Source organism: Peromyscus maniculatus, chromosome 1 (assembly GCF_049852395.1).
Source record: "Peromyscus maniculatus bairdii isolate BWxNUB_F1_BW_parent chromosome 1, HU_Pman_BW_mat_3.1, whole genome shotgun sequence".
Taxonomy (NCBI): Eukaryota; Metazoa; Chordata; class Mammalia; order Rodentia; family Cricetidae; genus Peromyscus; species Peromyscus maniculatus.
This window is the reverse complement of record NC_134852.1, coordinates 82,410,502-82,554,680: the sequence shown is the minus strand read 5'-3', so window position 1 is coordinate 82,554,680 and position 144,179 is coordinate 82,410,502. Positions and strand designations below refer to the sequence as shown.

At 39.5% G+C, this 144,179-nt stretch overlaps 1 long non-coding RNA gene across 4 annotated transcripts; it reads left to right on the top strand.

Annotated features, from left to right (window-relative positions):
• Window positions 1-85,929: 85,929 nt before the first annotated feature.
• Window positions 85,930-139,362, top strand: LOC143272061 (uncharacterized). Of its 4 annotated transcripts, none has more exons than XR_013049457.1 (6): window positions 85,930-86,029; window positions 119,092-119,186; window positions 119,549-119,635; window positions 132,250-132,377; window positions 133,006-133,252; window positions 139,009-139,362. It is a non-coding gene; the product is annotated as an uncharacterized LOC143272061 (long non-coding RNA). The 4 variants fall into 4 exon arrangements; XR_013049455.1 differs by having other exon boundaries at window positions 119,546-119,635; XR_013049456.1 differs by lacking the exon at window positions 85,930-86,029 and adding an exon at window positions 88,989-89,149.
• Window positions 139,363-144,179: the final 4,817 nt, after the last annotated feature.

Here is a 144,179-nt window from a genome sequence, read left to right as displayed (position 1 = left end):
ATACATACATACACACACACACACACACACACACACACACACACACACATAAAAAGGTAAGAGTGGGCCGGGTGGTGGTGGCGCACGCCTTTAATCCCAGCACTCGGGAGACAGAGCCAGGCGGATCTCTGTGAGTTCAAGGCCAGCCTGGGCTACCAAGTGAGTTCCAGGACAGGCGCAAAGCTACACAGAGAAACCCTGTCTCGAAAAACCAAAAAAAAAAAAAAAAAAAAAAAAAGGTAAGAGTGCATTTTAAAGGGCCCCATGCATTCTTAGAGCATAGGATAAGAGAACATGATGCTTCTTCATGTAGATACATATGGACTGGGGCTACCCAACTGTTCTTTCTGGCTTCATCCTGACTGTTGATTTCTATGTCATCAACGTGGTGACTATAAAACACAGTGTAAGGGAAAGATCCCTTGTAAATTGTAAATAGGCAGAATGATGCTATTTTTGCAGATTTCTAAGGATTCAGAAATCTAGTGAGAAAATAAAGAGCACACTAAGGCTTACCTAACTTCCTAAGCCCCACTGTCAGGTGTCTGAAAAGGAACCACCTTCACACATGTTAATATGTGCAGTCAACTGCCCCCAGATGTATGTAGTCATCCCCTTCAGACCCACAGAGGTAGGCACCAGGACCCAGTCTCGTGCTCTCAGTAATCTTGTAGGTAAGTGTCATCCTGTCAAGAGCTCTTTACTTCACTGGGGATGTTGGTGCAGACATTAACTTCTTTGCTTAAAATGCTATACCAAAGCTTATCTAAAAAATCTGGGAACATCAAAAAAAAAAAAAGCCACTTACTCTGGATATAAGTGTGAGAACAGCTGCCAGCATTGACTGGACAGAGAGCGACTGAGTCATCCCTAGGATGTCCTCCTCCTCTTTACATATCTCAAAGATATGTCTCCAGGTCTGAAGTTAATTTCATAGCTAATATTATGTGAGATGGACAATGGAGAGTGAAAGTGAGAGTGAGGATGAGCGTGAGATAGATCCAGGGGAGAGGAGAAGAAGAGGGAGGGAGAGAGGGAGGAGGGATGAACAAGAACGGAAAAGAAGATCACCTTTCAGGCTTTTCTTTCCTCTTTCTTTCAAATGACACAATAGAATTTTTTTTCCTGAAGTTGTATTAGGGATTCACTTAAGCAGAAATGAACTGTAATATGCAAATAGTTCTAATTGGACTGCTAATAGAGCGTGTCTCTGTTGTTTTTTTGTAGGGAGTTTTATGCCTATGTAATCAGTGCAGACAGCCGTTAAGTAAATGAAGAGGCAACTAACAATGTCAGAAAAGAGACCGGGCGGTTCCGGCTGACACTACCCTAATCTTCCAGGACCCATTAAATGGCAGTTTCAACGCATTACCTACCATAACATCCTTGAATATCACTGATTTTATTTGCAGTATCAAACATTCCATTTCATGCCCCATTAACAGTGGGAGCCTGAGCTTTTTGACGCAGCTAAACATTTTACTAACTACCTGGACTAAGTAACCAATTAACTTTTGGAGACAATACGGCCAATTAAGCGCGGAAAGGTAAGGCTGTCATCCCCCACGAAAATTGAATTTCCTCTTCCTGATGGCACTTATTGTCGCTGCTCAATTGTTAATGGGGATTCGGTCCCTATTAAAGGATGAAGGCAATGTGGGATGGAAAAGTTCAGGGGACTTGCTTCCTAAAGAGTAGGTCACAAAGTGTCCCAATTGGCCACTAATTCAGTTAACTTTTCTTCATGCCAGATTATTGGATGGGACTGTGGCAGGACTCTAATATGACATTCGGTGATAGTACATTGCACAATCTGGTTGCTTCTGAGGAACCCACAGGCTCAGGGCTGCAGTTAGGACCTTATATGGAAGGCTGGGGAAAAAAATACTGATTTTCTTTTTTGTTGTTGTTTGTTTGTTTTTTTGTTTTTGTTTTTGACAGCAGAAAGATGAGTGTTCAGCAAGATATTACCCTGCTTATGACTGGTGTGGACTCTTAGGAGAGGCAAACACAAGCAGTGGATAGATAGGTGTCCTACAAATTAACCCTCTGTGGTTTGGGACGTCATTTTCTAAATGGCAGACAAGGTCTCCGGCGGTGATTCAGCTCCCTGGATCTGACTCCCGTCGACTGAAATGGAGCACAAGTAATGAACTTGGATATCACATTTTGAAAGCTGGAGGCAAATTTCATTCCTTTCGGTAGGGAGTCTTTCATCTTTGGAAGCACAGGAGAAAATTTGTCCTGGAGGGCATCCTCCATAGGCCTTGTATGAGTGAAATACACAAAACTCATGTGGAGTCATGGCCCAAGTGTTGACCATACATCTGTTTCAAAAAAAGAAAATCAAAAAAGGAACCACAGTACTTCCACTTCTTGAAAATGTGACTCTTCTGAAAGTGAAGACAAATCGATGAAACGGTTCTGAGAAAGGAGAGAGGTCATGAACTCCAATCCAAGTTATTTGGATTTGAGTTTGCTATGGAAATGCTAAGTCGTGCAAATTCTATGTTTTCAAGCCATTCTTGAAATAGTGTAATTTAATGTGTACCAGTCTTTTGTCTGCTTGTGTTTGTATTATTATTTGAGTGTATGTTTGTGTTATTATTTAAGTGCCTGGTTCCCATAAAGACCAGAAGATGGTATTAGAGCCCTTGGAACTGAAGTTACAGATGGTGGGAGCTGCCATGTAGGTTCTGGGAATTAAACCTAGGTCCTCTAGAAGAACAACCCATGCTTGCTCTTAACCACTGACCCATCTCTCCCACCCAAACAGTACCATTTTAAGAAAATATTTATTTAAATCTTTTGTATTTATTTAATAGCTGTTCAAATAGACTTAAAATCTAATTTGGGACAGAAAGCTCATAATGAAGAGTGTAAATTGTGCATCTAGTTATTCATTGACTATGTTAGTGTTAGTGGTAAGATGTGTTTGGTACCTGAGGACGAACTGTTGAATGTCCATGGGAGGGTTGAGAGAGGACAGCAATCCCTGGATTCCATTGCTGGATCAGGATCCTAGTTTCCTAACACGATGTTTCTCACAGAGCCTAGGGGATGGAGGCAGGAGAAGGCACATAGAGGAAGGAATTAACATTAGACTTTTGCAGATATAAGTACCCGTTGATAACTTGATAAAAAATGTTTATTCCCAAAATCCTAATAAAGAAATTCTTCTAGGTTAGTCTGAATCAATCAGTATCACAGAAGAGAAATTTTCTCTTGAAATTTCCCTTGAACTTCAATGTTTTTTCTTTTTTCTTTTCTCAAGAGCCGTAATTTTTGTAACAGAATTGGATGCTGTGAGCTATTTATTTAAGCTTTTTCCCATGCCAGAGGATGATTTAAAAATGATTAGGAGAGTTTAGGCTTCCTGTTATTTAAGATCGAGAGAGGTGTAAAGCCAGATCTCCAGCACTTCCCACTCCCACCCACCCACATCTCTCCATGAGAAGAACACAAACAAACAAGCAAAGACAGAATTACATCAGCATGACTCAGACCACAGCAAGGGCTGTGGCCAGGAGACTGCACCAACTTAGAACGTGAAGCAAAGGCAGCAGAATTTTCCCTCCCCGCTCCCCCCAGAGCCCAGACTGTGCCTTGCTGATGGGGGAGAAGGTAGAAACTCAGCCTGGGAAATCCCAGTGTGTTCCTACCTGCTCTCTGAGGCGTGGAGGGAGTCAACATTCCTTGTTTCTCCAGTTAATGAGGAGTAAAAAGGAGGAGGAAAATGGCTATCTACGATATCACTCAAGCAAGATCATCTCAGGGTTTCATAGTGTACCTCCAATAGGAGTAAGACATGTCCCCAGGAAGCCAAGCTTGGCATCAAACAATAAAGAAAGGAGCACAGATCCCAGGAGGAACCACCTAAAACATGTGAAAATTCCTGATCTAATCCATTGGCTACAAAAGAAAAATCCTATCCTTCCAGCTGTAATTTTAGGGAAGGGCCTAGGTAACTTGTGTGGGTACAGGGAATGAAGAATGACTAATTCTATGGAAAAACATGAAAAATAGCCCAGATATGTTAATAAATAAAGTGTTTGGAAGAACGAGTAAGTACACCCTTTTATCATCTTGGAACAGACCAATGTTTTCCAAAATACAAAAAAAAAAAATTACATAGTATAAGAAAATGTTACATGTATTTGGTTGAAAATATTCTTAATAACCACAAGTGATAATAATGTTTAGAAATCTAAACCTAAGCTAACCTAGGGGAAATTTGACAAATGTCTATTGTTCAGTTAATAAAAGTTCTGACAAATCAATAAAAAATGGAACACTAACAGTTTTCAAAGACATAAATAAAAATGCCCAATAAATACATTTAGTTTCTGAGCTTTGCTCACAATTTTTTAAAACGTGCAAATGAAAAACAGTACCTTCCCATTTTTCATCTCTGACCAAATAAATGCCAAGGTAGATTTTTCTTCAGAGTCAAAGCAGGGGAAAGTGGCCTGTCACCTACTCAAAGGTTCTGGAGAGCAAGTGACAGATGCATTTCCAGCTCAAAATGAATCAGTCACTAGTTCTACAGTTCCAAACACAGACAAAAACAACATTCATATATATATAGTTTTCATATACTCTTTTACAAAAACATAAAATATTAATGGCAGTAAAATATCTGTGAATATAGAATGATAGTTATGATAAATTTAGCTGGGCTAGGTGGCACACACCTGTAACCTCAGGGTTTGGGAGGATAAGATGGGAAGGGGTTGAATGTGAGTCTAGCCTGGGCTATATAGTGAGACTGTGCCTCAGTAAACAAAGGGCAGGGATGTAGCTCAACAAGAGAATGTTTCCTTAGGCTACACAAAACCCTAGCTTTGAACTCTAGCACTTGAATAAACAAATCAGGTTGAATTACACAGAATTGATTCTTTGGCATGTTACATGATTAAAAAATATGTCAAGCACACCATGGCATATATAACACGATTTCTTTTTCTAATGTGTGCATCATATTTTTCCTTGACTATGCCTACAGATTTATGCTTATGTCTCCCATAGAAGCACGCAGATACATACCGATCCCTTTGGATTGAATGAGCTGATATCTTCATGAGTGCACAGAGTTCCTAAGAAATGATGTGTGCAGGTTGCATGTGACATCTGTTGGCCTCTGCTGATGGAGAGCCTTCCACCCTCTCCTTTTGGACATTCTGGGTTTTCTGACCATGCCTCTGCATTCTTTCATATTAATCATTACCATCATCATTGAAAATATTTAGTTTATGGAGACACAAGGCACACTGGGCTGTTTTCTTCTTCATAGCTCACGCTGAAAACTGCTTTTTTTTTTTTATTAAGAAGCAGATTTTTTCCCCCTGCCTACCAGTGGGGTTAAAGGGTCATTGTAGAAATTTAAAAGATATAGCCTTTTCCAATCAATGACAGCCTGCAATAATTTGTCCTTACCAGGGATGTTCTGTGAGGGCTTATCACGCTCAGTGTTGTGTTAAAACACGAACTCACCTCTTCCCCTGAGAAACTCACATTTTAATAAAGGGCATGAATTCTAGTGAAGTGGACAAATGAATAACAAGTGATTCATCATCCTTTAAGGGCTCTTGAAAGATTGCAGTGACAAGATATAAATGAGATGCTTAGTCATGTTTGGGCTTGAATTGCTACTTAGTTTTTTAAATATAATGTATTTTCTGAAATACTAACTCTGCTTATTCACCAAGTTTAGGAAAATGGCAAACAAGTCCAACATGCTCAGCTTTGAAGTGTTTTGTATCTAGCTTTGGTTTGACCATTTAGAAAGCACTTGTAGGTGAAGTGACGAAGCGCCCAGACAATGCCGAGTGGTAACTCCAAGCTGCATGAGATCCATTTCTAAGCATTCTTAGATGACTGTTTCTTCATGATATAAGTCATCTTCCATGGCTCATTCTGCTGACTCACTGTTGGGATACTATTTATTTTGGTAATTTTATCGTTGATGGACAAGTATGCCAAGCTTTATTTTTTCCATGGGCATGAGACACATTTATAAGCATCTGGCCTAGAGATTACCTTATTGATGAGGCTGTACCTTTCTGAAAACTGAAATGCAATAGGGAGGTGGCCGTGTGTAGACAGCATGTGACAATGTACTTGCCTCTTGTTTTGATCCATATAGCATCCTTTTATTCCTAATGGTCGTGCCCTATGGTGGGCAATGGATCTCCTGGCCACACATTGCATGTAGAGAAGAACTGCTTTCTAAAACAATGTGAGGGCTGGTGGCATGACTTACTGGGTAAGGACTCTTGCCACCAAGGCTGACAACCTGGGTTCTATCCTTGGGGGCTCACATAGTAGATGAAGAGAACTTATTGGTGGAAGTTGTTTTTCTGACCTCCACATCCAAGGCATGTATGTATGCATGTATGTAACTGTGCTTCACTTGCATGTATACACACACACACACACACACACACACAGGATAAAGTGGCAAATATATATATAACTAATTTTAGATAATACAACAAAACCTGAATGCTCAAAACAGTTTTTTGTTTGTTTGTTTGCTTGTCTAAGGAAGATTGGATTTGCAGCCACAAACAAATAAAGGAGAAATGCATCTGAAAAACCACCAGAGAACTATAGGTTCTCAACCTTCTTAATGCTAATACCCCTTAATATAATTACTCATGTTGTGGTGACCCACAACCATAAAATCATTTTAATTGCTACTTCAACACTGTAACTTTGCTACTGCTATGAATTGTTGTGCAAATATTTTTGGAGATGGAGGTGTGCCAAAGGGGTCATGACCCACAGGTTGAGAACTGCTGGACTAGAGCGATGTGTAGACTGTGGTATAGGTTGACATCAAATGAACACAACAGGTGTGCAAATGACAAGGGAGATGAGAACAGGACCAGGTGGGACTCACTGATGCACAGGATGCTCTCCAACTATGGGACATGAAGGTTAGGACCAAAGAGTCTGCATGGGCACTATTAGGCAGTGTCATTACAGGATCACATTGGATAAGGATACATGACTCAGGTGATGCTGCAAAATAAGCAGGTAATGGCAGAATCTGAAGTCAATTGCTTAATTAGACAAGCTGATAGGTTCCAATTTGAAGGCATGAACAGTTGAATCACTAAGATACTTTACCACCAATGAAGGAAAATATGTACACTGTTTGATGAGCCTGTGGAAGTGCAGGAATCTTATGTGCCTAATGGCTGGCTTCCAGTCTCTGTCAACCAAACTTAAAATAGGTCTCCAGATGTGGATGATGATGAGGAAGACAGTATCTGAACAGATCCTGAGAAGTCCTGAGAGGAGCGGTACCCATGCCTTTACAATGAGAAACACATACTTCAAAGTTCTGAGTCAGGGGTAGGGTTATACAGAAACATGGGGGAAAAGGGAGGAAATGGAAGAGGAGACAGACATATCTTGTTATGGGTTTGAAGCCATTCAAAGTCACTTAAGTTGTAATAATGAGGTTCATTTAAGACCTGGGACTCACGGAAATAATATGGTTAAAGCCACGAGACATTATAACTATACTTGCCATAACAGAATCCATTTGAACTATTATTAATCTAATCTCATAAGTGCATGTAATACCCCAGCAAGCAAACCAAAGCTTTGAATTTGGTCTACACTAATAGTAAGAGTATCTCCTGTGCTTTTCACTGGGATTCTCTGTACCATTAAGCAATTACTGGTGGCTAGAATACCAGCCCACATGTCGCTATTTCTGGTTAGGGGATTTTCTTGCTTGCCTGACTAAATCTTCCAATTAAATGCAATGGTACTACATCCATTTCAGGTCTGCACTCACAATGCAGAGGGAAAAGTATTGTTACTTTCTGTAAACAGTCTGAGGAGCCATTGAACCACACACATCGATTTGCTGATTTGAAGCCTGCTAAGGGTGGGGTGTCATTGTGTAACTGGAGACAGTGAAACAAGGAGACAAGAGCAGTCTCAGGAACGAGAGTAGAATCTTTATAGACAAGGCCACTTCATCCAACAGATATTTCAAGGACTTCGTTTTTCATCATCTCTACCGGTTTTATCAATAGTTACATTTGAAGGAATTTGTTTTTATTTCAAGTTCTATTGAAAATGGGGGGCAGACCAAGCATGGGCAAAAATAGCAGAACTGGTGAAACTTCAACAATGTTTATCAGAAATTCAAAGTTTTGAATGAAACCAGGAATGACAGTGAGGCCGTTACTGTGGCAGCTGCTGCATATGCTAATTCATTATGACACTTACGTGCACCTGAAAATGGGAAAATAGCTTAATTTTCAAAAGTCAGATTTGCATCTAGAAATAATTTGTTTAGGAGAACGAGCAATCTTTTATTCTTTTTTAAAACATGGTGTGTGTGTGTGTGTGTGTGTGTGTGTGTGTGTAAAGATATATGTTCATCTGTGTCTGCTCAGAGAACAGAGGAGGGAGTTGAATCCCTTGGAGCCAGAGTAACAGGGGTTTGAAGGATTCCAGACTGCTTGTGTTGGTCCTGGGATTTGAACTTCAAACCTCATGGTTGCTCTGCAAATGCTTGAAATTGCTGACAAACCCCTTGAGCTATTTTTTTAACCATTTTTAGTAAGGATCTAACTTTTTTTCATAAAATAATGATAATTGATGAACAAATTTCTTTGGGTTTAAGAAGGCCAGCACAGAGAAATTATTTCTGAATTACAGGATAGGGAAGAAGCATGCAGCCCGTGAAAAATCACTACCTCAGGGTCCAGGCTGTAATCCCAGTGTCAACTGGATGCTTAAACCTGGGGCATTCCCTTATCCTAAATGTCTCAGGTTTAACTGTACAAAGTAGACAGTAGTAGTAGACCTACTGCATAGTTACTGTGAAAATTAACTGAGATCCCAAATTAAAGAACTTACCTCATGTCTTAATTATTCATGAGCAAGTTCGTATTAGGAACCATGGGGATCATACTAATGGTAGAAGGTAATGAATATATAAATAACTTAGTGGATTTAGGTAAAGTCATAGATAATGGTAGTTCTAGACTTTTTTTGAACATAATAAAATCAAGGACCTGTGGGATGGATTTGTAGCTTTTTAATGATTTCATCGCAGAAGTTACTGGAATGCCTGAGAATGATGCCTTAAGGTGTTACATTTGGAAACAAACAGTGAGTGTGAGTATCTATGGATGAGGCAGACAGACCTGCCCCAGTTAAATGGAGAAATCATTAGTCATTGGATGTGTATATACATATATATATATATATATATATATATATATATATATATATATATTGTTTATTTGTCATAAAGAAGAATAAAATCATCATGTTTGGGGGAAAAACGAAAGCCACTGGAGACCATCTTATTAAATAAATTAAGTCAATCTCTGAAAGACAAACAGTATATTTTTCTTTCATTTGTAATTCCTAGATTTTACATAGATACATAAGGTCATGGATATAGGCTGACATGAAATAAAATACAACCATCTAGGGGACAAAGTAGGGGGATGGTGAGAAAGGGGGGGTCTATGGAAGGGAGTCTGTGGAGGGGAGCATGCTTAGCACATGCTCTAGCTTAAAAATGAAAGAAGAGGAGGTTCAAAAGCACATCCCTGACTCCCAGGTCTGTTCTTTTTGTTAGAAACTTAATTGTTAGAGTGTCTCCAAATCTGGCTTTGTTGTTGTTTTTTGTTTTGTTGTTATTGTTCTTTTTTAATGGAGAGAAATGACTTCTGGCTGACTTTTAACTTGATTCAACAATCTTAAGAGAGATGAGATAAAATGTAAGATGTCTTCAATTTTATTATATTATATGTGACTTCTTGATTGTTAACAATTAAATATAATTTTAATTGTTCATCCTTATACATCGGAATAATTCAGAATTCAGTGGTAAGCTATTACCTTATATAAACATCTAAGCGGAGAAAGTAGAAAAAGACAACAACAACAAAAAAATCTTTCCTGTTAACTGGTACTTCTTAGAGTTAAATACACTTTGGGAGCTGGGGTAATGGCTCAGAAGTTAAGAGCACTGGTGGTTTTTCCAGCGAATGTGGGTTCAATTCCCAGCACCCACATGGCGACTCACAACCATCTACAATGCCACTTTGGGGGATCTGACTCTCTTCTTGCTTCCTCTAACACCAGGCACACAAGTGGTGCACAGACATGCATGCAGGCAAACAAAACAAACAAAACAAAACCATATACAAATTAACTAGTAATTAAACAAACATTTCAATATATTTTTAATATATGTAATATGAATATATTTTATAATAAATTATAATACAATATAAATATTTATAATTATTATATTACATTTTTTATATATATATATATATATATATATATATATATATATATATATATATATATATATAAGAGAGAGAGAGAGAGAGAGAGAGAGAGAGAGAGAGGATTCAAAATTCCAATAAGCACAATTAACTCCCATTCTTGTTTTCCTGCTTTTTCCAAGGGAGAATTGAGTATTGGGCAGTTTACATCTTTGGAGCCTATATTGGTTTGGATCTTAAGCATTCTCTGTGGTGATATTTTATTTGTACTGAAATGTTATTTTAATTTTATGTTAATAAATAAAGTTGCCCTGGGGTCAGAGCTATTAGAGCCATAGTAAGAGCGTGGTGGTTAGAAGAGCTAGGTAGATTTCTGTGTGTTCAGGGATACAGCCAGTATTGGAGACATACGCCTTTAAGACCTGGAGGGCGGTACTTACTGGCAGTGATGAGGCAGTCATGTGGTTGGGTTTACAACCAATGAGAAGGCAGAACAGAAAGATTATTTAAACAGGGACACAGGAAGTACCTCCCTCTCTCGGGGAAGCTAGGAGCACTGCAGGAGGTAAGATTTTATCTCTGAGCTCTGACCTCTCGGCTTTTCTCTTTTACCTTGGCTCTGTGTTTCTTATTTTAATAATACGATTGGTTACATCTACAATTCTCCAAAGGCCCTTTCGTTAAAGGCATAGTAAGCAGTGTGTGGACCTACTAGGAAGTCACTGAACCCTTGAGAAGCAGGGCCTGCCCAGTGGGTGGGAGAAAGTTACATCATTGGTGGGGTGCCCTTGGAGTGCCCTGTGGAACCCTGGCCCTGCCATTCTGTTTTGGCTTTCTAGCTCTTAGAAGAGAGTAGTTGGCCACATCATTTATGCAGGTCATGATATTTAGCCCATCATGGGACCACCGGCAATAGAGCCACAGATTACAAACCTCCAAAACTGGGAACCAAACTTTCCTCCCTGTACTTGTTTGTGTTTTGTCGTAGCAATTGAAAGGTAACAAACTCTCTCTGCTCTCCTGGCCTTTGTTCTCAGTTTTGGTTAAATTTGACTTTTAAAAGGATATGCTGTCCAGTTGTTTACTCTTGCCTTTCAAAGGCAAGTGTGAGATTCAGTGACAAGAGATCTGGAGGCTTAACAGCATAAGATAAAGGCCATTTGCCCTTTATAAAATTTTATAACTATTTCTTCTCATTCCTTCCCTAAACTAAAAGCCTCATTCTTCCCTGTAGAGTCTGGCCAGAATGGGAAACTGCAAGACCCACAGCCCAGCTACAGAAGAAGCTCATGGCATTGACCCTGTGACTTCCTAATAGATCTGAAGAGTGCTTTGTTCCTGGAAATCATCTGTTGAGTAGCTCCGAGCCATTGTATATCTTGTTAGATCAACAGAAGTGCCACAGAATGAACTAAAATCTCCCTGCAGAGTTGCTGTATCATATGCCCAGAACATTGCAAACTTTCAACAAATTCATGTTACAATCCTGAGCAGCCATGGTTGAGTCTGGATGGGGTTAAGTGAGAAATATGGTGCTGTTGTTATGTGTCTTTGGGGAATGACTAAGCCCTGGGCATAAAGGGTCTGAAGGAATACTTTTTCAGCCCTTTGTAAGTGTACCACAGGCTGAAGAAATAAAAGGAAAGGGGTCCAACTTTCCTGGAGCCTTATAACCTCAGACAGGACCTTACCCATCACTGTGTCTTAGTCTACTTTGAGGTAGAGGACTTTCCTGGATCTTCAAGTTTATTATGACAGCTGACAGTCATCAAGAGAGAAGACAGACCCTTTGTTTTAGCTATCCCTTTTCTGGCTTGTCTATTTAGCTGTGTATGTGTGTATGTATGTATGTCTGTATCTGTTGTTCTGTCTGTCATCTATATATCTGTTTAGTTATCAATCATATACATATTCACCTATTATCTATATATCATATAATACCTATTAATCTATTGTCTGTTATCTATTAGCCAATTATACATCTTTATATCTCTCATTTATCTATTCTCCGTCATCTATTATATTACATATCCATCATCTCCTGTCATCTATGTATCATCTACTTATCTACCTTTGTAAGCAACATAGATCTTTCTTGGCTTTTAAAATATTCAGATATTTTTTACTTTTTTTGCTTTCTTCTCCTCTTTTCTCCTTCCTTTCCCTACATATTCATTAAAAAACTGCCTTATTAAAGTTTGAAGTACACATCATGACATATATTAGCATGCATATACATCCATTAAACTCTCAGCATCAAGTGAGACCATCGCCCACAAGGGTCACTTCTTCCTTTGAATCCCTTCCATCAGCCTTGCCCACTTCTTCCCAGGTGAGGAGAGCCTTGCTTGCTCTGGTCTTTAGTTTGCATTCCCAGGATCTAGATAAATAAAATCATTTAATATACAATGTATCTCCCCTGTGTCATTTCCCTCAACAGAGTGACTTTATTGCTGCTGCTACTGCTACTGCTGCATGTACCAACAGTGTCCTATTTTTCACTGTTCAGTATAAACTCATTTTATGGACATAACAGAACTTATGAATGTGATTCTATATTGATAGGAATGTAAGTTGTTCCTAGGACAAATAGATTTTCTGTAAGCATTTATTCAGAAATCTTCTCTCGATATTTGAATATAGATAGATATTATCTAAATCTATTTAACTATGTATTTATCTATGTAAGTACCTAGGAGATGAATAGCTGACTCTTTAACTTTTTAAGAGAAGAACAGGCTGTTTTTGAAAGAGGTTATTCTCACTAGGAACCTGTAAGACTCCCTGTTCCTTTACATCCCCACAGTTATCTCATATGGCCAGATTTCTTCCTCTCCTTGTAGGTGCTGGACTGAGTATGTGTTGCTAACTCATAGTGATTTTTTTACTTCATTCCTCTAATGACCAATATGTCAAATATTTTCATATGTTTATTTACAAGCTGTGTACTTTCTTTGAAGTTTTCCATCAGCTCTTTTGTCTATTTTAAATCCGTCATTTCTTTTGTCTTGTCAAGTTTGGAATTTTTTCATGCATCTTGGATAGTAATCCTTTGCTTTGCAAGTATTTTCATCTTAGGCTCAGGTTTATCTTTTCACTTGCTGAATAATGTTTTCTGTAGGACTCCAGTTTTAAATGCAATAAAGTTCATTTCTCGTCTTTCCTTTCAAAGTTATACATCTAGTATGATGCCTGAATGACCTTTTTCTAACCCAAGGTCACATAGGTTCTATGTTCCACTTTCACATCTCTCCCTGTCTATTGGAGTCTCAACCATTCATGAAGGCCAAGGACATTTGCTACAAGACATTGTCCCTTTGCCTTTTGGTCTTGTGTCATTTGAACAAGAATTTCTGGTGACATCCTGGAATCACTGGAAATAGTGCAGCTCTTTTGGATGTCAGGTTCATGACCCTCCACCTTCCACTGCCCATCCAGCTTCCTATCATGGAGATAGTATTCTACAAGCTCTACCTCACTTCTATGCCTCCTTAGGAAAATATAGACCTGAGACATCTGGTGTAATTTACCTGTAGGAGAGAGTGGCCTCCCTGTCCTCTGACCCAATCCAGGTGGCATGGTACTAAAGAAAGGCATCCTACCTACACAACTCCAGGCTAACCAGGAGCCATGTGGGAAGAATTAAGTAAATGTGATAGTATGAATATAGTAGTGTATGTATAGTCTATATACACAGCACTGCTGACCATTATAGAGAGAAAGCTCAGTGCACCAGCACTGCCATCCCTCAGCCAAAGGTCTCTAACAAAGAAAAGAATTTAAAGGTTAGCATACTTGGCAAAACTTCAAGCAGTTGGTTTAGTATTGGAGGCCCTAGCTAGCATCTAGTCTCCTTTCTAAAGTTACTACAAGGTCCTAAGCCATTCCATAACAAATATCTCTTTTAAGGAAAAAGTTCTGGGAATGTCTGGCCTCATAGAAACTCAAGCTATAAATCAAAACCACTTTTGTCTGCACATATCAAAGGCAGAGCATGGTTAAAGGCTTTTCCAGGACACTCTTTCTTCCCCTGGAATTATAAACAGGGCTAGCAGAATCAAGACATCCATTTCATTTTTAAAAAGTCATAATACTACACTTTGGGAAGAAGCATTCAGTAGAACTTTCATGTCCTAACAAGTCCCAGATAGCCAGTTCAGTTGAGAGATGTGCTTTCCTTGAAAACTTTAAGAACACCAGCCTGATAAACAACCCCCAAATGAGCCTGCATGTTTCTCTAGACCTTAACTTGTCTTTATGAATGTTTGAGCTTACTCCATCTCATGAGAGATTCAGGAAAGTCAGCGGTACACTTTCGGAGAAATTCATAACCAGAGTGCCCAGAGAAAAAGCAGCGGCTGCTTACCTGGTACAAGATGAATTTGAACCTAAACTTTGACCAAAAAGCAAAAGCAAATATTCTCAATTGCAGCTACCCACTGCTCTGTTCTCTTTGAGCTATTACTTAACTGGTTGTTTTCATTAGTTTACACCTTGAAGGAACAAGCCTTTCTGATGAGACATTATTTCAGCCAAGCACAGAAGACATTGACACTCCTATCAACAATTTATAGAAAAGATGCTCCAAGTTCTTCATCCCAGTAAACATTGCCTTGACGCTCAAGTTCACCACTGAGGTGCATCACTTCAGATGTCACAGATACCTCCAACCTTGCGATGTCCATAGCCCACCTCTCCGGTATGTGGATAGGGCACTGGGATATCATTGTTGACTCCCTTTGCCATAACGAAGTTCATAGTGTGTTTCTGGACTTGCAATCAGCTTGGAACATGATCCTATTGTGTTCCTCATCTCTAAAATGCAGAGTACAATTCTATGCAGAAATGGGCATTTTCTGCTCTCTGTGTCATATAAATCAGCCTAAGTCATTGCTTCTCCCCAGAAGCTTACCTCGTATCAGTTAACCCTTTCGCCGTCGGAGAGAGGACCTGTCCTCCACTGGGACCTTCCCCTATGATGCCCTGAGTTTCAAGACAGATGGTTCTCACTCCTAAAGACACTAAGGCATCTTCACACATGTTTTACTAACTTGCCAATTCATATCTTTTCACAATATAATGGATATACCTGCTACTGTGACCACAGAACAACTCTAGTGCACATTTTAATACCAGCAAAATATTGTCAGTAAGACTTCAAAATTTCCAGTCTATTTCTCTGCTCCTCATTGCTTCTCCAATAATAACCTTGCTATCTGAGGAGCTACTGAACTTTTTGGGTTGGTATCCTGGTTAGTTTTTTGTTAACTTGACACAAGCTAGAGTTATCTAGGAACAGGAACCTAAACTTAGAAAACACCCTCATCAGATTAGCCTATAGGCAAATCTGTCAGGAATTCTCTTGATTAATAATTGATGTAGAATGGCCCAGCCCACTGTGCATGCAGCTACCCCTAGGCAGGTAGTTCTGGCTGGTATAAGAATGCCAACTGAAGAAGCCACAAAGAGCAAATTAGTGAGGAATACTCCTTCATGGTCGCTGCTTCAGTTCCGACCTTCTGGTTTTTGCTAGAGTCCCTTCCTTGGCATTGCTTAGTGGGCTGTAACTCAAAATATGTAAATCAAATAAAGCCTTTCTTCTCTAAGTTGCTTTTGGTCATGATGTTTTATGGTAGCAACAGAAACCTGACAAAGGTAGGTAGGTATCTAGTTCCCAGAAAGTAATCACCTTGTTCTGAGCTAAACCTGTCTTCCATGAACAACCTCAACAATCTCCTTATCTAACTGCCACACAGCATCCCAATATTACTCCCAGTCTAGGGCCAGATTGAATTTTCCCCTTCTACTCTCCTTTTCCTCCTCCTTCCACGTACTTTTTCTGAATTATGGCTTCTCCACTGGCTTCTCGTTTGCACTCTCTAGAAAAATCATATTGGACTTATTCCTGTTTCTTACCTTTACTAATTTTTAAGTTTTTTTTTCCAGTTGTGGGCTGTGTTCCTTGGATTTCAACCGCTATGACACAATATTGGAAACAATAGGTTTGTGTGAATAAAAGTTTGTTTGGTTCACAGTGTTGGAGGTTTCTGTCCATGATGGCTTATGCCCATTGTCTTGCGGCCTGTAGAGGCTCAGTCCATCCTAGCAGAAGCATATGGAAAATATTGGATCACTTCCTGCTGCCCAGGTAGGCAAAGGAAAGAGAAGACATGGACAGAGTCCTCTATTAGTACAAGCGATGTTCCAATTGACCTAACTTCCTCCCACTAGGCCAGACTCCTAAAGTTTCCAGTATCTCCCACAATCCACAAACTGAGGACCAAGCCTTTAACACATGAGTCTTTGGGGGAAATCTTTCAAATCATCACAAAAGCATGGAGGAGTTTGGTTAGGGTGACAGTCTTGCTAAACTTCTCTCAAACTTATTTTGCATGTCTTATTGAATGCTACATCTAGGGATGAGTTACAGTCTCATCTCGTTTATAAAATTGTTGGTATTGCTGCATTTGTCCACAGCATTTTCAGGAATCCCATTATATGTAAATTAGGTCTCCTGGAGTTGCTTTCAGCTTACTGCCATGTGTTTACTGACTTTGGTATAAGTATTTTGTTTTTTGACATCTAATATTTTGACAACCAGGTTTGTTTTTTTACCTATTTGTCCTCGATATTTTTTTGGTCTTTGCGTTTGTTTCAAGCAGGCATCTAAGTCCCTCTTCTATTGTTTTGTCTTACTTTCCTTCTTTTTATCATCACTCAGTAAAGGTTCGATTTATATATGGTTAGCCTGGTGTTTTTATTACTATTGTGGCTTCATTGTCCTCTTTTATGGAACTGTACCAAATACAATGGTTTGTCTTTAGCTTGGTACGTTTTACTTTTGGCCTTTTCGGCACTGACTTCATTGTTTTGGTCTAATTCTCTTCCTTCCTTCCTTTCATGTGTGTGTGTGTGTGTGTGTGTGTATGTGTACACATGTACATATGAGCACATCTGTATGTGCATGTGTTTATGTGTCCCACATGCATACAGGAGTCCACAAATGTCAAAAGAAGCAGTCGGATACTCTGAAGATGGAGTTACCAGCTTTTGTGAACTGCCATCTGGGTGCTGGAAACTGAAGCCAGCTCTTCTGAAAGAACAGTAAGCATTTTTAAATGCTGAGCCATCTTTTCAGCCCCCAGCTCTTACTGTTTACCTGGCAAGAGAATTCATCAATTAAGGCCATTCCTTCCTCATTAGTTCTGTGTACTTGTGCATAATAAACCCAAGTCCTTATGTGTTTAATTTAAAGTTACATGATAAACCACAGATTCCCAATTCCCTGTGTGTATTACATTCGGAGAGAGTAAAAGAATTTGGGGCAAGATTGCAAGTAGCAACCTTTAACAAAATATTACCTTTGTTTTCACTTGTGTAGTAACTACCTATTCTAGTAGAAGATAGGAAATTATTTTTTAACTTGAAGATTGCTAAAATTAAGTGAGGTAAATTAAGATGAGTAGTATTTAAGTATATAATGGGACATCTGTAAAATGGAATACCTTAGAAATGTAAAATGATATTGCAGAAAATATTTAATAATGTGAAAAAGAGTGCATGCTATCAATATTAACCATTATAGCTAAGCAAAATTCTGCTGACTACTTTACATGATATGATAATTGACGATAATTAACGCACATGTTGAAACACATTGTTCATGCTTAAATCTAGCTGGTGAATGCACAGGTTATTTTCATTTCATTTATTTGGGTATGACTTTTTGAAATTAAAAAAAAACAACTTGACAAATTGCTTTTAGTAAGATCATAATAAAATGAATTTCCTTCAAGTTAGCACATAAAAATTATTTGCATTTTTTTCTTCACAAAGCGAGAAGCCTCATGTAGCCCAGGGTCTGCTACAAAGAGAGCATCGTTTATGGCAGTCATTACTGTCCTGTTGTGTCTGCCTCCAGTCCAGCAGGTGCCATGTTACTTTTTACTCGTTGCTTTGAGTGTCTCCTCCATGCAGCCGGAATGAAGAACAAGAGCATCAACCACTGGAAGACAGGCCCTCCTTCACTTCAGAACACTTCCTTCACATAGGGCTTTGGGGTACACGTTTATTGATTAATAGGAACATCTTTCTTTTTTTTATTTTTGTCTTTAAATGAATTTACATTCTGTACTAAAAACCTCAAAGAAGATGATTTATTTTCAAATTCTATAAAATTTGTAGACACAGAAAATTAAGTCATGGTACTTTTTTTTGTTGTTGTTCTTTAAACTTGACAGCATTTCAAAAATTTCAAACACCTCCCACCTAGCTGGCAATGGTTGTGGTTTCCATGTGTTTTGTCTTTTTAAAAATACATCATTGGTTTTATATTTAAAGTCACTCTAGGAATCGTGCTCTTGGTTTTTCCTTTGACAAAATGTATTGTCTGCCTGCCATAAACCAGATAAGGCAAAAAAAAAAAAAGGAAAAGTAGCTTCCCAGCCCACAAAGTGATCTCCTTCTGCAGTTAAAGCCATTGCTGACTCTGATGCGTGTCGTTAAATAAAATGACTCATGCTGATCCAGCCTTCCCATACAATCCAACCTGAAACTCAGTTAAAACCAAGAGATTCTTAAATGTCCATCATTGGATGAGAATTCGAACCATTTTTGAATTAGACCAATCATTTGGCTCTCTTTCTTTTCTCTTCAATATCTTGTTTCCTCTTTGGATTTTAATAAACAAATTTTCTAAAAATTCAAACTAATTCATTACATTAATTACTAAGTATATAGAAATTATGAAATATTGGGGACGTTTTGTTATAAGATCATTGTTTAAAGAACTACCAAGAGGTATGTCCAAATCATTTAATCAAAATAATATAATTGAATGAACACAAACATGTCCGAGTTGTACAGCTACTGAGAGGCAAAGCTAGATGACTTACAAGGCAATTTTTTGCTTAAACTGTTCTATTCACTGAACAACACAGCACTCAACACAGATTTGCATGTAAAGTTCATCTGCGTTCATAACATTATATGAAGCCTGGTGCTCTGAAATCATCAGGCTCGCTTCTGAAGCCTTCCAATGCATTTGAAAAGAGTGGACCGGCATTGGAAACAGAAAGAATACCACATCGGTAGTTTTCTATTTCTTTGCAATGTCTCCCTCATTTTTAATGATTTTTTGTTCCCACAGACCAAAGGCAGACATCTCTTTTTGACTTATGCAAATACTCCAGAGCCTTTCTCTTCTAGGACCTGTGTGGGGGTCAGTTTCCATCACGGTGACAAAACACATGGCATCATCACCTTCCAGGGAAGAAAGAGTATGTTGGCTCACAGTTCATAGGTTTCAACCCATGATCACATCGTTCCATTACTTTGGGTCTGTGGGAAAATAAAATATTAGGGTGTGGCAGAGGAGATGGCCTAGTCAGTGAGAGCCTTGGTGTGCTGCCAGTGGGACCTGGGTATGATCCCACCATCCATGTTGAGAAACTGGGCATGCTGGTGTATTCCTGTCATGGGAGGTAAAGAAAAGAAGAACACTGGGGCTTCCTGGACAGCCAGTTAGGCCAAAATGTTGAGCCCTAGGTTTAATGAGAAACCCCTAGTCTAAAGAAATAAAGTAGATAGAGACTAAGGGAAACATGAGACATTGGTCTCCACACTCATGCATGCATAAGAGACATAGACCCACACACAGCCACCCATCTCCCCCCAACACAATAGCACACGTGCACACTACACATACACACAGACACATATCCAAGCACATTCACAGCAAACAGACTACACACACACACACACACACACACACACACACACACACACACGTACACCCACGTGTGTGCCGAGAGAATCATGGCAAGCATCACAGAGTACAGCAAAGCTGCTCACCTCATGGCTTTCAGGAAGCAAAGAAAGAAAGAGGCGTGAACAGGGTCTGAAAATTCCCTCAAAGTGACATTTCCAGTGACTGAATTTCTTCCATCAAAGCCGTAAATCTTACAGGTTCCACCACATCTCAAAATATCAAGCTTTGGGGGACCCAGACTTTATCAGTGGGCCTTTGGGGACATTTGAAGCCCCAAATATAGAAGCATGTACAGCTTTCTGCCTGTTTAATCTTCCTGCAACACTTCTCTACCACCCTCAAGAAACACTTACTGCTCTGTGATAAAGGCTGTAGCTGTCATTTCGGTCCTTTGCTCGTCTCTTTCCATCTTCAATTTTTATGCAACAGTTCTCATTCCAAGCAATTTAGTGAGCTATCTCCTCCAAAGGCTTTGTATAAATATTTCTCAACTGCATAAGGCCATCTGGAAGCTGTGCTAGAGCTGGCCATTGTATATTTGAAAAAGGAAAAAAAAAAGTCCTTGCCTTCAAGGAACTTAGGGTGACAGGAAGGTAAATCAGGCGATGGTTTCAGTGCGGAATGAGAAGCTCTCTGAGTGAAGTAGCCATACAGTCTCCTGTCCCAGAAAAGATGTATGAATCAGATTTGGCAAGGGTAGCACAAATAAAACCATTTGTCATTCTGCTTGACCACTGAAAGCAGTTATAACAAGTAGGAGATAAGTGGACGACACCCTGATCCATGCAGGCAGGTTTCTTGCCAAGCACACAGGAGATATCACAGCTTGCAAATGCATGCACAAGCAGCCCGATGTCTTTTTTGCTTTCTTCCAACTGTCAATATTTTGTTGGCTCTTAAGGATAACTCGAAGTCTAGGAATCCCTCTTTGCTGCTTAAGCTCTAAGATGATGGGGATAATTCTAAATCCAACCAGGAAGAAAAGTAGAACAGATAACAGGATGAGAAGCAGGACAGGGGAGAAGAAACCTTAGAGAAAATGACTCTATTTCTTTCCACACATTTTCTAGACATTTCTCATGAACATTTGAATAGGCAAAATACACAAAGCTTTATAATCCCAATGCTTTTACAGGAAGAAATATAGAGGCTAAGACATGATCAAAACCCTCAGTTCTTTATCATGAGTATCCAACTGTACTCGACCATCAGATCTCCCTGATACCAACCCAGATATTTTAAACTCCTCTTTCTCAGAGGTGGTTAGAGAGACCTACCTGATCAGGCAGCATCAGCTGGGGAGTTGTAAGTCTTACTGCTGATCCTATACTACTAACACAACCTACCTTTGAAATACAAGATAAGAATGACTTGAGACTTGGGGTCAAAATTCATTTCCCTGAATATATACAGAATGATCTTGTTTCAAGATACAGATTTGGTCAGCTAGAATGATGAATGCAAAGTTTGGTTGCCTCAGTAAGTTTTATATGTATGTATGTGTCTCTACCTGTATATAACAGGTATATAAAAACTAGTGAAAAGTGTGGGCATGATCCATTTTATTCAGCGTCTATGATGCAACTATACTAAGCCAACTGAACAGATTCTCATGCACACAGTAGGACTTAATTCCACCACAGTCCTAAACAAATGACATTGAGGTTAGACATTCATGGAAGGCATCGAAAGTGTTGTGGAGTCGAGGAGGGAGACGATGAACTGGGGCTAGCAGAGAGGAGGAACAGCTGCCTTACACCTCTAGAAAATGACCCTGGCCTTTCCCTTTCAATTTTAATTCAGATAGCAGCCATGGGTAATTCAGAATAAAGTGATGAGCAAGCATGGTGAGGTTCTGAACAATGTAATTCAGCCATTCTAAGTCTAAGGATAGTTTTGAATGGTTGAAACACTTTTGTTGAAGCTATGAAAGCAATGTAAGAAATTTTCAAAAATAAAGACAACCTACTCTCTTGTGTACAACCAACGTCACGCTTACTCATCTGTGCTCATTACTGAAATACTTTCATCATAGGCATATGTATTTTGTAATTGAAGTCATGATGTAGATACAGTTTTATGATGTGCCTTTTCACACTTAATTATATGATAAGTGCTTTTTTGAAGATGCTTAATTGTTTTCATAATTACATATTTAAATGGTTATATGACACTCCATCGAAACTCATTTTGTTATGTTTAGTTTTGTCTTTATAACTCTCTTTTGCTTTTGACATATTGTGATGTATACACAGACACGATCCAAATCCAATGTTTCAAGCTCATACCTCCATCTGGCACTGGAGACAGGAACAACCTTGGCACTAAGAGCTTGCAGGGTCTTCCACCCTCCGTGTCCTGCTTGTTCACACATCACGGTTCTGGTGTGTGAGAGCTGTTGCTGATGGGAGGGTTTTCAGAGATGGCATGGAATGGCATGTAGTTTTCTAGGTAGTATGTACAAAATCAGTTGCAAGTGATAAGAAACACAAACAGCTGGATCCTACCCCCAGAGATCCTGACCCTGCAGATGGACGCTGCTTAGAAAAGCATGATGGAGAAAGAGTAGTTCTTTCAAAGACAAGGGTAATCACTACTACACACTCTGTTAAAGCCTCACATGCAAATTCTGTATGTTTACCAAGTTCTCAGGGGATGTCAAAGCTGGCAGCCTGGGAAGCACTCTGTAGAACAGCCACCATTCTAAATCAAATGATTCTCAGGCCTTTATTCTACTGCTTCTCATCTGTGCTACTGGAGTTCTCAAATCCTGTGTATAAAAGGGCAGAATGGGCTAGACAAGAGCAGCAGTTAAGAACACTTTCTGCTTTTATAGAGGGCAGGTTCCCAGCACCCACGTTTTTTGGAGGGGTTCTTAGAGCCCTCCAAAATCACAAGGATGCATAGACACAAGCTCAAGCTAAAGAAATCTATGTTGACAGGTGGAGGCAAATAATGGCACCCAAGCCAGTAGCATTTATAAGAAAAGATAAGCAGTTGTCACTAGCTTGTTGTTTGCTTTCAAAGCACGTGGAAGAGCTGGTAACATGGTTGGTTCATCTGATAGAGGGCTCATGTAGCACACACAAAATTCTGAGTTCTGTCTATCACTATGTAAACTAGGTGTGGTCACACATGCCAACACTTGGGAAGAGAAAGGAGGCTCAGAAGTTCAAAGTCATCCTTCCCCACTTAATGAGTTCAAAACCAGTCTGAGCAACAAGACAGCCTGTCATAACATTTAAAATGATGGAACAAAGCTATCCTCTTGTCTTTGCATCTTTCTATTCATCTAGATCTTTTAAGTCCAATTGTGCCTTTTTAAATGGCTCTGAGTCACCCATCAAGCTCCAACAAGAGCATAGTTCACAGAAGAATATGTTTGAAACACACACCGTTCTTCTCCACATCCCAAAACCTCTTCATATCTGTTCTGTAAAGAATTTCCTATTTCAAGAATTATCAATGCATGTGGGACCATTCTGACTCCATCCCTTCTGTGGCAGCCTTCAATCATGCACTTCATCTGGAGTTCCCTGATGAGAGTATTTGTTCAAGGAGCATGTTATAACACATTTTAAGTAGCCCTGGTACTTGCTCCTATGGACAACAACAATGCTGATAATAAAGACCAACAGTAAATATCTAACCCAATAGACAAGATATCATACAACTGCTCAGATCACAAACTCGACCTTGCAACCCAAGTCCTTCAGGATTGATCCAGAACACTTTGAGAGAAATGGCAGAGGGGGCTCTCTGTGGGCTTTTAGTGGGGGCTGCACCAGGGATGCTCGGCCTAGTCTTCTTCAATGTGGCATTGATGTTTAGTTCTTGTGAAGATGCAATGCAAGGCCACTGAGTTCGGAAACATCTGGGCTCTGTGCTATAAATAATAATAAAGATAAATAATAAAAAAGTGAAATGTTTTAAATGAAAGGTGATGCCCTGTGCACCTAACATACAGACCCTCTAGCCTTTCTGCTAACAAGGTAATCTGATTGCCATTGATTTTTTTCACCTCAGTTACTAAGAAGGTGATGAAATGGTATCCTCACAGATGTATTGAATCAGATACTAAACAAAGAGCAACATAAAGAACAATTATCAGCAACCTTGCTTGCAGCCTGCTGATTATGACATTACAGGAAGGCAAGGACTGGGTGACTTAAGACATAAAGAAGACGGGAGGGGCATCTGGGTAATGCTGCTTACATTTCTTCCCAGTTCTTAGGTGGGGGCTTATTTCACAAGGAGCCCATTCCCCGTTTTGTAGCTTGAAAGGGGGCCATGTCTACTTCTGCAGTTTACGGAGAGGTGTTGTGCAGTGATCTAATTACCCACTTTTATTACACCATGAAGAAAATAGTGTGGTGCAGCACATGTTTCTGCTATACAGACTGTAGTGGGGTGTTACGCAGAAGGAACTGTTTATGGGTCTACCAATTCATCTCTAAGAGTGAGTGGGACCCCACAGTACTCCAAAAGAAAAGCTACAGTGCTGACCTGCCAATGAACCTTCTAGGTGGTTTTCAGTAAGCGATTAGCAGATCCTATTTGAAAATGTTTGACCAAGTTGAAACTGGCCTACAAAGGCTGACTTTACGGCTAAATTCGTGTATGACTCACAGATTCTCCCAGATCTGATTATTTCCTTTTCTTTAGTCCAGTTGCTGAAATTCATAACAAAGATATGTATACCTAAACAATTTCCCGACTTTTGAATATATATGTTTGCGAGTTTCCATCTTGCCATCTTGCCTTTGCTGTGTGTGGCATATGGCGAATGTTCACCATGGTATTTTCTTCAGAGCATGATTGCAATTCTCTGCCCTGCTCAACACTGCCAGCCATTACTCAAGGCCTGTAACAGTGGAAAATGCAGAGGCTGGAGAGCTTTCTTTTGTGAAAACTCCAATAGAGTTTGGGAAACATGATCAACTGAAGCAAAGCCGGCATGGCAGTGCTGACCATTGGGTGGTTCTGAAATAACAGTAAAGCTTGTGATTAGCCACCAAATCAGCCTCCACAGTATCCATGCAAGTACCGAGCATGGCCATTGGAATCAGGGCTGCTGGCCCTGAAACAATTATCACCTTCCCCAGGCAAGAAACCTGCTGAAATAAGGCTTACTACCAACAGGGAGAAATGTGAAAACAGTATGAGAAGCCAGGAATGAATGTCCAGAGTGGGTGGACAAGAAAAGAGAAGAAACCTAGTAAAACATACATATTGTAAAGGCTAGTCAAGTTAGAAGCAGAGAAATCTTCCCATGTATGTATGTATGTATGTATGTATGTATGTATGTATCTATCTACCTACCTACCTGAAATGGCAAGTATATTTTGCCTTACTCAAAATGCTCACATTGTGTTGCTTTCCAAGGGAGAAAGGGTGGGGTAGGAAGGACTTGCAGGGGAGCCCAGCAATTCTCAACCTTCAGGATAATATCAGAATGGTTTGGAGGGCTTACTAAGGAGATGGCAGAGCTCCAGTGTCAGACTTGCAGGGTTTTTCAAATAAAGCGAAGGTGGAATTAATTAAGAAAATGTTTTACTCCATACTTATGGATGGGGGAGGGGAGAATGATGACAGCTGTGTACACCTAAGGATGTCAAGAGTCATCAGTGCGGTGATGTGAGTTATCTGTTAAGTTTCATGGGTTTTGTGAAGTGAACTTTCTTTACAGTCTACAATACTAAACAGTACATATTTGGTTGGAAATATCAATGTGGCCACCTGTGAACTTGGATAAATAATTATAATTATTAAATCTTCGCCTTCTTGAGTCTGGAAAGCAGGGGGCAGGAGTCTGAACACAGACACTGGATAACTCAGAAAAGCATTGTAAGATGGGTTGGCAAGTGTGCGATGAGAGACTCCCTCTTTAACTCGCCTTGATTGAAAGGCATATCTCTGGCTCTTGGAGAGAAATTGAGGCCTGTGACAGCAGGCTTCATCACAGCACAGATATGGGTTATTTTAGAAGTGCTCACAGGCTAGCCAGGAGCCACACTGGTGTTATCAACCCAAAGCTGGAGATTTTCTTCAGAAGGAAGCTGAGGATGACTAGTGGGGTTCAGAAGAAAAAGAACCCTGTTATTAGTCAGCTGTCACAGGGATGAGATAACTGTGGTTTTATTTCTTAGGGGAGGACTGTTAACCATCTGCATGTTTAAGGACCACAGATCACTGATTACAGACCAAAGGTATACTTAATCGGGACAAACATATAGAAAATACTGTCACCCAAGGATGCTTAGGCTAGAAGATCGCTCACCTAATATAACAGTATAGACCACAAGCCTTACAAACTCCATATGCTGTGCCCTGGTGGTTTCAGTCTGGAGAACACAATATAAGGAAAGCCATAAATTTTGGAAGAAAACAGGAATTGTCCTAGATACCCATTATGTCATTATTTGTATTAACTGAAAAGGGAACACTTAATAAAGAGGAGGTTTAGGTAACTCAAGTAAAAGTCAAATAAAAAAATAATAATAAAATGTTTGCAGATAAGTTCACAACCACAACGGGAAAAGAAACAGGCCTCTAGTTCTATTTGCTGTGCTTCCTAGGTGTGTGACCTTAAGCCAGTGGCTCTGAACTGGGGTCAACTTTGTCACAGAGGTACAGATCATCTTGGTGGTCACAACTGGGGACAGTGGGCCACTGGCAAGGGTCAGGCTAAAAAGGGTACTAAGTACCCTGAGAAGCATAGGGCATCTTCCATAATATTCAATCTATAACACAAAATTGTTCATCCCTAAGACTCAATACAGCTGAGCATCAGAAAATGACTGAAACACACTGATCATGCCTCCAAATGAGCATATTTCTAATGTGAAGTTGAAAAACAATAATACCCACTGAATAAGATTGTGTAGAAAATTAAACATGATGATTTACACTGAAAACCACTGGTCTTGTTTTTGGTCAATTACCAGGATATCGTGACTATTTGTCTGTTCTTTACCATTTCTGAGAAGAAGAAGAAAGGGAATGAATAGTGGTCACCTTTTATAAACTTCTTTCAACATTTGAATTCTTCCCAAATTTTCTCCAGTGAACATGGTTAACTTACAAAGGATGAAGACTTTAAACATTGATTTTAAAGACAGTAACTTTTAAAGAGAGTACATAAGTATGTTTTTCTTGGTATTAAGATAGTGGGAATTTGAGGATTCACACAGCAAAGTGCAGGGAGCAAACACAGTTTTCATCTCAGGGTTCATCTGATGACAGACTAGGCTCAGCAATGTTGACAAACTATACATACAACTGAAATTTCAGTTTTAAGGGAAGGTTCTGAGCATAACCTGTAGCATCAGGAGGAAACACTGCACACAAAATCATTCTGGTTTTGAGAAGATCGACCAGAAATAAGTCCCAAAGTATAATGGTCATTTTATTATCTAAAATTTCTTAGAAATATACCTTGAATATTAGAGGGAGATAGTTCCCTGTCCCCTGGCTCTTCTTCTTTTTCCCATCTTCCCCTTCTTCCTCCTCTTCCTCTTCCTCCCTTTTCTTGTCCATCCTCCCTTCCTCCTTCCTCTCTCCCACTTCCCCGTTTTTCCCTTTTCTCATTGTCACCATCATCATCATTATCTAAGAAGGAAGAAAAGAGAGGGAGATATTTTCCTTGTTTCTTTCATGGCAGCATGTGTATTATTCGGAATATATACTAATGACCCTCTGTATTTATTCCTGGTGCTGTAACAAAACTTCACAAACTGGGTAATTTATAAATAATGGAAATTAACTTTCCATTGTTCTAGGGGCTGGATGTCTAGCATCAAGGTGATGGAAGGTCGATGTAGTAATTTGGGTGAAAATGACCCCTGTAAACTCAGAGGGAGTGGCACTATTGGAGCTGTGACTTTGTTGGGGTAAGTGTGACCTTGTTGGAGGAAGTGTGTCACTGGGAATGGGCATTGAGTTTTCAGAAGCTTAACCCATGGCCCACTTTCTTCTTGCTGCTTGAGGATCCAGATGTAGAGCTCTAGGTGACATCTCCAGTACCATGTCACGGTGTCTACCTCCTTGGCATGCACTGAAACACAAGAGAAAAGTCAAAGCGAGGACTTTTGGTGGCCAGCCTTCTCCTCTTTCTCCTCTTGATTTCTCACCAGCATATGAGCTGAGCTGTTAGTGACACTATGTGTGATGGCTATTCTTGGTTGTCAACATGACTACGTCTGGAATCAACTAAAACCCGAGTAGGTGGGTATAACTATAAGAGATTTTTTTCTTGATTGAATTATTTGAAGTTAGAAGACCCATCCTAAATGAACTTCTGGACTATCTCTCTAGCCCCTAAAGTGTCTTCATATATTTTTAATCTACATTTAACATATGAACAGTTGTTCACTTATTTATAATTAATACTAGACATATACCCTCTCATTTATATTAAAAGTAGAAGTCATAAAGTCTGTTTCTCATACTTTGTAAATCTGGCAAATAATGTGTGGTTCCACCGTAGGCTTTTTATTTGCTTAATATTATACCAGTTAAGGGCATCAAAGGACAAACAAAGAAACAAAAAAGTGAACACAATATAATATTAAATACTGAGCATCAATCATTCAATACAGATCTTTAAAAAAAAGACATAAAATGTTCTCACTCCTGACAGCAAAGTGGTCCAGATAAAGACTATAGAAATTACATAGTAGACTACATATTTCTATCTTTAGAGAACCAAAAATATTTTTGTGAAGTCCTATGCTAGTATATATCATTTATCTTCACCTTTATCCATTAACCAATAAGGATAAAGGATTGTAGGGAATGCCTAGTTGGTTTGGGGTAAAAAAAAAAGATGTGTAGGGCTAGAGAAATGGCTCAGAGTTTAAGAGGATCTGTGGCCCTCACACAGGATTGTATCTGGTTCCCAAAACCCATGTGGTGCCTCACAATTGTCTGTAACTCCAGTTCCAGAGCATCTGACCACCTCTTCTGGCCTACAAGCTCACCAAGCACACATGTGGTACACATACATACATGTAGGCAGACATTTATACATACAGATTATAAAATAAATAAATAAATCCTTTCTAAAGGGTAAGTGAGAATTAATTTAAAATCTGCATTAAATTGAAGGAGGTCAGATAGACTGACAAATGTACAGACATGTAGATAAATATACATACATTCCTTTGTATCCATTGTTATTATTAATCACTGATAAAATGTGATGAGAAGTAACAACTATGAAACTAAAATTCTATCAAAACATGTCTAGATTTATGTCCAAGGACATCACTTTTTTTTTAATGTGGGCATTTTATGCCCTCTTGTATTTCCTTTTTTAATTTTTCTGTATTAGTCATGGAAAAGCAAAAGAAACATATTTTAAATTATTATTCTCTCAGTATTTCAAACTGGACAAAGAACAGCGCATATAACAAAATTCAGAGGAAATTGAAGAAATTATGCTTGTGGGAATATCATGACTTTGCCTGGCTGATTATGCCTGATATCCAGGACAAAATGAAAGCCCTCAAGCTTCCACGTGACTATCTTCTTTAAATAGTCAGCTATGGATCCCTCCTAAATAACAGCATTAGACTCTGTATGGTCTCACAAAGACATTTGACAGGCAAGGGCTGGGTAAATGCCTGTCTAAAGTGGGAAAAGCTTTTTTATTATTTTTCTCAGTAAATAAAACCCTAGAATGGATTTTCTTTCCAAGATGTGTTTTTGTTTTATCACAATGACCTTTCTAAGCAAAGATGAAGCCAGCCTCAGGTAAAAAGAAATGGCCACATTTCATCTACGGTTAGCCTCCATGACCTCTGAACTCGTTTTTTCTATCTGAACCTCCTTTCATGCATCATTTCTCTCAGTGTCTGATAAGAGATTCTCAAGTGCTTGAGCAAGGCCAGATAGGAACTTTGACTTTCAGAGAACAGCCAGCAAACAAATTCTCGTCTACTGTAATTGGTGGTATTATTCCTCTCTATATACACATGTTTTCTTATACTACAACAGCAGGCTAATAAGCTGCAAAGTCAAGACAGTTGGGACCATGGAATCTGGTCCCATTACCATTTGGGGGTCCCATTACCATCTATGTTATATAAGTGTCTGTGCACACACAACCACACACACACACACAACCACACACGTCTGTGTGTTTACACACACAGTCATATCGTCTCATCTTTTTTTTTTCCCCTCCTATCTCTAACACAAAAGTCAAGGGGTTTGGGAGCACATACAAAAAAAAGAGATTTCTAAGCGAGCAGGCGATTGGGCCGGGGTCATTCGAAAGGGTAATTATTGTTAAATGTCAGGTTAACTCTGAAGGCCTCGGCTCATCCAACTGAGAGCAGATTAGCCCAGATGGAGACATTTTCAACACGGTGCTGTCTGGCCAATCAGAGGCAGCAGGGATTAACCAAATACCTTCTCTCATCTGCTTGCTCACAGAAAGGTCAGTTTCTGCTCATTGCTTCTCTTTTAAGATGTGTTTTTTTCCCTTTCCTTTTCTCCCTCTCTCTCTCTCTCTCCCTCTTTTTTATTTATAGCAGCCTTGTGCAGCAAATCAGGACCCTTTTATGAGTGAATTAAATATTCAACATCTAAAATCCAGTTTGTGAGCGTCAACTTCATTCACTTTCGAGACCACTTTTATCTTGTTTTAAGTGCTGAAGATATCCAGGGCACATGTCCTCAGAGCATATTTTACCCTCAGCCCTCCTGCTAGGCTGGAGGTCTGCCTGGTGTGTTTTGCGTATTTATTTTATTTTATTTTTTGAAGGCTCACTTGTTTCATTTCCTGTTTTTTCTTCTTTAAGGGTGCAGGGTTTTGCCTCCTATCATTTTCTTCATAAAAAGGGAGAAGTGAGAATGAAAGTAACCCTGGAGTGCTCTAAGAGATAATCTGTTTTTATGTACAGCCTTTCTTCCCCCAGTGACATAAATGAGCCCGTGCATAAAAATCAGGGGTGAAATGCACAGGGAGGGAGGAACGCTTCTTCAGGTGCGTGTGCACGTGCCTATGTGTGTGCATCCACACACACGCACATGCTCTGTAAATTATCCCTAGGTGGCACACCTGGATTTGCTGTTTTTCTCTGTGTATTCTATATGAAAAAGAGTATGCGTTTCGGAGAAGTCTATAATGCCATTTCTATATGCTATATACACTGTAGTAATTTTCCCCATTTTAGAATGCAATTGACATGGGACACAAGAACTTGTGTGTTCAGAAGAGTTTGTTTAAAAGTTGGATGAAGACATTGGAGAAACTCACCTTGTAGCCGTTGTAAAATTCTTTCAGAATTCCGATTCGATCCTATAGTGTTTTACCTCACCTTTCCCCCATCTCCCCAATGTCTTTATGAGACAAAGGTGTTTTAAATGAGAAGCAAAAATTAGTCGACAAAATGAAGTTTCTTCTCTAGCAATTTACTGTGAGTTTGCATGTTGTGCTACTTTAACTAGCTATCACATCATGATGAAGAAGGCAGTCATTAAGAATGAAGAGTTCGCTGGCCAGTGGAGGCATAGTCCTTTAATCCAGCACTTGGGAAGCAGAGCCAGGTGAATCTCTGTGAGTTCAAGGCCAGCCTGGTCTACAGAGTGAGTTCCAGGAAAGGCTCAAAGCTACACAGAGAAATCCTGTCTTGAAAAAACAAAAATAAATAAATAAATAAATAAATAATGATGAGTTCTCTGAAGGCTGTCCACTATGGTTAAGTTACATTAACCCCTGGGTCTGACCCCCAGAGCTGGCTTTTAATGGATATATGCAATAAAAAGGAGCAAGTTCCTTTTGCTGATTCAAGCAGTAGGTCAGGTAGAAGATGATCCTGTCATATGGAAGGCAAGGAAGTGCCCAAGAGTCACACAAATGTGCAAAGGATGCAGGTGAACCTTTAGACATACAGCTCAGCAGTCAGAGCTGGCACAGTGTGACAAAGTCAGGCAATCGTGAATTGTAACTCAAAGTATGAAGTGTCACCACATATTCATATGAGTAAATGAGTGATGAGAGTAGGCAAATATTCCATAAATAAGAATTCTGGCTGGGCGGTGGTGGCGCACGCCTTTAATCCCAGCACTTGGGAGGCAGAGGCAGGCGGATCTCTGTGAGTTCGAGGCCAGCCTGGACTACCAAGTGAGTCCCAGGAAAGGCGCAAAGCTACACAGAGAAACCCTGTCTTGAAAAACCAAAAAAAAAAAAAAAAAGAGAGAGAATTCTGAATTATTTATATTTTGTTTTTTATTCAAGAAGAGGCCTAGTTCCCCACCCCTCAGTGCAGGATGTGCATAGTGACTTCTTTAAGTATATGGAAATGGAAGAACATGAGCAGTGAGCACCATCATGGTCATGAAGGCCCAAGTGCTGCCTCAGCCAGATGAACAAGGTCAAAGTCATCAGTGATGATGAGTCACATTGATAATGGGTCACTGCACTAGGATGTGATGTGTGCGCTTCCTCCACAAACACACAACTCCTGTCTATTTAGACAGATAGCAAGAGGAAACAAATTCTACAAAACACTCCATCACTCATCCTCAAAGCTTCATCAAAATCTAGGAATGCCTAGACACCATGACAATTCAAAGGACCCCAAGAGGTGTGGCGACCAACTTGAAATGGCACTCTGGGTGGGATCTTGGAAGCGAACAAGGATGTGATGGAAAGAGCAGAGGACCCCTGAACACAGTGTGAGCTTTGATACTGATTCATCTACACTGTTCATTGATGATGAGAAGCATATTACACAACTCAAGAAGAAGATGGTAACAGAAGGAGAATCGAAGTGTGGGTGTTGGGGGCTCTTTACTACTTCAAAACCATTTTGTAAGCCCAAAACTATTTTCCCAGTTTTGAGTAGTAAGCTAAAAATTTTGAGAAATAAATCGAAATTATAGCAATGATTTAAAAGTATTTAAATATTCAAAAATGTATTGGACTGAAACAACTTTTTAGGGGGGTTGAAAAAATGGAAGGTAAAAAAGCAATCTAGAGAATTAAGTAAAAGAAATTTGACGAAAATTTAAGAAAAAAATTAATCACATTAAAATTTTCCTTAAATAAATTCAAAATCCAAAATCCAAAGACACATTTGTCTAGAAAGAATTGTTTCAGTCGCTGCTGCCCACTCATGCCCTGGTCTCAGGAGCAGGCTTCCTAGTTTGCTTAACCCAAAGAAGCAATTTCACAGGAAGATAGGCTGATTTAAGCAGGAAGGCAGAGAGGAGGCGATCTAAACTTGAACCTGAAGGTTGGCTACGATGGGGCTTCAATCTAAGATGCAGAAGAAGGAGCTGATACAATCATGTCGTGTTAAATGCTGGCTATTTCAGGTTCACATTAATACTACAAACTCTCAGGAGATCATTCAAATCTTGCTAATAGCATGCTAGTGAAGCATTTGACTGGACCACTTGTGCAGAGGAAAGCTGATTGCAGAAAGAGGGTAGAGAGCTGTTGCAACCTTTGATCTCTTCATGGGTACACAGGACCTTCACATGAATTTTCAACCAATTATTTCTCATGTAAAAAATGATGTTTGCTTCCAATTGCTGTACTCACTTAATTCTCAAGTATATGTACTTTGATTAGCAACACAAGTGGTTTTCTAAGTATCTTTAGGTTATTTATTCTCAAAAAGGTCAAATATAAAGTTTGAATGTCCATAATATAACATGCTTATCACCTGAGATATTTGCTAGATCCGGTGGTTACTTTTCTCATTTCCTTTTTGCCCTAAATAAGTGTCAAACAGGAAGATATGCTGATTTAAGCCATAGGGTGGAGAGGAGCTGATATAAACATGACATGTTAAGTGCTGGCTATTTCAGGTTCACATTAATAGTACAGAATATCAAGAGATCATTCAAACCATGCTAATAGCATCCCAACGAAGGACTTGGCCGTATTGAAGCTCTGGGAGAGTCAAAGGATGAGCATTATTGCTGACTTAACATTCTAACATTAAACTGTGTCTTGGCTCTGACATTAGAAACTCTGTAGTCTTTAAGACATTTGGTGATGTTTGAGTAGAAGAAGAAAAAGAAAACCTCAGAGAGGCAGCTGACTTACAGTATGATACTGAACAAAGCTGGGCATTTAGTTCCACAAAAGAAATGGGACATTCCAGAGTTTTTCCATAGCTCCCATGTAGCAAAGGAAGACCTCAGAGAAATATCTCTTAGGGCAGTAAAAGAATGATGTCCTCTAGTGTTGACATATTTCAGTTGTTATTGTCTTTGGAGCCAACCGGTGATACTTGATAATAGCAAGATCTTTTTGACAATAGCTTATTTATGTGCCTCTGAATGAGGGTGTCCATCAGGGTGGGTAAGCATGTAGGCCACACAAATAAAGCTGCAGCTGAGGTTAAATGCTGAAAAGGAATCTGTTTCTTCCTTGGTTGCACTGATTAAGGTTTCAGTAACATATCTTTAAATTGCTAGTCCACCCCAGAAAACTTATACAACAATGAAAAAAGAAATGATTGTAGCAAAAAGAATCTGGGTGAACAATAGAGATCAATTTCAATTTTTCTTGTATCCAACTTGTAAAATTATGAGCAAATCTCGTAGTTGTTCACTGCCCAAACAATTTAATAAATAAAGATATTCAGCTGTTGGCTTTTATTATCCAAATATCTATTAGTGGAGTTAAACTCATTTAGTATAAGATTAGAAGTATTGTGGGGTTTTACCTCTGAAAAATAACTTTTTGTAACCTGAATTTAAAATTATAATTAATAAAATTAAAATGCAATTGGACTAATGGTTTTGAGTGGCATGGTGACACTAAAATTTTGATTTTGGAAAATAGATTGAAACTAATTCATATAAGTACTTGAAGGACATGATGTGTCCTGGATCAGTATATCCAGATGTGCACATGTGCTGTAAACAAACCACTGGTGAAGGTGAGCAGCACAGGCCCATTTTGCCACAAGAAGCTTACAATAGCCCGTGTTTTTGTAGCACTGATTACAGCTGAAGCTCATTCTGAAGTTGTTGTATGAGTCATGCCATACTTGAACAGATGGAGCTTATAGAGCAGTGGTTCTCAACTTGTAGGTCGGGACCCCTTTGAGGGGGATAGAATGACCCTTTCACAGGGTTTCCTAAGTCCATCAGAAAACACAGATGTTTACATTACAATTCATAACAGTAGCAAAATTACAGTTACGAATTAGCAATAAAAATATGGGTGGGAGGAGGTCACCACAACGTCAAGAACTGTATTAAAAGGTTGAAGCATTAGGAAGGTTGAGAACCACTGCTATAGCATATGTGCCCCAAACAATACAGTGCCTGGCAGAGTTCCTGGTGCATAATAAATAAATATTTAAGACCTACTTACCTGAACAGAAAGGAAAATCAACGAATGAGTCTCTGTTAGTTGTGAATACAACATACATTCTACTTTCTTAATTTGGTTCTGAAGCCAAGGTTGACTGAAACGTCACCACGTAAATATACTTCCTGCTTGCCTTCCCAGCTTCCTGTTAAGAGTGGGGCTTCTTGGAACCATGCCTGCGTTCCTTTGCCCCCTTCCAGTTCTACCTCTTACTTTCGGTTCAGAGTGTAGGCAACCCAGCCAGTATGCCAGCACTGCCCGTTATCTGTTACCCATAAACACAAGGCTTAAGGGAAGAAGAGAAGAAACATGGCTAGAAACCAGTCCCCAACAGGACCAGATGTGGAACTCTGCCAGATTTCCTTAGAATAAGAGAAATCAAGAACCTGCCTTTTCCCAACTCTTACCATTTTCTATCTCTGTTACTTATAGTTCATTGCAATTTTTCTAATTGAATCTCAGCATTATAAGGTTCTAGTGTCAATAATTAAACAGGAAGCTGACGAACCAGTCCTGTTCAGCCTAGTGTGTTAGTTCCCAGAGACTAAAGAGCTTTATTGGATTGGGTTAAATTGGTGACTCCTAGTTGAAAACGATTACTTTGACTCCCTTATGCAATATCTTTGAAGTGGCAGGGAGGGAGCCTAAGCATGTTATTAATATCTTACAAGGTAAAGGAGAGACTCCAACAACAAAACATTATCTGAACCCAATTCCTAATTGTGTTAATTAAGTCTGGGAGATCTTAAGTCACCTAAACATTAACTTTTCATTATTAAACATTAACTATATATATATAGTTTTAATATAAGACTATCTGTTAATTTTCCTACATAGAAAATGGTCATTTCCCACAAATTATGAAATAAAGTGTATTTTAACTTGTATAATTTGATAGGGTCAGGGACAATAATGCACAAAAGTATACAGATGAATTCTCCAGCATAACATGGAATAAAAAGGGAACAGGGAACGGGAGACTGCCCCAACTCATTTCCATGGGCAGCCTCATAGACACAAGAGGAAGAAAAGCTGAAAACCTTGTTTCTGAATGAGGAAGCGTGGTGATGCAAATCAGGAAACTTCTGATTGGATGGGGAGCTATAGAGCAGTAGTTGTGAAGAGAAGGGAGGAGAATGGAGGGGAGGGAAAGAGAGGGGAAGAGGAAAGGAAGAAAACCAATCTTCTGCTACTCCGAGCCCATCTAACCTATGAATAATAAATTAAAACAAAGCTAATTTAAAATGAAACAAGATACACACAACCCAATTCAAGGACGGAATGACTCCGGCTTGCCGGCAAACTAAAGCTTCACCTATCAGCAACCAGTTTTTATAGGTAACTTTACAATCGTCTCCATCAGCAGAAGAGCCATGCTAATCCAACCGCCATCACTTTAAGCAAAGCCTGTCTGTCGTTAACTTGTAATTTTCTGCTGCCATGCTCAGCCACTTCTAACACATTTAAATTAGAAAGGACTATGCTAATTTTGCTTCATAGCCAGAGTAATTGTTGGAAGACATAATTATCTTTCTCTCCCCCGGTTGTTTTATCCTCCAGTTTTCTTTTGTTTCGTTTGGTTTAATCTCAGTCGCACCCATGTCTTCTGACATCTGAGGCATCGTAAGCCTCTGCCTTCCTGGGAGTAGTCCTTTCCTCTCCCTTAGCCATCAAGAACAAAGGGGTCTGTGGCCAGCAGTCAGGTTACCCCTCTGTGGTCTTGCTCTGGAGAAGAGCTGAGTCTAAGCTGGTGAGCTAACACTATACTTAATTAAAAAGAGCCCACCCTTTATTTTCCTCATGTTAATATTTAGCATACAGTAGAATTGACTTTTTTTTCCAAAAAAAAACCAAAAAACAAAACTAGCAAAAGGATGGTGAATGGATCATTTGACAAGAGAAGAGTCAGGAGAGAGAAGGCTTATTGCTGCTTTTAAATAAATATCTACGCGGCTGAAGGTGTGTGCACATCATGCCAATGGGCTAGACTGGTGAAAATGACTGGCGTGGACAGGAATAGAAATGAGTTTCTATATAAGAAGAAAAGGAGTCTGGGAGTGAGCTTGCTTCTCAAGTGGTGTGGTTCAGAACTGGGAGTGTTAATCTCAAAATTAGGGACCCCTCCCTCCCATGCTAAGTAGGAGGGGCCTAGCAGGTCCCTGCTTTATGTGGGGCTGAGGGTTTGTCTCTACCAAGCTGTGTAAAAGTTGAGTTGATAGTGTTGACTTAGCGTCAAAGAGGCGAACAGATGCAAGGATTAAGTCGACTTCCCTGGCTGATCAGGGGAGACTCTTCCCCTGTTTTAGTACCAGGCTCTGAGAAGAGGTGAACATTCAAATGTACAGTCATCTGGAAAATGTCCACTAGGCCAATTCCCCTGGTTTTCTGTCCCCACCTCTATGATCTTTGGTGTCTAGGCCTAAGATAGCCTAAACTTCTGGTGTCGCGTCTGCCCATCTTTTTCCCAGCATTGAGGAGAGCACCTTTAATTATACTATCTTGAGAGCTGGGAGAGTAGGACCCTTGGACCGTGAGTCCTATGTTTAGCACTTGTAGTAGTGTTGAAGGCAATCATGGAGCTGTCAGCTAACCATGGAAAGCCCATGTTTGAGTGCCAAATTCTCCACACGGTTAAAGGTTGGCACCAAGGGAAGAGGGCAAATGGCAGGGATGCCCTTGATTTTGCTGCTCTGACTCCTCTGTGGGCTTTGCCCCTTTCTAATGTGCACCTGTAAGCCATAGATGCTAGAGTGAGGGAGAAAGCAAAGGCAGGTACAGCCGGCCCCCGTTCGGTCACGGGGCTCACTCTTGATTCCATCATTGTCCTGCTTGGTCTAAAGATCAGTCAAGCTAAGTAGGTTCCTGTCTTTCTGAACACAGATTAAAAATGTAGTCAAGTCAGTTCTACACCTACAAACCGTGTTCACAATACATATGTAGCCACCATGTATGTGTTGTGCATGTACACATTTGTATGTACTCATTTAATGTCATCTACACATTACCCCTTATTTAGACAATTCAGCTCTAGTTATTGTGATGCATTTAAAGGAGGATCCATCTTCCAGAATTATTGAAATGATAATCATATGCCTGTGGCATTGGTATATACATTATAATAAGAGAGGTATGCATGATTTGAGTCATTGACTCAAGGAAGAAAAGAACTGCTGGGTCCCATCGCTGTACATTTTATTATATTTTATGGGTATGAGTGTTTTGCCTGCATGCATGTATGTGCACCACATGTGTGCATTACCCATAAAGGCCAGAAGAGGGTCACATAAGGCCCCTTGGAGTTGGAGTTATAGACCATTGTGAGCCACCATGTGTGAGGAAAGGAATTCAGGTGGTCTTCAGAGTGCCAAGCACTTTGAACCACTGAGCTACCCTCTCCAGCCCCATCTTGAGCTTTATAATCCAAAGTCTTGGTCAAATATTCTCCCTCACTAGATGTATCTCAGTTTCCTTTCTTGTCCAATGAGGGTGTGGCTGTAGCTTTCTGCCTCTCAGGTCCTGGAGATTTATGAGATCACTTTTCTATAGCATCTCAAACTTTGTGGGGAAAGGCACTACGAAAAACTGAACATCATTATTCATTCTGTTCTAGGACAGGACCCTTGAGGGGGACCTTGAAAAAAAACAAATAGAGTCATTTTTACTGAAGACAAGAAAGAAATGTTTTCACCTGAAAGTCCAAATTCAGCAGAAAACAAGACTGTAGAACAGAGCTGAGTACTCTTTTTAAAACACTGTTCCTAGCATGTCTCCTGGATTTGGAATCTTGCATTATTATAACATCAACCTCAATGCAATACATTGTGTAGGGGTGTGTGTGTGTGCGTGTGTGTGTGTTTCATGAGAGGTGGTAGGAGAGACTTTTATGCAAACACACTTAGGAAAATTCATCTCCTCTTACCTGATACTCACTTATGAAGCTCTCAGTGTGATTCCATTGACCTTATAATTACAAAGAACTGTTTTATACTGAATGATTTAGCTACTTCTGGTATAAAGGGGAGAAATGCTTATATGGTCCATGAAAATCATCTTTATTCAGTCTATTTCTGTTCATGGTGATGGACAATTGAATGGAAATAGCACTTTCTGTCCAGACATATGCTTGTAGGCCATCAACAGTAAGGTACTTGGAAAGAAAATACAGCTTCTTGAAGAAAAAGTTTTGACAGAATGGTCAATTCCTAGTTAGTCTTATGCTCAGTCTTCTCCTGGAAAATGCCCAGAGGCTGATAAAAAGGCTATCCATGATACGGTCTATTTCCTGAGATCCTCTATGTGGACAGTACAGCCCCACCCCATCCCCTCCCAGCCACCCCCACACACCTCTTTTCTTTGGTATCTCACTAACTCTGACTCATCCATTGCAAATCACCTTTGACCTAAAATGAAGAAGAGAATCATTAGGAGTCTTTATATTTGACATTAAAAGCACTGTAGTGCCCCTGGGCTATTGCCTGATCATGTACTAGAACCTTCAACATTTGATTTCCTTTCTTAATTTCCAGGAATGGAATGCTGGGAAGTTTGACAGTTCTGAGCTTGGACCTACCTTTTGCCCTGTAGGCCCTCAGATCGCAGCTTGCTTTCCCAAGGATGGGAATAGTAAGCGGGGGTTTTATAGGCTTTGAACTCTCCATGGAGACTTCGAGGAACTGGGAGCAGCAAAGCTGGCTCTACCTGGCCCCTTCTGTTAGCAGGAAGGAGCTCAATAACATAATTCACCTGAGACAGCCTCAGGACAGGCCCCGCTTGCCTTGATTGGGTCTTTTGACTTTCTCCCATCACAGCACAGGGCAGACTTTTCTGCACCCTGCCTGCTTCATCCTTCTTTTCCTGCAGCCTCCCTAGACCCTTGTGGGCATGCTGGGGTTTGGATGTCTTGCCTAGTTCTAGAATAAAAAAATCCAATGTTCAACAGCATTCCAGAAATCATATCATCCCTTGTTACTTTAAAATTTCGATACTTGGATCAACATGGTCATTGTAAATTTAGGAGACTGTTGGAAATATTGACCCCTGGGTCCAACCTCACACCTTCTTTTCAAGGACTCTAGGAAACACACAAACATTTTGTAGCTTGAGAAAGTGCTCCCATAGCACACCATGCTCCTGGTTCCTTGTGTGATTTTTTTTCCACAGAAAGTCTGAACTGAGAAGCAAGGGCAGAGGTAAATAGGGCCAATGCCCAGAATGCCAATACAAGCCTCAGCTGTGAACATGCAGGTTCACCAGCCCCCCTGTAGATTGGCTAAACCAGAACCTCCAGGATTTGGCCCAACAAACTATACTGCGGCAGATCCTCTAGGTGACTCTCATGCATGATCCATCATCACATATTTAAACAATAGAACCACCTCAACTGCATCCTCCTCCCAAATGGGACTTATATCTGCAATGCCCTATTGATGCCTTAATGTGTATTCCTTTAAATTACATAAAATCAATTTGTTGAAGTAGCCACAATTTAGTACTCAATAGCCATCCATGGTAAGTGTCTACACACAGGACAACATTGACACAGGTCATTTCTATCATCCCAGGGAGCTCTACTGGACCATTCTGGCTCCAAATTAAAGGAAGGAGGTGTTCACTCTCACAGTCTTAGCAAAAGCACTGGTTTCTGTAATAACAATTGGGATGAATTAAATGGTTACTGTGAGCTAAGACATTATCTGACTTCTCTCTCTCTTCCTCTCTCTCTCTCTCTCTCTCTCTCTCTCTCTCTCTCTCTCTCTCTCTCTCTCCTCCTTCCCTCTCTTTTTTAAAGTCTTCCAAATTATGATCTAATTGTTGTCTTGGAGTGAAAAAGGATGTAAGTGTAACTGAAGAAGCAGAAAAAAAAGCCGTGTTGTTTTCTCTAGTAACTGAATAATCCCTTTGAAGAAGCAGGCCGGCAAAAAAGAGTCATTGCTAGAATGTAAAGAAACTGTCAGACCATGAAGGAGATAAAGCAGTAAAATGCTTCCTCTTTCCAAGACGAGACTGTGTTATGGAGTGCTAGAATCCAAGAGTAACTAAACTGTCCGTTTGGAATTCTGCTGGCTGGATGGTTGTGTAATTTTGCATCCACGACCGAATCTTCCCTGAGTTAAACTTACAGACATTGTGCATGTATCCTCAGACCTATGAGCCTTTGGCTATAGAAAAGCTTTGCCTTCCCTTTTGAACCCAGTTTTAAATTGCACAAAGTCCTCTTCCTCAGCTCCTGCGGAGGGTTGATAACCAAGCCCTCCTGCCACACAAGAACTCTAGTCTTTCTTATGCCTTTGGCCAGGGCCTTCATGGGTTGTGACATGTAGATACTCAGCTGTGATCTTTGACAGTTGCCAGGGCTAAAGATGTGATTGTCACCTCCACTGCCCCTTCTGTGGAGAAGTTACACTTGAAGCGCCCTTCAGAGATCAGAGTTCTACAGTCACAACCCTCAGTCTACACTCTGGGACTGCACGTGCTCTCTGTGTCACTTTAGAGACTTGACCAGACCTTTACAAGCTCTTTACTAGAAGCTCGGATATGGAAAGGGGGAATTCGCTAGAAACCTGGAAATGGTGGCCCAATGCTTTTCTGCTAGCAGGCAGCTTAATCCAAATATCCAGATTCATGGGTAACCAGTATGTATGACATCTCACTTCAAAGCTTGTCCAAGGAACAAAAGGTTAATGAGAAGGATCATCCGAGTGCCTCCTTCCACGGAAAACAGAAGTTCTAGCTAGAAAAATTCCAGTCTCCACCCTGAAGGCATAAACTGCTCCAAAGCCCCTAGGGTACAGTTTTCACAGCTTCCAAAAATGAAGGCTTGGTCTTGAGTATACATTTTATCACTCACCTCCCACTAACCAGCTATGTTTTCCCCCTCCAATGAGACCTGGGACCTAACCTCTCTCCCCGTTTCCCAATGAGAATTGAATAAGCACTGTGGAGGAGTTTAAGGGTGGGGGTCAAGGTGGGGCCTGGCAGCCTTGGGCCTCCCAGAAGGAACTTTATTGCTTCCTCCCGTGGATGGGAGTCCATCTCCACCACCACATTTGGATAATCATAGTATCCTCTCCCCCATTATCCTGCATGCTTAGTAACAGTGCCATGGAAATTTCAAGCTGCAAGAAACTTAGAGTACTTCTAACCCAGTGGACTTTCAAATGTATTTTAATGACAAAAACCTGTTCAAACAAATCCTTAGGTGCAAGCACAACACGCGGAAGAGCTGCACTGTTTCCATGGCTGAGATAAAGAGAATGTGATGGCTACATCCCCATCCCACAGGACAGGTGATGGAGCTGAATTTGAGACCCTTACGGTGGGCCAGCCTCTCCTTTGCAGATGGGAAATCTAAGGCCAAGAGAGGTCAAAGAACTTTCAGATGATAGATTTTTGGTAAGCCTAGAAAAAAATTTCTCAGGAATTGTGGTTATCTTTCCTGCCTTTTTTTTTTTTTTTTTTTAATCCACAGTGCTTTGGGTGAGGCACTGACTGTGCTCTGCAAATGAGAAACTCTCATGAATGGGTAGTTCCTTAACCATACAGGTGTTAATAGAAAGTGTTGATAAGATTTCCCTGATTGAGCTGCTCTTTTCTAAACCTGTTTTCTTGCACTTCAACCAACAACAGGAAACTGCTTTCAGTTTAGAGGGGAATGTGTAGATGATATTATTATAGCTTAACTTATCAATACAATTTTGACTGATAATCTCACCTTCAGATGCAAATAACTTTCGGAACCATTAAAGTTTCATCATACTGAACTCAATGATGTTATTGCTTTCCTTAAACATATCAAAACATATTTTATGGAAACAAATTTGTTTTTACTATGTAAAGTGTTTTGTTGAAATTATCTCATAGGTCTTCATCACTACAATATGGGAATGGAGATGTACAGCTCCTCTCTTACAGAAGAATCAACATAGATTCAGAAATATGTTCATGGTTAAAGACAAATTCAATAGTTTTAGTCACCTGCTTCCAAAGGATGAGTTCCTAAAAAAAAAAAACTGTGATTCATAACTTCTGAGATGTTATTGATTTCATCTACATATTAGATTATTTTCTTGCTCCTGTGACATAATACATGGCAGAAAATAACAAAGGAAGAGTTTATTTGGTTCACAGCCCGGGGGTACAGCATAATCACGATGGCAGGAATTTGAGGGGGCTAGTCTTAGTGCACTGGCATCCAAGAAGCAGAGAAAGGTGAACCCCAATACTTAGCTTGGTCCCTCCCTTTTCATGTAGTGCAGGACCCCAGCCCATAGGAGGGCACTGCTCATATTTTGAGTGGATCTGCTCACTTCAATTAACCCAAGGCATAGAATTTCTCATAGGCATGCCCAGAGGTTTGTCTCTTGGGAAATTCTAGAGTTTATTGAGTTGACAACCAATTACCACCATAGGTTTTTTTTTCAAAAAAGAGAAGCATATTATAATAGTGAAGAAAGCATTTCTCACTTCCCCCATATCATCAGTTCTGAAGAATCAACCCCTTAAGACCTTCAACAGGAAGTCTACACTGCTCTAAGTAGGAGCAGCAACCTCCTCCCTCTCACTGTTATGGAGTTAGATGAAGGGGTGAGTGAGAACAGTATCCTGGGATTATATGCCAAGCCGAGCCACTTTCCCATCGAGAATCTCATTTATAAGCCCAAGACCATTTCATGGATTTATAAAACAACAAAAATGCCAGTCAAGAACAGTAGAAAACCACTGATTATAAGTGAACATATAGGCCTTTGTTAGAGCAGCAGAGAATAAAGGAACCAGTAGCTACCAGGTCCTTTCCAGAACATATGTGCACGTAAGAGTCAAAACTATTGTTGATCCCCTTTATCACAAAATATTGGTAAGAAACAACCTATGCTTACTATTTACCATTCCTTTCCTACTATTTCCTCTGGAACATATTCTAATCTTTCACGAAGGTCACCTGTGGGTTTCGTACAACCAATTCAAGCATCTATTCCTATTCTTCATTACTAAATGGAGTTGGCTTAACAAATCCATCATTTCCCATTTGAGACTCCCCTGACAATTGGCTTCTAGAACATCATTTTCTCCGGGTTTGCTGTTGCTGTTACTTTTTCTTATGCTCCTTCCATGCTTCCTTCTTATTTCTTCAGCTCTTAACTTTATTGTGCCTTAAGAATCATTTCTCAAACATTTTTCTCTATCTACCTTAATTAACTGTTGCTAATCTTCTTCAGTCTAACACTCTCCTGACTGAGCAATTTCAGCTTAACTGTTGCCAATCTAAAGAAATGTTGCAATACTTCACAGTTCCCAAGGGTATATTTCTATTTTGGGATTTCCTTTAAACTAGAAACTGTGGTGTGTGTGTGTGTGTGTGTGTGTGTGTGTAAATGCATGTGTGCATGTTCATGTAGAGGCCACAAGGTCAGGTGCTGTTCATCAGGAGCCGTCCACTTTGATTTTTAAGACAGCATCTCTCAGTGGGACCCATGGCAAGCTAATTAGGCTGGGTTTTCTGGACAGCAAATTCTAGGGCTCCTCCTGTCTCTGCCTCCCCAACACAAGGATTACAACTGTACATCACCACACCGACAATTTAGGTGGCTTCTCAGGCCAAACTCAGATCTTTACCTTTGTGCTTCAAGCACTTACCAGCTGGGTTCTCCCACCAGCTCAATGGGCTACAAACTTCTAAATCTATTTATTTATATTTATTTTTTACTTACACTGGGATATCTAATAGGTCCTTTCCAAACTCCAGGCGACAACTCCTGCTTCATTTTCTCCAGCTTCAAACATGGCAGCTTCATTCTTGTAGTTGCTTAGGAAGAGACTGAAAGCAAGCATGGAGGGTAGGAAGAGAGGGAGACAGACAAGGAAGGCTGGAGGAAGGGAGGGAAGAAAGAACATGATCTCTTCTTTAATGCTGTAAGTCACTACCATAAACCCCAGTCCATAATCAGCTGTAGCTGTTACATCAGGATACTCCACCCTCAAGAAATAGTTGCATAGATTTGTTACAGATACCACTCTAATCTACACGTCCATTTTCTGTGGACATGATGGTTGTAGTAACTTGTTTCCTGCCACTTTCTCGCTTTCCCTTTCAGGATTCCATGGAAATAGTTTTGAGTCCTTCATCAGATCCAATTACGCTCTTTCAAATTATAATTGGCTTCTCATGTACCTGGAATTAAAGTCCATAGTTCATATGTTCTTCCAGACAGTTGACTTCTGACCTCCTTCTTTCTTTTTCTCCACCACAGTCTTACTTTGTCGCAGCCTCTCCAGCCCATTTGTTTTCTGCAAACACTTCAAAAGTGGTTCTGCCCCAGGAATCTGTGAGCCCTGTTTACCCTCATCCTCCAGAGAACCATATGCCTTGCCCCTCACTTCCTCGGAGCTCTTCTGAGCGAGGCCATCCCTTCTCCTATGCCCAAGGCAGCTAGTCTCCAACGTCTCACTGAGCTGCATCTTCTGTTAGACAGGATGTCTCCACTCCTGTCTCTCTGCTTATGCTCTCCATCACTTTGAGTTGTGTTTAGCCAACAGAATCTGGATAGATTGACACCCAGTGATCTTCAAAGATAAGATCTAAAGGAGGCTTGTAGCTTCCATCTGGAGTCCCTATGATACTGTGCTCTTGTAGAGAGGAATCACAGTATGATAAAGACAATTACCTAGGCCCACTATACTGTGAGGAAGTCCCAGGGAGCCATGTATCCCTAGAAATACAAGCAGAGGACACTTGTCCATAGTCCAGCTGTTCTAGTAAACCTATCCATCCAGCAAAAGGAGTGAAGAAGCTATAGTGAACATCCAGTCCTTCTCAATGCTTCAGATGACCACAGGTATACTTGCTGAAGGACTGACATCACATGAAGAACCCAATTAGCAACTGCTCACTGAGGCCACAGGATCATGGGAAATAACAATATATTTTGTTCAAGCCCATGTGTTGCATAGTGTTATCTTGTACAGCTGCCATACATATCTGGAACTTGTCAATAAAAGTTGGATCTATTCTTTACACCCTTTTGTGTAGTGATATTTTTTAATCTATCTTCCTTTTCACTTTTCATTTTTCTTCATTGACCTTTTATTACCATCTGGCTCACTATATATTCACATAGTTGTTATTGATTCCTTGGAGACAAGGGCCTATTTGTTTATTTAGCAAGTGTTTCTTCTTCTTCTTCTTCTTCTTCTTCTTCTTCTTCTTCTTCTTCTTCTTCTTCTTCTTCTCCTCCTCCTCCTCCTCCTCCTCCTCCTCCTCCTCCTCCTCCTTCTCCCCCCCCAAGATAGGGTTTCTCTGTGTAGTTTTGCTGCCTGTCCTGGATCTTGCTCTGTAGACCAGGCTGGCCTCAAACTCACAGAGACCAACCTGCCTCTGCCTCCTGAGTGCTGGGATTAAAGGCATGAACCACCACTGCCTGGCACAAGTGTTTCTTTATATAGCCCAGCTTAGCCTTGAACTCACTGTGTAGCTTAGGCTAACCTCTGATTTGTAGCTTTCTCAGCCTCTAAGTGGTATGATTACAAGTGTGGGTTACTATGATAGCATTTAGACTCATTCAGGCCTAGAGTAGATGTCTGGTGTTCAAACATGTGTCTCAAAGGGCATGAGCTCCAGAATAGTATGTTAGATGAATGACTACATCTGTTATATGAATAATCTATTATTTTTCAAAGTTTGTTTGTTTCTAAGCATAACAAAACCATGAAAATAAAAGAATGAGATGATTAAAAAATGCTTCCATTTCCATGAAGTCCCTTCTCCTGAACACAATGTATGGTATATCTATCTCAGATCAGACCTCACCTTTCCATGTACACAGACCTTCTAAAAACCTTAATAAGTATTGGAAGTGGATGTAAGTAACTGAAAGAAAGGGAGCGTAAGAAGCTTCAAACATAATCCAAATGGAGACAGTTTCCAGGATCAAGCTGGAAATCATGATCCTAATTAGTCTTAACAATAAAACCCAGAGTCCGATATAGAGAGGGTGAAAGCAGAAAGATCAGAGAAGCAAAGCATCAGTCACTAGAAACTCCTTATCTCTATAAATCCTCAGACCAAAATGGGTGGCCAAGCTCCTATCTCCACCCACCTTATATTCCTGTCTCCACCTCCATAGTGCTGGGATTAAAAGTGTGTGCCACCACCTTCTGGCTCTGTTTCTCTTTTAGACGGGTTCAATCTCCTGTAGCCCAGGGTGGCCTTGAACTCCTAATCTTGCTGCTTCCTCCTCCCAAGTGCTAGGATTAAAAGTGTGTGCCACCACTGCCTGGCCTCTATGGCTAAATAGTGGCTAGTTCTGCCCTCTGATTTCCAGACAAGCTTTATTTGTCAGAACACAAACAAAGTATCAAACAATGATGTTGAACTCTGGTGAGGAGTTCTGCTCTGGAGACCTGCACAGGGCACACTTTCCTTCACCCATTTCTTAAAGGATATGCTGATACTTCTTCATTCTACATGCTCAGGAATAGTAAGCACAAAGATGAAAGGCTATATACTTCCTTACTTTTAGTTCAAGAAGAAGGAAGAGATGGGGAAAATGAAAGGAATATAGAAAATTGCTCAAGTTGAAAATGAACTGTTATGAAATATTTAAGGTGATTAAAACATTTGCAAATAATAGTTTGGTTTTGAAACATAGTGCAAACTGTCTTTCCTCATTGCAACAATGTTGTGGATGATTGGTTGATGAATAAAGCTGATTGGCCAGTAGCCAGGCAGGAAGTATAGTCAGGACAAGGAGAGAGGAAAATTCTGGAATGTTGAAGGCTGAGGCAGAGAGAGGCTGCCAGCCGCCATGATGAGAAGCAGATGTTAAGATACCGGTAAACCACAAGCTACGTGGCAACTTATAGATTTATAGAAATGGGTCAATGTAAGACATAAGAACTAGATAACAAGAAGCCTGCCATGGCCATACAGTTTATAAGTAATATAAGTCTCTGTGTGTTTACTTGGTTGGGTCTGAGTGGCTGTGGGACTGGCAGATGAGAGAGATTTGTCCTGATTGTGGTCCAGGCAGGACCAGAAAATCTCTAGCTACACAACAACAACAAAGTTAGCTTTATTTAACTTATTTCTGTTGTTACTTACAGAGTTTGTAGAAGCTGAGTGCATATATATCTTCTAATGGAAAAAATTGGGTGAAACTAAAATAATGATTTTACTGAATTGGCACAGAGATACATGCATGAAAGCACACAAAGAGTCAAAATGGTGTTATCAACACAGAGTAACTCTACAATTCTTCAACATTCACCATGTTTGTGAGTAATATTTGTGTGATCCTAGATTTTCACCAGTTAGGAGACTGGGTGGAATTATTATCCCAATAAAGTCCAGTGCCTTCCACTTCCTGTTCTCCAGAACAAGAAGTATCAGCATGCAATGATGCAATGATGCATTCAGCGCTGCCCAGGAATACATGTATACTCCTTGTCCTTTGATGATTACTCACAACTCCATATCCATGGAAGTTTGCCCATTCCCATTTTATCCTATGCTGGAGAGCAGTCGTTGACCCAACAGGTGTTTTTGACATCGTCCTAGGACCGAGAAGGTTGTGTGAATGACAAACTTATATTTTTCTATCCCTCAGGTTCTTATGGATTTAGTAGAACAAATCACCCATGAAATGGGGATGAATGCAATTTGCAGGCATTCCCCTTCCATTTCAGAATGGAAACAGGTGCTGACTCATGCTGGCCACAACCTGCTCTGGCTCTGTGTTCAGAATGCTGAACTCCTCCCCAGGTGAGATGATGAGGACTAACACCAAGGATGAAGGGATCTGTCTGTATGCTAAAAGTTATTGTGGCCACCGACTGAGTTTTTCACAGCATCTGGAGGAAAATGACCAACCTCCAGATGAGCTTTTAAGTACCAGTTTCAAGCACAGGGTAAGTGTGTGACGTTCTGCTGATGGAACCACGAGGACACTAAGGTTTCCAATTGGGAATTCATCAGAGATTCCTTTATCAGATGATTTGTGGTTCTTCATTGAGAGAGAACTGAGACTGTCCAAAGACATTTCAAGGAGTAGGTGCATTTCCTAACACAGAAAGGCAATCATTTTAACTATGTGTGGCTCTTGCTTCCCCTGAGGCCACCTTCCTGGAGTGTTGGAATGAGAAGGCAAGGGGGATTCTCCTCCCCTCTTACTGATGCCCTATCAGCTGGAACTTTCTGAGTGCTCTTAACCTTAATGGGTTAACTTCATAAAAACCGCAGCTCTTTATTCCAGCCGGAGATTTCCCATCATACTTTAGGACCAGCGAACCGTCCCTTCTTTGATGGCACCTTTTGGCTCCACAATAGAAGCCAATTTGTTAGACTTCTTTACAGGTCAGGGGCTGCGTGAGGATGTGGAGGGCGCAGCAGTGGGCACTGGAAAATGAAGTTGTATTCGCTTGGCAAATTATCCGTCTGCTGCACTTTATGGACGCTGATCTCCTTCCCTTTTTCTTTCCCTCCGTCCCCTTCTCATTCCCCAGTCTTTTCTTTTTTCTTTTTTTTTTTAAACTGGGGAAGCGTGTATGTGAGATATCGTCACATAGCCAGTTAATGTAGGTTAATAGATTGATTCCAGTGACACGGATCATAATGAACAGTAAATTGTTTTATCTCTTAAGTCTTATTTGGTCAGCCAGGAAAACATATGAGGTAATATGGCTTGGACTAAATGGACCGTATAATAGATCTCCTTCTAAAGAATAAGGACAGGGGTGACAGCACCTCTTATGATTAATGAAAATAATAATGGTCCTGAAATTGAAATTTTTCTAATTTTTTCCCTTCTCTCTCTTGGCTGCCACCAAAAACTTCAGCCGAGGGATGATTTGTGTACAATAACTAGGCCTGACTTCTTTCTCGGCTAAGCATACACGTTTAGAGACTGGGGGTTGGTGGTGAGGAGACAAAGCAGGAAAACAATGAATTGGTTTATAGAATTCCAAATATGCCACTTGAAGGGCTGGGATGCTGAGTGACAATCTTCTTCCTAGTGTTCTGACGGAAGGCCCTCTTCCACATCATGAGGATCTGGGTAAATGCCCAGCCATCGGATATGCCACAAGTCAGTTTGGTTATTTACCTAGATTGAAGCGGATTCCACACTTAGTTTTATTTTTAAATCTTGCCATCTCTCCCCTCCAACTGGATTTTTCTTTGAGCAAGGAAGTCTTGTTTTATTCCTTATCTCTGCATCAAGCTCTGTTTTCTCACTGGTTATCAGGAAAGGCAGATGCATGACTCCATTTTTGTTATCATTATTGATTTTGTTTTCCTTTTAAATGAGGTCGTATTTTGAAATCCTTTGGGCAGGAAAGAGAAGGTGGATGGATTTTGATTGTGTGTCAACAAATGCCAACACACATTACCGCTATTGAAGGTGTGGGCAGGCATGGCAACAAGCTTTCAAGTCCTGTCCCTACATGCTGTCTCACACTGCTGATGGTGACGGAACATGGGAGGCCAATGGGACCCAGGATACTCATCCACTTGCATAAAGCTGCTATTCTCTGGGATGTGAAGAGAGAAAGCACTTGAGGATCCAGCAAAAGGGATATGGGTCCTCAGCTGCCATGTGACTGAAGTCCATTACCTTTGAGCCATTTCTTCCATACTGCAGATCACATATCACTTGGACAGCAGCCTGAGAAATGTGCGTAGGCAATTCTAGGAAGAAGGGCTTATAAGAGGGGCTGCCCATTTCACTCTAAGATTCTGTACAAAGCCTGTCCAGTTTGGTTTCCTAAGACCTCATCTTTGGGACTGGCTTCTGGAAATTCCTGATGCTAATACAATGTATTTTGTCTGAGTTTTATCAAAGCAGTTGAGGAATTACACAGAGCCAATGATTCATCATTATGGGACTTGGGTAAATTGTTTTCACAATTGTCTATTTTGACAAAACACCGGTCTACCTATGCTAAGAGAGAAATAGTAGTCCAATCCAGGCAGTTATTTAAGGATTCCTTTATAATCCAACTTCCTCTAGAGAATTCTCAACTATTGTTATTAATATTTTTCCTTTCCAACCAGCTACCATAGCAAGATACAAAATCAAAGTTTCTATTTATTTATAAATAAAACTATTAACAAAATATTGGATCTGTAATTATTAAAAAGGAAAGCATATATTTACTAAACTGCTAATTTTGAAAACATAGTTTTGCAATTTAGGTTTATAAGTTTTACAAAATTAAATATAATCTTATGTACTACATATAGCTGTGTATCCACAAGTATACAAGGCTCCTATTTACCAAAATGTGAAGAAAAAACTGGTCAATATTTAACTTTTGTTACATTCAAAGAGATGGAATTTTGGAAATTGGGGCAAAGAAGAAATCATAGATTTCTTTTGTCCCCTTTCACATTTCCATAAGTGATCAGCACTCTTGAGAAATAGAAACACATATATGTCTTGTCTTTGCTTCTCCAAGATACTGAATAATAAACACCAAAGGATCTTTGAGCAGAGTTTTGGAAGTCTGAGATTGGAACAAAAGCCTGGTCTGAAATGGCAAGAGCCTAATCTCTCGGAAACCACAAGACGAGACACCTCACTTGAGAAGTCAGGTTGGAACCTTCAAACTTGGGAGGAGTCATCATGGGCTGGGGCTGGAACTCAGCTTGAAGAGCTTGCCTAGCAGGAATGAAGCCCCAGGTTTGATCTCCAGTACTGCATATATCCCATCAAGTGGGAAATGGAAATGGAGGCAGGTAGACCAGAAGTACAAGGTCATCCTCATCTGCACAGTGAGTTTAAGGCCTGTCTTGGCTATAAGACACACTGCCTTAAAACAAAACAAAACAAAATGTTGAAAATATTCAAATGCTGATTAAATGACATTAAATGACCAAAATTCAAGTACAGATGGTAATATTGTTTATGACTCATGATGACTTATGACTTAGCAGGCTGGAACTCCCCTCACCCAACAGCACAGTGGAGTGTGGCAGAAAGTATACTGATCCCCAAGATATCTGAGATACATGCCCTCTCCATTTCAGCCCATGCTTTCAAGGATTATTAAGGGAGCTTCCATATGCCCCATACTGTTTTTATCTATTGAGATGTCAGTTCCCTTCTCTTCCAGTAGTTATCTAAGCAAACCATTTATACTGGCTCTGAATTAAGCACAAATCTGCCAATAGGTACAAATCTCTCAAACTTAGGTCTTCAGTCATTTATCTTTCAGTTTTGAAATTTTTAAAGGAATGATTTTTGAGTTAGAGATTAAAATAATTAAGTAGCTAACATGGATACCCTGTCTCAATGAAATAGTTAAATGTGAAAATGCTTAAAGAAACCTTTGATTTTGTTGGTTTTATATACTAGTGCAACATTTATTTCCTTCTTTTAAAGAAACATAGTATTTATTTATTATATGTATGTGTATGTATGTTTTGCCTCTGTGTATATCTTTGCACCAAGTTTGTGCAGTGCCCATGAAGAACAGAAAAGTGTGTTGAATCTCCTGGGATTGGACTAAAAGACAGTTGTGAGCCATCATGTGGGTGCTGGGAATTGAACCTTGGTCCTCTGGAAGAACAACCAGTGCTCCCAAAGACTGAGCCATCTCTTTATCTCCTAGTCAGTGCAAACATATTTTTAATCATCCAAGCATATTGGAGAATCACTAAAGGAATTGTATTCATAATGGCATACATTTGTGAACAGCAGAGATTTTGATTCACTGAGCTTTGTCACAAACACACACGTAAATGTGGATAACATTTATATGTGAAACTTAACAAAAGAAGTTAAAATATGTAAAGAAATGTTGATATACTTTAATTCCAATTTTAAAAAGAAAAAGATCCATAGACAACAAGGATTGGGAAAGAGTGATGATTTCAAGCTTTTAGAATTAAGACATAATTTAGGCCGGGCGGTGGTGGCGCACGCCTTTAATCCCAGCACTCGGGAGGCAGAGCCAGGCGGATCGCTGTGAGTTCGAGGCCAGCCTGGGCTACCAAGTGAGCTCCAGGAAAGGCGCAAAGCTACACAGAGAAACCCTGTCTCAAAAAACCAAAAAAAAAAAAAAAAAAAAAAAAAAAAAAAAAAGACATAACTTAAAAAGTGTATGTCTATAGCTAGAAAATTTTGTCCTGAACATTATACATTTATAATTAAGAAAATAAGTATTCTTTTATGCTAGGCAATGATTTCAATATTTTATATAAAATAATACACTTAATTGACATAACCACTCTTTGAAGTAAATAATGATTTTACTTTTTCTAGAAATGAGAAAGTAGAGTGTCATGCAGGTTGAGTAATTGGCTCAGGAGCATATGTTTGATGAGTGACAGAACCAAGATTTGAACCCAAGCTGCCTCAGTTCAAACCATGAGCTTTTAGCATACTTCATAAATAACATGGATTTCCCCTAGTCACATACTTGGGAGTATATGGATTTTTATGCTGAATATTGTTTCCTGGGGAGCTGTCACCAGCTGGAACTTCAGTTACCTAGATCTGAACAGGAACAAGCACATTGCCCTATTTCTGATCTAAGGGTTCAGAGGTGTTTAATTTGACAAAATTTATCTGTCTTCATTGTAACAGTAGATTTTGCTAAGAAGTTTATGATGGGTAGCTTTGGCCTTTGGTTTTCACTCCTACAATAGTGTCTCTATGGTACCAAGTAGTGTGTTGTCGAATTGTTATTTTGAGGTATTTTACTTTTATTTATGTTGCATTTGTTCAACTCTGTGTTACTGTGCCTGTCTAAAACACCTGATAGTCTAATAAAGAACTGAATGGCCAAAATCAAGGCATAAGAAGGGATAGGCAGGGCTGGCAGGCAGAGAGAATAGAAAAGAGAAAATCTGTGAGGAAAAGAAGAAGGAGCAAGAGAACAAGGAAAGGAGGGCTTCAGGGGGCCAGCCACCCAGCTACCCAGCTACACAGCTACACAGCCAGACAAGAAGTAAGAGCAAAAGTAAGATATACAGAAGTAAGGAAAGGTAAAAGTCCAGAGGCAGAAGGTAGACAGGATAATTTAGTTAGCAAAATCTACTTAAGAAAAGCTGGCTAGAAACAAGCCAAGCTGTGGCCGGACATTTTTAAGTAAGAATAATCCTCCATATGTGATTTATTTGGGAGCAAAAACAACCAACTATAGTAATGAATGACTGGTCAGATTAGTCCAAATGCCCCGAGGAATTAATCAAAAAATTAGTGACAACATACTTAATTTTGAAATATTTATAGACATTAAAGGAAGCAACACATGCTTTAAATACTTTGATCCTCTGGTATAGCTTTGAACAAAGAGGAAAGGCACTCCTTTATAGAGAAAAAAACTACAGAATCCTAGGGGCCTGAATTTTCTCTTGGCAGATGCCTTGGAGCTCTGAGATTCTAAATTGAAATGTGTCTTCCTCAAGTTCACCATCTAGTGTTCTGGGCTCAGAGAATACTATATATGGTTGGTCTTTCATTGCAGGGGGTTCCTCATCCCTAGATCCAACCAATGATGGATGAAAACCATTGCAGAGCATTAGAAACTTCTGCATGCATTGGTCATGTACAGTATTTCCCCTGTCATTAATCCCAATGCCATCCACTATAGTCACATAGTATTTCTACTGCATTGGTTATTATAAGTAAACTAGAGATTGTTTCAAGTGTACTGGAATATATACAGAGGTTATATGCAAATACTATGCTGCTTTATATAATGAATTGGGCATCTACGGGTTTTGCTATTCCAGGGCATCTTCATGTCCTAGAATTAATAATTAATCCCTGGATGTATGTGTGTGTGTGTGTGTACATACATATATATGTATGTGTATATATATATATATATATATATATATATATATATATATACATACATACATATATAATCTCCCATATCTATCTATCTACAATTGATAGGCAGATAGGTAGGGAGAGAGAGAGAGAGAGAGATACAGAGATAGATACAGAGAGATAGACAGAGATTGCAAACCATCGCTCTTGCCAGTTCCTCTTCCAGTTGATACTATTGTGTCCCCTGCCTGAGTCCTAAGCATTTTGGGCTACTGTAAGGGCGTGCCTTCCTTTTGACACAGTCTGAGTCTGGCATCCTCGACTACTGTCTGGAGCTTGTGAAAGACAGAAGAATGCTGCCTATTTCTTTGACCTCCCCTGCTCACAGCTCATTTCTTCTACTCTATGTTTCTTATTCTCATGTCCACCCTCGTATTGTCTTCATTTTCTTCTAGATCTTGCACATTTAAACTCTGTCCCCTTCCCTTCTTGGGAAGAAAAACAGGAACTACTTAAAAATAATTATATTCTAATTAGTATAAATACAGCCCTCATTAGGGGAAATAAACTATGAATTTAAGAACTAAACTCATAATAAAAGCAGTGTGGGCAAACATTTGAGTTCTTACAAGTATCGTGAGAAAAGCTCCTCAAAAGCTCTACAAAACTTTCTCTGCTTCTTCTCCGATTCAACATATTTTCCTCAAATGCCAGAACCATAAATTACTGTGCAAAGATTTCCTATTATCAATGTTTATCCATGTTGCAAGAGAATTGCTCAGAATTTTATCCATTTCAGAGATTGGCTTGTTTCTGAGTTCTCTTGGGAGCCCTTTCAGCATTTAAACATTTTGATATACACCCCTTGTTCTGGATTCCAGACAATCATGCACCCATGGTGTACTCCCTACATATTCTAAGGCCATAAAAAAAAATCACAGTTCCAGTACTTGCTGAGAATGTATGTCTTATATGAACATTCAGAAGTAAAACTTGAGATTAGCCTTCAGGAACCTTGTGTTAATTAAAAAAGGGAAATCAATGGGCCTGGGAATCCACCTTTTCCTAGGGTTGATTAAAATCCAAGACAAAATTAAGGACCATGCTGACCAGGAAGAGTGACAGGGGAGAGGAGTCATTTACCATGTATACAGAACTCTCGCTTTCTCCACACATACCAAATGCATTATTTTATTTTTTATGGAAGAAAAAAGATATTAAAAAAAAACCAATGACTGATTTTGCCTCTTGAACCAAATCAAATATTTTCTTGTCAGAGTGCTCATAACTGCAGGCTGCAGAGGTCAGGGCCCTAACTTTCTCCCTCAGAAGGTTGCTCGTGGAATGTCCTAGCGATTAAGGCGCCTTTTGTTTTCCTTGGGAGGGTTTTGCTTACACTGGCAAGCGCCTGAGACAAGCCGAGGTTCTCTAGACTCTGTTTATTAGATTTTTATCTTCTTATCAGAGTCCTCCTTCTTAAATCATGTCAGCATTTTACCCCTCTTCGGGGATTCCTGGTGTTTTATTGTCTATGAGCTGCTTGGGGGTGGTCGGAGAGGGAGTTCAGCTAACAAATGTAACATTTATATAATCGTAGGAATGGGGAGGATGCTGCTTTCTTATTATCCCTAGACACAAGGTTTGCTTTCCCGTGCCATGAGCCCAGGGGAAGCTCATGGCAAGCATGCCCCATGCTTATTTGTCAACAACCTGACACAGCTTCTCTGCAGAAGATCTGCTTTTCACTCAGTCTGAGCGGCTCTTTAAGCCCATATATACTTACTTAGGCCATTTTCAATCATCCAGAGAAACTATGGGTGGGGTGTGTGATAGGTTTGAACCTAAGAATATTATTGGTTTTATTTACCAATATAATCTGGTTGCAGAGGGTCTATGTCTGTGCCTATTTTTGTTTTTGTTTGTTTGTTTGTTTGTTTTTGTCTTTTTCCTCTCTAGACTGAAACTTTAAAATAAAAACTCATAGTGAACTAGGCAAAAATCCCCCCATTTTAGGTAAGAGTGGAATTTAAATGTTTAATTGTGTGTGTGTGTGTGTGTGTGTGTGTGTGTGTGTGTGTGTGTGTGTGTGTAGCTGAGATTTTACAGGGCAAAGGAGGAAGGAGCTGAGAGAGTAGGAAGTCAAAAGCAGTGTTCAGTACTGGGAGAGTGAATCTGCTCTTTCTATTTCCATTGTGCTCCCTACATGCCTCATCACAGGCTTTTTTTCTTCTCTTTTTTTTGTCATTGGAAGTCACATGTATTTGTTTTTTGTTTTTTGAAATTTGCAATCAATGAAGTTATCCAGAAAAAAAGAAGAAGGAGGAGGAGGAGGAGGAGGAGGAGGAGGAGGAGGAGGAGGAGGAGGAGGAGGAGGAGGAGGAGGAGAAGAAGAAGAAGAAGAAGAAGAAGAAGAAGAAGAAGAAGAAGAGGAAGAAGAAGAAGAAGAAGAAGAAGAAGAAGAAGAAGAAGAAGAAGAAGAAGAAGAAGAAGAAGAAGAAGAAGAAGAAGAAGAAGAAGAAGAAGAAGAAAAGTAAACAGACACACAACAGCTTCTGGTCCAGTGAGCTCAGAAAGTGACTTCACTGTAGTGTTGTGGGTGATTTGCCGAGTTGGCAGAAGCTGTGGGATGATTAGAGTTAAGACCTGGGAGGTCCTGCTGCTATTCTGCTGATGGAAAGTTTCTTGGATGCAAATTGATTTTCAGTTATTAATGTTTCTCATCAGCTCTTAGGAGGTGAGAATTTGATGGACACCGGGAGAAGCACGGTCGTTCGGGAGCATGAATCCACTTGAAAGTGGTTCAAATCCTTCATCTACCATTTCAGAAATTATTTATAGAGGGCTTCTGTGCATGAAATACTGTTTATCTGGGGATTCTCAATCTGCTGGGCTTTGGGAAAACTGCAGTGTGCGTATGCTATCGTCTGTGTCCTCAGCCTCACGCCCCTGTTGCTGAGAATGTAAGATGTCCTTCCAGTTCTGAGCAGCTGTTAGAGGCTGAGGTGTGCATGATGTTCCAGAGCAAGAGTACAGGTTCTGTGAGATATTTTTCTCTCTCTAAAGAATCTTGAGTGACATTTTTTTCCTTATGAGCCTTTCCCCAGCTTATTAAAGCAGTGAGTTCCTGTGGCAAAGGTCTTAACATAACAGCTTTCATGGCCAGTGTTTCTTTGAGCTGATCCCATCACAGGGAAGAAAGAACACACGGCTTCGAAATTCAGGGCCAAGTATCGCCAGTGTTATTTTGTTGAGATAAAAAAAGAATCATGAAGATGCTTGAAATTTGATTCAGTAGACTTGTGCCCTGTGTTTTGTTTTTTCAACCAAGTTAACTACTTTTTTTTTTCTTTCTCAATTCTCACCTCAATCACATGGTGACATTCAGGCTTCCTTTTCGTGCCTTTCGAACAGGAGTCCCACAGCTACTGAAGGTGGGCCTTGCTCTGTCATCCTTGAAGTTTTCAACTTCATAATTGATTTCTTTTACCTTTCATGGAAAAAGGGATCATTAATAAGAGACTAGGCTTCCCTGGAATGTATCACGTGACTGCCCAGAAGATATGATAGACCTCTGCTTAGGACAGTTACTCATTCACAAGCTTCCTTGTTTCTAAACCAAGTAACATTGTGTAAGTTATCAATTTTTTTAGACACCACTTTAATAATCTCCCAAAGATGCTATGACTGACTCAAGGTCATTAGTTCACTTGATGATTTTTTGTTTACCCAACATTAATTTATTAGATACTCCCTTGCCAGTCCCGGAGTTGTTAGGTGTTATTAGAAGGAAGAATTAAGTACAATAACTGTTCTTATTGAGTTTCCTGCTTGAGTTTGTTTGAGAGTTAGGGATAGTACAAGAGTTACAGCTATTATTGTCACAAAGGTGAGAACTTTCCATGGACTGGAACAGACTCAGTTGAAAGTCACATCCCAAAGTAACAAGAAGTAATTGTTCTTTGAGATGCTGACTTCAAGGAGGAACCTCAGCTGGTTCTGGGTGTGAGGTTGGCAAACTCAGGAATCTTCTAAGCTATGGATACATATGTTTTTGCTACAAAAAGCATCAGTCACACATTGTTAGGTATTATGGACATTCTTTTCTGACCAAATTTGGTAATAGCCATGCCTTTTCTTTTTCCTGCACAGATAATGTTGTAAAGCTAGTGAAGTGATGTTTCTCAAAAATTTACTCTACCTGGAGAAAAGAGGTTGGTGTGGTAGCAGGTAAGATTTTGTAACACTGATTCCAGTTCTAATGAAAAACTTTATAGGGGTATCCTTGACTCCTTGAAGCATCTCAAAATCTTACATCCAAATGTCTCCCAAATGGTTGGTTTAAATGACATTAGTTTTCTCTTTTTTCTTCCTATCTTTCCTCTTATTCCTAGTCCTACACACACACACACACACACACACACACACACACACACACACACACACACACACACCACTCATATTCACATACTCACATAATCTATCACACAAAGGAAAAGGCATATCTTTTCTTATCTTCTATTTCTATTTTCTCTTTCCTGCAGAATTACATCTTACTCTTTAGGATTGGAAGTAGTAGGTAAGTTAGGGAATCCAGAGAGAACAAAGCTGATGAATAAAACTGTTGATGATATGTGTCCAGATAGCTCTTCTCCTTTGTTTGTGTTCTTGATGGCTTCTCAATGGGCCAGCAGAGGCTGTGTCTATCTAAGAACCACAACCACAGAGAGACTCCTACCAAGATCTGGGCTGCTCCCATCCTTGAAAATCAAATGGTAAAAAGGGACAGAGACATGCCAGGACTGGAGGTCCTCCATAGAAACTGGTTTCATTTCAGCTCCTCTTCAAGATGGCACAGAAGACCCTGGGGAGACTGTTAGTTTGTTTCATAATTCCAAATTTAACAAAACTTAGATAATAAAGGAAACAAGTAACTGTTATAATTTAACTGTAAGCTAGCACTTGCTTTTCCTTTGTTTGGCTGTTTCTTTTGAAACAGGTCTGACTAACCTCAAACTGAAGATTATGTGGCTCCACCCTCCTAAGTGATGAGATTACAAGCCTGGACCACCACATCCTGGCACACACACATACATACATGTTAAATATCTTCAAAATATCCACTGACTGATCTGTCAATTCAGAGTTTTTAAAATAGGAGCAAAATAACGAAGCTTTATATCTGATGCCCCTACCAGGATTATTATCTTGTAGTTTCAAAACTTGACTATGAAAAAAATGTCTGTCTGCAGATAGTAAATGATAAACTGATGCAAAACCCTTAGGTTTCTATCTTTGGATTGTTTATGGTGATAGGACAATGAATATGATAAAATCCTAATAGAGAAAACAGAATATAATGTCACATTTATAGATCCATTTTTATAATGAAACAAAGGCTAAATAAATACATATAAACCTAAAAGATCAGCACACTAAAATGCTAGTAGAAGTTATCTTTACATGATATGATTACAAATAATGGTTTTAGTTTTTCATAATAAAAATGAGTATACAATAAAAGTAGATTAAAATGAACTTTGTTCTAAAATCTCAATGAAATTGCCTAGTTCTATTCAACTTTATCACTCTGCATTTTCGTGGTGGTTTTATTCCATAAATTACTTTATGAATGGAGCAGAATTCTTGGGTACTATGCAGGTGCTCTTCTTAAAGCAATTTTTGTCTTAGAAAGTAAAAATATGCAAAATGCTATTCAAAACCTGTAAATTTTAGGCTAATGCCAGTTTCTTACACAGAGCACTTAGTTTTGAGGCTGAGTGATGTGATTCAATAATAGTTAATAAATTTCAAAGACTTTAGATTAGCAGCTACAAGACCAAACTCTTTGAGTAGAATTAGAACATGTTATAAAACTGGTTTTTTTAAAATATATTCCAAATGTAAAATGAGGCTTGGTGTTTGTTTAGTCATTGATTTGTGAAAGTCTAGAACTGTCAAGTTTTAGTTTTTAGAGATGCAGAGACAAATGCTCACTGAAAGTGCTCCCAATGTGCTGTTCTCATAACTTAAGCATGTCCTCTGAAATGATATAACAGTGACTTTAGTTCTGAGTTCCTCCGATGATGCTGTAACGTCAGGCCAGAAGCACACCAGATGCCAGATTCTTCGGCATAACAATGGCATCCGTTTCATTGGACCTTGAAAGTGCGCAAAACTGTCCAACAATGTACACACCTCTTCCTGTGATAATCCACAGGTGGGAACAGAGGAGGAGGTTAAATCAAGCAGCCCAGATGCCAGGGGCATTGATTTTAATGTCTGTAGATTTGGACTTTACCCTGAAGGCTTCCGGGCACTTCCAGTTGGACGAAGAAAAGAGATGTGCTTTCAATGTACATCTAGAATTTAGAACAGAGTGCTAAAAATGACTCTTCCAATGGAAAAAAAAAGGAAGAGAAAAAGAAGAAAAGAAAATAATTACTGTATTTTCCTTGTCCTGCTTCATATTTATTTGTTACTACATGGTTCATAAAATATAGAGAAAGTTTTGAAAACAGCCTCAGTATGCCTCATAGGCATTGGAAGGGTGTGGCTTGGGATCTTAACCCTGGCTTAGTGCTTTCCTGTGGAAAGATGCCACTTGTCCGAACTATTTAATCTTCTCACGTCCTCCCTCCACCCCAGGGATGGTGCTGACTCACCTGATGAATATTTAGCAAGAGGAATTGAGGCCACCTGGCTCCGGTGCTTTGCTGTGTCCTTGTAGAACATGCTCACTGTCTTCATCTCACAATTGGTCCAGCAGAGAAGGCCATGCCCTGAGCAGGAAGGAAATCATTGGTTTCCAATGCTATTTGTCACATGCTGGTGACTGGTGACTGAATTAAGAAAAAAAAAAAAAAAAACCTTGACCATTTAAGCAAAGCAACACTCAACAGGCTGAGTCTTGGCAGCATACTGCTTTTCAACTCCACATATTTTTTTATCATTTCAAGTTAGCCCACAGTTGACCCTGGCAAATCCCAGCAATATTTCTAGGAGTAACTTGGGCTTTGGAGGCACTGAACACAGGGTGCCTATTTTAGCCAGTGGGCTCCAACAGTTTTCTAAAACTGGCTAGGGAGGTCCTAACAGCTGTCTTATATGCTAGACATATTACAGGATTGTCTTATCATTATACTTCAAAGGACAAGATAGGATTCCTTTTACATCTAAATCCATATGATGAGGAGCTATATTAGCATTCAGTTCTTCTGAATGCAAGAAAATATTGCTGGGTAGAGCTTCTCCTGTTCTTGCATGCCATTAAAATGCTGTCAGTTTGTAACAACAGGATTGCAAAAGGCCCCTGATGTCATCAGACATTATGCTAGCGTCAGCCAAGGAATCTCTGACAATTCAGGCCATAATGACCACAGTGTGTTCACTGTTGGAGAATGACATACAGGGGCTGATGGAATTTCCACTAACATAATTATGCTGTTTGCTGTGCATAAATACCCAGAGGCTGAACAAAAGATCGAGTTTCTCTTCCAAATTCATAATAAGCTATGAAAAAGCAACCACTATTTTGAGACTGTCACCAAAGTTGATTTGGTGCAGTATGACATTGGTACTTTAGATTTTTTTTTTCCTCCATGATTTAGCATGTCACCCCGGTGTAGAAATGACGTGCGCCTTTCACAGCAGTACGTTGTGGTCACCATAAAGAGGAATGCGGGGTCATTTGGAGAATTGGGAATCACTGAAAGAAAGTTGTTTCTTAGAATTAGTTTAGCAGCAATGGAGGGAGAAATGGACTGAGCAAATCCCTTCTAGAGGAGGGCACTTAAACCAGATTTCTCAAGTATCTGGAGTCTTCACACAGAATTTCTATGCTAAGCAGCCAGCACCCGATCCAACCAAGAAATCTCAAGGACTAAGGAAGGTTCATTTTCCAGTCCTCTAGCCTTCCAGCAGAGAGTCCTCCTCCCCTACATGAGTGGGTTTTATACTGCTAAATGATGTGATGAAGCACATTCAAGTGCCATTACGCTCCTGGCTTCTAGCCACCAAAATGGAGAAGAAGAGATTCTCTTCTTTATACTGTTTTGCTTAGTGGTTTCTTAAAGATTCACTGTCCCCAGCGAGAGGAGCAGCGGCCTGACAGGGTCCACTTTACACACACATGCACATGGACAGGCACTGGCCTTACCAACATTTGTTAACTGTGCATAATAATGGGCCTTATAATGACCTTTTCATATGTGTATTTAATGTGCTTTCAGCATGTTCATCCACACATTGCCCTCTCTTGTTTCTTTCCACTCCCCCTCCCTTCTAAACAAAAATGCTGCAGTCCCTTCAGTGATTCCCAGTTCTCCTTCTCCATCACTAGTCCCCTTCTATCTGTGTGTGTGTGTGTGTGTGTGTGTGTGTGTGTGTGTGTGTGTGTGTGTGTAAGGTGGGGAGAGGGAAACATCGCAGTGAGTTTCAGAAAGGTTGCTTTTTACAGGAGCACGGGTGAGGGGTTGTGCACCGTCACATGGGCATCTTACCAGAAAGATGAATCCTTAAAGACATGGTCACAAAAATGATCTTCTCCCCCTCCATTATCAGCTCTTTAGTTTTACCATTACAGGTCTATGCCACTTCACAATAAAAACAACCGCTAAGAGTGAGGACATCGACAATAGCATAACAGTGTGTTGCAGTGATTCATCAAGGGTGTGATTAATTCAATAGTGGCATTACTAAATGAAAATGAGCAACAATTACTCTTTTATTACAAATACAAATGCTTGTCCATCATCCTTATTAATTATTGTTATTATAGTATAATAAGAATATTTGATGGGGACTGGATGGTTAGGCAGAGAGCTGTATTCTTTCTCTTCTTCAAATACAGCTGCTTTCTGTCTCCCATAGAAGTTGTCTCCACAAAACAGGTCTGGCATACCTCTTTTGAAATGAATGGATTTGTTTACAAGTACAGAATTTTCCCTTACTTCACACACAGATTTGGGTTGGCTTAGAAAAAAGCCCTCTTACTCAGATGGGTCTTTCCTTTTCCACTTCTCCTTCTGCTCTGCCTGACTTTGGCAGTCTGGGAATTGCCAATTAAGGAGGAGCATAGGATCTGGTGTCTAATGCTCTTACTTCTGAAAGACCCGAGCTAAGACAGACAGATAGTAACAGGGCAATATGGCGCCTTTCAAACTCCTGAAAGTGGTCAGTGCTTTTGCCTGTAATTGTGTGGGTTCTGTTCACTCAGACTAGAACACCCTTTGCTTTGTGCTCTGTCTTTCTATTTAAGGTTCAGACAGCTGTAGCTGGAACTCTTCCCTGTGGTAACATAAAGAAACATCTACTCTCTCCTTACAGGACACTGAAGATAAACCCAAGTTCAATTCTACCAAAGATTAACTTGGAGAATCAGTGGGCTGATTGAGCTTAGTTATGAAACTTGAGTGAGTTGTAACTGATAGGAGTTACTTACAAAAAGTCTCACTCCAGCATGAATAAACCTGTCCCCATAGGTGCATAGATGGAGCCCCCTTGAAGCTAGTCTCCCACCTCTATATAGTCTATTATATCCAGAGACTAAAAGACCACTTGCAGTTAGGCCAAAGACACATACAGCTAGCTAAGTAATCCAGGAGATTGTAGTTGGAATCTCAGCAGAGTCTCCAGTGACCCTCTTCATTATTACCTTCTAGGAGGGAAGCCCAACAGTCAATAGGCTTGAGAGACCCTGGCCTCTCATCACAGATATTGTTGTGGGATAGAGCCCTATAACATAAACCATAGCCAAATATTGGCTCATGTAATCTACATTCATTTGACCTTCTATGCAGTTTTTAAATGTGGCTGTTGTGGAACTCAGTAACTGTTAACTTCCGTTACTGATCTCCCTATTGAATCATATTTCCATGAAAGGAGAAATCCATCATTGTGGAAATGGGCATGAGCAAGAGATTGCCTCACCCTCACCTGGTCCAGGACCTTCAGCTGCTTATGTTCATCTCAGCCGACGCTGGAGAGACCAGTCATTTGAAGACTTGAAAGCTGAAGCAATACAATCAAGGAATGCCAGGCAATAGGCTCTGCATAGCAAATCTCTGGCATCTGGGGGAGGGGTGGATGAAGGCTTCCTCTCACTCCTCCAGCATGAACTGTCCTAAGATGAAGACTGGTGTAATTTCATATCATGAACAGTCCTACATACATTAGGAAAAATCCCTCTTGTTCAAATAGGCTCTTCATTTCACCCTTCTCCTTCTGGCTTGCTGGGGATTGCACTAGCCAAGGAAGAGCACAGAAAGGAGCATTCAATGTTTTTACCTCTGAGACAGCCAAGCTAAGACAGACAGACAGCAACTAGTAGCTCTTCAATAAATATCTGTTTTATGGTTAGTGCATTAATTGTCCTCCAAAAGTTAATGGATGGAGGCTTGGTTTGTTGTCTGTGGTACTATTGGGATATATGGACTTGTCAGCAGCTGGAACCTAACAAAAGAAATTTAGGCCATTGGGATGTGTCCTTGATGGGTGTCTAGTGAGCCCTGCCCCCTCTTTCATGACTACCATGAGGTGAACAGGTTCCCCTCACCTCTTGGCCACCATAGCTTGCTGTCTTACTACATGACTCAAAGCAAGTGAGACAAGAGACCATGGGCTACAGTCTGCAAAACCCAAAGTAAATCTTTCATCCCTCTTAAATAATGATCTGATTCTTCCGTTCTTCATAGATTCAGAAAGCTGAGTATATACTGAATTAACATGATCTGTTTAGAGTCAAAATGTTGACAGAACTTCTTAGTTGCTGCAAGTTTGGACTTTTCTACGTGCAAGGGGAAATTATTCGATTTTAAAGCTGTCTAACATAGTGTTTATAATTATTAGAAATACATTTCAATGCTGTATTATAGTGTGTTATCATAGTGTGCATCATAGTGTGTTATGTAGTGTGTATCATAGTGTGTTATCCCTTAGTAACTTACAAAGGTATAATAGCTAACCCAGGAATTCCTCGGGCAGTATCCTTTATCTACCCAAAAGGCTTGAAGTGGATCTGGTGCAGCACTTGGATATCACATGTGGGAGAGACAGCAGCCTATTGGCAAGAAGGGGAGCTGGAATCCACAGGCAATGTTGTAGTCATCTGTCAGCCCTCTACCAGCTTCAACTTGAGTCAACTAAATATTTTGAGACATGGTGTCTTCACCTACAAAGTAAGAAGAAAAAGAAACAGATTGATTTACTGAATTTGCTCTTTCCTCATGCAAACAAACTGCGTATTTATAAACTGGATTCACTACTACAGTGCAAGGTCTGAGAGAGATGGGCTAAGATGAAGCATCCTTGCCTCCTGAAGTCCCCAGGGAGGAGACGGGGAGAATATAGTCACAGCGCAGTTCCAATTCACTTCCTCTCAGTCAGAATAATAGCATGTCTTTTTTTCAGGTTCAAGGTTTTTTTTATTTTTGTCATAAATATATGATTGGGATAGTTCAAAATTATGCTATGAATTAGAATTTGAAAGAAGCAATTTATGTAAGGAAAGACTGTCTTTCATGTGCTTTATCGGTAAGTATAGAAAAGGAACAGGCAATAAGAGCATATGGAGGTAGAAAAATTCTCAGGACACAAGCCTACTGAAAGTGTTAGCTTATAAAGTCAGCACACACTCATGAAAGATGTGTGTGCTTGTGTGTACGCATGTATGTGAGCATACAAGTGTGTGCATGTGCGCATGTGTGTGTATGCGTGGCTGTGTGCATGAGTGTGTGCATGTGCATATGTGCACATGTGTGTATGTGTGTGTGTGTGTGTGTGTGTGTGTGTGTGTGTGTGTGTGTGTGTGCATGTGTGTGTTGAGGGTAGGGAATTCTGGTATCAAATATAGCTTACTCATACCAAGTGTGTACACTACAACTTTGTGAAACAAAATGGTATTCTGCGCCAAGGTGACAGAAAGAACATGGTCTAAAACACTCTTCCAAGGAGATAGAAATACTAGACAAAAATATTCTAACATATGACCTGAATACCCACAGCAGAGCTGAACCAAAAGGAAGGAAAATCAACAGAAGCTAGAAATAAAATGAAACCCATGAGTGAAGCATTTGTAAGCAGGGTATATTCGCACTTAAAAAGCTGGATAGTTTTATTTTGTCCACAGGCTGTCATGTTGGGATTCCAATGCTAGATAAAATTATTAAATTTGAAGTGGTAGCTTCAAAGGATAAAAAAAATGAATTTTAGGGTTTTTGTTTTCAGAAAGTTAGAGCTTAGATCATAAAACAGGTACATAGTCTATGAAAGTGAACTTCAGTATTCCACCTGGCAGACCAGAGGTTGCATTTCAGACTGTGGTGGAAAGGACTCCTTGGATGAGAATGGGGTTTGGGGCATCAGAAATGAGAATGGGGCATGGAGCATCAGGAGTGTACACATTGGAAGTTCAAACTATTGATGAGGTATGAATATCCAAAATGAGAGGAAAATTTAAAATTAAGTTGGGATTGGGAATGTTGTAGAGATAAAATGGAAGCATTTCCAAAAGAATATAAAATCCCCACAGTTTTGCATGGAGTAGCTAGCTGAAGATGAATTTATCTGTAAATTTTCAGAATTATAAAAAGTGTCAAGATCTATTTGGTATCTTATAAAATAGTTGACAGACACTCCAAGTAGATAAATAGAACCACAGGATCAGAAGAGCTAGAAATGGAAACCATAAAGTTTCAATTATGTTTTTAAATGTTTAAACATATAATGGGAGAGCTAACATCTATAAAAAGGAATAATGGATTATAAAAGAAAGTAACCGGCTATATGGAGAACTAAGGAAAATTCAGTATAAAAAAGATGCCCTGCCTGATGATATTTTAATATCCTCAAAACAGTAGATTAGAAACTGTATCAAAGAAAACTAGAGAAATAGGCCATAGAAAGATGTCACACAGATTGGAAGTGGTAGAAAAGTCTGGGTAACCCATCGGAAGAGAAGGACAGGGCACTAATGTGCATCTAAAAGCAAAAATGAAGGAATGATGGATGGTCAATATTTAAAGTTGAGTAATATCAAAGATGAGAAATATTAAAAGCAGAAAGGGTCAAGAAGTGAAGGACTCAAGAGTCCTACAAACTAGGATTACTTTAAATCCACACCCAGGTTTTTTGAATAGATACCAGAATTATGTTAAGGTACTCATAAGGGTCCATGAGGCACTGAAAGCAGACCACTGCTTTGAGATGACGTGCTGGCTGTGACTATAGGTCAGCACCATTGAATATCAGGTTAAAAACAAACAAATCAAGAATAGAGCACTAGACTTGAATTTGGAAGCAGAAATCCTGTGGTAGAATTTCAAATTTGCCTCTAATTGGGATCACAAATTCCTAGCATCCTTTCTGTGTTTAGGCCCTGGAAAACAGGAGTCTGAGACTAGTATAGTTTCCTTAAGGAGCATCCTACTCAGTTCCCAACTTCAACCTCCTGACCCCCTCAACCATACCTTACTAGTCTATCATCTTCTTAATTTTCATTTTCCATATGACAAACACATCCTCAAGGAGCTTCAGATTCTTTACTGTGCCTTTGTGCCTGTCTGGGCCAGAGGTGAAAAGCAGTGAACCACTGGGATGAATTTAGAGTTGGTCTTGATTTTCTAGTTATTTCCAAAGAGTTTGCATTTCCTCTCATCATCATCTAGCAGTAAAGAAAGGCTTTTAGCATTTCTAAAATGTAAAAGATTATTCATAGATTAGGAGGTGTCTGTGTCTGTGCATGCTGAATTTGATGTCTCAGATTCTTTTCATGGAAAAGACTGAGCACGGCACACAGCAAAGGCAATACATATAGTTAATCCTCACTTTAAGGTAAAACAGAATTCAGTGTGTGCAAAGTATGATGTAAGTGGAGATGAGTCCAAATTATTGTAGGTATTTCTGTTGAAAGCATACGGATGTCATCAGCCAGTCAATGCCATATATTAGTTATATAGAAATATGTTTGATATCTGAAATACTATTTGCCCAACTAATGATACTTTTTAATTTTTATTTTCATAACTCCAATTTAATATCAGAAGATTTTTCCCTGAATGCTTTTTTATACCATGGATTTCAATGCTATCTGAATTTCAGACTGACTGGAGAACTCACCGTGGTAAAGAATCCATTGCCATTTTCCTTTCTTTCTTAAACCTATAATATTAACTGAAAAGGAACTTGCCATCAGAAGAATCATTGGCTGGCTTCACTGCTAAGGACTGCCATTTAGTTTAAAAAATGTGTGCTAGACCATGAAGAGATCTCAAACATGCAAGTAAAGAAAGATCTGTTATGAAAATGTAATTGTCAGGGCTTTGCAAATTTTAATACTTAATGGAGACCTGTGGAAATTACAGTTGCACAAAACATCACTATAGAAAAGCCATGTCAAGGGAACTAAGAGATGTGGGATGTCTCCAACTGAGCAGCTGCTGGGACTTGCAACCTCCAGGCAAGAACTGGCAACCTAGATCAGATTCATCAGCATCAGATTCACCAGCGTCTGGTTTCCCACACAGCATGTGTTCCAGGAGAGTAGGGAGACCAGGCTTCTCAATGGCAGAGTGGATGCATGGCTTGTTTGTTTAAACCTGCTTTCTGGGATTAGCTCTATCTTACTTTGTGCATTTTTGGCTGAAGGTTAGACAAGGGTCAAGTAGGAGATTTCAACACATCTGATAGAGGTTTGTTCTTCTCAAGAAGAGGGAAGCGTCCACACATTGGGCCTCAAGCCTCCTCTTTGTCCTGTTTGTATGTATAAGGAGGCTTGGGGCAGGATAGGGCAAATTTCAACCCCAATGCACAAATCTATAACATTCATTATCTAACTTTGGGAGCTAGTCTACTGCCTCAGAGCACACTGTTCAAACACATGGCCTCACATTAGCTCCCCCCACCCCTACACTCTCCTCCACCCCCTGGCTCCTGCAGGATGGCCTTAGTGCATTACAAAACGTAAGGACTCCTTTTTGTTTTTTTGTTTTGTTTTGAGAAATTATCACAGCTAAGTAGTTGAGAGCCATATAAGAGTATTCTCACATATTTGAATGATATATTTACTGGCTTTTTTCTTTTTTTATAAAAACTAAGGTCTGCAATGACCTTAAGCACATTTGTATAGTTGATCGATCATTCTTTAAATATTTAATTGTGGGGTGGATTCCAGTTTTCTGTACTTTTATAAATGTCTATGGTTAAAATTTAAAGTTCTTCCTAACCCCAAAACATCATTGGTCACAAGTACATTTTAGCAGAGAGTGTGAGCAAAGTTATAAAAAGCGAGAATGGTAACCCTTGTTTGGTAACTCATTGCTTGCACTGAGAACTTCCGCCATCCAAAAAGACCTGCCCCAGAACCAGATTGAGGACTGGAGAAAGGATTTGGAGATGTTCTCTTGTCTAAATTCTCAAGCTTTCATGTTGGTTTTTACTGTTGTCGTTAGGTTTTAGGCGAGAGGTATTTTCTGGAATGCCAGTGAATATTTCTAATGCCGAGGGTTTTTTTTGTTTTTATTCAGAACCTAATCATCTGTCTCCTTTTCTGTCTTCCTCTCTGGACAATGGCTAATTTGAATATAGAGTCTGTATCCAACCAGTTCTGTATCTCCAGCCTTAGATACAGTGCCGTCCGTGGTTCACAGATCCCCCACCAGTGGAGAAATGAATAGTTAAGGCATTCCTATTCAGAATGACTAGACACAACCTCTGCCTTTCATCCTTGTACCCGCTTAAAAATGTACACCACTCAGGGTCCACACAGCTAAGCCCTGCATATTCATTCAGTGTCCCCATCTTTTAGGCACAATTCTGCTGTCTTTTAGTGGTCACATGGTAGAGTGGTAACAGACTGCTCTCTAGGTTCCCTTTTACTTATCTTGAGTTCTGCCAGGCATCTCAAACAGCAGACAATAAAAGAGTTGCAGGCTTCTCTTCCTCCTTACGACCACCATAACCCAAAGAGGAAACTATTATACAGTTGATCAGAACACAGGGAACAGAGTCAAATAGCATTCTGTGAAGAACACAGTAAATAAAAAATAAGGTAGACATTGTCATTGCCTGAGACCCAGAACAGAAGGAAAACAATGGATAGGCTGGAGAGAAGGGACAGGTCAAATTGAATGCAACTATATAATGATGTCATAATTAAATATTTTCTTTTGCATTACTTTCTAATTAAATCCTGAAGCTAATCACATTTTAAAATAAACCTCCACCAGCATTCCCCAGTCTGCATGCCTGTGTGAGCAAACAACCCACAATGCCCCAGTTCCTGTGTTTTATTTTAAAGTTAAAATGACCGTGCATTAAATCGCACATCACATTTTTCTCATGCACACTGATTTTATTAGATAATTGTTTGGGATTAACCATGTAATTAAAATTATAGCAATCACCTATCCTATTAAAGAATGGTTACAGAAAAATGACCCAAATTCAACGTGAAACACCACGAGCAAAGCTTTTACTTTACTGTACTTTCATCAATAAGTAAGATCCTTCTTAGTCATAATACTTTCCCTTTATTAAAACAGTCATTTCTCATCTTTTGAAAAAGGATTAACTATTTCCATGACATTAAACACAAACCTCTCCTTTCATAACCTAGCTATCCTTGAACTCAAATTTTACTTTTAAGTTTCACATTTGTTTTTCTCAATGATTCTCCTTTCCTAAACATTGAAATCGGAGAAGACAATTCATTTCCCCATGACATCTTAAATGATCTAGACTTCATACTCTCACTATAGACTAAAATCATCTTTCCCTAGAGCCTGACTCATATCAGGCCAGGCGTCACCTCCGTTTTTCCTGCCTTGCCCACATTCTTACACCTTTGTAGTCATGCAGACTTACCGTCTGAAGTCTGCTTCTTTCCAGTTTTGCTTCTTTATGGCTTCTCCAAGCAAAACAATCCCCAGAGACATATATCTTCTTGAGTTATTATGACAATTCCCCACAAAGTTTCACTAACAATTAGTAATATACTGTATTTCATTGTTTTTTCATTATTTCTTGGTTGACTGTAGTGGCCTGCCATTAGCTAATGACAAGGTTGCTGATTCTTTCAGTAGAGGGACAGATAATAAATATTTTTAGATATCTCAGACCTGATAGACTGTGCCAACCATGAACCTCTGTCGGGAGCAGAGGCAGGCATGTATCACGTGTAAATCAGGGACAACAGCTGCATTCCAATAAAGCCTCATTTACAAACACTGAAATCTAAATTTTATGGGGTTAGGGACATAGTTCCATTGAAGAGTGGACCTTTTAAGGCCCCAGACCTCCATGATGGAAGGAGAAGATTGAATCTATCAAGTTGTCCTCTGATCTCCACATAGATGGCAGAAATCTACACACACACACACACACACACACACACACACACACACACACACACACAATTTTTTAAACAAACACAAAAAATATAGAATTTTCACATAATACAAAATAATACTGCTCTTCCCTTAAAATGTCTTTCAGTTACTTAACAAGGGTTAAAAACATTCTTAGTTGCCAGCCCACACAAAAACAGATAGAAGATTTGGCTCATGGCTGTATGTTTTGTTGAGCAGTAACAGGTTTTATCATTTTGCCTGGCTTCCATGGTAACTAGAAGTATAACCACTTCTGTCTAGAGCGGAACACTTGCCCCTTGCCCACCTTGCCATGACAAAGCAGAAAGATCTAGGCTGACCTGGGCATCTTTGAGTGTGTGTGTGTGTTTATGTGTGTGTGTCGGGGGGATGCATGCCACAACATGCTTGTATAGGCCAAAGAACAGCTCTGTGGAGTTGGTTTACTCCTCCCACTTTTCTTGTCAGAGTTCTTAAAAATAAATAAAGACAACCCAACAGACATGGGAGGTTGAAATTCCCAGAGAAGAAAGGATGTTGCTGTAACTTGTCTTACAACTTGCAGAAGTTATCAGGACACTTAGGCTCAAATCCCTTATTCCTTGGAACCTAAGCAGAACTCCCCACAAAGGGCAGAAGGCAGCTCTGAACTGCAGCTGCCACTTTGAATGCAAGCTTCATATGGTCTCCGTGGGAGTCCCTAAAACCCAGCACTCTCCTCTGTGGGAGTTCTTCACTCTTAGCATGATGGCTCTGTATTTAATTACACTGTATATTTTGTTCTTTAGTACTGCCATCCGAAAGACAGAGGACCCTGAAACAGGAAGAGATAGGAGTCACTTTCTAGCCCCTCAGATAAGGGCTATCCTCAACGGCCACACCACAGGCACACACAGAAACTCCCCCTCTACATTATTTATCTGGAATGTTCACTTTGAGTTATAGTACCGAAGGGGGGGAGTACTCATTTAATGAAGAGAGAGTTTGGTCCAGTTTAAAAGCCATAATTTTGTATGCATGTCAGAAAAACACATAATCTGGACAATAAATTCACCCAGATAGACTGAGGGCCCACTTGCCACTGGAATCTGTTTTTCTTTTTAACATAATGAGGCGACATCCCTTTCCTTGGAGAGGAGAGTTCAATAGTTTAATTTTTGTTAACTGAGATCCCTTGTACGAAGGTAAATTACATTGCCTTTTCTATTACTATCTCTGTTAATTGTCAAGCAATCAGAGTTGATGCACTCATCCAAGACAGCGGAGAATTTCCCATAATGCTACAAAATAAAACCTGACAAAGCACAATAATCTTTAGTTTATTGATGTGGTACCAGGCTGTTGAAAACATCAGATCAGTAATGTGCTTTGGTTAGGAAATTGGGGTCTAGGGAGAAATATTGGGAGTTAGAGAGAGAGCATCAGGGCTTACTGAAAAAATATATTAGGAGTTAAAAAGGGAGAAATGTTTGTGGTGGGATTTTAGATTTTATGAAAAAAATAACACTGAGATCTTGAATTTTAAGAGATAACATATCTGGGATGGACAGATGAACTTTTGGACCAGTGGTCAAAGGAGGTGTGTGTGTGTGTGTGTGTGTGTGTGTGTGTGTGTGTGTGTGTGTGTGTGTTGGGGGGGATCATATTGTAATACAAATACAAATAGCGCATAAAAATGCCAGGCTTCTAGAACATACACATACACACATACACACACACACACACACACACACACACACACACACACACACACATACACGAGAAGAGATTCATTAATTAATGAGAGCTCTCACACTATGATTTAAAGAAAAAAATTACATGGCTATGGTAGTAATACTGAATGAATCAAAATGTGGCTTAAAAGGGGGAAAATAAAATGTGTGGGATGCTTTTCCAATCTCCTCCAAAATCGGAACTCCAAACGGTGGGAAAAGCTAGCACACTTGGAGTCTTGAGGACTTTGAAGACTTGTACACTGCTGCTCTGGAGGCTGTTTCTGTCTCAGCAGCAGATACCTCCCTGTTCTGCCCGGTACCCTCCTTGGCGTTCGATAAGGCCTTCTGCCTCAGACTTGTCAAGTGGACCCCACCCCCAGGACATGCAGCCACAGACCTCGGGGACAGTGCTCTCCCTGTGAAGCTGAGAGCCATGAGGTTGACATCCAAGTGCCTCCTTCAAAGGACTTGAAGGGAACAAGTTTCTATTTTAAACGTCTGACTTGTGGCCATGTTGACCTTAGGAATCAAGATCTGAGCTGTTTTATCAGTGTCACCTCAGATTGTAAGTTTCTAAATGCCCAAGAGGCTAAACTCTTTGCTTGCTGACTGCTCACCCAGAAGCCAGCTCTGTTGTAGTGATGTAATCACGCTGGAACTGATTTTACAGTCAAAGAAGATCATGAAAAACATTCTCCCGTGAGATGAAGAGATAGACTCATGATTACAAACACAGGCTAAGTAAAGATAAAAAACGATGATGCTTTACTGACAGTGTGGTATTGGTTTGTTTCCTTGTCTTTTTTTTTTTAAGAAAAGAATGAAAACATGTGGATTGAATATAACTTTTTCAAGGCATATGAGAAGTAGGGTGTGTGTGTGTGTGTGTGTGTGTGTGTGTGTGTGTGTGTGTGTGTGTGTGAGAGAGAGAGAGAGAGAGAGAGAGAGAGAGAGAGAGAGAGAGAGAGAGAGAGAGAGAGAGAGAGAGGAGATTGAGAATCTCTCCCTTGCAATAAAAGATGGCAAGGTGATAAATGAGTGCTCTCAACTGAAATGGATGACTTTGTGTTCCCATCCAGTTCATCCGGCAGCCACACAGATGCTCAGAAACACCTTAACAACACATGGGAGAGAACATCTCAGGTGGGCCCCCCCATGCAGAGTCCCCTTCCATCACCCTTGGCTACAAAAATCCACTGCTGTGTGCGCTCCACATACTAGGGAAGGGGCCATACAAAAAATACAAAAAGTCCCCAGCTCCTTCCTATCCTATGTGAAGATGGTTTTTTTTTTTTTCTATTTTTTTTTTTTTACTATTTCAGGAATCCTTTAGACAATCTTAGGAGCCTAAATGACAAATGCAAGTGATTTTGTCTTCTCAATACTTGTTACCTCTCTGTCTGAAGCTCTCTGGAGAGGAGCTGTGTACATTAGAATGACGAAGCTGCTTCAAGCCATCCAGAGGCATTTCTCCACATGCCTGCCCAGCAAAGCAGAGCACAATCTTGATTTTTGTTTTTGTCATGGTTGTAGATTAAAGGAAACGTCCCAATTTACTCACAGGGATTGAAGAGACAAGCTACTTACATGCTTGGATTGTAGCACTGGTACATGAGGTGGGACCATTTCAGTCAGGCCTTCAGTTTTACATGACAGCAGATATTTCCTTATGATCAAATTCTCCATATTGACAGCCAAGGAAATATAATCAACTCTTCTAATTAAAACCATGAGAGACAGTTAACACTTTAAGGATTTTCCAAAAGGATTAAATTATATGTAAATGTCTTTAATTCTCAGGAAATACTAGTTTTCATGTACAATAAGAACCTTAGAACATCCAGTTCTAAATGGAATGAGTTTATCAAATCCCTCCCCTCAAGGATCAGAGAACCCTGCAGAAGAGAGGCAGAAGGATTGTAAGAGCCAGAGAGAATGGAGGATTCCAAAGTGGCATGCACAGAGCTGTACCAGATGGGGTCCCAGTGAGGAGAGGGGAAGGGGACAGAAGCCGCCATCCCTAAACCAGAAACTATTGACAACTGATAATCATTTGCAAACAGGAAAATTAGTTTTCTCAAAGGGAGTCCCACTGTGCATACAAACCACACTTATAGACATGCCTTAAGTTCAGCAGTAGACAGTCAACAGACAAGGAACCTGATGGCATTTTTGGAGGTTCTTGGTATTATAATGCTTTGTTGGGGCTTTTTTTTTTTTTTTTCCTTACCGGTCTTTTGTGTATGTATATACTATGGTTTCTGTTTTATGTTTTTATGGGATTCCTGTGTGTGTGAATATGTGTCTCTCTGTGTGTCTTTGTGTGTTTCGTGGGCTTTTTTCTTTGGCTCTTTTTCTTCTGTTTGATTTGTGCTGTTCCTGCTTGATTTTGTTTTTATTTTACCTTAGTAAATTTTGATACTTATTGAGATGACTGTTTCCTAAGAAGAGAGATAAAGAAATGGTGAGGATTCAGTTTAGAGGTGATGTGGAGGGATCTAGGAGGAGTTGAAGGAGGGGTAAGTGGATTAGAATCTATTATACGAAAAATCTATTTTCAAGTAAAAAGAGAAAAAGGAATATGCTTAATCTTTTATAAAAAGAAAATTTACATCCTGAAGATTTTTATTTATTTTTCTTTAATTTTAGATTTTTATGAAGCTGAGAATAGAGATTTATAGAGGTTTTATTAAAGATATTTCAATACAGACTTAAGCACGAGAACTAGGGAGGGAAAAAAGGTAATTAGAAGAAAGCCAGATGTACCCAAATGTGGGTATGAGAACTGAAACTGTGAAAATGATATTTGCCACTTAAGGAGCTGCAGCTCTCAAAAGAGACTCAGATATCCCCTTTACCAGTGTGCAAAGGGCCCTCTTCAGGTTGATGGAGATTTATCAGAGAGGTCATCAATTGGTCTTTTGTAATTTTGCATGTGCTTAAAAAAATCTATGATCTATCTGTTAATAATACCAATAATAATAATAATAAAATAATAATAATTCTGAATGTGTACTAGCTAATTTTTAATAGTCTATATAATCTTAATCTCATGCACTTGGTCACTTCTGCTTGGGATTCTTACATACTGAGCAGCTATCACAGGACTGTTGGGAATTTGATTGTCATTAGTCAAGTTATAAAACTGTCATGTTCCATAGACAATAGTACATACACTTGTCCCACAGGTCAAGCCTGCACCTTTCTCCATAATAACTCTAAGAGCCCTCAAGCTCCTACCAAGGTGCTCTGCTCTCCAGAGTGCATCTCCTTTGAATAGCATCTTTCACTTATCTGTAAACAATCTCCTCATCTCAGAATGGTCCTCTCCCCCAACCCAGCCCTCTGGGGCTTAGCTTTGCCACTTCTTGCTCACTTGCTACAAGAAACAATCCACAGAACGTCTTCAAATGGAAAGCTACCTGACAGTACTGTTAGAGTCTATTGACACCTCTTCCAGTTAGGTTGGGTGATGGTCACACCCTCGTTCCTTTACTATAAACAATACTTCTGTACTGGGCTAATGATGCCCACATGAACATGCATGTAAAAATGTAGGCAATACCCAAAGAAAATTATAAAGCATGTAGCATTGCCAAAGACAGTGATGGCTTGCAACCTATGGCTTAGTCTCTCAGTTGGTAAAGCAGCTTTGTCTCTTTGACTAACCCCTCCCTGTGAATGTTTTTACTATTAAAGAACCACCTTATTTATCCCTTCTGATAGGGAAGATCAGCCAGTTTAAAAGTCCTCCTGGAACAAAGAAGTGTCCTAAAAGGTGAAATAATTCATTTGATCTGGGTCTCTTTGCCAGAGATTTGAGAAACTTAACAAAAGCAAAAAGCAGCACAGCCGAGGTTGTCTATTGTGTCTCTGACACTGGCTAAGTTGCTCTTGGAAAGGAGAGTAGTGGGTTCCTAGGCATAACAGTGAACACTTTGGTCTCCGACAGGTACAAATACTATTGGTACGTTCCTTCTCTAAGGGTGGAGTTGCAATGATTGTCCTAAGCTTGCTGGGGACCTGAGCAGGTGCACCTAAGGCTACAAAGTAGAAAGAGTGGTGAGATGGACAGCTGCAGTGTCACAGAGGTAGTGTTCTTGAGAAAGCTTTTCACCCAATCCAATTTGTCAGCCACCAAGTGAGGCAGCAGGCACAGGGCTAAACGATCTTCAGACACCTTCAAAGTATTCTTTATTTTCCTTCTTAAGCTTTGACAAAAGCTGAGAACACCCAGGCGAGTTCCTGTCTGTCATTTCTAGGACATGGCATACCCCAGATTGTTTCAGTCCACTAGTTTAACCTTCGAACATGTGTTCCAAGACCTTGAGCTAAGCATGCCTAAATATATGCTCACCATCTTTCTTGAACTATGACCTTAATATGATCATTGTCAGGAATGTACTCTTTTATAAAGGTTTTATTAGCATATGCTAATTATATAGTAATAGGTTTCATTATCACAGTTTCATACTTGTATATAATATAGTTTGTTCAGATCCACACACACTCCCATTACTCTTTGTACCCTTCCCGTTCATGTGAGCCCTGTTTCTCTTCCCAGCTAGCTCCTTTTCTACATACGTGTGTCGTGTGTGTGTGTGTGTGTGTGTGTGTGTGTGTGTGTGTGTGTGTGAAAGAGAGAGAGAGAGACAGACAGACAGATAGACAGAGACAGAGACAGAGAGAGAGAGAGAGAGAGAGAGAGAGAGAGAGAGAGAGAGAGAAGGCTGCATAGCCCAGTGAGTTTTCTGGGGGTATTTTTACTCTAACTGAGCATACTTAAGACTGCATGTACCCTTAAGATACATATAAGTACTTTCCTTTATACATATACAAGGGTTCTACAAATAAAACACCCATAATTCCTCCAATGAAGGATGGCATTGCTTTAGAAATACCTCTTGTGATCTCCTTACCTGCTGAAAATCAGAAATATTTCTCTATCCTTTTCCCTTGTGGTTATGCTTGGTTTGGCTGGGGGAAAAGAGAGAAAAATTCCCAAGTGTGTAAAATGAATTGCTAAATGATCTTATTAATAATAATTAAAAAAAAAACTGGAGCCAGATATTGTGGTGAAAACTGAGAGATCAGAGAAGCAGAAAGAAGCCAGCCACATTCTTACCACTAGGAAATCCTCAGCCAAAAAGTGCTACTTCCTGTATACTCAACGCTTGTATCCCTTTCTGTGCCCTGCCTCCCTTTCTGTGCCCTGCCTTTTTACTTCCTGTCTCCACCCAGCTACATCTCTTTCCTCTTTCTGCCCAGCTCTATAACTTCCCGTCTGACTGTACAGACCTCCAGACCTCTATTGTTAGCTAGCACTGGGATTAAAGGCCTGTGCCACCATGCCTGGCTCTGCTCCCAGTGTGGCCTTGAACTCAGAGAACCTGATGAATCTCTGCCTCCCGAATGCTGGGATTAAAGGCATATGCTACCATCACCTGACCTCTATGCTTAATATAGTGGCTGGCTTTTTCCTCTGATCCTCAGATTTGCTTTATTGGGGTATACAATCTATCACCACACAAGAGTAGGAGGAATTCCAAGGAAGAAACATCTCGCGTAACATTTTGCATGTGGCAGAAGAAAACAGCTAAACTCAAGTCAGTATGATGGTGTCACTACATTTCTAAAGCTATGTCTTTGCTCGCTGGGTAGTCTAAAGTCACATGAACTCACCCAACCCTGAAGCACCTCCTAGGGCCATTGAAAGACTCCAGGCCCTGTCTTCCAGTATGCCAGTACTCCTAACAAAGCAGACATTTGAGGAAGAAGAAAACAAAACTGAGGAGAAAGCCATGTGCATTTCTACGGATGCTATGGCTCCTTTGTTACCTGGTACCAGAGTATCTTGGTTAGCCTGAAAGAGCTGTTATATTATAACCAAATGGTTGTCCAACATTGTTTTTAGTGGTAAAGCCATCTCATAAAACACTGACACCAAGTTTCCTCTTTATAAACACATGAATGCTCAGCTCCCCTCAATGGCTCCTAGCTCCATTTTAGTACTCCTTGGAATACAGTCTCAGAGCCCAGAACTCCAGAAGGATGGTGTGGTTTGAGAGTAATAATTCTAAGCTCTCCAGCTAAAGTGTTCCACTTAAACAGTCAACCTTACTCACCTTACTCATTCGCATCTTGACATTTTGCTCATTTCCTGCCAAGGAAAAGACTTCTTCATGTGTATATGCATGTGACTTGATTAAATATTCCTCATAACACCAACACAATTCCCAAGCAAGCTCCTTCACACTAACCTCCCAGAATCCCCCTCCCAGGCAGGAATGACTTTGCTGGTCTAATACTGAAGAGCTTGGGGATTTCTTCAGAGGGAAGATGTTCAGTTCCACCCTACATATCCCTTCTGTGCTTTCTTCTTACACAAATCTTGGATTTTGTTTTTCCAAAACAGTCAAAACCAAATAAAAAAAATTTAAGAAGATAAAAACAGCCATCATATACATGGAATCTTCAACTTGGTACCTGCACGGTGAATAGAAGTCATGTACAGTTCTACCCAGGAAGTACAGCCAGACTCTGTAAAAGTGTTTATTCCTTGTATTGAATAAAATAATAAATTATTTGAGTAGTTCTATTATCTATCCTTAACTGAAACATACAGTGCCTGTCCTATTCCTTCAAAAAGCTTGTTAATATGCAGTCACCTGGTAGAAGTGCTAAGTTTTTAAAGGTCACCCATGTTTTATTCATAAAGGGTGGTTTTTCTGGAAGGGAGAAAGGTTACAATGTCATGTAATACCATATTCTGATAGAGGCTTTGCTTTCCAAGATACATTTGAATGGTTTTCTTGCAGAAAGAGGGAGATTTGGGGACAGGATATAAACAGTTACAGAGATAACAATAAACTTTATTTTGACCAAAGGATCTTTAAAACAAGTGGAAAGGCTTATTTTATGTTTTAAACATCAAATAATCATGGAAACTTGTGTTGCTTATACAAATATTTGATTATCTTTTCAGGGCAGGTACACACAGATAACTAATTCACAATCCTCTGGGAATTTACTATGGTCATGTGAATTGTTCCATCCTGATAAACACGAGTTTCAAGGGCTGGATGGCAGGCTAAACAGTGGTGCTCCTCTGGCATGGTGTGAACTATTAACTCTCTATTTCTTCATCATGGGAACTAGGGAGAAAAATGTTTTACACAAATAGGTTGCTTCTGGGGTCAAGGAGTTACTGCTTGGAGTACCACTGACCATCACCTCAGAGATTTGCACAAAGGAGTTTGCATGAAGAAGAAATGAATGCTCATTGTGTTGAGTCATAAAATTTTAAAGTTCTGAATGCAGTGTGACATCACCTTCTCCTTATTAAGATATTGGTCAAGATACATGTTTTATACACCAGAAAGCCCCAGAGACTTCTTTCACGGCCAACTTTAATCAGTCAAGGAGGGGCTTAAAGTTCATCTACCTCATTGTGTTAATTCAGCTTTTCAAAGTCATAATACCTTATAAAAACAGAATAAAAAAAACACAACTTATGTATTTTGTTCTTAGTCCAAAGATATCTGCTAGCATATGGTCTATATTTTATGAGGGATTTGGCAATCTTACCCTTCCATTGCATTAATCCACACTTTTATATAGAAGGCAATAGCTCTATCCCCAATGAGAAGGGTCCTTCACATTTCTCAAACTACCTCCAATTCAACCAGACAAACATAATCTCATTCCTTCTTTCTTTGGGCCTTGCTGTTCATGATCACACACTTGACTGTGTCAAAGTTATTTCCATGGTCAGAGTTTTAGAAAGATTTGTTTCTAGCGGAGTAAAGGATTACTATTTCTCAGCTTTGTTTATTAGCATTATATCCCTATATTAGGAATTCAAACCCTTCAAGAATTTATTCAGTTGCCTCTTCTCTCTCAGCACCAATGACCAAATGACATAGAAGACTTTTCTTGGTGGGTTGGCTATTTTTTGCCAACTTGATATAAACTAGAGTCACCTAGGAAAAGGGACCCTCAACTGAGGAATTGCATACATAAGATTAGCACTAGCCATGTGGACTTTTCTTAGTTAATGATTGATGTAGGAGAGCTGGTCCATTATGGATGGTGCCACACCTATACGGGTGGCACTGAGCTGTATAAGAAAGCAAACTGAGCAAGGCATGGGAATCAAGCCAGTAAGCAGTGTTCCTCTGGCTTCTGCTTCTGGTCCTTCCCTGAATTCCTATGTCCATTCCTTGATGAAGAGCTATAATATGGTATAAGGCAAAACTCTTTTCTCCCCAAGCCCCATTTGGTCAGAGTGGCCATATGGTATCTCCATTTTAACACCACACACATGCACACAAACACACACACATACACACACATTTATACAACATACACAAATACACACATATCCACATATACGTAGACACACACACACAAACACATATATGTGTGTATGAGTATGCATACATACACACACATTTATATATACACTCATATGTATTCTAAGTTCTCATTTAGTTGTCTTTTAACTTTTACTGATATTTTAACATTGTAATTTCTGGTTGCAAAATTAAACCATGTCTCCTGCCTTCATTTTTTTGTTTGATTTTTGCTTTGTTTTTCCTGACAGGTTATTCTGTGTCCCTATTTTGTCTTGGAACTCACTCTGTAGGCCGGGCTGGCCTCGAACTCACAGAGATCCACATGCCTCTGCCTCCTAAGTGCTGGGACAAAGAGTGTGTACCACCACTCCCAGCCTCCTTCACTTTTATTTCACGTGTGCTCCTGTGTTGAAACGGTCCTTCTCATCAGAAAAGATTTTTGTTCTCTTATTTGTTTGTTAGGTTTTCTGGAGTGAATGGGAGAATGTGCTCACTGGTTTAGAAGACAGGTCTAAGCACAAAGGATCTGTGTTTGGGATCCGGAAATCCACCTTTGCAGCATAAAAGCTAGCTGCTTGTGGACTAATCAGCTAGCTTAGTTGTGGTTGTAGTTTGGACCTGACCTTTACGTTTCTCTTTTGATGTTTCAGTGCTCTCCTGAAGGCTTGCACACAAATCCACTTCCACACATGCACACCCACACAGATGTCATTGGTGACACAGACAGAAACTCAGCAACAGTCCTTAAGAAAAGTGAGGAAGAGGCCCTCCACCTCATTGCTCCCAGCAGAGACCCTCTTCCTCCGTCACTGCCCATTATTCACTTTTCTTTGCTCTCTCATTCACTGGGCTTTTCACTCTGTCCTTCAGAATCATCTCTTCCATTGTCTGGTGCAAAGCAGCATCAGTAATTTTCTTGTGATTTCACTGAAGTTCAACCAGTTTATTGGCAGTACAGGGTCCAAACTTAGGCATTGTTCATGCCTTAAGTTTTCTCCCTATGTTTAAGATGAAACCATGTTCTTGATGTTACGTTTGGTGAGTATTCTGTGGTTTAGTGAATGCAAGAACTTGGGAGAGAGCCTACCATGGCCAAGTTCTCAATCAATAGTGGATATCAACATGTCTTTTACAGAAACGTAAGTGCCTTGCTTTGTTGAGTATTGAAAAAGGACAGTTACTACAGATGCTTGGGTGCTCACTGTGAATTAGAATAGGTGTCAGGAGATTAACATAATGAAGATTAATTACTAACTTGAGTCACAATTTGATGCAGATCAGGCAGTCCTCTCCTTCGAACAATACCCAGGAACCCCTGGCTCCTTCTAGCTTGTGCTACAGTAGAAGAGAAGGGCAGGAGGTCCATGGCCAAGCAAGAAGACTCATATATGACCTGTGCCCACCCTCCCATGGCTGCAGCATGAGCTGAGAGACATGGATGTTTATAGTGGGAGAGGAAAAAGTGGTAAGTGGTCAGACCCTTGGTCCAATTCTTAGCTGTAATGCTATGGTTAAGAAAACCACATACACACAAACATGCAGTCACAAGTGCAGATACGCGTACCACTTTCCAATAAAAATGGTTTAAAATATCACAGGATCGACTTAAAAATAACACGTACTCGTGCAATTTGAAGGAGATGAAGCATCACCTTTGTTCAGTCTTTGTTTTTAAACCCATGCATTTGTGCCAGCTTGTCAACTCTCACCTCCAAAATGCTACTTTTCCTATAGTTTGTTCTTCTGCTCCAAGGTCCACTGGGCTGCTGATGGCTTCTTCCCCTTTCACTTAATTCTTGTTTATTTATTTGTTTGTTTGTTTATTTATGTGTTTATAGAGTTCATTTCCATTCCTCCCTCTTCCCCTCTAACTCTTTCCATAACCTTCATTCCCTTTCAGATTTGTGACTTGTTCTTTAGTTATTATTGTCACACACACACACACACACACACACACACACACACACACACACACTGCTGTGTCCCTTGGTGCTGACTGTTTGCACATCTGTTTAGGGCTAACCCCTTGGGATTGGATAACTGACCAAGGGGCTCCTCAGGAAAGAAAACTGATTCTCCTTCTCTCAGCACCCATCCATTGTCTGTAACTCTTCCCAGGGGGAGGGCCATTCCTACTTGTTGATCCCAAACTGACCAACTTCAAGTGACTGCTATTTCTTAAAGCCAGGGTGACTCACCAGGCTGCCATCAAAACATCAGCTGGGCCCAGCCCATCACCCGAAGAATCCTCGGGTGAAACAGGCCCCTGTAGTCTCTTTCAGTGTGCTAGCATGATCACCGTCCTCTTAGCATTGTGCGTGGGGGCTGCTGCTCCTTCTCACCTGTGTCTTGGCAGTAAGGGTGAAAACATCGTTCAAACATACAAGCCCAGAAGGCGATGCAAAGACACTGAAAGGAAAAGGGAGGCTGTTACTTTTGCAATCAAATGATAGAAGGAAAATCCTGCCGCCTCGCTGATCATATTTGATTAGATAGAAGCTGCTGGGAGATAGGGTCTTCTAGGCATAACAGAGAAGCTGCACCTAATGAAACTTCCACAGTACGCCTAAACAAGACCTGCATAAGGAAAACACTGCGTGACATGCCAATGTGGGTGGATGAAGTTTCACTACTTGTCATTCCAGTTTGTGTTTGGATTTTCTATCAAACACATATGCGCATATGTCTAAGTATAAATGTATACATGCACATAAATTTGTATACAGGTATTATATAGTGGCAGATTAAATTAAATTGATTTGTAATTTATCAATAGTTTTCCTAGGGAAGTAGAGCTTTCTAGATAACTGTAGAGCACTCACTACTAACTAGCCTGCAAATAACCAAAATGGATGTTAAGATGTTCAGGTCCATTAGAAAAGAGAAAGGTGAGATCAAGGTTGGAAGAAATGGGAATATTAAGTTCTGCAAATATTGGTGATGCTGAATAAGAGAGGCAAAGGTGCATCAAATCTTGAGGAATGTCTTGGATACTAGCAAAATCCTTTAGGGTAGAAGTGACTGTTTCCTCTTAAAGCAGTTTAAATAAGGGCCAGTTTGGGAGGGGAAAACTCAGTCTCCATATATGATTACTTTTGTAACCAAAGTAAAACACATTCTCTCAATTTGAACTTGTAAAAACCAGATGCAGTTTCTTGAAAAGGACCCCACTTTCTCCAGACCCCCATTTCATTCCTCTAACAGAGCAGAAAGGGGTCCATTGTGAGGTCATGGACCTTGATGCAAAGCTTAAATTGTGAGGACATTATAGAAGGTGAAGCCAGCCACATGAAGTAATAATACAAAATACATTGATTTCCAGAGCAGAATTTCATTTGCTGCTATTGTGTTTTAAGGATATGTAGCAATAAATAATTTAACCTTGCTGCTACCCAGAGGCTTAGCCCAACGAATGCAACAAAACAAGGTAAATGGCTTGTGTGTGCATGGCACAGTTATGTGTCTCTGTGTGAGAAGCACCAGTGAGATCAATTGTTTAATGGTTAATATAAAATGTTCAACTCCAGCTCGTCCCAGTCCGCTTTCTTCCAGGAAGCAGAGGACAGTGCTAAGTTTAGTCAATTCCAATATTTGTTTTATTTTATTAATAAGCGAGAGCCGAAAACTTTGCTATGTGAGTGTTTCATGATGGAAATGTTCCCCAAGTCCACCCACTTTCTCAACGCTTCCCGGGAGTATATAATAAGAAAGGGCCGATTTTCCTTTACACCACTGGCTTTCAACTTTCCTCATGCTGTGACCCTTTAATACAGTTCCTCATGTTGTGGTGACCCCCCAACCATAAAATTATTTTGTTGCTACTGGAAAACTCTAATTTTTCTGCTGTTATGAATTGTAATGTAAATATCTGATACACAAGATGGTCTTAGGAGACCCTTATGAAAGGGTCATTTAATCCCCAAAATGGTTGCGAACCACAGATTGAGAACCCCTTTCGCACACACAGTGGTTTCTATAGCACACAGGTGTGCTTGAGGTGCCACTGCCTGTGCTTATGGGTCTGAATATCTTGCCACATGGAGACTGGGAAGAGGAAGAAAGAACTCAGCTTCAACACCATCAAACATCTCGGTGCGTGACCATTTGCTGTTCTGCTCCATCTCCAAATTAAATAGGCCAAATTGCCGGATGAAGAGGTCAAGAGTCAACACATCAAGTATGCACAGCTCAAGGATGGGTTTAATGTGAGATAATTTTCTGAGTTGTTTAGATGAAGCAGAAAGAACTATGGAGAACTGGCCTTTGGGTACAGTAAGATATGATAGATATGATGCTTTGAAAGAGGGAAGTCCTATTTCACTTGCACTCTAGTGAGTCAGATGAATGGCTTCAAACAAAGTAAAACTCATGAATATGCAGCTGAGGAGAAGGCTGGGTTGGAGAAGGGCTGATTGGGCAAGCATGAGACTCTGAGGTTGGGCCTTGGCTCTTTTGTTAAAGCTTATGGAGTATCTGTAACATGAGCACTACAAAGCAAAAGGACAGACTCCCCAGAGCTCACTGTCTCGCCAGCCTTGCCCACGTGGTGAGCTCCAGACTCAAACAGACCCTATCTCAACATAAGGCAAAGAGTGTTACCAGATGGTGGTGGCACACGCCTTTAATCCCAGCACTCAGGAGGCAGAGGCAGGGGGATCTCTGAGTTTGAGGCCTGCCTGGTCTACAGAGTGAGTTCCAGGACAGCCAGAGTTACACAGAGAAACACTGTCTCAAAAACCAAAAAGAAAGGAAGAGGCTAAGGAAGACACTGGCGTAAAATCTGAAATCTCAGCCTCCACATGCATGCACATGTGTGTGTGTATGCACACTTGCATGTACATGTACATATACACAAACATACATAAAACAAATAAGTAAAAGCTATGAGTAGAAAAAAGAGCTTTGAACAGGCCCACAGGTGCATATATCTACATGTGTTCACATGTTGGAAACTACCACTGTGTTCTCTGGAAAATAATCAAAAACAATGTAGGGCCTGGATATATGAATTCCATGACCTTATATCTTCAGTTGAAATTAAAATAAAATGTTAACATTTAGAAGTGGTGTGTGTGTGTGTGTGTGTGTGTGTGTGTGTGTGTGTGTGTGTGTGTGTGTGTGTGTATCATGTGCACACACAGTTTGGTCAATTTTTATGATTAGAACATTTTTGGTAAATTGAATAAAGCTGACCTTCCAGGTTTAGGGTAGTAAGTCAATGACCATACATTTTCCCTAGTGCATAAGATCCTGAGTCGTTCAAATCACAACACCAGAAGAACTAAGCAAAACAGTGAAGCTTATATGTCTTTTCCCATTTTGTTTGCCAAGTCTGGCTACACATATGCAATTATGTTTAGTCTTTACAAACAAAACACCAAAACAATTTTCCCTCATAAGTTATTATGTCGTTATTATTTTATCATTTTTTTCTAATGAGTTCTCTAAAATGCATCTAAGAAGATGATTTAATTTCTTTACCAAATCCTCAAGTGTTTGTCTCTTGTAACTTCCTACCACAGTGGAAACAGAATGCAAAGTAAAGAAAAAATTTCGGGGATTGAGGAAGTGGCTCAGTGTGAAGAGAGTTCAGATACCTGCACCTCAGTAAAATCTGGGTTATATTGTAGTCCACCAATAACTCCAGGGTTCAAGAGGCAGAGACAAGGGATCGCTGGAGCAAACTGGCTAACAAGACTAGCTGGAATAGCATGCTCCCACTTCAGCACAAGGTCATACCTCAACAACATAGGATGGAGAGCAATCCAAAAAGACACTAGACATCATCATCATCACACCTCCACAGGCACAGGCACACACATGTACATACACTCGAAATTTAGATGTGAACACACATATATGCCATGCACACATATACACAATATATAAATCATAATGAACTGTTAGTGTGGATATGTGCTCAATATCTGGAAAATGCACACCTGGAAATATCAATTACAAGTCCATAATGAACATGACATGAAGTGAAATTCCTAGAAATGAACCTAAACAGCACAGAACTGTAGAACCCTGGACCTTATTTGTCTTGTTTACTCTGTAACTTTGGATTCCTAAGATGTTTCAGAGATGACACGTGGAGGAACTTTTGTTTACTTAATAGGTATTTGGTTATTTTAGGTCTAGATTTTGCCCTGAGAATAATGGTCCCCTAGAACATAATGGTTTGGCTTCTAAATGTAGAGATTTCAAGCAAGGACTATTTCTTTGTCTTGGTGAAGATATGAAGGGAAGATGCAATCTATAGTCCACAAAAGGAAAGTAGACACTCGGCTTCATATGCCCTCTGCTCTCCTTTCACTGAAGACTGTGGCTGGCTCCCTTAGCGATGGTAGAACTTTAAGGACTCTAAACCACTGAGCCACACACTATAGACCATGACTTTAATCCCCTGGCTGGAGTATAAAGCCAACAGAAGCCACTGAGGAAAAGGGAGGATCTGCAAACCACCATGACACTGAAGCCACTGGGCCACTCTCTCCCCCAAAGCTAACCCAGTTTGTGCAGCAGGAATGCCATCTGAAGAAAGGTTTCTGTTTTCTTTTGTTTTATTTTGGTTGACTTCTTCCCACTGTCTGATGGTATAAGGAATTATTTGGGCTTTCAATCATTTACTATGTAGAAAATTCCCATGCCTAGATTGGGTAAACCAGTCCACTTGAGGACATCCTTGGAAAAGAAATAATATCTGTTGGCTGGTACAGCATCTGTATAAAATATCTTAATATGGTTGGCTAGCTATGCAAATTCCCCAAAGGTATATGTCCTAAGAATTCATTAAATTAGTGAAGGCAGCAACTAATGGGTCACTGGGAAAGAGATTTGGTTCTGGCCAGGCTTCAGTGGGGACAATTTTTCAAGTTCACTGTGCTGAAGGCAAAGCTAAAAGCCACTTAACTCAAAGATCTGCCTGTGTTTGTGTAGGTGTTTTATTATTGCCACTTTATTCAAGCCTGAGAAACGTGACTCTGAATTGTAAGTGAATGAAAACTCTTTACCTTTTACAACTAGCAAGGTCCTTGGAGTTATTAAAGCAGAGAAGGCACAGTTTGTTCCAGCATTTAGACTCCAAGTGCATTCACTAAATAAATCTCAACGTAAATAAGGTTCTAAATCTATGCATTCGTTAGAACCATTTACTGGTAGTGGCATTTCTTTGGCTTCTCTGGGAGTTCCTATCTTGCTCTTACTGCACATCTTAGCACTTAGAGGAGAGGGATTGAGTTTCTCTACTTTCAAGAGCAACCCTCTAGGAGGCTTCAGGTCAAAGACTAGAACTACAAGTACCCAGTGAGGTCTAACTTGACATCCTCAGAGATATCAAGGGCACAAAATCAACATTGAGATTGCAGGAAGGGAGAACTGTATGGCCCTACATGTTCAGTTGCTACTGTTTTATGCCTGTAGGTAGGTAAGCTTCAGTTGCATAAGTTGAAAAGAGCAAATGTCCGCATCTGACCCAGTTCCTCATTACCTTAAGCCTGTCATAGGTGCCTTTACTTTACTGAAAACTCAGTCAATGTCAGACCTTCCTCCATTTTTACAAATGGAGTCATATATCAACTTCCAATTACAAAGGGGATCTGCTGGCAGAGAAAAAAATCACAGAGTAATCTTGAACCTTAATTTGACAGCTGACTTCTGTCTTCTCTTCTTCAGAATGAGTCTCAGTGACGAACCAGGAGAACTCAAAAAGGGACTCAACTGAGTCAAGAGAATATTAATATTAATAATACGGCTTTATGGGTCTGCAAGTATTCTATGTTCAGCTCATCAGGCTTTCAGAAACTCTCTGTGATAGAGAGTGTCTGCTTTGTTTTGTTTTTTCTTTTGAGACTAAGAGGTGGAGGTTTCAGTTATTTGCTACTGTAGTTTGGACCCTAATATTTACCCGAAGCCTGTGTGTTGAAGGCTTGGTTCCTAGAGCACAGCATTGTTGGGGCGTTGTGAAATCTTTAGTCGGTAATTCCTATCTAGGGGGAGGAAGATAGGCTACTAGGGATGGCCTTTGAAGGTGCCACTGAGATGTTATGTCCCAGCCCCTCTCCTTTCCTCTGTCCCACCCCCTAATTTGGCTTCCCCCTGCCCATCACCTTATTTCTTTTCTCTTCGCTCTGCTTCCTGCCTATCATCATGGAGAAATTTTCCCCCACGAGGGGCTTCCATGTCATCCTCCCAGTAGCAATGGGAGGCCATAGACTAAAATCTTCCAAACTGTGAGTCAAAGTCAGCCTTTCCTCCTTTTGTGTCCATGGCCCCTGGTCCTCCAGACTTGTGATGGAAAGTTCACATTTATAGTCTCTATATTTGGCTCGGGTTTTGGTCCCTTTTCTATGCCGCCTGGGGACTCCAACAGTCTTTTTAACCACAGTATCATGTCTCTGTCTCTATATTTGATGAGCTAACATGGAGTTAATCAATTAAGGACATGACGAAAATAAGCCTAGCTTTTAAGGGGGTGTTCTAAAATTTTTCCCAGGATGAAGCCGTAGATCCCAGATACTCAACTTCATGGACTTCATAATGACTCTCTGAGTTTACCAAACCCATCCTTCCCTTTTCTGTTTCTGATGACTGACCTTCACAACACATGTTATGTCTCTCCTGAGCTCTGTACTGCAGATGGCCTAGAGTCGAAGGCATCATTTCCAAGGTGGAATGCAATGACAGCTGTCTTTCTCGTGAAAGCCCTCCATTGTTCTTGGGTATTGCTCTACCCTTTGCTGTTTCACAGTCTAGGGTCAGACACAGGATCTGGGAATAAGGTCTCTGGAGAAGCAGATATCCTGCTGAGGCCGTTGTGCTTCTTCCTACTATGTATATATAAGAAATGCTTCAGGCATGAAACACCGACTCCAACACTCAGTTGGCCTCTTATCATCCCCCTGGTCTCTTCCTGCTCCCAAACCCAAGAAAACAGTCCTCTATTTCTGAGCTTGGCAAAAGATAAGAAGTGGAGAAAAATGAAATGGAAATACCAGCCAGACAATGCTTGCGCTTATTATTTTTCTTTCCTAAAACTAATTAATTCTGGCTTGAGAAGGGAAAGAAAAACTAACGAAGTGCTCTGTGAATCTTCACTGTGTCTCAAGGTTTGCTTATGTTGGGTAGACCTTAGGTAGCAAGCCTGTTAGCATTCTCTGTGTTAACCACAAAGTCAAACTCTGTCCTGTGGTCACTGCCTATCACATTATTTTAGGAAATATTCCTCATCCCTCAACTTAAAAAAAAAATATGCATAATTTGGTTTAGAAACAATAGTCAAGTTTTCATTTTTAAAATACCCCTAAATTTTAATTAGAAGGAATATGTCAAATAGTGCCATTTAAGTGTTACCCATCAAACCCATCAATTTATACCTCAGAGTTTTTCAGGGAACTGGAAATTGCAAGTATCTTGTCCACTATTATCCCCTGCTTGAGGGACTACGTTCCTGGGTAGGATGGCTTTCCTGTCTTCTTTCTTCAGCTTCTCTTTATTGCTGAGCAAATCTTAATCTTCAAGATTCATTTGAGACACCCCCCTTCTTTCTTGATGATGTCCTTGTGTGTTCTGAGAGCCCTTTTGTGGGTCCCTCAGAATCCCCGTCTCCTCCTCAGTCCTGCTTCACAGTACTCATGTTTCTGTGTTTATCCTGCAATGAAGTATTCTTAACACTCCACACATAAAAATGCAATGGTTCAGTGGGCACAAGAACCAGCTGAGAGCACAAAGCTGGCCTGGGTTTATTAATGGTTTAAGCTCAGAGCCCATATGTCATATGGGTTCTCAAAGTCTCTACCTGAGGAGCCAAACCAGTTCACAGTACATGTTCTTAAACTCCTGGGCTTGGGCTTTCATGATATTGCTCAGAGGTGAAGAGTAGGAAAATTTTCTTGTGGAAATACTGACCAATACGATGCTAAACAATGCTCTTAGAAGCCAGTTCAGTGAGAGGCTTCGTGAGGAGAGGTTTCATTACTGCTTCTGCTTTGGAACATGGAGATTGTCAAGATTTTCATCTTAGGTGATGTTGGGAAAGTTTTAGGATAAATCCTCAAGAAAAAACTTGTTGAACTCTGTTTTTGCCATTGACTCCTGTGTTTGCTTAATCGTGAAGTATCTCCACCATTCTTTAGAAATACCATTTTCTGAAAAGAAGTGTCCTATGAGATGAACTGGGAGGTATTGTCTGGCCATCCCTTTATTGGCAACAGACAAGGAACAATTCCAGGGTAAGAGTCTGGCTTCCTCTGGACTGAAGAGGAAAACACATGTGCTCTATGGTAAAGTACTAATGCCCCTGTGTGTCTACTTAGAACTTATAACCAGTCTCCCTTAATTGGCTCCACATAGTACTTCTCAATAATACTTCCTTGAACTCTGTCTTCTTATGCTTAGCAAATAAATTAATATGAGATGCTTTTGATACTTACATCCATAATGTAGGTCAAAACAGAGACCCCTGCTTCAGCTATGGATATGTGGGTACCCCTGCTACATTCATTAATAATTACTTCCTTGTCCACCAGAATGGCCTCCATAGAGTTTAGCTTGAAAATCTGTTGTCTATATTCTTGTATGGGTTCAAGCAAGATCATAAGAAATCTATCCTTCTATTTACTTCACAAGTTTACTTTTTCAATTTGTTAGAGGGTATTAGGTAGAGACATAATACTTAGGACAAGAATCATCACATCAAGCCAGGCAGTGGTGGTGCACACCTTTAATCCCAGAACTCAGGAGGCAGAGGCAGGTGGATTTCTGTGAGCTCGAGGCCAGCCTGGTCTACAGAGTAAGTTCCAGGAAAGGCACAAAACTACACAGAGAAAGCTTGTCTTGAAAAACCAAAAAAAAAAAAAAAGAAAAGAAAAAAGAAAGAAAGAAAAGAAAAGAATCATCACATCAAACTGTATGGAGGTTGGCAAGCCTCCCACTCCCCGGTGCATTCTATACCTGAGAATCTATGAAAACTTCCCCCTCTCATTTCATATAGAAAATGTCTGATTGTTGTTGTCAAGTTGCCCATTATCTTGTAAATCTTTGAAATCAACTGCTTCTTATGTTGTGTCCTGTGTTACTCCCTACTGCTATTTTAAACACTGTGACCACAAGCATTGTGGGAAGGGAAGGGGTTATTTCAGTTTACAGTGGTAGTCAGTCCATCATGAAGGAAAGAAAGATCAGGAACCTAGAGGTGGCAACTGAGGCAGAGGCCATGGAAGCATGTTGTTTACTGATTTGCACCCCATAGCTTGCTCATCTTGCTTGAAAGCACCCAGGACTACCACCCAGAGGTGGCATCAGTGACAGTGAGCTGAGGTCTCCCACATAACTCATTAAACATAAAAATGCCCCCCAAATTTCCAGATATGCAATCTGATAGATGCACATTCTCCATTGAGATTACTTCTTCCCCAACAACTCTGATTTGTATCAAGCTGACATAAAACTAGCCAGTGCACCTGTACTCACAATACATTATACCTATTCACAAACACAAGCTTGTATACAAATTTATATGAGTGATCATGGATAACAAGTCATTTCTAGAATGGGTAGAACATAAGTGAATAAAAATATGTTGTGTACAAGCAAATGCCTGCACCTACTTACTGTCCAGTACAGTGTGGTACATGTAATAGTTTTTAGACATACAATTCCAATGAATACCTGGGTAGGAAAGATTTATTTAAAAAATACATGTTAATTTCCCCTGTGGCTTTATTGCTGTTCCCTTTACTATTATCCTCACGGTGGAGAATGTTTTCAAAGCCTTTGCTTTATTATCAGCTATAGAAAGACCTCAAAAGAATCAGTCTGTGGCTAATGTCTGCCAGGAGCATACCGTTAAGTACTCTGATCTGGATGTAGACACACAGGAAGGGCTGGATTCATTAGTACTGTCTACAGGGGTAGAGGAGGTATACATGCCATACCTGCAGTACTTCTATGTTGCATTGGTATTCTCAGCAAGAGAAACTATTTAATCTTAACCTATGAATAACCTAAAAAGAAACCAAATGCTTCCATTTTAAAGTGGCCACCAAATAATATGGAAAATTTCACTGTAATTTAGAATATTTCTTACATTGGTGTTAAACTCAACAGAGGAAACCATCTCTCTCTTGGCATAGTTTTGACTCTGTTAGCACATTAAACTTCTATTGCCCCAAAGGTTCAGGATGTCTCTAAAATGCCTTCCCTGTGGATTCCCACATTGACTTTTCACACGAGAAGATTGAAATATATGTAAGCATGTTTCTGAACATGCTGGTATAAAAACAGGGATTAAAATTTACTCACCACACGCCTAACTGAATTTCACAGATGTTTTATGTGAATTAAGGATCGCAAAGCACTTAGAACCCAAGAACAAGAGCAGTGATTACCTTAAACTCGCTTTTTAATGCCAGACAAGTTATTGCATCTGTTAGCAAGTGGAATTTGAAATGAACAAATCTCTACAACCTGTTCCTACTAGTAAATGGAACTCTGCTGTTTAAATGTCTGAATTGTACAAATTTCAAGTGATAGGCATGAATTAATGTCTTTGGAGATTTAATACTTGTATGGAACCCTTTATATTAGAAGAGAAGTCCTTTGGTAAGATAATTATTTTCCATGACTCCAACTGCCATGCTGTTTATCAAAATCACTTCTAACTGATCTGAGTGTTTCCAGTATCCATAAAATAATCTTTCCATTGCTGTTGCACACATTGATATTCTCCTACCAGTGACTCATCTCCAAACATTCTGAAATTGTCAACGTCGGGGTTGGGTGGGTGGAGGCAGAGCAGTTAGGGAGGAATCATTTTCTGTGGGATCATGATATTCCGGGGTACTAACATCTTTACTTCACCCAAATATATCTCAAACAGCTTTAGCCACTAAAAGGTATAAAATGAAATCCAGTGAGATGGATTAGACTAATTAATGTGCATGGACTAGCCTCTCACCCCAACAGTTGTAGACAAGTTCAATCTCACAATTTAAATCAGGGCATGCTGTCCTAAGAGCTAGGGGACATCAATTCACATCATATAATTTGGCAGCACTGGCCCAGAAATGAACTTGCCATGGATCCGCTCCTCACACCATGGCTGGAGCCGCACAAGTAATGAAATTGGAGCCCATGTGAGCCACCGTCCTAAACCCACGGAGCATGCCAGCAATCTGAGTTTTGTGAGGAGGACAACGTGGACGAGGTGGATGAGGTGGATGAGGTGGATGAGGTGGATGAGGTAGATGAGGTGAATGAGGAAGGGCTCTGTGTTACAGGAGTCTCCCTCAATTCATTGGTTGCCACTGAAAATCACATAAAATACCACCGCTGTTCCTCATGACTCTCCTCATTGATTTAAATAGAATGATCCCTGTATCTAAGAAGTTAAATATATGTGAATGATTGAATAATTAAGTAATCCTAATTCAATCCCCCCAGTTTATTCAATCTTTTGAAAGTGTAGCATTTGGTCCTAAAGGTATCATAAACATTTACCTTCAAATTGATTAAGAAAAATGGAAAAAAGGAAAAGGCCATCTTCAAACACCAAATCTTTTAAAATTATATAAGCTATGACCTGTTAAATAATGCAAATATAAGTGCATTTATGAATGTATTATATATATTGTGAATGTATTATATATACATATGTTAATGTTAACCAAAGTTTTGCAGCAGGAAGAACTCCCTTTCCCCCACTCTTTGGTCCAAAAGGAAATCAAGGAAAGTGGTCTCTGGGGTCAGCATCAGTAGTGAGACCAGGGGCTGCTCACTGAAAAGAGCGGGGCTAAGGGCAAAGGGTTGACCAGTCAGCGTGGGCAAAGAACCGGCTTGAATCAGAAAGCTGTGAACGAGCGGCAGGGAGGAGGATGGATTTCAGAGTAGCGTTCTGTCGAGGCGCCCATGCCAGCATGATAAAGCACCACTCAGAGCCTAGGAGAATCCGACTGCGGCTAGTGAGGACCTGGGCATTTGGCAGTAAGAATATTATTTTAGTGTTAATGTAATTTTCTCAATGCTTGGTGACTGAAATATACAGCACAACCTTTTCTTAAAGGTCATATTTCCAACAAGAGGGGGAAGTAATGCAATTTTATAAAAACAAAATATTCTTTTGTTAAAAAAAAAAAAAGGTATGTGAACTCATGCCAAGTCTGAAGAATTTTAGCTAAAATGCCCATTGGTCTCTAGTCAGATGCAAACTTTCAGTTCTGTATTTTGAAACTCTAAATGCAGACAGCATTTGAATGGATGCCAATGTCCTTTCATAGAAGCATCTTCAGAGACGGCATCAAGTCTCTGATTAGAACATATTACATCTGCTTCCCAGCTGATTTTGTTCATCTAAACTCTGCCCAATCTGTACCCTTCTGGTTCTAAGGCATTTGAAAGCACACTCTTTAAGATAATCAATGAATCAATAAGGAAGTACATGCATGTCTCCTGACTAAAAGTGTAATTATTGTGTGTCAGGACTCCTGGTAAACTTCCTTAGCAGTTACCTCTGGAATTCTCTTTGCATTCATCCTTGATGACTAAGTAATTTAAGAAGGTCAACAGAGAAATTAGATAATTTTTTTATTTTATTAGGTGATGTTGCCATGGAATTTTATTTTAAGCAATGAAATCATGAGCCCAAATCAAAGGAATTTGGTAACAAATGTCCAGCTCAACATTATATTGTAGTTATACAGCTATGTTCTTTGTTTCTTCCCTGTAAAGGAAAAAATAACTAAACATTATTTTAATTTGTAAGGACTCTTTATTCTCTCTCTTATCATCCCTCTATTATTTTATTTTTTTCAAACTTCAGGAAGATTTAAGGCAACTTTGTGTTGTTGTTGTTGTTGTTGTTGTTGTTCAGAGCAACACTGGTACACCATAAAGATTACAGAGATTTATAAAGATCAATCATCCGAGTTCCGTTTCCTATAATACAAGTCTGTCTGCATCAAAGTCAACGACAAGCTCATTCTGATGAGAAAATTTGAAAGTTGGACGTATTTATACCAGTCCTGGGGAAGGCGCATGTAGTTAAATAGGTCATTTCCAATTTTAACAATTCCACCCCCAATTCCATTCAGCATCTTTGACACAGAAACCCAGTTTAACTCCTCGTGGGAGGGCCACCACTCTGGAGCTGCTGTCCCTGAGTGCAGCTGTGTGTCGCCGGGGTACCTTCTTTACTTAAAGAGAGACTCTTCAACGATCCTCAGCTCCCGGCAGATAGGCTGCTGGGACATCGGAGGAGGGAAAATTATTTAAAACATAAAAGAAAATTCACAAAATATATTAAGTGCTGTGGATAAAGGAGATGAGAAAGACACTGGTGGTTAAAAAAAATAAAAGAAAATGTAGACTAAGAGTTGAGCTCATATGTGTTCATTCATCTCTGAGGATATTCAGCACCATCCATATACCTTTATACCTCAACACATCTTGTACTGAGTGTTTAAAGTCCAGGATTCCTTTGGAAAGTAATGCTTATGACCGGCCAGGACACCAGTGACCAGGATTCTTTTCCTTGGAGCAAATCAAACCATTTCATCCTGTTGGCTTCTGCTAAGAGGTCCAAAGGTTGCACCAACGCCCTTTCTCTTGAATCACCAGAAGCCAAGACCCTCAAACCTTTGCCAAATCTCACCAACTTGCCATCTAAAGCCACCTCTCACTTCCTGCTATATTTGGTGAAGGTACCCAGGAAAAAAAAAAATCGCATATACTGTAAAAGCTTTGCAAGGAATCACAATGCTTCCTGCCACAGAGGCGGATGGCAGAGTAAATTGGGTCATTGACCTTGAACCTCTAAAGGCCTGAGGTTAGATCTGGATTAAATCACGAGTGAAATGATCACAGAGGTTTTGCCTCAGAAATTAGCATTCAGGTTGATTCACTCTGACAGGAGGAGGCGAGGATGCCAGGGACTAAATTAAATAGAATTAGATTGTTATGCCTAAGTGGGGCATCTGTTGAGGATAAAGCTTTGTTCTCATCCATCTTAACCTAATGAATACCCAAGTTGGATTTTTTTTTAATAATGCATGGTTTAAAAATAGTTTTGAGATGTCATAAAGGATATCAAGACAGCACAAAAGGCTAAAATTGTACAGTGACTGTACTCATTGGGCAAAAATAGTTGTGAGAGTAATTACAGCTGGGTGCCGGTCCTTGAAAGCTACTGGATAAAGCCATGCTTCGTTGAGGTATTCTTTTGAATTCATGTTTTCTCATCCCCTATCAAAACTCACCTCAGTATTGTTAAAAACACCAACATTTGCTGAGGAGAATGTGAGTACATAGGACGTAGAATCTCCAAAGGAAGGCTGGTTTTTAAGCCGATGAAAACTGATATGCCATAACAGGTACCATTTGTGCAATGAGTGTAATGAAAAATTCCAGAAATTATGTGATATTTTTTAATAATGTTTATTTTAAATTAATTTCAAACCCAAGATTCTTCTCCTACCTCAGTTTCCATTTTGTTCACCTGGTCCAGGAAGAATAGGTTTGAGAATGTCTGGGTGTATTAGCTTTTTCTCACTGTAACAAAATGATTAATTCATTTTGAGATAAGAAGGTCTATTTAGTGATCTCAATGGGTGCTTCGTAGTCCTAGCTGCCTTGGGGGTCTATGGAGCATGGCAGTAGCCTGAGGTGGAGAAGGTTCCTCACCTCAGGGTGATCAGAATGTGAAAGGTAAGTGGAGGGCCCAATATTCTAATATTGTTTTCTTAAAGAGCACATTTTTTTTTTAATTTTCAGAATTATTAAATTTATTCACATTTTATGCTTTGAATCCAATGAAAACCAAATTGCACATTTTTGGTAATTATTTGTGTGGTGGTAATCTAATTGTATTGAAATATTATTTTGATTTGTACTGAAATATTAATTTGATTGTATGTTAATAAATAAAGTTGTCTGGGGGTCAGAGCTATTAGAGCCATAGCAAGAGTGTGGCGGTGGTGGCACACGCCTTTAATCCCATAGATATCTGTGTGTTCAGGGTCAGAGCTATTAGAGCCATAGCAAGAGTGTAGCGGTGGTGGCACACGCCTTTAATCCCATAAGATCTCTGTGTGTTCAGGGATACAGCCAGCATTGGAGACATATGCCTTTAAGACCTAGGGGGCTGTACATTCAGACAGTGACGAGGCAGTCATGTGTTTGGGTTTACAACCAATGAGAAGGCAGAACAACATACTTTAAAAATACGAACCGAGAGGAAGTAGCTCTCTTTTCGCGAAGCTGGGACAGCAGGAGGAAGGGTGAGATTTTAGCTCTGAGCTCTGACCTCTCGGCTTTCTCTTTTACATTGTTTCTGTGTTTCTTATTTAATAAGACGATTGGTTACATCTACATCTGGCGCCCAACGTGACAAGAATCCATTAAAAACTGCTTGGCTTGGCGGCAGGTCCGCTTTCCCGCAAGGGCGGCAGGCGGCCCGCGGCGGCGGCGGCGGCGGCGGCGGCGGCGGCAGCGGCGGCACACGGCGGCCGGCGGCGATCGGCTTGTTAGTCCAAGCTGCTGGCGTCCTAGTCCGGGTAGCAACTTCTAGCCCGGGCCTAGGTCTGTGAGCAGCTTGCCTAAAGCCGGTGCTACAAACAACTCAGACCTGCCCTGCCTGTAAAGCCAACGCACGTGGTCGGAGCTTAAGGAAGCCAGACCCAAGCCTTGACTCGGCACAAGAGGGAACACGTGGCTGCATTTAAGCTTTAGCCGGCTACGCTTTCTTGTGCGTTCTCTCTTTTCTCTTTCTCTCTCTCTCTCTCTCTCTCTCTCTCTCTCTCTCTCTCTCTCTCTCTCTGGATTTACACCTGGGACACTAGGTGGCTGCTTTGAAAATCCCCTCGGATTTCTACTGTTCTACGCAGATTTGGTAAGTCATAATATATCAGATATTTTAAAGGAAACTATCTAAAAGAGAATTTTTTTCCACATTAAAAAACAAATGGGTTTTATGTGTGCATTGGAAGAAAATTGGTTTTTGTTCGAAATTTTAGGCAGTCTGGCAATGGAACAACTATATAATATTAGTATTGGTGGAATTATGCACCTCATCACTATAATAATCCACATTTTAATATTTAAAAAGATAGTCCATTTAAGTGCCAGGATAACAGCGTTAGAAGAACTTGTTAAACCTGTAAAAATTCAGACAGAAGAAATTAACAGTGAAGTTGTTTCAAGTCGGGATCATAAGGTTGCAGAAAGAAAGCCTGTTTTCACACAGTCACCCTTAATTTATCCTGTAACAGTACAGCAGATGCCTGATCAAATGGCTACACAAAATACTTGGGCTCCAATTGAAATGTTGGATTTAAAAAGGTTTAAGGAGGCAATAGTATCTTATGGCATGCATTCCCCATATGTAAAGCAAATGTTAAACACTTGGTCAACATATAATAGGATAGTACCACAGGACTGGCGGGACCTCGCACAAGGTGTTCTGGAACCCAGCCAGAGACTTCAATTTCTGACTTGGTTTAAGGAGGAGGCTAAAAACATAGAAAAACAGTGGAGGGATAAAGGAGTACAAGTTTGCCAGGATCAGCTTATGGGCGAAGGCCAATATGCTTCAGCACAAGCACAATGTTTATATGATGTCCAAACCCTAATTTTATATCGAACGGCAGCCTTGAATGCATGGGACAAAGTTGAGGAACCAGGAAAAAAATCTGAGTCATTTACAAAGGTGAAGCAAGGCCCAAAAGAGTCTTTTACAGATTTTTTACAAAGACTGGCTTCAGCAGTAAAGAGAACGGTCTCGGATTCAGAAGCTGGTAAGGCAATAATTGAATCTATGGCCTTTGAGAATGCGAATGCAGCATGCAAAAGAATAATCAGGCCATTAAGGGCAAGATCTGCACCTATGGAAGATTGGATTAGAGAAACAATTAATGTTGAAGCTGATGAGCATGATGATACATGGGTAGGAGAAGTAATTTCAAAAGGTTTGAGGAGTGTTAGATGTTTTGGATGTGGAAAGCAAGGACATTTGAAAAGGGACTGTAGACAGGTCATTTCCAGAAACAATGTTTCTTCAAGGAACAATGGCAACAGAATGCCCCTTCCTTCTGGAGTATGCAGAAGGTGTGGTAAGGGAAAACACTGGACCAACGAATGTAGATCAACAAAGGACAGACAGGGTAATCCTTTGCCTCAGTCTTCGGGAAACTCCCAGAGGGGCCTCAGGCAGGCCCCCAGTGCAAATCCAGTTCAAACCTTTCCGGCAGCCATAGAGGAAATGCCTGCTCTGGAGAGCGATTAAATAACCAAATGCCTATTGGAATAAATCATGCTGGTCAGAATGATGAAACAGAGAGAATAGAAAATTCAGGAGAAAACATAAAGAAAATTTTTTGGCAAACTTCTATTAATGAACAAAGACCAAAATTAACGATAAAAATAAATGGTGTTTTGTTGTCTGGTCTGGTAGACACAGGTGCGGACGTTACCATAATTGCACCAGAATTTTGGCATCCAACTTGGCCTCTTCAGGAGGTAAACGTTCAACTGTTAGGAATTGGGACATTATCTCAGGTGAAACAGAGTGCAAGATGGCTCGAATGTATAGGTCCAGAAGGACAGAGAGGAAAATTAAAACCATATGTGGCTAACATAACTATGAACCTGTGGGGTCGAGACTTGTTGCAACAATGGAATACTCAGATTAACATCCCTCCAATCTCAGAAACAAATCATAAACTAGCACATGTTACTGAGAGAAATATTAGAAGATATTGTTCTAATGAGTGGTCACCAGCCATCCATATTATACAAGAACAGGGCACAATAACTGATGATCTTCCAAAGACACCAACAGCTCTACCTTTAAAATGGTTAACAGACAAGCCTGTATGGGTCCAGCAATGGCCTTTAACAACAGAGAAACTCCAGGCTTTAGAAGAGCTGGTAGAAGAACAGTTAAATGCTCAGCATATTGAAGAATCAACCAGCCCTTGGAATTCTCCTGTATTTGTTATTAAAAAGAAATCTGGTAAATGGAGAATGGTAACAGACCTTAGGGCAATTAACAAAGTAATTCAGCCAATGGGTTCTCTACAATCTGGGATGCCTTTGCCTACTCTGTTACCAAAAGGATGGCCTCTCATAGTTATTGATTTAAAAGACTGTTTCTTTTCAATACCCTTACAAGAAAAAGACAGAGAAAGATTTGCTTTTACAGTGCCTACTTATAATAATTCTCAACCAGTTAAAAGATTTCAATGGAGGGTCCTCCCACAGGGAATGTTGAATAGCCCAACTCTGTGCCAATATTTTGTACAACAGCCATTGGAAGTGATACGTAAAAAATTTCCTAAATCTATAATTTATCATTATATGGACGATATTTTACTAGCTGACTCAAATGCAGATACTTTAGAAATAATGTTTGAAGAAGTAAAGAAAATTTTGCCTCGCTGGGGATTACAAATTGCTCCTGAAAAGATACAAAGAGGAGATTCTATTAATTATTTAGGATATAAAATAGAGCTACAAAAAATTAGACCCCAAAAGGTGCAAATTCGGAGAGATAGACTACAGACTCTTAATGACTTTCAAAGATTATTTGGAGATATTTCTCATCTACGAACTATTGTTGGGGTAAAAAATGATGAACTGACTAATTTGTTCAAAACCTTAGAAGGTGACAAGGACTTAAATAGTCCAAGAGAATTATCACCTGAAGCTGAGAAAGAATTAGCCTTGGTAGAAAAGAAAGTGCATGAAGGACACGTGAATCGTATTGATCCAAAGCTGGATTGCATTTTGGTTATCTTACCTTCTAGGCGTTCTCCTACTGGAATATTAATGCAGAGGGAAGATATTATATTGGAATGGATATTTTTACCAAATAAACCAAATAAAAAATTAAAAACTTATGTGGAAAAAATCTCTGACTTGATTTACAAAGGAAAATTGAGACTTCGTCAATTAGCAGGCATAGACCCAGCAGAAATTGTCGTACCATTAACTAAGGAGGACATTGAAAAATTATGGACAGAAAGTGAACCTTGGCAAAGAGCTTGCAGTAATTTTTTGGGAGAAATTAACAGCAAATATCCCAAAAGCAATAGAATTGATCTTATAAAGAGAGCTGAATGGATCTTGCCTCGAATTGTACGGCAAAAACCCATATCTGGAGTTCGTACATTTTATACAGATGCCAACAAAGAAGGAAAGGCAGGTTACAAATCAGAAAATTTAAGTAAAGTGGTTCAAAGTCCGTATAATTCAGTTCAAAAATCAGAATTGTATGCTATTCTGTTGGTATTAATGGATTTTTCAGAACCTCTCAACATAGTAACTGACTCTCAGTATGCTGAAAGAGTGGTGTTACATATTGAGACTGCAGAATTTATCCCTGATGCTTCAGAATTAACTTCACTATTTATTCAATTACAAGATACAATCAGGAAAAGGAATCATCCTTTATATATAACTCACATTCGATCCCATACTGGTCTGCCAGGCCCTCTAGCACAAGGCAATGAAGAGATTGATAAATTATTGATAGGAAATGTGCTGGAGGCCTCAGAATTTCATAAAAAACATCACGTTAATAGTAAAGGTTTAAAAAAGGATTTTTCCATAACCTGGCAACAAGCCAAAGAAATAATAAAGAAATGTCCTACTTGTTCCTTCTACAATCAGACGCCATTACCAGCAGGATGTAACCCAAAGGGTACTCAGAGAAATGAAATCTGGCAGATGGACGTGTTTCACTTTGCAGAATTTGGAAAATTGAAATATGTACACCACACTATCGATACTTATTCAGGATTTCAATGGGCAACTGCTTTGAGTTCTGAAAAAGCTGATTCTGTAATCACTCATTTGCTAGAAGTTATGGCCATCATGGGTATACCTGCACAAATCAAAACTGACAATGCTCCATCATATGTCTCTGTTAAAATGAAACAGTTTTTTGCTTATTACAATATAAAGCATATTACAGGCATACCACATAATCCTACAGGTCAAGCAGTTATAGAAAGATCAAACAGAACTCTAAAGGATATGTTAAATAAACAGAAATGGGTAACAAAAACCCCCAGAAATAGACTGCATAATGCTCTTCTAACTTTGAATTTTCTGAATGCCAATGAGAAAGGAACAACAGCTGCAGAGAGACATTGGATAATAGAAAAAACTACAGAATTAAATCAGCCTATATACTTTAAGGATGTGCTGACCTCAGAATGGAAACCAGGGTATGTATTACATTGGGGACGTGGTTTTGCTTTTGTTTCTACAGGAGAAGATAAGCTGTGGGTACCATCAAAATTGATAAAGGTTCGATTTGAACAAGAGAGACCTCTTAATTAGAGGAGGTGATAGTTCATCAACCAGCATGAACATCCAATTTAAACTAACTTGTATCAATAAAACATGCCTTTTCATTTCATCAGATAATAACTTGCCAAAAAGGAACATCCCCAAAATTAGTCTTGGGGAAAGGTTTTTGTTTTTGTCTTTTAGGAGAATGAAGGTTAAGGAATCTGAAGAACACTGGACAAATGAGACAACTGAAGAAAAGGGACAAATCATCTATCCCAAGAAACAGAGTGAAACGGTGTATGGGTATATATTATCTAAAAAAAAAATTTTTATGTCTTCCTAAATGTTTGTTTCTGCTTTTCTCTAAAGATTTAACACTATTGGTCTTCTAACAGTCCCAGTTCAATTAAAAATTAAAGCTGACTTTGGAGTTGGAGAATGGCTCTCTCCTTCTTTAAAATCAAGCATGTTGTTAAAAGGAAAATGCAAACTCCCTGTATCATGCCAGAATAAGAGCCATTTCTGCTATGGTACAGGACAAAAGCAAAATTAATTAAGGGACTATTCTATTACTAATCTCAACTCTTTGATTCTATTCTGATTCTTTAAACTGTTCTCAAAGTATAAATTTTATATCAAAATTTACAAGATTAATATATATATATACATTTTAAACTTTGTTAAGATATGAATGGTCACATAGAGTACTAACTAATTCTAGAAAAAAAGGCTAGCTGCATATATATGTTTTTGTGTTCGAGTCTCTTATCAGTTTTCTGCAGGAAATCATGGCCAGGCCTAACATCAACTGAAGTCTCCAGAAAGAAGATGGGGCCCCACAACAACAGCAATTCCACGTGGACAATAATAATATCATTAAGCTGACAAACATCATCCATAGATCAGCTTTGAACTACAAGGTGCTCAGAGCAAATTTGAGATGACTAGCTGAGATGATCCAGTCTCAAAGACTACTTGAATAAGGACTTGAGATAAACCCTGAACTTTGGCATTATACACAGACTGGATAATGAAGGATATAGTTACCTCTCCTAGAATTTGACAATTAACCTAAAATTTTTCTTTCAGGATAAAGAAAACTTCGCCCATACCCAGCAGGAAGCAATTTTAAGAATACGACGCCCACATTCCCAAAGAGGTGGTGTGGGGCGGGTGGTTTTTTGGTCTTTTTAATGGGTTTTGGGTCTGGGATAATTTTCAGTATTTAGGGGGGTTGGTTACAAGTTATTGTCAAGGGTTAGGAAAAAGGCTAAGCAAAGGAGATTAGATTTAAAGTTTTTGTTTAAAAAAAAAAAAGGAGAAAGAAAGAAAAGAAAAAGACAATTACTAGTTTTAAATACTTTACATTGGATTGAATTGTTTTATATTGTACACAAATTTGAAACTGATATTGTTAGAAAATGCTATATGTATATTTCTAATTGTATTTATTCCATCCATTTAACAATGTAATGCAAATTTCTGATCCTTGAATGTTATTATTATCAACTATCAGGATATAAAGAAATGAAAGCTAGTAGTTAGACATTATCATAGAACTTGTAGTCATATTAGATATGTTTTAAAAATTGAGCAGAGATGTTTTAGACAGGTCATCTTCAAACCCTTCAGAGATCTACAGAATATGGCATTTAAAATGTTTTAATAACTTAGAAAATTTTTCTTTTTTGAGACATGTCGGCTCCTGGCAGTACCAATCTACTTTAGAGAAAATATGGGCATTGAAGAAACTGCATATGGAGTCAACTTTCATTCTGGCAAAAGTTAGCCACTGGACAACAAAGTATCCTCGAATCAACAGGACAAAATGGACAGACAGATCACGAAACAAGGGACTACTGATTCTTGCCAAAACAAGTGTGGTTATGGCTTTATCAAAAGGCATCTTCTGAGGCCAGGACAATATGGCCCCATCCCTGAAGTGGCCTTCGCATCCGGAAAAGGTACGGTGCCCTTTTCTTCGAAGGCAGCTTAACAGGCAGAGGGCCGATGGATTCTGTTGTACAATGGAACAGCAGCTGAAAGCTCATGCCTCTCAAAAGTAGACTGGCATTTAATAGAGGGATGTGGAGAAGAAGGGGATGCTGAGATGAAGCCATATATACACAGCCAAGAAGAATGGACAGCTGAATTAAAAAACTGTCAACAATTTCCAGAATTTAAAATCCTGAATCATGACAGGACACTAGTGGAATTCAGGTGTTTCTGGTACGTGGACTGCTCTCACCCAATGTGAGGTTGAACTGTTGACCTTGTGTACATCCTACTTCACAAATGAGTCTGTCAGATACACTAAGCCTATAGGCTGGAGATGATGCCCCAACACTGCGGAGAAACCTCAGGTGACTGCCCAGGCAGCTGGCTGTTTCTGTCAACTCACAAAATTTTTTTGGAAGTTGCTTGCATGCACTTCCTGTTTTTATTTTTGTTAGCTAATATTATTCCCTTCTTGGGTCTCTGAGGGAGTTGAAGATTAGTTAGTTATGGTTGAAGATTAGTTAGTTATAGTTGAAAATTAATTAGGATAGAAAGTACATTAGATACATCTTGGAATTATCAAAATAGGATAGATAATGGAATTATTTTCTCTGATTCGTCAAATACCTGTTTAGGTATTTATTACTTGTATATATTGTATATAGTTATTGTACTTTTGTATATAGTTTTTCTTTTGTTAGTCATAACCTTTTGCTTTTTTTTCTTTTTATTAAAATAGAAAAGGGGAAATGTGGTGGTAATCTAATTGTATTGAAATATTATTTTGATTTGTACTGAAATATTAATTTGATTGTATGTTAATAAATAAAGTTGTCTGGGGGTCAGAGCTATTAGAGCCATAGCAAGAGTGTGGCGGTGGTGGCACACGCCTTTAATCCCATAGATATCTGTGTGTTCAGGGTCAGAGCTATTAGAGCCATAGCAAGAGTGTAGCGGTGGTGGCACACGCCTTTAATCCCATAAGATCTCTGTGTGTTCAGGGATACAGCCAGCATTGGAGACATATGCCTTTAAGACCTAGGGGGCTGTACATTCAGACAGTGACGAGGCAGTCATGTGTTTGGGTTTACAACCAATGAGAAGGCAGAACAACATACTTTAAAAATACGAACCGAGAGGAAGTAGCTCTCTTTTCGCGAAGCTGGGACAGCAGGAGGAAGGGTGAGATTTTAGCTCTGAGCTCTGACCTCTCGGCTTTCTCTTTTACATTGTTTCTGTGTTTCTTATTTAATAAGACGATTGGTTACATCTACATCTGGCGCCCAACGTGACAAGAATCCATTAAAAACTGCTTGGCTTGGCGGCAGGTCCGCTTTCCCGCAAGGGCGGCAGGCGGCCCGCGGCGGCGGCGGTGGCGGCGGCGGCGGCGGCGGCAGCGGCGGCACACGGCGGCCGGCGGCGATCGGCTTGTTAGTCCAAGCTGCTGGCGTCCTAGTCCGGGTAGCAACTTCTAGCCCGGGCCTAGGTCTGTGAGCAGCTTGCCTAAAGCCGGTGCTACAAACAACTCAGACCTGCCCTGCCTGTAAAGCCAACGCACGTGGTCGGAGCTTAAGGAAGCCAGACCCAAGCCTTGACTCGGCACAAGAGGGAACACGTGGCTGCATTTAAGCTTTAGCCGGCTACGCTTTCTTGTGCGTTCTCTCTTTTCTCTTTCTCTCTCTCTCTCTCTCTCTCTCTCTCTCTCTCTCTCTCTCTCTCTCTCTGGATTTACACCTGGGACACTAGGTGGCTGCTTTGAAAATCCCCTCGGATTTCTACTGTTCTACGCAGATTTGGTAAGTCATAATATATCAGATATTTTAAAGGAAACTATCTAAAAGAGAATTTTTTTCCACATTAAAAAACAAATGGGTTTTATGTGTGCATTGGAAGAAAATTGGTTTTTGTTCGAAATTTTAGGCAGTCTGGCAATGGAACAACTATATAATATTAGTATTGGTGGAATTATGCACCTCATCACTATAATAATCCACATTTTAATATTTAAAAAGATAGTCCATTTAAGTGCCAGGATAACAGCGTTAGAAGAACTTGTTAAACCTGTAAAAATTCAGACAGAAGAAATTAACAGTGAAGTTGTTTCAAGTCGGGATCATAAGGTTGCAGAAAGAAAGCCTGTTTTCACACAGTCACCCTTAATTTATCCTGTAACAGTACAGCAGATGCCTGATCAAATGGCTACACAAAATACTTGGGCTCCAATTGAAATGTTGGATTTAAAAAGGTTTAAGGAGGCAATAGTATCTTATGGCATGCATTCCCCATATGTAAAGCAAATGTTAAACACTTGGTCAACATATAATAGGATAGTACCACAGGACTGGCGGGACCTCGCACAAGGTGTTCTGGAACCCAGCCAGAGACTTCAATTTCTGACTTGGTTTAAGGAGGAGGCTAAAAACATAGAAAAACAGTGGAGGGATAAAGGAGTACAAGTTTGCCAGGATCAGCTTATGGGCGAAGGCCAATATGCTTCAGCACAAGCACAATGTTTATATGATGTCCAAACCCTAATTTTATATCGAACGGCAGCCTTGAATGCATGGGACAAAGTTGAGGAACCAGGAAAAAAATCTGAGTCATTTACAAAGGTGAAGCAAGGCCCAAAAGAGTCTTTTACAGATTTTTTACAAAGACTGGCTTCAGCAGTAAAGAGAACGGTCTCGGATTCAGAAGCTGGTAAGGCAATAATTGAATCTATGGCCTTTGAGAATGCGAATGCAGCATGCAAAAGAATAATCAGGCCATTAAGGGCAAGATCTGCACCTATGGAAGATTGGATTAGAGAAACAATTAATGTTGAAGCTGATGAGCATGATGATACATGGGTAGGAGAAGTAATTTCAAAAGGTTTGAGGAGTGTTAGATGTTTTGGATGTGGAAAGCAAGGACATTTGAAAAGGGACTGTAGACAGGTCATTTCCAGAAACAATGTTTCTTCAAGGAACAATGGCAACAGAATGCCCCTTCCTTCTGGAGTATGCAGAAGGTGTGGTAAGGGAAAACACTGGACCAACGAATGTAGATCAACAAAGGACAGACAGGGTAATCCTTTGCCTCAGTCTTCGGGAAACTCCCAGAGGGGCCTCAGGCAGGCCCCCAGTGCAAATCCAGTTCAAACCTTTCCGGCAGCCATAGAGGAAATGCCTGCTCTGGAGAGCGATTAAATAACCAAATGCCTATTGGAATAAATCATGCTGGTCAGAATGATGAAACAGAGAGAATAGAAAATTCAGGAGAAAACATAAAGAAAATTTTTTGGCAAACTTCTATTAATGAACAAAGACCAAAATTAACGATAAAAATAAATGGTGTTTTGTTGTCTGGTCTGGTAGACACAGGTGCGGACGTTACCATAATTGCACCAGAATTTTGGCATCCAACTTGGCCTCTTCAGGAGGTAAACGTTCAACTGTTAGGAATTGGGACATTATCTCAGGTGAAACAGAGTGCAAGATGGCTCGAATGTATAGGTCCAGAAGGACAGAGAGGAAAATTAAAACCATATGTGGCTAACATAACTATGAACCTGTGGGGTCGAGACTTGTTGCAACAATGGAATACTCAGATTAACATCCCTCCAATCTCAGAAACAAATCATAAACTAGCACATGTTACTGAGAGAAATATTAGAAGATATTGTTCTAATGAGTGGTCACCAGCCATCCATATTATACAAGAACAGGGCACAATAACTGATGATCTTCCAAAGACACCAACAGCTCTACCTTTAAAATGGTTAACAGACAAGCCTGTATGGGTCCAGCAATGGCCTTTAACAACAGAGAAACTCCAGGCTTTAGAAGAGCTGGTAGAAGAACAGTTAAATGCTCAGCATATTGAAGAATCAACCAGCCCTTGGAATTCTCCTGTATTTGTTATTAAAAAGAAATCTGGTAAATGGAGAATGGTAACAGACCTTAGGGCAATTAACAAAGTAATTCAGCCAATGGGTTCTCTACAATCTGGGATGCCTTTGCCTACTCTGTTACCAAAAGGATGGCCTCTCATAGTTATTGATTTAAAAGACTGTTTCTTTTCAATACCCTTACAAGAAAAAGACAGAGAAAGATTTGCTTTTACAGTGCCTACTTATAATAATTCTCAACCAGTTAAAAGATTTCAATGGAGGGTCCTCCCACAGGGAATGTTGAATAGCCCAACTCTGTGCCAATATTTTGTACAACAGCCATTGGAAGTGATACGTAAAAAATTTCCTAAATCTATAATTTATCATTATATGGACGATATTTTACTAGCTGACTCAAATGCAGATACTTTAGAAATAATGTTTGAAGAAGTAAAGAAAATTTTGCCTCGCTGGGGATTACAAATTGCTCCTGAAAAGATACAAAGAGGAGATTCTATTAATTATTTAGGATATAAAATAGAGCTACAAAAAATTAGACCCCAAAAGGTGCAAATTCGGAGAGATAGACTACAGACTCTTAATGACTTTCAAAGATTATTTGGAGATATTTCTCATCTACGAACTATTGTTGGGGTAAAAAATGATGAACTGACTAATTTGTTCAAAACCTTAGAAGGTGACAAGGACTTAAATAGTCCAAGAGAATTATCACCTGAAGCTGAGAAAGAATTAGCCTTGGTAGAAAAGAAAGTGCATGAAGGACACGTGAATCGTATTGATCCAAAGCTGGATTGCATTTTGGTTATCTTACCTTCTAGGCGTTCTCCTACTGGAATATTAATGCAGAGGGAAGATATTATATTGGAATGGATATTTTTACCAAATAAACCAAATAAAAAATTAAAAACTTATGTGGAAAAAATCTCTGACTTGATTTACAAAGGAAAATTGAGACTTCGTCAATTAGCAGGCATAGACCCAGCAGAAATTGTCGTACCATTAACTAAGGAGGACATTGAAAAATTATGGACAGAAAGTGAACCTTGGCAAAGAGCTTGCAGTAATTTTTTGGGAGAAATTAACAGCAAATATCCCAAAAGCAATAGAATTGATCTTATAAAGAGAGCTGAATGGATCTTGCCTCGAATTGTACGGCAAAAACCCATATCTGGAGTTCGTACATTTTATACAGATGCCAACAAAGAAGGAAAGGCAGGTTACAAATCAGAAAATTTAAGTAAAGTGGTTCAAAGTCCGTATAATTCAGTTCAAAAATCAGAATTGTATGCTATTCTGTTGGTATTAATGGATTTTTCAGAACCTCTCAACATAGTAACTGACTCTCAGTATGCTGAAAGAGTGGTGTTACATATTGAGACTGCAGAATTTATCCCTGATGCTTCAGAATTAACTTCACTATTTATTCAATTACAAGATACAATCAGGAAAAGGAATCATCCTTTATATATAACTCACATTCGATCCCATACTGGTCTGCCAGGCCCTCTAGCACAAGGCAATGAAGAGATTGATAAATTATTGATAGGAAATGTGCTGGAGGCCTCAGAATTTCATAAAAAACATCACGTTAATAGTAAAGGTTTAAAAAAGGATTTTTCCATAACCTGGCAACAAGCCAAAGAAATAATAAAGAAATGTCCTACTTGTTCCTTCTACAATCAGACGCCATTACCAGCAGGATGTAACCCAAAGGGTACTCAGAGAAATGAAATCTGGCAGATGGACGTGTTTCACTTTGCAGAATTTGGAAAATTGAAATATGTACACCACACTATCGATACTTATTCAGGATTTCAATGGGCAACTGCTTTGAGTTCTGAAAAAGCTGATTCTGTAATCACTCATTTGCTAGAAGTTATGGCCATCATGGGTATACCTGCACAAATCAAAACTGACAATGCTCCATCATATGTCTCTGTTAAAATGAAACAGTTTTTTGCTTATTACAATATAAAGCATATTACAGGCATACCACATAATCCTACAGGTCAAGCAGTTATAGAAAGATCAAACAGAACTCTAAAGGATATGTTAAATAAACAGAAATGGGTAACAAAAACCCCCAGAAATAGACTGCATAATGCTCTTCTAACTTTGAATTTTCTGAATGCCAATGAGAAAGGAACAACAGCTGCAGAGAGACATTGGATAATAGAAAAAACTACAGAATTAAATCAGCCTATATACTTTAAGGATGTGCTGACCTCAGAATGGAAACCAGGGTATGTATTACATTGGGGACGTGGTTTTGCTTTTGTTTCTACAGGAGAAGATAAGCTGTGGGTACCATCAAAATTGATAAAGGTTCGATTTGAACAAGAGAGACCTCTTAATTAGAGGAGGTGATAGTTCATCAACCAGCATGAACATCCAATTTAAACTAACTTGTATCAATAAAACATGCCTTTTCATTTCATCAGATAATAACTTGCCAAAAAGGAACATCCCCAAAATTAGTCTTGGGGAAAGGTTTTTGTTTTTGTCTTTTAGGAGAATGAAGGTTAAGGAATCTGAAGAACACTGGACAAATGAGACAACTGAAGAAAAGGGACAAATCATCTATCCCAAGAAACAGAGTGAAACGGTGTATGGGTATATATTATCTAAAAAAAAAATTTTTATGTCTTCCTAAATGTTTGTTTCTGCTTTTCTCTAAAGATTTAACACTATTGGTCTTCTAACAGTCCCAGTTCAATTAAAAATTAAAGCTGACTTTGGAGTTGGAGAATGGCTCTCTCCTTCTTTAAAATCAAGCATGTTGTTAAAAGGAAAATGCAAACTCCCTGTATCATGCCAGAATAAGAGCCATTTCTGCTATGGTACAGGACAAAAGCAAAATTAATTAAGGGACTATTCTATTACTAATCTCAACTCTTTGATTCTATTCTGATTCTTTAAACTGTTCTCAAAGTATAAATTTTATATCAAAATTTACAAGATTAATATATATATATACATTTTAAACTTTGTTAAGATATGAATGGTCACATAGAGTACTAACTAATTCTAGAAAAAAAGGCTAGCTGCATATATATGTTTTTGTGTTCGAGTCTCTTATCAGTTTTCTGCAGGAAATCATGGCCAGGCCTAACATCAACTGAAGTCTCCAGAAAGAAGATGGGGCCCCACAACAACAGCAATTCCACGTGGACAATAATAATATCATTAAGCTGACAAACATCATCCATAGATCAGCTTTGAACTACAAGGTGCTCAGAGCAAATTTGAGATGACTAGCTGAGATGATCCAGTCTCAAAGACTACTTGAATAAGGACTTGAGATAAACCCTGAACTTTGGCATTATACACAGACTGGATAATGAAGGATATAGTTACCTCTCCTAGAATTTGACAATTAACCTAAAATTTTTCTTTCAGGATAAAGAAAACTTCGCCCATACCCAGCAGGAAGCAATTTTAAGAATACGACGCCCACATTCCCAAAGAGGTGGTGTGGGGCGGGTGGTTTTTTGGTCTTTTTAATGGGTTTTGGGTCTGGGATAATTTTCAGTATTTAGGGGGGTTGGTTACAAGTTATTGTCAAGGGTTAGGAAAAAGGCTAAGCAAAGGAGATTAGATTTAAAGTTTTTGTTTAAAAAAAAAAAAGGAGAAAGAAAGAAAAGAAAAAGACAATTACTAGTTTTAAATACTTTACATTGGATTGAATTGTTTTATATTGTACACAAATTTGAAACTGATATTGTTAGAAAATGCTATATGTATATTTCTAATTGTATTTATTCCATCCATTTAACAATGTAATGCAAATTTCTGATCCTTGAATGTTATTATTATCAACTATCAGGATATAAAGAAATGAAAGCTAGTAGTTAGACATTATCATAGAACTTGTAGTCATATTAGATATGTTTTAAAAATTGAGCAGAGATGTTTTAGACAGGTCATCTTCAAACCCTTCAGAGATCTACAGAATATGGCATTTAAAATGTTTTAATAACTTAGAAAATTTTTCTTTTTTGAGACATGTCGGCTCCTGGCAGTACCAATCTACTTTAGAGAAAATATGGGCATTGAAGAAACTGCATATGGAGTCAACTTTCATTCTGGCAAAAGTTAGCCACTGGACAACAAAGTATCCTCGAATCAACAGGACAAAATGGACAGACAGATCACGAAACAAGGGACTACTGATTCTTGCCAAAACAAGTGTGGTTATGGCTTTATCAAAAGGCATCTTCTGAGGCCAGGACAATATGGCCCCATCCCTGAAGTGGCCTTCGCATCCGGAAAAGGTACGGTGCCCTTTTCTTCGAAGGCAGCTTAACAGGCAGAGGGCCGATGGATTCTGTTGTACAATGGAACAGCAGCTGAAAGCTCATGCCTCTCAAAAGTAGACTGGCATTTAATAGAGGGATGTGGAGAAGAAGGGGATGCTGAGATGAAGCCATATATACACAGCCAAGAAGAATGGACAGCTGAATTAAAAAACTGTCAACAATTTCCAGAATTTAAAATCCTGAATCATGACAGGACACTAGTGGAATTCAGGTGTTTCTGGTACGTGGACTGCTCTCACCCAATGTGAGGTTGAACTGTTGACCTTGTGTACATCCTACTTCACAAATGAGTCTGTCAGATACACTAAGCCTATAGGCTGGAGATGATGCCCCAACACTGCGGAGAAACCTCAGGTGACTGCCCAGGCAGCTGGCTGTTTCTGTCAACTCACAAAATTTTTTTGGAAGTTGCTTGCATGCACTTCCTGTTTTTATTTTTGTTAGCTAATATTATTCCCTTCTTGGGTCTCTGAGGGAGTTGAAGATTAGTTAGTTATGGTTGAAGATTAGTTAGTTATAGTTGAAAATTAATTAGGATAGAAAGTACATTAGATACATCTTGGAATTATCAAAATAGGATAGATAATGGAATTATTTTCTCTGATTCGTCAAATACCTGTTTAGGTATTTATTACTTGTATATATTGTATATAGTTATTGTACTTTTGTATATAGTTTTTCTTTTGTTAGTCATAACCTTTTGCTTTTTTTTCTTTTTATTAAAATAGAAAAGGGGAAATGTGGTGGTAATCTAATTGTATTGAAATATTATTTTGATTTGTACTGAAATATTAATTTGATTGTATGTTAATAAATAAAGTTGTCTGGGGGTCAGAGCTATTAGAGCCATAGCAAGAGTGTGGCGGTGGTGGCACACGCCTTTAATCCCATAGATATCTGTGTGTTCAGGGTCAGAGCTATTAGAGCCATAGCAAGAGTGTAGCGGTGGTGGCACACGCCTTTAATCCCATAAGATCTCTGTGTGTTCAGGGATACAGCCAGCATTGGAGACATATGCCTTTAAGACCTAGGGGGCTGTACATTCAGACAGTGACGAGGCAGTCATGTGTTTGGGTTTACAACCAATGAGAAGGCAGAACAACATACTTTAAAAATACGAACCGAGAGGAAGTAGCTCTCTTTTCGCGAAGCTGGGACAGCAGGAGGAAGGGTGAGATTTTAGCTCTGAGCTCTGACCTCTCGGCTTTCTCTTTTACATTGTTTCTGTGTTTCTTATTTAATAAGACGATTGGTTACATCTACATATTTGATTATTATATACATAATTCATTGTTATAATAAGATTGTATCATGTTTTATTTTATTTTATTTTATTTTACGATAACATTAAGTTCTACATAACAGCCACAGATTTCCTTGTTCTCCCCCCTCCCACACCCTCCCCTTCCCCCTAGCCCACCCCCCATTCCCACCTGCTCCAGGGCAAAGCCTCCCCCGAGGACTGAGATCGACCTCGTAGACTCAGTCCATGCAGGTCCAGTCCCCTCCTCCCAGACTAAGCCAAGCGTCCCTGCATAAGTTCCAGGATTCAAACAGCTAACTCATGCAATGAGCCCAGGACCTGGTACCACTGCCTAGATGCCTCCCAAACAGATCAAGCCAATCAACTGTCTCACCTATTCAGAGGGCCTGATCCAGTTGGGGGCCCCTCAGACTTTGGTTCATAGTTCATGTGTTTCCATTCATTTGGCTATTTGTCCTTGTGCTTTATCCAACCTTGGTTTCAACAATTCTCGCTCATATAAACCCTCCTCTTTCTTGATAATTAGACTCCTGGAGCTCCACCCAGGGCCTAGCCGTGGATGTCTGCATCCAGATTCCTCAGTCCTTGGATGGGGTTTATGGCACAACTATTAGGGTGTTTGGCCACCCCATCACCAGAGTAGGTCAGTCCCAGCTGTCTCTCGATCATTGCCAGCAGTCTTTTGTTGGGGTATCTTTGTGGATTTCTGTGGGCCTCTTTAGCACTTTGTTTCTTCCTTTTCTCATGTGGTCTTCATTTACCATGGTCTCCTATTCCTTGTTCTCCCTCTCTGTTCTTGATCCAGTTGGGATCTCCTGCTCTCTTTCCCTCGACCCTCGCCCTTCATTGCTCCCACTCATGCCCAGGTTGTTCATGTAGATCTCAGCCATTTCTCTGTCATTGGGTGATCCTAGTGTCTTTCTTGAGGTCCTGTTTTCCAGGTAGCCTCACTGGTGATGTGAGTAGCAGTCCAGTCATCCTTGTTCCACATCTAGTATCCTCCTATGAGTGAGTACATACCATATTTGTCCTTCTGAGTCTGGGTTACCTCACTCAGGATGATTTTTTTCTAGATCCATCCATTTGCCTGCAAACCTCATGATGTTATTGTTTTTCTCTGCTGAGTAGTATTCCATTGTATATATGTGCCACAATTTATTTATCCATTCTTCAGTTGAAGGGCATCTAGGTGGTTTCCAGGTTTTGGCTATTACAAACAATGCTGATATGAACATAGCTGAGCAAGTGCTTAAAGAGCACATTTTAAAGGCCAAATTTCCTCCCTTAGGACCTCACTTCCTCAAAGTCCCATCACTTCCTGATAGCTCCACAGGTTGTCAAACCCTTAACATAGAGGGCTTTGGAGACATTGAAGGTCAAAGCTTTAGCTCCTGGGTCTTACTCTTTGCTTTGCATTCTAAAGAGAAGCTTGTTTGCAATGTTCCTGTAGCCTTCCCCTTGCCCTGACTCTATGCTTCAGTTCTGCCACATTCAGAATAGGAATTCTTAAAACTTCGTAGGTCTACCTATGATGAATGTCAGATCTGCATGCCCTATTGGCCAACTATCCCAGGATAACTCTCCACTAACTGAGTTCTTCACATCTGAGGGGTGAATTGATCAAAGAACTATCAGATTGAGAGTGTTATTTACCAAAAATGATTTTCCTTAAATTCTGGGTGTCTGAACTACCCATTCTGTTCCACTGTAATCCTCCACCTTCCTGACAGCTTTACTGATAAGCATATTTCTCCAGTCATACAATGGCTGTTACATGACTGTCTCTCGATTTAGGACACTGCTCACCTAAACATAAAGAAGTTCATTTAATGCTTCATACAGTATATATCAAATCAGGATCTGTTTCTTGTTTATCTTCTTCCACTACTTCTAAGAATGACTTCCAAACTTGAGGTCTCCTTTCCTAGATAAGCTCTAATGCCTGGCACATAGATGGCACTCAATACAAGTTAGTCATCCTAAAAAAAACTAGAGTTTGAATACCCAATTACTTAAATTGAACATTAGCCACTCTCTCTCTAAAAAGGCATTATAAATACTCCCAAGAAAGAGGTGAAGAGAAGGAAAGAAGGGGGAAGAAAGGGAAGAATTGAGAGATTAAGGGGACAGGTAAGGATGGAAAGAGAAGCATCCTCAAGGTAGCTGATGCATAGTAGACACTAAACTAAATGTGATCTGAGAGTCTGCTTTGACCAGGATATCTCTGCATTAAACCATTTCCCTTTCTCATATCTGCTTTTTCATTCAAAATCATAAGTGATTATCCAAAGAAAGCCCCAGGGGCTTGTGACATTCCTCAGTTAACTAAACTCAGCATTTAATAATCTCAGAAATATTCCTGGATAAAAATAGAATAAGCCACGAAGAACCCTCAGCTCAGGGGGGAACTACATTCTCCATAGGATCTATGGACCCCATTGATTATCTTACTATATGACTCAGGGGACCCCAGAACCTGACACAACATTTTGATTTCTCTGGCACAGAAGCAACGAAACTTATAATATCCAACAGTACAACATCTGCTTGTCTAGTCTGTTCTCTATAAATTAGACTTTTAAGACTGTTATTTTCACATTGATGAATATGTAAGACAGTCAGCATAAAGAAGACTTGATTTCCTGGCTCATAGTACGTACCTACAGAGTCTCTGGTGTTGAATAGATACAAAGGTAATATTCTCCCCCAACCTTTTATTTTGAAAGATGTTCAAGTGTGGGAAGGTCTGAAAGAGTTGGACAGCCAGCACTTCTGCAGCTGGATACGCCAATCATAAACAGTTTAGCTGACTCATCTGACGGTAAGCTGCAGACTTCAAACCCTAAAGACATCATTAGGCGTCTGCAAGGGCAAGGACATTCTCCTGCATCACTACAGGGTTATCTGAGCCACGACAATTAAGGATTGTTTAAAACTTAATTTTAAACCAAAATTTCTAAGTGTGTTTGCTCTAGAGAATTGCTGACCTTTGCCCATACTGATGATCTGTACCCAGAATCCTTCTACATCCACTGCCAGAATCTGAAGAGTAGGCAATGCGTAACAAAGAACAGTTTTTGTCTTGCCCAAACTCGGGTTTTAATACTAGCTTTGGAGTTTCCTTTCCATGAATTTGACCACATTTAACCACAGCTAACTTCCTCTCTCTTTTGGTAAAAGCAGTAAGAACAGACATGTCATTAATCTACGTTAAGAATAAGAGAAGAACTGAATAGAATATGGATCAGGCTGGCATATCGTTGATCTTCAGTAAGTATTTGCTTTCTTTCTATGTGGTCAGTACAAAACAACATGAAAGCACCAAAACAAAACAAAAAACAAAACAACAACAACAACAACAACAAAAACGAAACCACCAAAAATCACCCTTGGAATTTTCATAGAAAAAAAAGCAAAAATAGAAAATAGCAAATAGCAACAATGATCAAAATAAGCCCTTCATAAGGTGTCAAACAGAGCACTGGAAAGGGTCTGAGTGATAAGGTCCTTCTACATGGGTTTGCTCGGGTTGTCTGATATCATGGCAGAAACTGTCGCATCTCTGATTGAAGACTGAGTTGGGGCTTTAGGGATACATGTGCATATATTTGCTTATTTTATTTCAGCAATTAACCTGCATTTTTAGATTATATTTTAATTACGCTATTTCTTTCCTTTTCCTCCCACCAAACCCTCCATACACACCCCTACCCTCCACGCAATTCGTAGCCTCTTTTTCATCAATTGTTACTGCTGCATATATCTATGTACATATACATATATTCCCAAATACGGCCCATTGCGTCCATATAATGTTTATTGTATCTTGTGATTCTTAAACGTAAATAGTTACAGTGGAAGTGAGCAGCAGACCCCGCCTTCCTCCTGTTTCTATTTCAGGCCTAGCAATCAGCAGAATCAGTGCCAAGAGAGACCAGGGTTTTATGGATGTCTAAAAGATCCGAGCTTGTTGAGAGGTGTTCTTAGGAGACTGAAGAGAAAAGTGTCAGAGGCAGAGTTCAGATATTTTTAGCTCTTGTGTGGGGCAGACTCCATATAACGACCCAGCCCACACCTACTGTCACTCAGTGGTGTGCAAGGGTACCCTCTTTTACCACTCATCAAAAGGACAAAAAGAAGCTCAAAGAACCAAGCAGTGTCTTCTGGGATGGCTTAGCAAAAACACTGCCTTTTGAAGAGGCAGTTGTATGCTCTGGCCTCTTTTTTCCACTAGCACACATTACCCTCAGCAGACAGATATGGATATAGGATGATATGGAGTTTGGGGCAAAGCTGCAGGCTTATAATAATATGGAATCATACTTCAATAAAGCCCCTTAGCTGAGCATTTTAAACCATCTAACTCCATGTCTCCCTAGGCCTTTAGCAAATCTTCCCTCTGAACTATGATTCTTTACCTTTAAAGCATGATGTGTCTTGAATAAGGAACTGAGGCACCATCAAACGTTTTAAGTACATACTAGACTATATCCGCAATCCCATCCCCAAATCAGCAGAACATTAAATCTTTTTGAAAGTCCAAACAATGTCACTGTGACTTTCAATTAGTTTCCATTTCCATGCCGCCTCCAAACTTCCTGATTCCAGCTGGGATTGTGATCAAAAATGTAAAAACATATGTAGAAAAGTTATTCTCGTGGGACATCTGACTGGAAGCAGGAAGTGCTAACTATCTCACGGGACTGCCTGTTATCAAAACACACCCTGTCCAGCCTTGCCAAGACAAGAGCAGTTGTTTGTGAAACACTCAGATAAAGAGACTCTGGGAGAATCCAGTTACCAGCTCATCACAGGGAGACAGAAAAGTCCCTGGTAGGTCCCACTGCTTGGTAAGACCTTGTAAAATCTCCCTGGACCTCTGTATCCCTCACCAAACATGCAAACACAACAGACTTTAAAAGCCAACATGAATTATGTTCTATTACAGATGTGTGTAACAGAACATAAATAGATTTATAAATACATTTCAGCTGCTCTTGTCACAAAATAAAGTATGCAGGATAATAGATAGATTATCATGCTTCATCTAGGTTATAAATATAAAAACACTACAATTTTATCTTTAAAACCAATAATAACTTTAAAATGTCTGTTAAAATATTTAGAATTGAGCAAAATCCTATTATTATTATTATTATATTACTATTACTGTCACTGGTAAGCAGCTATATACTCAGAATAGTAACTGATAGAGGTTGCTGTGGGAATTACTCCACCCCTTTGCTCAGAGGAAATAATGGCCTTGCTCTTTAAATGTAAAATCACACCTTTAGTTTTGTTATAAGACTCGAAAATATTTAATGACGCTTTCCACATAAAAATCAAATTTCATGAAAATGCTTGATTTTAAAAAGTGCTCACCATTTTATTCTCTTATCTTTCAACTAGTAGAAATAGAAGTAAACTCATTTTCAAGTATTCTCCCTGTGAATTCTGAACTCATCTGTCCTAAAATCACTAGCACACAGCTGGTAACGGGGAAAAGGATACTTTTAACCTCAACTGGCATAAACGAGTGTATTTATTTTTAAGAAGTGAAATATAAACAGACATACTAAGAGCCAAGTGTTTTATGAATAAAAAAAAAGATTTTACACACACACACACACACACACACACACACACACACACACACACACACCTCCCAATGGGCCAAGGAGGATTTATGTGGATGTGAATTCTATTCACTGTTAGTATTAAGGAAGTGGTGGCTTTTTAACAAGTTACTCATGCCTGGAAAAAATCCCAGCTTTGCAAGTTATCCAGGATTCTTTGCCAACTGTCCGTGGGAATCATTGGGATGGGAAAAGTTCAAATTTGTTTTAAAAGAACTTGCTCAATGGAAAATTTGAAGAAGAAAAAAAAAGTCAAAGAAAATCAACAGCTCACTCTGTTAGGCTTCTTGTTAAGGAAGAGAAAAGTTTAGGCTTGCTTTATTTGTCTTTGGCATAATTTTAAAGAAAGGAGAAGAAAATGAATTTTCGTCTTATTCCATGAAGACATGGTAGGCTTTTATTTCTATTATCCAAGGACAGGAAGCCTCGCAGGCTTTGCTTAGACCGAGGCTGTCAGCAAAGGGCTAGAGAGCCCTCCGTCAGAGCCAGATGACTTGGTCTAGCTGCCAATCTTCCTTCTTGTTCTTTACTTACAACGTGACTACTTTCACTTTCCAACTACAAATGGTTAAAGAAGGCAGCATCAAAAGTCACTCAATCCGTCCACATTGGAAGCAATAATATAAACCTTTTCTGTACTCTTAGGAGGATCCAGCAAAGCTCCAAATCAGTGCCTCTCAGCCTTCTAATGCCGTGACCCACACTTTGAAAACCACTGCTCTGAGTACATTCCTCTTGATTAATTCTATTTTATTTGTGTGGGGGCAGGGCTAGAAGTCAACATTTAGTCTTTTCCTCCACTGTTCTCCACCCTATTTTCTCAGACAAGGTCTCTCGCTGAACCTGGCCTTCATGGTTTGGGCTAGGCTGACTAGCCAGAAAGGCCCTGAGATGGACCTATCTCCACAGTACCCTGTGGTCGGCTCCCAGAAGCACCCACATGCATGCTCATCTTTTATGGGGGTCTGGGGGTCTAAACTCAAGTCCTCATCTCACACACCAACCACTCTACCCACTGAGCTATTTACTCAGCCTCAAGTGTCTTTCTAGCTGCATCCTGTTTTTCTAGATACATCCTCACTTGAACCCTGGTGTATTCTTTTACAGATATGGAAACTGAGGCACAGTCTATACTTGATAAAGTAAATGGTAGAGCATCAGTGGAGACCCAGGGAAGCAGTTTCAATGCCCTTGCCTCAGCCTCTTAAGTTGTACTGCCTCTGAGAAAGCACATTCCACAAGTCTTTGTGGCAGAAAGCTCATTAGACCGCATTACCCATTAATGTGACAGAGCATTTGCAGAAAAGGGGCAGGGAAAATGGAAGCTTCCTGTTCTATTCATGATAAAATAGATTTTAAAGTCCCTATGCTTGAAGTCACCAGCCTAAAGAGCCAATTTGTCCAACTTCTGTTTTTCCCAGCAACACTTGGGTAGAAAGAGAAGTAACCAGACATGTGTGAGGGATGATCCTTAACTCAGCAAACCAACCAACTATCTTCCTCCCCAGAATGTATCTAGATGCTTAAAGATAATTGCCTTTTTTGTCTAGAAAAAAATAGATAGCAAAAGGAAACATTTAAATATGTCCTGTTTTCAACAGACAGTTAAGAAACTAGTTTTTACAGGTGGACATTGGGTTATAATGATTTGGAAGAGTTTTTCACTGTCTTAATACTCAAACATATAATTTTTAAAAAAAAATGAATCATTGAACATGTTCTAGAGATTAGGTCCATGAGTTATGTTTAGTATTCACTCTTATGAACAGCAGAAGTGCTTCGGGGTCTAATTTTCATGCCTGTGAATTTATATTCCTTGACTATTTTCAGGATTTAATATTCAGGTGATTGCTTTTGCTTGGCATGTTTGGAAAACACCACCAGCCCAGGTTCAAAGATTTCCATATATAAAAACAGCACCAAAACAAATATCCTCTACTAGGTTCTATTGATTTATTGAGCTTCAGAAATTGAATTTTAGATCTAGGTTTTGCCAACTTATAAAGCAGGAAGTCTTAATTTAATTTTTCCCTGGTGGGAAGTTAACTCTTCATCTGGGATAAGATACTTTAGTATTTTCAGAGATAGAATAAAGTGTATAAATTGCACCCAAGGTGATATTATTCATACTGTGCCTTTTTAAAAATGCCTTGATCCATAATATAAACACACATACTTTTTTTTTTTTGTAGTTTCCTGAGATAGGGTCTCTCTGTGTAACCACTGTGGCTGTCCTGGAATTCACTTTGTAAACAAGGATGGCCTCAAACTCATGGAGATCTGCTTGCCTCTGCCTCCCAAGAGCTTGAATTAAAAACATGTGCCACCACCGCCTGATAATACACACACATTTTTACCAAGCAGAACTTCACTAGAATTAACAGAACAAGGCCTCTGCCATTGGTTCCAGTTGTAGCTTTTAATGTAAAAATATTAGTGGGCATGGGTTTATTGTATTTAGTTGAAATTTACATATGCTTAAGCTTAAAAGGTAAAGTTAAGTTTTTAATTATTTTTAACAAATTTTCCCAAGAATCATCTCATTGTGAAAGAACAATCATGTTCTAGCATTTCAAAACTTAACAGTAATAGCAATGTTTTGAAGTCATTGCAGAATGCCATGTATGACACTTACTATCCACGTTGCTGTTAAAAGACACAAGCTGGTCACAGAATTTTAAATCAAATTCTGAAAGATCGAATTATTCACTACATCTTGTTGGATTGAAATGCTATCATTTATTATGTGAAAAATAAAGTTGGCTTCTTAATATAATATCCTGAAACAATTTCCACAAATATTAAAATTCAAATGATTATAGGAAAAGAAATGACTGTATAGTTATTTTCACTTAATTAACATATCACAACACAAATCAAGTACTTAGTAAATGTTAGTTACAATTACTACAAAGGCAAATCTTTTTAAAAAATATTTTATTTTTAATATTTATTATTATTATCATTATTATTATTATTTGTGCTACATGTGTGAGGGTACCTGCAGAGGCTAGAAGAAGGCCTGGGATCCCTTGGAGCTGGAGTGGCAGTCAGTTGTAGGCTACCCAACAAGGGTACTGGGAACTGAGCTCAGGTTCTCTGGAACAGGAACCATCAGGTTCAACTGCTAAGACTTCTGTCAAACCCTAAAAAGTCATTTTTAAGCAGGACATCAATGGAACAATAACAGATTTCACTCTAAGAAAAATATGAACTGTAAATTCACTATGAGAAAATGTCTAACACATAATAGCTGAGTGATGCTCAAAATACTTCACTTGCTAAATGATAATGTACTTGGAAATAAAAGTGTTACAATTTCAGCAAGAAAATGACAAGTACTCTGTTGAAATATTGGTCAGTACACTTATCAGGATAGATAGTTAACAAATGAGATTAATAATCACAATAACTGATTAAAACCTTTACTCTTTTGAATTGTCATGAGTATGTGTCAGAAAATTGATTCCGTGTGTGTGGGTGTGTTGGTATGGTTTGTGTTTCTGTGTTGGCATGGCATGATATCTGCCTTCCAGATAACAACATCCTTTGACCAAGGTATTTCACTTTTAAGAAAGGATCTCCTAGGGGCAAAATGAGGGAAATTGACACAAATATGGATTCAAGGACATTCATGATAATAGCATGTATCCCATCAGAAGGGAAAAATATTGTATAGAAATACTGGATTGTTTATAAAACATATAGAAAGTCACATGGGGAATTATTCTAATACTAAATGTAATTTCCAGAACTATATAACATGAAAATTTATTCATTTTATAATGTCAAACAAAAGATATAGATGTTAAGGCATGTAAATGATATTATTTCATGCATGTATCTATGTGTCTGAATGAGAAGGCACCCTCCCTTGCACAGTCGTAAACAAGTCAACTCAAGAGTTTGAGAACTCTTTCTTGTGTGTCTGCCTTTCCTGTCTCTCAACTGATTGCATATTGCTTGGGCAATTGTTTTAATATTTTGCTTTGTTGGTTATGATCTTTCTAAAGATGCTATTTTATTTTTACTTATGTGTATGTATGTCTGTGTGTGTCTGTGTGTGTCTGTGTGTCATGTACATGCAGGTGCCTGGGGAAGCCTGAAGAGAGTGCTGGGCCCCCTGAAGTTAGAGTTATATACAGGCATTTGTGCACATCCTTATGTGGGTGTTGGAAATGCAACAGTCGTCCTCGTCAACACCAGCAAGCATTCTTAGTTGCTGAGCCAGTTTTCCAGTCCCTCGGTTGTCATTGTAAATCGCAGCATTTCACAATTTTTCAGGGCAAATGCCTAGATACTAACTATGAAAACATACTAAATATGAAAAGATTATGATCAAATATTTTGCTCATAATTCGAAAGAATAGTGGGGTCTTAATCTTTTTAAGTCCTATGCACTGATATTTATATGTCCTTATGATCAAAGCATAAAAAACCTTGTGAATAACATGTGAATAACAATTTCAGTTACACATAAATGGCAGGCCAAGGGTTAATGCTTACATTTTCCCTTTATCTACTACAAGAATCAATAGCTCATTGTGTTCTTTGTGTATGCATGTATGTGTGTAAGCACAAGTCCAGGAGTTTGTGTGTGTGTGTGTGTGTGTGTGTGTGTGTGTGCGCGTGCGCACACACACATGTATATGCACATGTGGGTGCCAGAGATCAACTTCTGCCATCATTCCTTGGGGACTTTCTCCATGTGTTTTGCACAGGGTTTCTTGGTAGCAAATGATATTCTTAATGTGCGGAATGTCTTGTTTATGAAAACTCAGGGCAAAAGTTAAATTCTCAACTTCTGTTGTGTTTTTCTTTAAAGAGTCAAAGTATTATTTTAAACAAAGTAAGCTATTTTTATTTTTTCTGGTCTTATTTTGTTGGCATGAAAAGTAATTTAAACTTTATGGTCTATTTGAAGCAGGATTATTTACATCTGTGTGGCAATGTCTCTGCATACATTTAATTTATACTTAGACTCATATTTGATTGAATTATTCCTATTGCAAGTTTGCTATTTTTCACTTCAATATTTTCAATTTCTCTAACTAAGTACTAACAGTTATTTTGATATGAATGTGTGCAAATTTCTGCCTGGTTCCTACTTTATTTTATTTTTTATTAGTTCTTTGAGAATTTTGTACAATGTGTTTTGATGACCTTCACCCCTTCACTTCCTTCCCCGTCTCATGCTATATCTGCCCCACCCTTCCTTTCCAATCCAACTTTGTAGCCTCTTTTATATTTAATCCATTAAGTACAACTGGTGCTGCCCATACACTCACTATTGATGTATGGTCTTCCACTGAAGCACAGTCAACTTACCAGTGGCTACTTTAAAGAAAACCAAGTGTCTTTCCAGAAGCTATCAACTACAAGTAACTCTTCTCTGGGGTTAGGTTTTCTGTCTAATTCCTCTCCATTTTGGAATTTGGCCTGTCAATAAGCTTGTGTGCTGTGGGATGTCTGTATGCTGTGAATATGTGTTGCTCTGATTGGTTGATAAACAAAATGCTAATTACCTAGTAGACAGGCAGGAATTATAGGCAGGATAAGCAGACAAGGAGAATTCTGGGAAGAGGAAGGCTGAGTCAGGAGTCTCCAGCCAGACACAGAGGAAGCAACATGACATCACAGAACTGAGAAAAGGTACCAAGTCATGTGGCTAAACATAAATAAGAATATGGGTTAATTTAAATGTAAGAGCTAGTCAATAATAAGCCTGAGCTAATGACCAAGCAATTATAATTAATATAAGCCTCTGTGTGTTTACCTGGGGGATGAGAGTGGGAAAGATTTGTCTGGACTATGCGGGGCCAGGCATGACACTGGAAAGCTTCCAGCTACATTTGGCTTACCAACATGGAGCTCTCAAATTTCCATAAGGCCTAAAAGAATTTAAAAAGGACTTCTAAACACACAATAATTGAACAAAAAACAGTTTTCTACTTCAGGTCTCATGCAGGTTGAGATATAGAGACACTGAGGTACAGAGGCGCTGTAGCATATGGACTTGAGCTACTGTATGGTGGGTTTACAGCATATGGGCTTGAGTGCAGTTATAGATGTAACCAACTGTCTTATTAAATAAGAAACACAGAACCAATGTAAAAGAGAAAGCCAAGAGGTCAGAGCTCAGAGCTAAAATCTCACCCTTCCTCCTGCGGTGGTCCTAGCTCTCCAAAAGAGATCTACTTCCTGTGTGTATGTCTTTTCATAGTCTCTTTGTTCTGCCTTCTCATTGGTTATAAACCCAAACATGTGATTGCTTCATCACTGCCTGTATGTACAGCACCCCCAGGTCTTAAAGACGTATGTCTCCAATGCTGGCTGTATCCCTGAACACACAGAGATCTACCTAGCTCTTCTACCAAGTGCTGGGATTAAAGGCATGTACCACCACCGCCACATTCTTGCTATGGCTCTAATAGCTCTGACCCCTGGGCAACTTTATTTATTAACATACAATCAAAATCACATTTCAGTACAATTAGAATACCACCACATTAGTATGGCAGATTCCTGTCACTGTGCATGGTGGAGTCTGCAAGCTGCACAGCATGGGGCATGGTGGATATAGCTTTTGTTAGTATAAACAAAAAAAAAAAGAAAGAAAGAAAGAAAAGGTTTTGGGGCTACATGCGGCTGGATAGAAGCATAGACCCACTGCTTCACAGAGTCAGTAATGACCACGGTTCACCCAGAGCTGGCAGTAAATGTACCATCACCATGTTGAAAAGCTGAGGTGGGCTGAGTCAGCAGCCAAGGCTTCAGGTTCAGTACTAGCCACTGCAATTTAAAGCAATAGATTCACAACAAGACAGGTTCAGATGAGATAAACCCTAAACAGTTTGCAGTGTGTGTAAAAATGTATGTAGGCTTGGAAGGCAGAATTTAGACAAGAAAATGAATATAGACAGTTATATAAAGAAATAGTTTTAAAAAATAAAGTCTTTAAAGAGACAGTAATGGTAATATAAAAAGTTAAGCCATGTAAAGATGAAAATCACATAGAGGGTCTAGATTATACTGTCTTTGGGATTTTTAATCGCAGAAAGACATCTGATTGTAAAGGCTGCTCAGTTAAACCAATATATATATTTCGAAAGTATCTTGACTTCAAAACTTGAATCTAAGTTTATGTTGCTTTAGAAAGGAGGCTCTGCTTTTTGTTTCCACAGAAGATGAGAACCTGTGGATTGCTTCTAGGCTTATTTGGTTTGATCAAAGAAGACCCTCTGAGAGGTCTCCAGATGTTTCAACATCCAGATCAGTTTCAAGGTTACAGGCTCAGATAATGCAGCCTCACAGACTACCTCATTCAGGACTTGACCATAATTCTTAATTTTCTCAGGATCCCCATAAGATTGCCAGCACCCCCACTGAGCAGGAAGTAGTATGAGAAGCTACACCCAAATTCCCAAAGTATTGTTTATAAATGTTTATTTTTATCTAAAAATGGTTGATTATAAATGCAATCTCTCTAAAAAAGAAAAGGGGATAGTAAATATATGATAGGATAAAAGGGTGGATTATGGAATCTTCTTTTAAAGAGCAACAATTTGTTTAAAAATGTTTTACATTACTATGGATTTTAGTTTATTGATACAAATTCAAAGTTAATTTTGTTATACTGTATGTATATTTCTACTCTTGTTTAAATTATTTTGTGTAACTCATTTGAAATTATAGTGTATAGTTGAGAAATACAGATTAATAATTAGTCATCTATGATAATCATACTTCTAGTCATGTTAGTTAAGTTTTCAAGGTATACATAGATATATTTCAATTAGGTAGATAATCTTCAAATACTTCAAAGCCCTATAGAATATTGCATTTAAATGTTTTAAAAACTTTGACTTTTCTGGACATTGGGACATGTTTGCTCCTGGCAACATCAATCTACTTTAAAGAAGATAATGGACATTGAAAAAACTCATTATGGAGTTTGCATTCTTTGTGGTAAAAATTAGCCACTGGGCAAAAAAGTACCCTTGTGTCAACTGATTGACAGTATTTTGTATAAAATGGACATGCAGGACCCATAGGAAGGTGACCACTGAACTTGGCAAGGTGAAATGGTCCTTCAGGTTCCACTTTGCAAAAGAAACTGCCAGACACAGAAATGGAGCAACTGAGAGACTCTAGCCCTATAGGCTGAAGATGGATGCCTCAGTGTTACAGAGGAACTTTAGATGATTGTCCCAGGAGGCTGTCTCTGTCATTTCCAGAATTTTGGAAGTTGCTTACAATGTATTACCTATTTACTTAGATAATATTATATCCTTCTGGGGTCTTTGATATCGTTGAAGTCTAGGTAGTTATAATTTTCCTTGGTTATGATAAAGATAAACTAGATATAATACTTTAGACTCACAAATATAGGATAAATAGAATATTTTCTTTAATTTTGCCAAATACAAACAGACTAGATATTGTAACTGTAATTCTTGCTTGATAACTGTTTTATTACATGTAATTTTACTATGTTAAAATTAAAACCTTCCTTTTTGATTAGACAGAAAAGGGAAAGTGCTGTGGGATATTGTTCTGTATGCTGTGAATATGTGTTGCTCTAATTGGTTGATAAATAAAATGCTGATTGGCCAGTAGCCAGGCAGGAAGTATAGGTCAGAGAAGCAGATGAGGAGAATTCTGGGAAGAGGGAGAGTTGAGTCAGGAGTCACCAGCTGGACAGAGAGGAAGCAACATGACAAGGCAGAACTGAGAAAAGGTACCAAGCCACATGGCTAACCATAAATAAGAATTATGGATTAATTTAAATGTAAGAGCTAGTCAGTAATAAGCCTGAGCTAATGGCTAAGAAGTTATAATTAATATAAGCTTCTGAACAATTATTTTGTAAGTGGGCCACAGAACTGCAGGGGCTTGGTGGGACCTAAGAAATCCAACTACACTTGTGCTCGTCTTATGGTGCTGTCACAACCTCTGTAAATCCATAAGTTCACTGTCCTGCTGTGCCTGGAAAGACACTATTCCCATATAATCATCTACCACTTCTGGCTCTTACATTCTTTCTGTGCTGTTTTTTGACGATGATCCCTGGGCCTTGGGGAAAGGGGGTGCAATATAAATGTATAATTTAGGGCTGAGAATTCTGTAGTCTCTTATTTTCTCTACTTCGGTCAGTGGTGGATCTCTGTGTTAATCACCATCTATGCAAATAGAACCTTCTCATATGAGGATTGAGAGATAAATTGATCTATGGTTATAATGATAAGGCATTAGAAGTCAATTTAACTCTATGTCCTTTTAGCAGAAAAGTAGGAGTAGGTTCTCTTCTAGGGCCTCTTACATCTCTAGCCACAGGTCTTAGACAAAAAATGGTGCCAGATATGGGTTTCAGCTTGTGGAATAAGCCTTCAGTAAAACTAGAAAGTATTTGAGTGCTTGTATGGTGTTGATGCCACTTTGCACAGGAGGGCTTATTGTCTCAGGCCAGCCATTATTGTAGCTCAGAGGGTTCACTGCTGAGTAGGATTGGTGATTACTTTTCTCCTCTGGTAGTATGCATAGCACCTTCCAGCACTATGAAAGCTAGACAAATATGGATGGGGCTTCTATATTGGTACCAGCTTTCTTCCACTGTGTGTTATGAGTCAGTTTTGTGCTGTCATCTGAAATAGGGTCTTACCAACAAGTTCTGGGGCATAAGCAATAGCATTGGGACAGTATGTAGTGTTGAGAGGACTATAGGACCTCACTGGCCAACAACTCCAAAGGAGGGAACCCATTCCTGTCATGGGGCTTTTCATTTCTCAGGTTGTAGTATCTTGAGAGAGAGAGAGAGAGAGAGAGAGAGAGAGAGAGAGAGAGAGAGAGAGAGAGAGAGAATTAGGTGCAATAGGATAGTTTTCCATAAGAATTTTTCAAAACATATTTGTGTGATTTATTGATCCTTTCATTATTCCTTCCTCTATGCTGCCCTCCTACACTCCATCTGACTTACACCCTTCAGGTTCGATTATTTTCCTTCAGTCTTTCTACCACCATGTTCTAGCTTCCCTCCACTGAGGACTCTCCCATGATCCCTTACTAATTTCCTAGTCTCAGTGGTTATTCTAAGTGAAATGTACGTATCTGAAGATTAAAATGTAGCATCCACCAATGAGAGAAAGTATGCAACTTTTGTCTTTCGGTGTCTGCTTAACTCACATAGAATGAACGTTTTCAGCTTTATCCATTTACCTGCAAATTCCCTAACTTAATTTTTCTTTGCAGATGAATAATATTCCAGTGTGTAAATGTATATTTTTACTTTCCATCTATCACTCAATGGATGTCTAAGCTATTTCATATGATGTTGTGACTATGGCAGCAATGAACATGGACAAGCAAGTATCTCTACAGTAAGATGCAGACTGCTTTGGGTATATGCTTAAGAGTGCTGCAACTGGACCATGTGGTAGATCTATTTCTAGCCTTATGAGTGAGTTCAACATCAATTTCCATAGTGACTATACCAATTTGCATTCCCCCCAGAAGTGAATGAGTGTTCCCATTTCCCTATATCCATTCCAGCATTTGATTTCATTTGTTTTTATGTTATTGTTTGTTTGATCTTAACCATTCTGACTGAGGTATGATGAAGTCTCAAAGTCATTTTTATTTGTGTTTTCTGAAGGTCAAAGACATTAAGTATTTAAAAAAAATGTTTCTCAGACATTTTTATTTCATCCGTGAGACTTCTCTGTTTATTTCTATGTCCCTTTAAAAAAATTAGGGTTTTTTTAATATTTAGTTTTTTGTGTTTTTTATTACTTTGTGTGTTTTAGATTCTAGCCCTCTGTAGATTATAGCTGGCAAGAATTTTTCCCAATTCTGTGGGCTGCCTCTTCACTGAAATGACCATATGCTTTGCTGTACAGAACATTTTAGTTTCATGAGGTCTCAGATCAGAGGGATAGAATTAGGAAACATGTAAAAGATCTTCTCATAGTCACTTGACTTTTTTCTTTTCTTTTTTTTTTAACCAAGAGACAAACAATGCACATTGTATAAAGGATAGCATCTCCAACAAATGGTGCTGCTCAAACTGGATGGTTGTATGTAGAATCATGAAACTAGATCCATATCTCTCACCCTGCACAAAACTCAACCACAAGTGAACCAAGGACCTCAACCTAAGACTCAATACCTGAATCTGGTAGGAGAGAAAGTAGAGAATTCCTTTAAAACAATTGGCACAAGGAAGAACTTTCTGAATAGGACTCCAAAAGCACAGGTATTAATACCAACAATTTATAAAAGGAAACTTTTTGTTGTTGTTGTTCTTAGTGTTTGAAACTTAATTTTTACAAGGAGGTAAATGAACTGTAGATTTAGTATTATGTTGTGAGATTAAGTTTTAATCATTGTATTTAATGATTTGTTTAGAAATGTATAAAGAATATACTGCTATGGAGGATATACAGGAGCGTTTGGTTTGAAAAGGTACAATTTAATCAAGAAGGCAGCCAGAAGTATGTGGTTCAAGTTAAGCTTTCATATCAGACACAAATTATAAATCCTTCATCTATTTTAAATGAATTCATTATTGTTTTACTGTAGTAGAGATTGAATGCAGGCTCTCACACATACTAGACAAGGACTCTATCACTGAACTACACAAGCATCTTCCTTCTTGAATTCCATTCAAGGACATTGCATTTCAATTTTCTAACTCATTATGTTATAACACAAAGATCTCCTACCCCCTGGAAGTAAAATTTATTTGTAACAAGAGACATACATGAGAAGATGTTCACTATGGCAGCCACTGCATTCTGCTTGAATATCTGCTTATGGATTTGTGTTTTATTCCCTGTGAACTAGTTTGCATCACCATGACATAGCTTTAAAATAGTTTCCATATTAATGTCTGAGCTTACACAATATTTTTGTCTGGGGAAGAACTGTCAATAAGCGGTTAAGGAGGCACACGGTGGCAGCCATAAAACTTCACAGTCTTTTGTCTTCCCCAAACTTCTCAACTTCTCAAGGGTCTGTATTTTGAAAGCATGGCTTCCATGAAGAAAACATGAGCATGGGCTGTAGTAGGCCTTCACTTCTTTAGTCATTTACATTGTCACCTTTCTAATCTTTCTGTAATTTTTAAATTCCACAGCACTATGTTTCCATCCCATGTGTTCCTTTCTTGCTCCATAAAAACAAGGCAAAAGTGGTCACCAGTTGAGAATGGAAGTTGGTGTCAATCCTGATATGTAAAGAAAGGAGGAGGGACAAAGAGCAACTGTTAAGCCATCTCTTGCCTAATCCCAAATCCTGAAGAGCACAAGATTGCTCAATGTTTGGTGCTTTCCACCTGAGGTTATGTCTCTTTCCATTTACAAGGACTGCACGAGGTTAAGTGGCTCTATAGGGAAAATGGTCAGGAGTGGGATGCAGGTGGGATATTCGTAAAAATTTTCCTTTGAAGAAATTAGCTGTGGCATGGCTATGTGGTTTCAAAATAAAGGTCATTGTGAAAAAGACTTCCCTTTTGTTCTTCCCCGTGGCAGCTGATTCACATGAAACATAATTTCATCTAAATAAGTTTATTGAGAGCAGCAGTAATTGCTGGCTCTCATTTGTCCATAAGCTTACAAACCTTGCAGTTGTACATGTTCTGTCCATATTGACAACTGAATTAGACTAAGCTTCTAGGGAAAATCTGAAGAACCAAAATATGAAAATGTGATATACAAAATAGCCACCATCCTTTTTTTTTTTTTTTTTTTTTTTTTTTTTTTTTTTTTTTTTGCTACAGCAGGATTTACTTCCAAGTTCTTGGAGTACCCGTGAGCACCTTTTATACAAAGACTCATGGTTTACAGATTTAATCTTGCTGGTCTAATCAGGAAACTTCTTCCTAAGTCTGAATCAACTCCTCTAGTGCTTTTATCATTACAGTTTAAAGTACACAATTATGCTCACATCCTCCTTGTTACTTAGAAGTGTGCAATAGCATTTACATAGGATGAATATATAAAGAAGACTGCCTACCTAGCATTCTGTTTTTCACAATAACATGTAATAGCCACTTTATTATCTGGAGTGAACCAGACTCTTAGACTCAGTGGGGCAGGGGGAAAATGCTATCACTCTAACACATGCATTTGCAAGGCGCTGCGATTAATATTGATATAATGCCACTATAGATCTACTTGGCACCTGTTGAACTCTTGTACTTAACCATTAGCACTCCATTTAATACCAGAGGCAGTTAATAAATCCTTCCTTCCTGTGCAGGAAATTGACTAAAAGACACAAAATTAGCTTTTAAATTTTAAAGAATTAAGATCTGTATAGCTGGCTTTTTCCTTCACTCAGTTACCTAGAGAACAGGCATGAAAGTTTGCTCTTCCTCCAGCTGGAAACTATTATGATCTCAGGACTCAGATGATCTCCCAAGGCACATTGTTCTTTCCCGGACCTTCTTGACATCACTTCTCAAGGAATATCCATGCTGGTTTGATTGTCTAGGCTTCAGGCCTCAGAGCTGAGAGGCTAGAGTTTACATGGGGATGTTGACTAGATTTCTTTACATTCTTTGATAGCTATGATCTTGCACTACATTCACAAAGGCTTGCCCTCAAAATGCACAAAGACTTGCCATCTAAAAAGAAATAAACCAAGAGTGTCATCTTCATGGCTTCCATGAAGATTTTATGTTTCTTTTTAACTTAAAAAACAGCACTGCTAATTGCCCAAAAATACACTTCAATTACTTGATCTTTTACAATTTCAATGTAATGAAATGCATATGTATGGTCAAAGTATAAACACAGAATCTCTTGGTTGATAAAAAGTCTCCTATAGAATGAGTTATGAACTTTGTTAAAGTATAAAGTCCACATCAATCTCTTGAACTGATGTTGTTGACACTGACAGGAAAAGATGTTAGTGTCTGAGATGACAATGTTAGGATAGCAATGGATTTTTTTTCTGTTTAAGATTTATTCATTTTTTATGTGCATTGGTATTTGCCTGCATGTATGTCTGTGTGAAGGTACCAGATCCCCTGGAATTGGAGTTATAGACAGTTGTGAGCTGCCATTTGGGTGCTGGGAATTGAACCCAGGTCCTCTGGAAGAGCATCCAGTGCTCTTTACTGCTAAGCCCTGATTTTTCTTTTCTTTTTTTTTTTTCTGGTTTGGAAATCTACATGTTTAATCCACAAAATCTATTTCATTAACCATAAAGAATATATTATTCTTTTATATGTTCAAAAGAAATGTATACATTGTTTGACTCCATCCGTAATTACCTTTCTCTCAAAACTGTTAAAGAATGAATCTGATCAGAAAATCCAACAGAATTCTTTGTATTCTCCTCGAACGTGAAGGGTTTCACCATCATCCCCCAGGTCCTCAAGGGTAGCAGGACTCCACAAAACAGATAAAAAGAACCCCAGCTTCCATTTAAGAAAGATATTTTCTATCTTTCAAACAAGGATGCCTCACTATCAGGCCCGGAGTAATACATCATCTGGAGAAGATGCCTGCCACCAAGACTTTTACCCTGAGTTTCACCCCCAGGCCCCATATGATAGAAGGAGAGAAACGACTCCCTTCTGTTGTGGATGTCCTCTGACATCCACACCTGTGATATGGCACACTTGTGCCTACTCACATGTGCACATATTATTTAATTTTCAAAATGTAATTTTAATAATGACCCTCCCTTTGTCATCCTAGATATCCATATACTGTGCAGCATGTCATAGGAAAGAGGATCATGTGTTGACATGAAGTACTCCCCCAGGCACCCTTTGTCCAGCAGTTGAGTATTGTGCAATTGGCTTAAAGATGTTTTCTGCATAGAAAAGAAATGTAGAACAGAGGAAAGACATACATTGAATATATATATATATATATATATATATATATATATATATATATATATATATTCAATTACCTGAGCAAGGAAAAAGTATAGATGAGACAAAACCAGACTGTAAGCTGGTTCTTTCAGCTTTCAGAGGGTGGTATTAAGGTTGGGGAACCTGTCACAGACACTTGGTATTTGTCATTAGCTCTGATCCTTCTGTAGACTTTCTGATTCTTTAGTAAACACAGTGTTCAGGACCATAACACAACCTTGTGCTTGTCTGCACTGCAGCCAAAGATCTGTCAGATGGTACATGCCATGCCATTTAAAGAAAACTCTGGTCTGTCTTGGGCAAGAGCCTACATGTTTCTAGGCCACGGCTTACAACAGCCCATACAACTCCACCATCAGGGTTTCCAATGTGCCAACACACTTCATCACTGGCCTGAGGAATCTCAATCTTCCTTCTATTTGACAAGTATATTGGTTCCTACCTTATTCCAAGTACTGTGCTAAATGGTGCTCAAATAGTGCTTAAAAAATTCATAATGCACATGCCATAAATATTTAATATGAGTGTATAAACCCCATATCAAGTACCATGATGAAGAGTGATAAAACAATGCAAAGAATTCTACCACCTCTGTGGGTTTCATAGCCTGGACTGAGGAAAAAAATTTCACACTGGAAACTATCTTGAAATTATACAGAATTGTACTCCTTTCCCCTACTCTAGAAAAATTACCCCTCCACATGAATTAAAAAAACAAAACCAAAAACCACTCCATTTTTGAGAAATGACAAAAGACTTCTAGGATAACGCCCAGAATGAAAGCGTTCTAGATGCATCAGTGTCTGTTCTGGGAGCCCTGAGCCTCGCTGTGCGGATGGGAGACTTTACAGCCTTCTCACACACTAGTTGTTTTGATGTTTACTAGCTGCTAAGCCTACACCTTAAATTGACATTTTCAAAATCAATGAATGTAATTTCATGTGATTCAAATAAAAACATACTTTTTGTAGGTTGGACACGTTTTGGAAAGGCATGAACTATCAGATTAGTAAAGGGGAAATGAAGAGCATTGGCTGTTTTTCCAGAAGACCTAGGTTCTATGCCCAGCACTCACATGGATCCTCACAACCAGTTCCGGAGTGTTGATTGCCCTCTTCTGGTTTACTCTAGCACTGGGCATGCAAGATGTATACAGACATCCAAATATGTGCAGGGAAAACATCCAAATATATATATTTGAAACTTTGGGAAAAGGAAGTGAAATGTTACTATGTTGTTAGATTCAAAATTAAAAAAGAAAAGGGAAAGTTTCAGACAACTTGCATTCTGTTCTCTGTTTTGCATATATGTGTGAGGGTGTGTGTGCATACATGTGGCCTTCTGTATGCACATACAGAAGCCAGATGTCTTCCTCTATAGCTCTAATGCTTTATTCACTTGAGATGGAGTCTCTTGCTATATATGAAGTTCACTGTTTCAGGTAGGCTTGCAGGCCAATGAGCCCCTAGGATCTACCAAGGTTAAGGCCACTCATGTCTATGCTTGCATTCTTAAGTTGGCACTGGGTGGGGGATTGAACTTAGATCTTCATACTTGCTTATAAAGTGTTCTTACTCACTGATACATCTCCCCCAGCCCCATGAATTATGTTCTAACATGTAAATGTTGCCTTGCTGCTGGTCTTCCTGAAATGTGTTATGCTGTGGGATGGTCTGTATGTCAAATGTTTGCTCTGATTGGTCAATAAATAAAACTTCCTGGCCAGGCAGGAAGTATAGGCGGGACTAACAGAGAGGAGAATTGAGAGAACAGGAAGGCAGAAGGAGACACTGCCAGCCGCAGCCATGACAAGCAGTATGTGAAGACGCTGGTAAGCCACGAGCCACATGGCAAGGTATAGATTTATAGAAATGGATTAATTTAAGATATAAGAGCAGTTAGCAAGAAGCCTGCCAGGGCCATACAGTTTATAAGCAATATAAGTCTCTGTGCTTACTTGGTTGGGTCTGAGCAGCTGTGGGACTGGCAGGTGACAGAGATTTGTCCTGACTGTGGGCCAGGCAGGAAAACTCTAGCTACAGTGTTAAATCATCAACAGGTGTAACAGGCATTGCCTCTCTAGCCTTGTCTTTGACGTATTTTCTCTCTCTTTTCAGAACATCTATGTGTTTACATGCGCATGTGCATATTCCCATCAGGGATATAGACTGCCCAACTCCATTGCATCTTAGAAGCCATCACAGCTGCTTTGTCCAATGCAAAGAAAGAACTTCTGACTTTCAAGCCATGGGCTTTCTGGACAAGGTCTTCCCACCTGCTCACCATTTTCCTGGACACCAAGAAGGCGAGCTCTGGCTGCCATGTGCACGCACAGGGATTTCCTGGTCTCTGGGTTTTAAAAATTGAACTCCTGCCCACAGTCCAGTCTGAGTATTTGTATAAATCTGAATCCACAAAACATCGGTTTCATCACTGCAATGTTGTTGAAATCATAAAACTCCATAACCAGAGTGCAGAAAGCCATATTTTATAAACACCCTAATGGATGGCACATGACTAAATGATAAATCATGACACGTTTACCAAACAAAGTGAAAACCTTCATTTGTCTCATGGAGAGAGAAATGCTCCCATGTGTTTGGACATCTGCGCAGTCAACATGTGGCAATTATTGTGGGAAAAAATCAGATCACTGTAATTGCAGTTGCAAATTATGGCCTCATTGATTAGTATCTTATTCTCCCTTACATGCCCTACTTCATCACAAATAAGGAAACATACAAACTTCAAGGCTTTAAAGAGATTCCCTTGGATTCTTTGAGGATAGATTTACTCTGGGCAGGCTCTCCTACACTGTTATAGTCTTTGCTTTCTATGTAATGATATCCAGAGTTTTTCATACACACCCTCTATATATGTTAAGTGAAGCAATAAAATTAAGTTCACATAATGAAGCCATCTGCAGGAAATGGAATTAATAAGTGGAGTACCATATTGCTACGAAGATGTATCATCAACAAACATGAACGGCACACTGTTTTCTGTGAAACTTGGCCTTCCTTGGGCTTTATTGAGAACATTTGAATGGATCCCAGGATATTTTTATATCTAGGGATTGCATACTGAGGCTGGAAACCTCTCCAGTAAATGTATTCTATAAACTATCTACAAGGCTCTCTATCCTGAGGCTGGAATATGATACACAGTATAGGAAAGCTTGGGAAACTGATCAAAATAAGGATTCTGAGGTGTCCGCTTTTGCTTACTTCTGAAGATGTTTCATTTTAGATTTGGGTTCTGGTTTCCTTTCACATTCTCCGGTCTTGATTTGGGGTTGATTATTTTTCAAGATCCATACAAGAGATATTCCCAAATGATGTCAATCTGCTCTACTACATCTATCAGAATTTCTTAGAAAAGCAAAGAAATGGTGTACTAGGCAATCAACCATGTGCTGCACCTGGCTTCTATCTAAATATACCGAGGATTGATTATTTATGCCATGTCTGTCAAGCATGTGTTTGTCTTTACTTCACAAGCAAATTTTATATTGTGCTGGGGATGCTGCAAGACCTGGCTAAGGTAGGGAAATGGAATTTAGTCTGAGCCATTTGCATAGGAAGTTAAACGGAAGTTCAGATTCATTTCTATCATCTTGCCCTTAGATAAAAGAGGGCACAAGCTGATGTGTGTTTTGTGGTTCTCCTGAGCTCAGAAAGTGAGGGTTTTTCTGGAAAGTACCTATGCAATTCAAGACGGCTCAGTATGAGAATACAGTGCTGAAGCAGAGCTCTTTCCTCCTGCTGGCATGAGGCAGGGACATGGGCTTTATGCCTTCCCCAGTGAGATGAGATGAGGGATCCCCAGGATTACTTGCTAGTATCATGCAATCATTATTGCAACAGTTTAGAACTGGAGGATTCTTAGAGATCCAGGTGTTAAAACATCAGCCTCTAGACCGTAGCGCGACTGATGGGTGGTAGAACCCCTGAGAGATGGGACCCCACAGAAGACAATGAAGCCATTGCCTTGGGTGACATAGGGTCCACTTAGTTCTCTTTCCCCCAGCTGTCACACAGTGGAAAGGGCTCACATTATTCACAAAACCACCACAGGCCCAAAGCCACAGAGCAAAGTGACCATCAATTGAAGACTCCAAAACTGTGAGCCGCAACCTTCCTTTCCTTTAATTACATCATCTCCGGTGTTTTGTGAAAGTATTAAAGAATGAACCCAGTCAGCAATTCATACTTTGAATGATAGGTACATCATTAATTTAAATGAATAACACATGCCAGGGTACTCTTTGCCAGTTTACTCAAAACATAGCAGGCTTGTTCTCACAAGGATGTGGCCTGAGAGTCGGTGCTGTCTTTGGAGAAGGCTTTGGGCTACAGCTTTTCATCTATATCTCTCAAATACTCGGGATAAATATCTTGAACTCTAGCTCTTGGATTCATTTTCTCCTTGGAACAGTTCTGATGGACCACGTAAGTTATACCTGTTGAAATAAATTTCCTCTGGGAAGTTGCCTCCCCACCCCACCCCCAACATCTGTCTTCCAGCACTAAAGATTCCATTCAGCTGGCATTGTGCCTGCAAAAGGTTTTGGATGCCCATTCATTCATGTGCATTGAGCAATGGGAAACACAGGAAATGGTTTTTCCCTAGAGATGACTGATGAGAAGAATTTACCATCTTCTTACCACCAGAAGAAAGAGTAGAGGATAGTTATTCTTTCTTTAATTCTTTATTTTATGTGTGGGTATTTCACCTGCATGTACATCTGTGCACGATGAGTGTGCAATGCCTGTGGAGACCAGAAAAGAACTCATATCCCTTGTGCCTGGAGTTACGAACCATTGTAAGCGGCCATATGGGTGCTGGAAACAGAACCTGGGTCCTCGGCAAGAGCAGTCAGTGCCTAACCACTGGGCCATCTCTCCAGCCTGAGAGTAGTTCTTATTGGACACTCAACATCTACCACCATGAACACAGTATTTCTAGAAATACCTTCATTTCATGCACCAGTACCCATGGTGAGAGCAGTGTGCTTGTAAAGGAGGAAATTGAGCCTCAAAGAGATAGCCAGAAGGGCACTTCATACTTGAAGATGTGCCTAATTCCAACATTTTTCTTTACTTGTTATCTTTACTGACTTTTTTTCAATAGCTTTCTTGGTAGCTCATCACTAGAGAATCTTACCATCACAGCTGAATGCTAATTATATGAGAGAGAAAAAACTGTCCTAAGACATTACAAATCTCCAAGTATTAAGAGTAAGGGGGCAAAGAGCTTACAGGGTGAAAGATCAAGCCAACTGGCAGAGACACATCAGTACTTCAAAATTGCCATTCCCATGGCTCACCTCTTGTTTGATATAAATGTGACCAAGTGTACAAACATGCTTGACATCCAGAAAGACTTGCTGCCCTGTGGTTCAACTCCAAGTCCCACAGGTACCTAATCAAAACACTGATCATTCGGTTGCATTTTTATTTCAGAGAAACAAAGGAATAACTTTTTGTTAGGTCAGAGTTTGGACAGCACGTGGCCTCTGAAAAGCTGACATCCTAAGGACGTGAGCAGAAGTTGGCGCCTCTACTATAAAGTGACTGGATGGTGAGAGCTCTGATCCTGTCAAGGGAAGAATTCTGACAATGGGTTCATGGTTTCATGGCATTGTCTAGGTGGGATAGAAGCTAGGCAGTGGCACAGATGGAGGAAGCAGGTCACTAGGGTATGTACTTGGAGGGGACAATGTCCCTGCTCTTTCCCACCTCTCTGCTCTCCAGCCACCATAATGTGAGCAGCTTGGCCCTCCTCAATATTCCTCACCTTGGTACTCTATCTGACCATACCCCAGGAACAACAGGACCAATGAACCACGGACTGAATCCTCTAGAACTATGAACCAAGACAAACATTTCCTCTTCTTAATTTGCTTTCTCAAGTACTTTGTGTCACAGCAATTAAAAAACAGAAGAAAACAAACCTGACTGTCACCACAGTCCCATTCTGGGTGTGACTGTGCTAAATATTACCCATTTTTTTTAAAATCTGAAATTCAAATTCAATTAGGCATCGTCTATTTTACTCTCTACCCTTGTTAGCATAAGATAAATGTTAAAATCCAATATGAGGACCACAAATTTCATGATACCACAGGCAAAGTAGTACATCCTTTACAGGTGGCCAGGAAGCATGCAGGTGTGAATATACATGGATGACTCACTATTTAATTGGATTTTTGTGGGAAAATTGAAATGTTTACATACACTTTGATTAGTGGATTTACAGTCTTATATTCTTTAAAACTGTACTTAATTTGAGATTCATAGAGAAGACAAAGAAAGGCCAATTACCATGCCAGAGTATCTGTGGCAAACTGTGTTCCAGGACTAACAGTAAATTGCAATCACAGTTTTTAATCAATAAAAACAGGTAAAGCCTATATTGGAAAATATTCAAATAAGCCACAGTCCTTAAATTGCTCTGTCTCCCAGTATACAGCTATCACCTTGAGTTTTCTAAATGATCTTGAGACTATAGCATAAGAGAAATGTGCCAGTTGTCACCTACTATAATAACTGGACCACATGGTTCTGGAGGCCCCAGTTTTTTCTTCACATAAAGACACGGTACACCAGGGAGGCTTGAGAAGCCTTCCTTGTGCTCACCTGCTAGTAGGTCTAACATTTGAGGCTTCCAACAGCATCCTCCATAGGAGTTCACAAAAGTGGGTAGACATGGTCAGATGCAGGATGTGCACACGGATGACAAATTTGTCTATTTGTCAATCCCTCTTCTTGATCAGCTAAGAATCAGTTTTGCTCTAGTGAAAGTAAAGTTTGGTTGTATGCCTAGGAAGCCCTTGGGCATGCAACGGCATGCTTGGTGTTAGAGCTTATGTACAAATAGTACTTTGTGGTGCCTCCTGGAAAAACATCTGTGTGTAAGCTGATTCCCCCTGTTGCTGGCAACATCCTACCACAGGGAGTTCCAAAGAGTTGCCAAGTGAGCATTGGATCAGTGAGAAAGGATGCCCTGCTGAGGGGTGGCCTCCATCCACTGTACAGATGATTGCTGAGGAGTTGAGCAGTGGGCTCTGAAGAGCTCCCTTTAACTCAAATGGATTTAATTAGGCTCCTTTTTAATACTGTCAGGAAATAATGTCCATTTCAAAGCACCATTAAACTACAAAAAACTGCAAGGAAATCAAATGAGATGTACCTACAGTATACAGAAAGCACCTGGTGTGGTTATGAGGGTGTGGACCACCAGTTATATAAGATGCTCTGTGCTCGTTTCCATGGTGATGTTTCTG